The 144,179-nt window shown below is 38.5% G+C and overlaps 1 pseudogene; it reads right to left on the bottom strand.

Moving 5' to 3' along the window:
* Positions 1 to 25,555: 25,555 nt before the first annotated feature.
* LOC149188219 (protein CLMP1-like) lies at positions 25,556 to 88,321 on the bottom strand (annotated as a pseudogene).
* Between the last annotated feature and the right edge of the window lie 55,858 nt (positions 88,322 to 144,179).

Genomic DNA, 144,179 nt, shown 5'->3' with positions numbered 1-144,179 from the left:
AACCTGACAGTCTACCTCTTCCACCTGGCCTGATTTCTATAGAAGAGATTGTGGAGGATCCTCCATCTAGTACTCCATCGCAATTTGGAGTCGGGGTCACTCTATATCCTTCTTCATTAGAAATTAGTCTACCATCATCAGAAACTCCTATAGAATCATTAGGAAATCTTTTGGATAGACTAGAAATGTCTGAACAACCGTCGACATCTAGGACTGTGTCATCCGACACAGCAACGACAAAACTTCCTGCTATCACTCCAATAATTTTCGCCGGCATACCATCTGCCCAAACTAGCTTTCAATCGCTAGAAGGGGCCCACTCAGGGGCTATTTCGATAGTATGGTCCGTTCTTGTTTGTTCATCCGGAATAGTATCCGGGAACTCTTATGTTGAGTCTCAGCAAATTGATCCTTCAAGGTGTCAATTTGGGCAGTCTGGTTCTCAAGGACAAACAATTCCTTTGAGTACCGGGTTACCACCGTATGGGGGGCAATATACCCTTTCATTGTCTCCTCCAGGAGGACAACCATACAAGAGTTCAAAATAAGATTCAGGTTATGCTGGAATTACATCTAGCGGTTGGGTGCCAATACTGCCTCAGTAACCAAGAATTGTATATTCGATGCAACAATGTTTACCTATGTCAAATATACCAACTACGCCGGCTATTGTGATGGTGTCGCAAGTACAAGCATTGCCTGTTGCATGCCAACCATAGGTTTCTCAGGTTGTAATGCAACAGCCTCTTGTCCCTGCGACTCAACCACAATCACCAACTAGTGGAATGACACATGTCCAAACAGGTACAATTACCCCTCATCTTGGTCAAACGGCTAGTATTGGACAACAGCACATGGCTTCACAACCATGGCTGGTGCAATATCAACAACCGCAATTCCAACAAGTATACCAAGGATCTAAGCAACAAATCTTTGCAAATAATGGGCATCCGTATATTCAAAACGGTCAAAGTCAACCATTCTACAATGGTTATGCCCATCAACCTTACCAAAGTTGCCGACATCAAATGCATTATGCTGGTATGCAAATACCAATCGCTCAGGCAATTCCGTCTTATCCTGGGTATGCTTCGCCAAACCTGAATCAACAGTTACCCTTCGTGGCAACTTTAGAGTTACCAGATCTAAATCGGCTAAAGAACGATCCAATTGCTTACGCCCCTTGGTGGCTAGCGATTCCGCATAAACTTCCATCAGATATTCCTAAATTTAATGGAAATCCGGGTGAAGACCCTGTTAGCGTTTGAAATTTCACCTCAGGCTGAAAAGGCAAATCTCAAAGCTACATCAAACCATTCAGCCTCGTAGCTAGCCCTACGGGGTAGGAGAAGGCTCTCTCCGGTCAATCTCGGTAGATATTTCAATGGGATGAGATGACCAACAAGGTAACACTGATATTAGGCTAGTAAACTGATTTGAAGGTTGATTTTTTTGAGTGCTTTGACCTGATTCTTTTTGCAGGGAAATCATCTGAAGGACTGTGGCAAGGGGACCAGGGTTGTTGCTGCCTTTCTGAAGATTTCTTGGACACTTATTCTTTTTACAAAAATTATCATGACCTTGGCTTTAAAAAACAGGGTTTTTAAATCCAAGGTTAAAAATGAGCTATACATGATAAAAAATTCGAACGAACATGTTTACCATCCTCCCTCTGGCTTGCTGGTCACTCAAGGACTCTTAGAAACATGACCTTGCTAAGACAACTGACCAAAACCCTAGACCTAGAATTTTGACCTTAAGACCAAACAAGAGCATTTTGACAAACTTAATGACCTGATATGACCTGATCCAGCAAAGCCAAAAGGGATATGAATAGACCAGCTCCTCCATCAGGGTTATGGCATGCCTAACGGGATGCAAATTTTGACACTGATGAGACACCTACCAATGCAAATGCAAAGAGCTTTGATCACTGATGGAGGGCTTTCAAGACCGACACTAACAGACCCGTCGAATCATGTGATGACATTTCACCTGTGGTGTTCATCAAACACCCTAAACGATGATTTGATTAGGCTTCGCCTTTTTCAGAGGATGTTAACTGGTCCGACAGTAAAATGGTATATCGAGTTACCCAGAGCTTCGTTTGACAACTTCAGTGCCCTAGCCACAACCTTTTTAACCCATTTTCAGTTACCCATAAGGTACGAAATGGGAACAGAACTTCTTACCAATTTCAAGCAAACAACGGCCACTCACATATCCGATCATATTCATGAGTGGCGACATCATTGTAGAATGGTAAAAACGTATGTTCCTGATCAGCTTTTAGCTGAATGGTTTATTAAGTCATTATTACCTTCCATTACGGAAGATGTGGCAAAAGGAGGAGTCGTCACTGAAGAGCAAGTTATTGCTCGTGTGCAATATTTAGACTTGATTTATAACCAGTCTAGTACGCTCTACGATAAAATCCTAGATGCTCCCAGACCAGAATTTTCCATCCCTCCTCCTCCTAAATCGAATAATGACTCTCATGCCGGTGATGGCGTGATTGGTACGACAGACATGAAATCGACAAAGGCTACATCTAAAAAGGCCCGTAAGATTTCTAGTCAAAATTCAAAAGAAGAACTTCTCGCCTCAGAAGTAAATGCCGTCTCAACTGATAAAGGTAAAGAAACCAAGCAACTAGGAGGCAAGAAGAAAAACAAAGGGAAGAAGAAGAAACAGGACGAATCATCACCTGAAAATTCTTCTGCAAACCCTTCTAGAGATAAGAAACCAAAAAGTCCATGCTTAATATGTGATGAGGATCATTGGACAAGAGATTGTCCATATAAAGCTGAACTTAGAAAATTCTTCAAGAATTCAAAAACCTTGGCGGTATTGACTGATCCGTTTCTAAATCTAGGAACAAATCTGGTTGCTAGTGAAAATGCTTCCCCATCCCAAGTGCTGATGTTGTCGGTTTCGAAACAACAAAATGATGCTTTGATATCAACAAGGAATAAAGATTACGGGAATCCACAAGTATCGAACAACAAGGATAAAGATCAACCTAGTAGTTCGACAACAACTTCGTCAAAAGTTGTGTCGCCCATCATTCCAGAGCTAACAATAAAACCACCAAAGGGAGTAGTACACAAGTCGACATTTAATCCTCGTGCCAGAGTAGCACAACATTATAATATAGTGGAAGATCTAGCCCAATCGCCATCCGCTATGTCGACACTTGAAGTACTACAAAATTTCCCATCCCAAAAGCAGGCTTTATTATCAGCTATAGGTTGGATAGACCCAAAGGATTCTAATCTTGTGTCCTTTAATCACAAAGGATATGATCCTCAGTTACCAGCTCAACTAGCTTTCCTCGTTTAGGTGAAAGCCCTCAACAAAACTGTTCATAGAACATTTATTGATGAGGGGGCATCTACATGTATTATGTCGATGAGTTGCTGGAAAACTTTAGGATCTCCAACCTTGTCACGATCTTCGACGACATTAAAAGCATTTGATGGATGAGCATATACCCCATATGTTATTCTAAGTAACTTGCAAGTTGAACTAGGGGGGAAAACAATAGAAATAAATGTCGAAGTAATCGATGGAAACCTCGATTACAACATCCTACTAAGAAGACCATGGATATATGCTATGGCTGTGGTTGTGTTGACCTACTTTAGGAAGATTGCATTTCCTTTTCAAGGAGGAATTACAACCATCGACCAACAAACATTTCTCCCCAATATTTCCCAAGTTACGGGAAGCATTTCGATGATCCATGGAAGCCCCCATTCGCTTCAAAATATCAGAGTAGGCCTACTAAAAGACCCTATATTAATGGGGACTTTTTCCCTCCCACCTCCAATCAATTTGGCGGAAGTGGCGATGATAGGAACCTGCAATATCATATATTCGATTCAAAAGATCTCCGAAAACGATATTAACATGGATCATCTGCAGGTATTGCCTCCATGCCAAATACAAATACTGTAGCAATCAATGTTTTTGGCATGGGAGGCAAACCCAAATCAACGCTCATCAAGCGTTTGGATAGATAGGTCTAAGGAATATGACACCCCTTTAGATCCTTGGTCACAAGTGCATCACACCAACGAAGGAATTGTTCAATCAATGATAATTGAAGGGGCGCCATGGGAAGATTACCACCATCGTTCCCATCTTCAAGATTGTCAAGAAGATACTCTTGATGACCTTCATCATCCTTCAGTTTTTGATTTCCTATCAAATACTGTAAACACGGTGGATTCTGAGCGAAACTTGTCCAATATTGAAGAGACTATCGCCATAAATATCTCGACCAAAACAGATGTTGTAGAGAATATTTATGTTGGCAAATATTGTTCTCCTTCAGAACTAGAAATATATAATGCTCTTTTCCACGAATTCAGAGATGTCTTTGCTTGGTCATATGATTAAATGCCAGGCATTGGCTCGAGTATAGTTGAACATGAAATAAAGATGTATCCAGATGTCATACCAGTACGACAATGGCTATTGTAGGTGCACCCCAAGAAAGCCACTGCCATCAAGGCAGAAGTCGAGAAACTTCTCCATGCTAGTTTTGTTTACCTGGTTCCTCTAACCGATTGGGTATCGAACATTGTTCCTGTAATGAAAAACAAGGAACAATTAGAGTGTGCGTCGATTATAGGGATGTAAATCAAGCTTGTCCGAAAGACAACTACTCTAGACCCTTTATTGACCAGATAATTGATGAATGCGCCGGATGTGAAATCTTTTCATTTATGGATGGATTCTCCGAGTATAATCAAATAAATATCTGCCCACGGACTAGTCAAAGACTGCATTTATTTGTCCGTGGGGCACATTTTCATATCGCAAATTACCCTTTGGTTTAAAGAACGCGGGGGCAACATTTCAGAGGGCAACGAATTATGCCTTCCATGACATCAAAAACATCGTTCAACCATATCTCAATGACCTTCCGACTCATTCGCGAAAGCGGACTGATCATCCGCAGCATTTGAGAGTGATATTTCTACGTTGCCGACACTACAAGATACGACTCAATCCACATAAATGTGTGTTCTGTGTTAGTTATGGTCGTTTGCTTGGATTTGTAGTCTCTAAGGACAGGATCCATCTCGACCCATGTAAGCTTTAGGCAATCATAAATTTGCCTCCACCTTCAAATTTGCTTCAGATTCAGAAACTCCAAGGGAAAGCAAACTTTCTGAGGAGGTTCATTCCAAATTACGTTGAACTTGCTAAAGGTTATACACATCTATTGAAAAAAGGAGTACCCTATGTCTGGGATCAGGTCGCGCAAGCTTCCTTTGATGCTTTAAAAGAATCCATAATGAAAGCATCATTAATGTACGCTCCTGATTATCAAAAAGACTTTAACCTGTATCTGGCTGCAATGGATACAACCATCGCAATGGTTTTAGTTCAAGAAGACAATGGAATTGAACATCCTATATATTATTTAAGTAGAAACTTAAATGATACAGAAAGTAAGTATTCCTATGTTGAAAAGCTGGCTCTCGTAGCTGTTCAAGCGATACAGCGATTTAGACACTATGTCCTCTCTCGAAAAACTACCATTTTATCAGATTGCAACCCCATGACTTATATATTGTCGCGACAATTTCTGGGGGGAAAATATTCAAAAGGGATAGCAATTCTTCAAGAGTTTGATCTGGAATTCGTAAAATCCAAATCAAAGAAATCCTTGGTTTTCGCAGAATTACTATGCGATCTCCCATCATCGTCCAACGATGAAACATCCGAAGAAACCATTGTGGATGAATCTTTGTTTCTGATATCTTCAAGCAATCCGTGGTATGGAGATATAATCATCTATCTCCAAACCAAAAAATATAGGTCTAATACCTCTCGCTCGGAACAAAAACATATTCGTTACCAATCAAAAGAATACATGATTGTCAGTGATACACTTTATCGTCGTGGTGTCGATACGGTTCGGAGGAGGTGCCTCACCCATGAGGAGGCCGAAAAAGTCCTGAATGATTGCCATTCAGGAGCATGTGGGGGGCATCAATCTGGTTACGCTACGACACAAAAATTTTTACAAGCAGGATACTTCTGGCCATCAATGTTCAAAGATTGCATAACTGCAGTCAGAAGTTTCCATGCGTGTCAAATTTTCGATAGCAAAACCAAAAAACCACCCGCACCCCTGCAACCGATAGTTGTTGTTGGGCCATTTTCCAAATGGGGCATCGATTTCATGACATGTAACCCCAACTCAACTGGGGGGCATGGGTATATCATAGTCGCAGTAGAACATTTTACCAAATGGGCCGAGGCAATGCCTACATTAGATAACACTGGTGAAACAGCTGCCCTTTTGTTTTTCAATCATGTAATCGCTAGATTCAGCGTTCCACAGGCCATAGTCACAGATCATGGATCACATTTTCGCAATCATATGATCGTTGAATTGGCTGCCAAATTAGGGTTGTCCCAAGACAACTCTACTCCATATTACCCGCAAGCCAACGGACAAGTTGAAGCAATCAACAAGGTCCTGAAGCAAATGCTGCAAAGGATGATTGGAGTCCACAAAAGGAGTTGGCACCTGATCCTGTACTCAGCCTTGTGGGCATACCAAACATCGGTAAGGAATGCAACCGGGTTCACACCTTTTCAACTGGTGTATGGCCTAGAAGCAATATTACTAGTTCATTGTCAAATCTCGTCCCTCAAACTAGTAGTCAACCTTCTCCCCGGAACTTCAGAAGAGGAGGCTCGTTTCTTGGAACTAATCCAATTAGATGAAACCCATCGTGATCCCGCTTTGGCTAACAAAGCCCATAAGAAACGAGTCAAGGCATAGTTCGAGAAGAATGTCAAACCCCGTGTCTTCTCAGAAGGTGACTTGGTCTTACTTTATGACCAGGAATCCGATAAATTGGGAGCAGGTAAGTTGAAGTCTTTGTGGATGGGCCCCTATATTGTTAAGCATGTATTAGCAAAAGGAGCCTACGAGTTAATGGATTACGATGGGATTCCACTGGCACAACCCCATAATGGGTTGTACCTTAAGAGTTACTACGTATAAATTCAGTGTGGTAACCCATATGCTTTTGTTACATTTTTGTTTTCACTAAGAGTAATTGTTTTGGTCAAGTAATCCACTTTTTACATTTGTCACAGATGCCGAACCCATTGGAATATTTCATTGGATATGCCGACGGAGAGAGTCGTAGTTTGCAGAACCTATATTTTGCGGCCTGGGCCATTTTCGATCCAAGCGGCGAGTTAGTAAGTTTCAGAGGGGTATGTATTGGTCGGTCAACAAATAACATCGCTCATTATAGCATGTTGATAGAACTTCTCTCTGATGCCATCACACATGGCATAATCTGACTTGTCGTTAGGCTAGACTCACAGCTCATCATACTACAACTCACTGGTATCTACTCCGTCCGAAATCCAGCTATCTATCGCATGTTCCTAAGGGTCAAGATTTTGGAAAGCCAATTTTATTTTATTCAATATCATCATATTTCCAGAAACTTAAACACATTAACAAACTCATTGGCAAATTATGTGTTAGATAGACACTTGCAACATTTATAAAAAGAAGCATTTCATCAGTATTTGCATCAGGATCATGTAACTTAACCAAAATAAAACTCCGAAAATCAAAATTATATATATAATTATTTATGGTTTACACATAATTTTCTGTAACCAAGACAAAATTGGTCAAATGACCCAAAACTCAAAATGCTAGGGGGCACCCTAGTCTAATGATGCTGGTGATAACAAGTCACCGCCTGTGCAATCATGCGTAAAAGCCTAGTCCACCGACTCGGCACGCCAGTAGTATGTCGCTGCAACCCCAGGGGCAGCTTGTCGGTCCTCATGTCTGGAATACCAAGAGTAAGGCCTTCGACCTAATCCTACAATGCTGAAAGAGTCTCAACCACATCAAGGTCGCGAAGGATAGCCCTTCCCGCACCCTCTCTTGCTGGAGCGGCAGCTGGCACTCTCAGGCGTACTACTGGTCGAACTGGTCCAACATCTACATGAGCACATGAGTTTTGATTAGTCCTGATAGAAGAAAGAACAAGAACATTATAAAGAGAAACGATAAACAGAGATATGGTTAGAGAATTTACCGATGACACCCCACTGCTCGCCAGCAGGCAATACCAAATCCGGATCACCCCGGAAATCCATACCAGCATATGGATACTCGGAAAAAACCATCTCCTGACGGTTGAACCACTCGAAAAAGGTATCAAAAAAGGAAACCTGGGACTGACCAGCATGTCTGGCCATAAGGTCGACCCATCTCTGCATCCATGGCTCAGTCGGTGGAGGTAAACCAAGTGAAACATACTGTGGCTACATCAGTGGGATCCTTTCCAAGGCGAAAGCTGTCAAGATAGAACCATATCCAAAGTTCTTCAATCTTCCATTTTTCACCTTGGTCAGTTGTTCTTTCATCACAGAGAGTACTGCATCACACCAGTTGAAAACCTTTGGTTGAAGGCATTCCAAAGCGTACTGCATATAAGACCTGTTGGCCACGTGAAGTGCCGCACTACCAGCCAGTCTAGAAAAAGTGAACAGAATGGTCCTCAGGGACCTGTCAGTGACATCTCAGATAATGATCTTTCCGTCCTTACTCGGTTGAGATCCCTCTCTGCAATACCTATGAATGTAATCTCTCACAGACTCACCCCCACGGGCCGAACCTAATAATGAGATAGGGGCACCCCGCCTCGATAAGCCAGTCAAAAAATAGATGTCCATGACAGTCAAGGGGATGGACTTGCCCCTAATCTAAAACTCCTGGGTGGTAGGATCCCATGCATCGAGAAAATATTGCAACATGTTGATTTGTTTCCTCATGCAAGAGATGCGGAAAAACTTGAACAGGCCATAGTTCCACAGTGCATTTACCGTAACCGGATCATGTAAATCAAGCATGTCCTCTTCTTCATGCTCACGTTCTTGCCATGTAATAGGAATTTTGCTCCAATAAATCTCTAAAACAAACAAGAGAAGAGTCAAGATCCTGATTTTGTGAAAAACAGGAAAAAACTTCCATGAAAAACTATGCATAAATTGCCCTCTTTGCACCCATCGCACCCCCAACATTGTTCTAGGTGGGATGAATGCTAACTAGCCAATGGCCAAGATAGAATGCATCGCACCTTTCAATGTAGAGGAGGTTCGATGGAGCCAGGACGAGTTTTTCAAACCCCAGAGGCTCAGAAAAACTAGAGAACATGCTCAGAATTCAAAAAGGAAAGGATGAAATTAAAGAGGTCAGGTTTAGCTCCTACCTGGTCCAGACGGCATCGAGAATCATGCACAGAATCTCCCAGAATCAGCTGGTGAAAATCTAGGGGGAAAGCACCTCCAAAGCTCCAACAAACCAAAGTTCAAATGATATGGTAAAATGAGAGGTAAAAAGCACTTTTAAATTACTTTTCACGTAATTCAAGTAAAATATTAGTGTTTTAACTTATTTTTCAAACATGTATTGTTCATTTCTAACTAGTTTGATGAAGCAATTGAGCAAGCAGTACAACCTTTGAAAGAACAAAGTTGTCAATGGTAAAATCAAGATAATCAATGACCATTATATCAAGCAGTTTTAACACGGAATTCAAGCTCGTTAAAAAATAAACATAAGCAACGAGCAAATGTTCCCCCAAAGTTTAAGCTCATTAAAAAATGAACCATTTTCCGGTAAATAACCATCGTGAATGTATTATCATCAGCCTTTGAAGCTTGGTCGTGTTCTCATCATCACCTCCACTCTGTATTGGCCGATAATTCACCCCCATTTGATTGTTTACCCTTTTTGAGGAACAGCTGCGAAGAGTGATCCTGTTAGCCATCCTTGTGACACTGTTGTGATTGGAAAATTCCAAACCTTACTTGGAATCAGCTGCTACCCAAATTTATCACTCGTTCCTCAAAAAACAAGTCTTCTTTAAGCTCTTTTCAACTGACTCGTAAAATATGAAAATATTGCCGAGCCATTGGCCTCTCTAGCTCGTTAAAGGGACCGGAAGTGCTATCCCTCCTTTATATTTTAATCTTTTTGGACTTGAGGGATCATTACACAAAAAGATCGAGTGATTTTTTTGTTCGGCTCATTAAAAGTAGCAAAAATTCATCCCTTTTGTATTGTTTTATACTTTTTCAAACTCAAGGGATTATATAACGAAAAAGGATTATTGGAGTTTCTTTACGTCCCTTTTTCAGACTCTCTAAAATTGAAAAGGACCGAGTTATCCTTGTCATTGAACTCATTAAAACCTAATAGCGAAAAACTTGTCCATACAGACAAGAACGAGTTTCACTATCGCTAGGCTCATTAAAACATAGTGATGGGTTTGCCCGAAGGGAAAATTATAGAACAAACATATGTTATCCTCCTCAAGCTTGACAAAAATAAAGAGGTACTAGTTAGCAATGACTGGGGAAAAATTAGGAAGAAAACTTGAAGAAACTTTATTGGTAGCAAGTCGCTCTTGAACATGACACTTTCACTCTACATTCGAGTCGAGTTGGGTTGTTCCGTTCACTGGTCATATCACCATGGGTCCGTCACACCATCCATATTTGGGGTTAATGCTACCAATCCATCATGTTAGTGTCGCCGATATGTTCAAGAAAAGTCGCTCAGAGAATTCACCTGTGTCTCACCCACTGCAATACATTTACGCTCCATTCCTTCATGACTGCCACCCTGAACCTTATATCACCAGATTGTTTTCACCTCCATTAAAATCATTTGCTCCATTCCATGTCATTGATGTGGGATTCGCTAAGGCCCTCCTATGATGGATCACTTCTTGTCAACATCATCTCATTATCCAAGAAGTCGATCTAGGAAGAACCCTTTCAGTACTTTGAAACTTGCATGCCTCAATGGCAAGTTTCTCACTTCTAGCGACAGGTTTACATCAATGGCCTTCGACCGAAAGATTTTGCGTGGTGTTCGACGCCAAGTCCCTTATTCACACCATGTGAATTGTACTGTTGTACCTTGAGGGTCATCATCATTATCGGTGATTCCTCTCACGCCTGTTAACAGCTTACATCATTGGCTGGTAATCAGGCAATGTCTTTCCACGTTCGACTCCAGAACATCTCTCACATGGATCGACTTGTACTTTGAGTGAAGATCGAATGAGATTGAAGACCCCGGATCTAGTTTCATCCATCCAGGCTACGATATATATTCAGGAAAATAAAGACATCAAATGTACATCATTACTGCACAGATAATCATCCAACATAAGGGATGATGGCTCTACCAGAATCATCAGTCTACACTCACACGATTTGTCTGTCTTATGTACATGAAAATGAATTTATAAAGCTGAGCATGGGAATGCCCGCCTCAGCTAGATCATGAAAATATTATGAAGATAATGTATTGTATTGTATCTTATTACAGGTCGCCTTCCAGCTTGAAGAAACTTCAGATCCTCATGATAAAGCATTTCACCTGACATCAACAGAGTAACGACCTCATGCTTTACGGGGCAACTGTTATAGACATTTTTGGGCACTGCAACCCTGATCATAAATGTCCATAAACCAAGGGCTCTTAAGTCCCTAAAAGTGTTGTTCCGACCTCTAAAAGAACAAGGTCAACTGATTACATCTTCTCCCAGAAGTTCTCCATAAAAAAACTACTCAGAACTGGTCAAAAATGGACCATCTCACCTGCTCCATGGTCAAAGTGCGCTGCATCCCACCTAAATACACACGGGAGGTGCGATGCATCTTGAAAATCGCTTATATGGGGTGCGATGGGTGAGAGTGGACAAATGGCAGGGTCAATCTGTAAGGTGGAGGATCATGGAATCTTCCAGAAACTTCTCATGTGACACTTGCCTCTCTGCATTCGCCCAGGGATGAGTAAGAGAACATCAATCTCCAAGTGGAATCAAGAAATATCAGAGAGAGGACACTAATCAAATCTCAAAAGCTGACTCACCTCCCTTGCAAACATCTATATATGGACCCCTCATCCCAGAGGTCCAGAGGTTGGAATTTTGTATATTGTAAGGAAGTGTTGTTGGTTTCTTGGTGCAACATCATAGTGTTGGGTGATCTAAGCTTTTCATGAGGTGAAGAAGGGATTTTTTGCTGAGAGGATGATGTTGGGTCAGAAAAATTGGTTGTAATCCTCTTTGCTATTCTTGATTATTAATAAAGCTACTCAAGCTTTCCTCCAGATTCTTGTATGATTGATGATATATGCATTTGTGTGGTCAATATATATCTGGTCCTATATTGTTTATGATAATAGATCTATGTTCTTGGATAGTGTTATGCTGCTTTGATTCTATAGGTGCTCTTTGAAGCTGGGTAGACGAGGAAGTGAGTAGCAAAGATCTATCAGAAGGGAGAGGAATGAAGCAAGGAACCAAGTGCAAGACAGAGGTTGGTCTCCTTTGTTCCCCTCTTATCTATTTCTCATAAAGGAAAACGAAAGTAGTTTTAGTTTGTTTGTTTCTAAGGTAGCTACCAACCTTAGTGGGACTAGAAGCTCTACATAGACACTAGATTTCCTGATAACAGAGGGGAATTTACCTCAGATGAATTCTTTGACTTTTGTGAACAACATGGAATAAAAAGGCAATTCTCCACCACAAGGACTCCTCAGCAAAATGGAGTGGTAGAAAGGATGAAAAGAAATGTTCAACAAATGGCTCGAGCTATGCTAGATGAATCTAGAACTCCTGCAACCTTTTGGGGTGAAGCTGCATTCACCGCTGTCACTATTCTCAACCAAGCAAATATTCAGGTAAACAACACTCAAACTCCACATGAACTTTGGTATGGTAAGACTCCTACTGTAAAATACTTCAAAGTTTTTGGAAGAAAATGTTACATCAAAAGGACTAATGAAAAACTTAGTAAGTTTGAACCTAGAGTAGATGAAGGTATTCTTCTTGGTTACTCTTCCCAAAGCAAAGGACATAAATGTTATAATAAAATACTTGGGAAAATTATTGAAAGTATTGATGTTGTGGTTGATGAAGCATGCAAAAATCCAAAACAGATAAAAACCAAAGATTATGAAGAAGATGAGGATTATCTTCCCACAACAAATCACACTAATTCTAAAGAAGAAACCAATGAAGAACCAGAAGAAGAGACGATGGTAGAAGAAAAGACTTCGTCCAGGTATGTCTAGAAAAATTATCTAGAAACTCAAATTTTAGGGCAGAAAGAGGCAGGTGTGTAGACGAGAAGAAATATTATAGAAGTTTCGAGCTATCTAGCATTAAAATATTCCACCGAACCTCAAAATATAAATGAAACATGCAAAGATGAATGTTGGGTCAAGGCCATGAATGAAGAACTTGAGAAAATTGAAAAGAATAATACTTGGGAATTAGTTCCTAGACCTCATGATAAGAACATCATAGGAACTAAATGGATATTAAAAAACAAGTTGAACGAAAATGGAGAAGTCATTAGAAACAAGGCCAGAATTGTTTGTGAAGGATATGCTCAACAAGAAGGTATAGATTTTGAAGAAACTTTTTCACTTGTTGCTAGACTTGAAGGCATAAGAATGTTTCTTGCTCTTTCTAGTTTTCAAAAATTCAAAGTATACCAAATGGATGTAAAATCTGCCTTTCTTAATGGAGACTTCGAAGAAGAAGTCTATATTGAACAACCAGAAGGATTCATTCTTTGAAATGACGCAAACTTGTATGCAAACTTAGAAAGGCTCTCTATGGTATAAAATAGGCTCCAAGGGCCTGGTATTACTGTCTTGACAAATATCTCCACTAGCAGGGTTTTTCAAAAGGGTCAGCAGATATCAATCTATATACAAAGATTGACAATGGCAAATTGCTAATAATTGTTGTTTATGTTGATGATATCATTTTTGGTAGCAATGAAGAATCCATGAGTTATAAATTTTCTTCAGTAATGTAGCAAGAATTTGAAATGTCCTTGCTTGGTGAGCTCACCTATTTTCTTGGTCTACAAGTTCAACAAAATAAAAATGGCATTTTTCTCTCACAAACCAAATATCTCAAACAGATCCTAAAAAAGTATGGCATGGAAGATTTTAAACCAGTGTGTACCCCAATGGTAACATGATGTAGTCTTAGCTCAAATGATGAATTAGCAACAGTACATCAACCAACTTATAGATCCATGACTGGCAGTCTACTTTATCGAACAGGTACCTGACCTAACATCATGCATGCAGTGCGAATATTTGGAAGATTTCAAGCAAATCCAAAGGAATTACACCTTCAGGCAGTCAAAAGGATTTTCAAATATATTCAAGGAACACAGAACTTTGGTTTATGGTATCCCAGAGATACAGTTCTTACACTTCATGCATATACAGATGCAATTTGGTCAGGAATTGTTGATGACATAAAAAACACTAGTGGTCGTGCATTCTATATGGGTTCCAGGTTAGTTTCTTGGTTCAGTAAGAAATAAAGTTCAATTGCATTATCTATAGCTAAAGCAGAATACATGGTTGTTGCATCTTGCTGCACACAACTACTTTGGATGATGCAAACGTTACAAGACTTTCAGATCACATGTACTCCACCCATCTCCATTCTTTGTGATAATACAAGTGCCATAAATTTTTCAAAGAATCCATTCATGCACTCCAAGACCAAGCACATACCCATCAAATATCATTTTCTACATGAATAAGTGCTTGAACAAAAGGTCAAATTGGAGTATGTTCCCTCCAAAGGACAGGTTGCTAATATATTCACTAAACCACTGCCGAGAGGGACATTTGAATATCTCAGACAGAAGCTGAGAGTAGTTGTTGCATCATCCTGCTGTTAAAATCCATTTTTTAAGAAAGCATGGTATACATGAGTTTCATGAAGTGTAGTTGCACACATACGCTGGTTTCTGTGGGTATGGTCGCGTATACATTGGTTTGAAGAAAAGCAGTGGACCAGACTCAGGAGAAAGGGGTCTAATATGGTTCAATGAATTATCAGCTCTGCTTGATGATGGTTACAATTTGTTGATGACAAGTGGAAATATGTTGGCTCTCATAAGTTGTTGATAACTTGATGTATATCTGATTGATGATGATGCCTTGATAACTCTTCTGATATATGCAATGATCAGATCTGACAGTGAACATCTGGCACAAGTTCAGGGGGGGCATATGTTTCTAATAATGCATTGTTGGAATTATGTTAGAAGATTGGTACAGATTCACATAGTGGTTTTTTATTCAGGTAGAACAGGTTTAGGGGGAGAACATGGTTGCTGATCTAGATGTTGATTGACAGATGTTGTTGATGATAGTTGTTGATGACTATCATGGTCTTATTTAAGATATTTGGTATCTGTTATATATGTCATTTATTTCATTTAATGTAAATGTCATGAAAAGACCTAATTTGTAACCCCACTATGCATGGGATGGATGATGTAATGTTTCTTGTATAAACAATTGGTATATCCCCACTTAGTTGGGTGGTTGAGTCAAATTTGGTATATCCCCATTTGATTGGGAGATGGATGTATGTATGAGTCTTTGGTGATAGGAAGGTCATTGTTGATGTATGTATAGAGTCATGTTATCGTTTTACAAACCTTTCTGCTACTCAGGGGGAGCATGGACTCGATCATAGGAGCTCAGTCAACACACTTCAACATATCATAGAATTCAGCATGTATTCAGGGGGAGCATGACCCTTTTCCCTTGATGACAAAGGGGCAAAGTGACTTGGTGTTGCCATCAAGTCCAAAGGGGGAGATTGTTGGAATTGTGACACAGGTGTTGTCCTTGATGGTAGCTCACTCAGATGACAGATCACGGTACAATAGGTTAACAACATAGAGTTACATATCATACTTCACATAATGAAGTAAGAGAGGTATATGCAGGTTCACCATTAGCCAAGCCGTGTATACACGCGACTTCACTGTATACAAGTCACATATATGTACACACATACTTTCACAAAAGGAAAAACGTGTATACCTTGGAAATCCAAGTTTTGGTCCGAAGTATTTGGTCCATGGTATTGGTCCAAGGTATCGGGTCTAAGGTATTGACCCTAGGTATTTGGTCCAACGTATTGGTCCTAAGTGGTTTTGGTCCATGGTATTGAGAAAGGCCAAAAACTATATAAGGAGGAGAAGATCATTAGGCCATGGGTGCAAGTATCAAATATCTAATGAAGTGTGAGATCTAGTATGCAGGTGATTGGGTTATGGTGCATAGCTGGATCTGAGCCAAGGATGAACTTTAGTTGATGTTGAGGAATCAGATCTAATGATGAATTGGGATCTTAAGGTGTAAAATGAACCATTTTTTTGTTGAATCTCATGTAGATTCTAGGTCTGAATAATGACACATATTATTCTGTAAATGATATGATCTGGGTATAACAAAAGTCTGGAATAATAGTAGAACTCTGAATTTATGTTTGCCGATCTATACATTCGTTGGCTTTGAGAAAAGCGTGTGTACACGCTGGTTCGACACATGGAAGTAGTGTATACCTTATAAAATATGTTTTGGTTTCTACTGTTTGTTATTGCAGAGTTCGGGGTTCTGGCTTGGGTTATGGTTACTGTATTCTGGTGACAACATTCTAAAAGATTAGATTGATGGGTTGTCAAAGTGATTGATAGGTTTGGTTGTGTTTGAAAGGAGATTGGTTGATTCAGATATCTTTGATGATTGAATGATGTTGTTGATGGATCCAGTCTGAAAATTTATGAAACGTGGTCCCTGGAAGAAAAGAGAAGGTTTTAGCCTTCTATAGGTGAGCACCTACGTACTAGTAAACATATCAGCTATTACAAGGGCTAGGGGGTTGTAGCTCCCTTCCAGTAGAAGCTGGAGAATGAGAGAAGGTTGTAGCCTTCTACAGGTAGAAGCCTCTATACTGGTATAAGACTGCACCAGTACAAAAATTGTAAACATATTTTCTTATTATTAAAAGAAGACAGAGACAACAACAGCAGTATTATTTCCATCATACAAGAGTTAGGGGTTTCAAGATCCCTTCCAGTAGCAACTAGAGAACAAGTGAAATTTGTATCCCTCTGTAGGTCGACACATATGTACTCATAAACATATTAGACAGTACAAGAGCTAGGGGGTTGTAGCTCCCTTCCAGTAGAAACTAGAGAACAAGAGAAGTTTGTAGCCTTCTACAAGTGGGTGCCTGACTACTGGTATGAGTCTGCACCAATACAATATTGTAAACAACTTTTTCTTTATATTAAAAAGAAGACAGAGATGACATCAACAGGTGGTTTTTCTCCCGCATTGGGTTTCCACCTTAAATCCTGGTTTCCATGTGTGTTGCTTGTGTGTGATGGTTTATTTTGTTATTACAAGGCATGGTTATTGTTTACCTAATGCTTAATAAAGTACTAATGTACTCGTTGAAGAAAAACATATGGTGGATTAACTAAATTATAAGTTCACTGGATATATGCTAATTGTCTTAAGAAGAGTCGTGTACACATGAATGTTATGTTCAATAAATTCAGATATAGAAATATGAATGTGAAATGTAAAAATTTATTTCTTTGTAAATACTGATTCACCCCCCCACCCCTCTTAGTATTTTTCCCAACAATTGGTATGAGAGAAGGTCCTTCGGCAGAAGCTTGATCGCTTAAAGGAGAAATGTTGTAACAATGGGAAAGAAGAAGAAGAAGAAAGAACCTCAAAAGAAGAAGACATCTCAAAGGAACAAGGACAACAGGAGAGACAATTGGCTATTAGGTTGAAGAAATTATTCAGATTCAAAATCACCTAAGATTGAAGATGAACAAGCAAAAGAATTATCAAGTACTAATTTTTTGTCCTATGGTGATACATTTCTTTGTTCATGCAATATTGCAGATAATTAATGTGACAGTGAAACAACTAAATTTTCTATTATGGGTGAAAGTGAAAGAAATCCAATAGAGATAGAAGTTAAAAGGCTCACACACAAAATTAGAGATCAAGAAGATCTTTTTGACAAAAGGGAGTGTACCTACAAAAAAGAGGTTACCAAGCTAAAAACTCAGTTGGAGGAAGGAAACAAAATAAGGAAGCAGTTCAAGGAAAAGGAAGATCAATGTTAAAGGCTACATGATGAAGTAACATCATTGAGAAATGAAGTGAATGAAAAGGATACAACAACCAAGGAACTAAAAGAAAGAACCAGTTACTGTGAAGGCCTTGAAGCTGTGGTCGTCTCTCTAAAAGAAGATCTTGAAAACTAAAATAAGTGGAATCAAGAACTACTTAAAGCATTTGATGAACAAGAAAATGAGGTTCTCAAATTAAGTAAACAAGTGGAAGAAGGAAGAAAAGTTGAAGAAATCATGAAGAAGCAGTATCTGGAAAAGGAAGAGAAATATCAAGTTGAGGTAAATATCCTAATATTTCAAGATATTACTAAGATTTCGGATAATATTCTTATTAGTCAAAGGTCTCTTTCCATCAAATCTGGTCTTTGTTTTCATGAAACTATTAAAGGTGAATCTAGCTCACAAATTGAGGCAAGGAATTTTAATGCAAAATATGAAATTCTCAACAAGGAGATAAGAGGTCAACCCCATCAACAATCAAGGAAAGAAGTATTCAAAGAAAATCATTTACTCCTAACTATGGAAGTGTTAATCGATTCTTTCCTCTAATGAATAATGTTGAATGTTCTATCTATCATAATTTTGGACATGTTGCAGCTAGGTACAGAAGTAGAATGTTTCAAGCTAATAACTGTCTCACAGAAACATCATAAGCTTCTAGGTACTCTAAGGGATATTTTTTTTTGCAATATGTTTGGTAACAAAGCCATTGATTTCTATAGAAGGAATTTGAAACATATAAGGTGTTATGCTTGTAACAAGCGTGGGAATATAGAAAAAGAATGCAGGAACAAGTCTATGGATCACCGTAGACAATATGGTAAGCAATCAAATAAGTGCATTCATATAAGAAAATTTGAAAAAGATGAATCCACCAAGAATCGAGAGAAGGAAGATCAGATAAGGTGTGGTCTTGATGTCTAATCATTCAAAGACGAAGATGAATGTTCTCATCACATGACTGGACACAAGAGTAAAATGGAATCTCTGATGAAGAACCATCATGATAATGATATTCTTGGAATTGATGTTTCACCAAAAGTTCTAAGACCAGGTACAGTCAGAATAGACTCAGGGGGAACAAAAGGTATGAAATTTCAGCATTCTACTTTTCATACATGAAGATTATAAAGACAAGTCATGTATATACATGAGTTAGAAACTGCACAGTCGCGTATGTGTTGGTTTGTTGAAGAAGCAGTAGGACAGACTTAGAAAAGGGATCTGATATGGTTCAGACAATAATCAATTGTCTTTTATGTCTTCATGATTGATTATTACAGTCTCTGGATTTTATTTAGAACTGATTTTGACCCTGATAAGTTGTTTATGACTTGATGTATAACTAGTTAATGATGATGCCTTGATGATTCTTAATGATGTATGAAATGATAAGATCTGAAAGTGAACAACTGGCACAGGTTCAGGGGGAGAATATGCTATGCTTCTAATAATGCATTATTGGAATTATGTTTATAATTCTTTGGTACATAATTATTCTTATCAATAGTGAGGATGCTTATGTTGTTGAAGTGTTTAAATGATGCATCATGTTATGCTTTAGTCATGAATTTCCTATGATGAAATCAGAAATGGTACTTGGTTTGAGCCACTTGGTTGTTTTGATGCTTCTAATCATATTTGTGGATGACTCTTTTGATGATTCATATAGTTATGTTTCTTACATGGTGATCTTCATAAGTTCAAGGAAAATTACAAATATTGAGTACACAACTTCATTATTTGATGATGATAAGTGTTACTCATCTCTGTTATGACGTTGTCATTATTCCTTCAAAGATGCATAAATTTCATAGGATGTAGTTATGAATGAGGATTCCTATAGTTCTTGGATATCAAATGGTATATTGGTTGAGGATCGTTGATATTGATGGTATCAAGAAAGTTTGACAAATGACTATGAGCTCATGGTTTGCTTTCCACATTAATGAGAATCTAGATACATATTTCTATCTCTATGTTGGATACATGAATATTGTTGGTTGGCTAAGAGAATGGCGTTATTGCAAGTTTCATGAAGACATAGCTATTTGGAGACATGGATCACTTAGTCACATAATGATGATGATTATTACTTTATGATGATAGGTTTTATACTCACATATGTTGATTATCATGGTTGATGCTTATCAGATGTGGGATGTTAGAAAACTCCATAGTGATGATACGTGGTTGAAATATTGAGGGTTATTATGGAAAGATCATGTCGTTCTTGCTACGATGATGATGTTATGGTGATAGATGATGACTATGGTGGTGTCATAAATATATGATATGATGTGAATGGTTTTGTGTTACTACTTGGAGATATGACATATACTTAGTGGATTCATGGAAGGCTGTGTTAATGATTTTTCTACTAAGGAAATGGAGCAAGTTGATCTTGATAAGATGAAGAGGATGAGTTGATATCTATATGCGGCATACTTTGTCACAGGTTGATGATATTAAAGTTACATTGTTTTATCTTGTGAATTGATGATGGACATATACAGGTTTTTACTCTTGATGCTGCTGACAAATTTTTATGGTGCAGATCATATATGGTGTATGATAGTTGTTGATAATTATCATGATGTTGTTTAGGTATTTGATCTTTGTTATAATTTTCATGTATATCAATTGATGTAAAGGCCATCTAAATACCTATGATGTAATAATTGTCATATTTAGTCATGTGTGGACTTTGAGATAATGTCAAATATGTAATCCCACTTGGTTGGGTGGTTGAGTCAAATTTGTATCCCCGCTTGGTTGGGCGATTGATGTATGTATAAGTCATTGGTGATAGGAAGGTCATACTCACATAATTGAGTTATAGAATCATGTAATTCTTTTGAGAAATATTTTTGCATACTATGCATGTGCTCAGGGGGAGCATGAATAGTATAGTGCATCTCAACATGTGCTAAGGGGGAGTTTGATTATAGAATTTAGCATCTGCCTAGGGTGAGCATGATCATTGTTCATATTCAACAGTTCAGATATGGAAGTCTTCATTTAACATTGGTCAGCCCTTTTCCATTGTTGTCAAAGGGGGAAAGTAACTTGGTGTTTCGAGAGTAGCTTGAATTTTTGAAAGCCTTGGTGCTTATCTTAATGTTATTTATAGGTTATGGTGACCAGACACCAAAGTGGTTGCCATCAAGTCCAAAGGGGGAGATTTTTCTCATTATGATGCATGTGTTGTCCTTGATGGAAATCACTTCTATCATAACAAGTATATGGTAACTAGATGAATCTACAGGTCAGATTAGAGGTGACAGAATGATGGAACAGAATGATGGTCAAAGCTTTACAACTCAGAATCAGAAGCTTGATATGAGAAATTGTTAGTATTCTGATTTAGGTGTTGTCCTTGATAGAAACCTACCTGATGTGTTGTCTTTGATGACAACCTATTTGATGAATGGACTACTTGATAAAGGTATAAACAGGATGTGACAAAATACATGGAAGTTATGTTTACAGATGTGACAAAATGCAGGGAAGTTCAGAAGTGATGTATGCTGGAAACTCTCACTGTAACAGGTCAATTCAGAGGTAACAGAGTAATGGTACAAAAGAACGGGATGATGGGACAAAGGATTACATATCAGAATCAAGAAATTGAGGAAAGAGAATGTTTTAAGTTGTATACATTTTTTACCCTAGTCCAAGTAGTGTATACACGTAGGTAGACATAATAAAAGGTGTGTATAGATATGCACATAGTTTCACAGAAGGAAACACGCATATGGGTTGGAAAATTAATGTTAAAGAATACCAGGGGTTCCTACCATGGTATTGGCCTATAGTAATGAGTGTGGCAAATAATATTTATCTCATCAACAAATACCATCAGCATAACTATGGTTTTGATCCGAGGTATTGAAAAAGGTTAAAACTATATAAGGAGGTGAAGATCAAAGTGTGAGAGAATGCAAGTGATGAAAATATTATGAACAGATATATCAAAAGGAAGTATGCATGTTATGGGCTTTTTATGCTTTGCTTGATCTGGACTAAGTATGCACTTGAGTGTTTGATGATGGATGATAATCATGGATTAGGATCATGAAACATGAAATGACTTATCATTGTATGATCTGATCATGAATAGGCTAGATCTGAGTGCTAACACGTGTTTTATCCTTTAAATTCTATGATCTAGGCATATATGAAGTCTTGAAAAGCTGTGAAGTTATAATTCATTATTTGTAGATCTATATGCAGGTTCACGTCGGTGAAGGTGCATATACAAGCAGATTAGGCACTTCCAAGTAGCGTATGAAATGGAAGGGCTTGTTGTTCATAAATGACTAATCTATTTGATAAATGTTGTGGATTTACTGTTGTTTGTCAATGATGTCTTCATTAGATATGAAGTAAAATTGATTGTATAAGGAGATCGAGTATGGTTGACTCTTTGATTGAGTAAGAAGGTTTTTTGTTCATAAATGACTGATCTATTTGATTAGTGGTGTTACTTCCCTGATGTCTATCAATGATGTCCTCTTCACTGATCTGGTTTAAATGATCATGTCTGAAGTATATCTGATTGAATGTTAAAGCTGAATGGAATTATGAATAGTGTAAAGATTACTTACTAATTGTGATTGAAGATCATAAACAATTATGTGATTGATTCAGAATGTTGTAGTAGATCTAATAATAGCTCAAGTTTCTCTTCAGAAATGTAGTAGTCAAGTTTTCAGTTCTCAGTATTTTAAGTTCTATACGCAGGTTTCTCTACTAAAAAGGGCGTATGCACGTGAGTTGCCTTAAGTGAACTAGCGTATCCATTTTTGTATTTGAATGATGAGGATTGTAGTTGGTTGTGGTTGTTAAGGCAGTGTTCTGAGTTTGGTTCTATGTATTGGTTACAGTGATATGACTATTCTAGTTGATTGGTTGAATTTTTGTTAAGTGTCTGTTAATTAGATTTTGAGTGAATGGATTCGGTTGTATCAGAAATTGATGATTGGGTGATTCAATTGTATCATAGGTTTCAATGATTATTTGATTTAGTTGTGTAAGAGGTTTCAATGATTGGTTGATTTAAAAAGTTATGATTAGGTTTCAGTTATGTCAGAGATTGATGATTGGATTTCAATGATTGATTGATTCAGATGTATCAATGATGGATGAATGTGTTACAGTGATGAGTTATGATTCTGATTTTTGATATTGAGCTTAAGTGTTGATAATGGGTCCAATCTAAAAATTTGATGAAACATGGCCTACATATTGTGTTTATGTGTACCAGGAGTATCCAGTTTTAAAATTTATGAAACTTGGTCCCTAGAGGAAGAGTTAAGGTGGTAGCCTTCTATAGGTCGGAGCCTATGTATTGGTAAACATATCAGCCAGTACGAGAGCTAGGGGCTTGGAACTCCCTTCCAGTAGCAGCTAGAGAACAAGTGAAGGTTGTAGCCTTCTGTAGGCTGACGGCTACATACAGGTAAACATATTAGGCAGTAGAAGAGCTAGGGGGTTGTAGCTCCATTCCAGTAGAAGCTGGAGAATGAGAGAAGGTTGTATTCTTCTACAGGTGGGGACCTGTGTACTGGTATGAGTCTGTTCCAGTACAATATTGTAAACAACTTTTTATTTATATTAAAAAAACGACAGACAATAGAAGCAGGTGCTTTTTCTCCCGCATTGGGTTTCCACCTTAAATCTTGGTACCCATGTGTGTTGCTTATGTGTGATGGTTTATTTCGTTATTACAAAACATGGTTATTGTTTAACTAATGATTAATAAAGTACTAATGCACTAGATGAAGACAAACATATGATGGATTAACTGAAATATAAGTTCACTGGATATACGGTAATTGTCTTAAGAATAGTCGTGTACACATGCAGGTTCCATTTAGTAAAGTCGCGTATAGAAATCTGAATAAGAAATGTAAAAAGTTGTTGATTTGTAAATACTAATTCACCCCCCACCCCCTCTCAGTGTTTTTCCCAACATCATAAATTCTCCAACTTTCTATATCTTATTGATCTATTTTATGGCAGTAAATCTCATGCTGCTAATTTATTTCTTCATAGTTTGTTATGCCAAGTTGCCAACAATATATTTTCCTTCAGTGCCTTAGGAACCTGCATCATTCAATTTTTTTTGTTAATTGGTTGGTCTCATAATATTCTCATTCATATCATTGTTCATAAACAACACAGTCTTTCACCATTATGAAGTATCATGAACTTACTTTAACTAGTATCATTTTGGAATTATACATTTGTTACTTAATGGATCCTCTTCTATAACCATATTTAACTTGTATGTAGTTTGCACTTCTTGTGAGATGAACAAAAAAAATACAACCATGTTCAAGAAAACCATGTTTGAAGTTGTTTCCTTGGTAATTGAGGAATTTGGTTCACTTAACCTAGGTGCAATTTAGGTTGAGGCTTCTTGCATTGATATTGTGGTCAATAGTTGATGAATACACCTACTTTATCAAACTAGACACATAAGATTCCTATGATATGACTCCATTCTATGTGCAGATCCTCTGCCTGACAATGTTACTTCTCTAGTTTTGTTGGGCATATTACTATCATAGGCCTCTCTGTCATGTGAAAAATAATTTTTTTTTACTGTAAGAGTGTCCTAAAGAATTGTATCCCAATGCCTCCCTTATTTTATTTTAGTTGTAACATAGTCTTCTTCACTTTTATCAGTGGTTAGGTTGTTCTAATCTTTATGAGTTTTCCATTTAACTTAGACCAACAAATGTAGGTTGTTCTAATATTTATGAGTTTTCTATTTAACTTAGAATAGATTTGAAGCAGGTTACACCAGCCAGACCAATAATCCATGCCCTCGTTGGGTTCATGCTGGATTTCATGTCTTTTATGGCTTCATTTCTCTCTTCATTGTGGTTGCACTTCCCTTTCTGTCTAGCCTTGTAGGTCTGTTAGGAGGTTTGAATTTGCCAGTGACTTTTGCATACCTTTGTTTTTATGTGGGTTTGTATTAAGAAATTTTTAAAAGAGCTAACAAAATTTTAAAATATGGGTGTCTTGGGGTTCTTGATGATGCTACACAGGGTAAAATTAAATATTACAAGTCATGTGAAGGGCAGTTTAAATATAAAACCGTCATAAAAAAATTCACTGATGGGCAGGGGGGCTCGTCAAATTTAACCCCTGACCTTGTGCATTGTGAAAAAACCACACTGATAGGACATTTTCCAAGTGTTAGAATATTCCTTGGAACAATTATTCCAACCTGTGATGTCCTATTAGAGTACCTTACAACGTTTGATACTCTATCCTATGCCTATGGGATTTTACTATTATGATCAACACTATTGAAAAACAAGGTAATATCTTTCATTCAAATTTTTTTTCCCTTTTTCAACTATATAAATACTGAAGAATTTGACTTTTTCAGTGCTACTATACCTCTCAAAATGGTAGGTCAAAGGAGATGTTCCGTAGAACATTTTGAACTTTATTGAATAATATCCTCTCTATTTCCATCCTTAGCTTTGTCTCTGGTCCCTTTTCTGGAAACATCTGCATGTGGAATTTTTGTTTTGAAATTGTTGCTTTCTTGATTGGTTGCGTTAGATGAATGATTCTTCAACACAAATTTCAATATCACTAGAAGAAGATCCATTGAGCTTAAACCCCTCAACAAAGCATCTAGGTTCTCTTTGCATGTTGGGTCTTCCAATCTGAACTCCACTTGTGAGAATTCAAAAAGCATTTTTCCCCACAATAGATGGATCTGAGATCTCATTACAGTAGCATGTTCTTATGCTTCCATAATGGATGCTACTATCTCCTCAATAGAATCTCCATCAACCCCAACCTCTTTCTTTTTTTCTTTTGAGGATATCATCCTTCTTGGTTGTAGATGGATATTTTAACTCATGTTGGCATTGCTCTTCTAGCGTCTCCCACATTTTAGTTGTAGTCCACATCTTCTCCTTTGCACTATTAAAAAACTAGATATTTATGAAGCATCCTGTTAGGCCCCTATACTACTAGTGTAACCCCTTATTGTTATTAGTACAACCCACTTATTATATTGATGTACCCATGTAGTTCCCATATTGTTACTATTGTGCCCCATGGAAGCCCACTATTGTTATTATTGTGCCCTTACATTATTATTGTTATGTCAGCTCTGATTATGTTATGACCCCTTAGACTCCTATATATAGAAAGGAGGTCTTTTAATTTGTATCATCCAAGAATTGTTCATTTATGTAATGTAAAGGAGGTTGACCCCTCGAAGAGGCCGAATTTTAAGGCGTTGATCTATCTTTTCTATCTTTTTCTTGAGCTGGTTTCATAACATTTGGTATCAGAGCTTTGGATTCTAGGGTTTCGCTGCTCCAAACAAGTCATCGTGGAATTTTTGCTATAACTTTTTTTCTCCAACGTTTCATAAGTTGCAAAAAAAACCCATTTGAGAATAAGTCATGCTGAACCTCGGTTCTAAATTTAAGAGATTTTTGTGCTATATTTGCAGAGATATGATCTGAGGAAGTTAGTATTTTTGCAGACTCCTGAATTACATTCCAAACAGGTGACCTAGGGAAAATCATCATAACATTCTCTCTAAGAATCAGATTAAAATTTCATAAGAAGGTACAGAAAGAGGACAGACTGTAGTTTCTTGTATATATTGTGTAGAGCCAAAGGTCGAAACAGTGACACGTGGCACTTCATACAAGTTCGCTCTTCTGGAAAGGTCTATAATCATGTCATCTTGGTAGATTGTGCATAACGCTTTCTTGGAGAATCCAATTTGGATCAAACTAGTGGCATTGGAAAGAGGACACAGAGGGCTACTACAGGTTGCAATTTCAGAACTTAAAGATCCAAAAGTACAAAGTTACAGTCGTTTCAAGATTGAGCTCCTAAAATCAAGAAAAAGCAATATGAGGAAGTTTGATGGCAAGGATCCAGTAAATTGGATACTTCAGATGGAGAAATATTTTGATCTACATGGTGTACCACTGTTACAAAAGGTATGTATTGCATCTTCATATTTAGAACCAGATAAATTTTTATGGTATGAAGGGCTTTGTTCTCGTAAACAACTTGTTACGTGGTCAATTTTCACGGAGGAAATGATAGCACATTATGAAGATACAAAGAGCAACACCTTCTTTAGAGCAACACCACAACAATTGGAAAGAGTAAAAGAGATTTGTGACATAGTGGAAAGAAAAATTATGGAAACCAATAAGCATACCCCTCACAACTATAAAGATGGAAGTGTTGTTTCTCCTAGCCTTCCACAACCTACAAGGGTTACACCACAACAATTGGAAGAAAAAAGAGAAAAAGGGCTTTGTTACAATTGTGATAGCAAACAGACTAAAGGTCATAAGTGTGCTGAGAAGAAATTATTTTACATAGAATATAAAGAGGAGGAAGAAAAGGATCAAGAAACATCAAAAGAAGAAGATATATTCCAGGACCCCACCCCAGAGAAAGAAGAAATGAATCAGACGATATCTTGTAAAGCATTGGCAATAATTACCACTCCTCAAACTCTCAAGATAGAAGGACATATCAAGAAGAAAAAGGTGCAAGAAGTGAAAGATCACATTGAGAAAGAAGAAATGAAGCCAACCATATCTTGTAATTCATTGGCTGAAATTACCACTCCTCAAACTATCAAGATAGAAGGACATATCAAGAAGAAAAATGTTTAAGAAGTGAAAGATCACATCGAGCATCAAGAAATGAATTCGAACATATCTTGTAAAGGATTGGAAGAAATTACCACTCCTCAAACTCTAGAGATAGAAGGACATATCAAGAAGAAAAAGGTTCAAGCAGTGAAAGATCACATCGAGCATCAACAACAAGTTCTCCAACTTTTAAAGGATAACGCCACTTTGCTGCAAAATCAAACGAAACAACAGGTAGATCAACATTGCAGTGAAAAATGTTTTGACATAGATGATTGGGTATTTTTACTGCCACATCTCAGGAAAGCTATTTATGAGAAGGAAATGTTGGCAATACTACATGCACTTAAAAAATGGCGACCTTACCGAATGGGAAGACTCTTCAAAGATGAGGATGTGGAAGCATTGTTTTGTGCTATTTCTATTATCCAACCAAATTGGATAAACGAAGCAAGGGATGAATGGAAGAAGGATGAAGAAGTATGGCCACTTATTCAAAAGTTTCAAAAGATCCCGATTCAAACAATATTGCCAGAAATTGAAGAGGAAGAAAAAATCATATTGGAACCTGGAATAGTCACAGAAAAAAGAACCCGATAGCTACGAAATCGATCAATTTCAGAGTATCTCATCAAGTGGAAGAACTTACCCGCTGAAGATTCCACATGGGAGGACAAGAATTTTATACAGAAGCATCAATAACTACTCAAGCGTTGAGGACAACGCTTTTTGAAGGAGAGGGGCATGTTAGGCCCCTATACTACTAATGTAACCCCTTATTGTTATTAGTACAACCCACTTATTATATTGATGTACCCATGTAGTGCCCATATTGTTACTATTGTGCCCATAGAAGCCCACTATTGTTATTATTGTGCCCTTACATTATTATTGTTATGTCGGCTTTGATTATGTTATGACCCCTTAGACTCCTATATATAGAAAGGAGGTCTTTTCATTTGTATCATCCAAGAATTGTTCATTTATGTAATGTAAAGGAGGTTGCCCCCTCGAAGAGGCTGAATTTTAAGGCATTGATCTATCTTTTCTATCTTTTCTATCTTTTTCTTGAGCTGGTTTCATAACACATCCCATGTACCAAGATCAACCTTGTTATCTAAAGAAAGATACCATCGAAGTTTTTCACTTTCAAAATCTTTTTGAATCAGTGTAGGCAATCCCTCATAGAAGTTAAGTTTTATCCTCAAAGCTTCATCATAATTTTGTCAAGCATGGGAGTATTGATACTGGACCCCATCATATGCAATCTAAAGTTGTGCCATAACCAACTCCTTTGAAGGATTTTCATCAAAAGGAATCCATTTCCTAGCTGCACACATATGGACATTGCCCCAATTGTATAATGACAAAGCTACCACCTCCTGGAACTTGCATGTTGCCATATCAAAGAGGTGTTGGCCTTCTTCACTCGTCACAATTTCCTCTAATGCCTTAGAGCATAATTGCATTCTTACACCATGCATATCCACCTGAGCATCTAGATTAAGGCCTACATGTGTATGAAACAAATGAGAAAATTCAAATATCCAGTCATCAATTTCAAGTTCTTTTCCTTCAAGATCATCCCCATTTTTGCCTTTACAAGTTCCTCTAAGGATACCTACTTATTAGGTTCCTTTCTCGGGTCTTCTATTATGATATCATGACTTTCGCTTGATGAACCAAAAGCATTCTCCTCTCCTTTGAAATCCTCTTCTTGAACTCCATCTACTAGAGGTTCCTCCTCTTATTCAATCAATGGTGCCTTCTTAGGATTCACCTCAACCACATACAACCTCAAAGGATTGTGTTAAAAAGTTTGATTAGAAATTATTTGTTTCTCATTCAAGCCCCCACTTGTAGAGGAGTCTATGTTTGAGTCCCTATCCTTTTCTGCTCAGCAAGCTAAGATGGAAAATATTCTTCCAATCTAAGCTCTTCTATAGTTGTGATATTCAGAAGATCCCCATATAAAATCTTGTATTTTATTAAAACTGCCTTGGACGAGGAGAATTGTTTCCTCGCTATTTATCTCAACTCCTTAAATTTAGATTTGTCTGGCATTCGACTAAGCCTTGTATCATGGTAAAAAATGACTTTCAATGGCCTCCATTGAATTTATGCCTGTGCTTTCTTCATAGGTTTAGGGGCATGTTTAACCTTGTGACCTTGAGAACCATTAGATTCTTTGGATATTACTCTAGAAGATTCCAAGACTAACGTCTTTTGTGGTGAAGAATACCCTTTGGAATACATTGGCAAAGGAGGTTACTGCAAAGGGGGCCCATTGGATTGATTACTCAAGTTATCACCAAGAAGCCTCTCCTATTTATTTTATTTTTGTGGCATAGGTCTAGCAGGTAAACAAGGTCCCATATTGCCAAGAGGAGTTCCTCGAATTGCTGATGACCCCATGGTTGCAGGAGAAGTCCCTCAATATGCCAGCACTATAGGACTATTTTTCAAGTCTTGTTGAGCATGTTTGTTGTTCCCAAGAGCAACATGTAACCTTTTGAAAAGTTATAATACATCCTAGTGATTCACATGAACCTACAAAAGGGCCTGCACATCTCGCATGGCTAAGTCTAGCCTGCCCATAGCCTCATATGCCCGTGCCCTTCTAAAAATAGACCTACTGAAACGAGGGTGTACTTTAAGAGCTAGTGTACATCCATTAACAACACTTTCATATTGAACATGCTTCATTTGCATCAAGCATGCTCCTAATTTTTTATGGGAGATGGCACGGTCTGGGTGATTCCTATGATAAGATTGATAGCCTTTTCATATTGTTCCAAAGAACCCACATAGTCTTTATTTTGGAATCTTTTGGTTCCTTCCACTTTGAGCTTGTGTGCCCTTTTGAGGAGGAGAGATGAATCAAGATCCATTTTACTTCGAGTGACTACTCAACATTTATCATTAGTAGAACCTGCCCTTATGCCTTTTTTTTTCATCTCCCCAGACTTTCCTATGATAGCTTCCCAGCAAAGAGAAAGATATCCCAACCAATAATGTGAACTGGTCTTACATTATATTTTCTATCTATACTAGATAATGCCTCACAGAGCTTTCTTTTTGTTCCTAATAACATTTTTTCAGTCGAGCCAAATGAGGCTAAATTCCCGACACTTCACAATCTCCCAAGATATGGATCTATACTTTCATTCCATCACTAGATACTTTTATGAACTACTATTTCCTCCATAGACTAGTTTCAACTGGGCATAGATCAGGGTGTACAGTCCCGACAATGGAGACCCTGTCCAAACTTCTAACTAGTTTCAACCATTAATTTCCTCTCTAACCTATCCACTATTGAGTGAAATCCAATCTTGGTGAACTTACAAATCTTAATGCTAATGTGCATGCCATTCTAAATTACAGATACAAACTATACATAAAAGTTGCAACTAATCAAGTTTGAATTTTGATCATGACCCATCATAGAATGCAAATGAATCCAAATATGTTGGAGGTGTAAGTCATATTGATCTAAGATGTAGTGCCACCAGATAACACATTCTGAAATATGATTTTTGCATAAAAGAGAACCATTAATTTTTGTGAAAAATCCTCTACATTTCATTCTAACGATGAAGACGTTATTACAAATTTTCAAGCTATTTAAAAGTATAATATTACACTGAAAAGTGTAAGATCATATCTTGAAAAATTTACCATGATAAATGCTAAACATAACCATCTGAAGGTCATATCAATATGAAGTGGGGTAGGAAGGCTTGTACAATTATTCCAAACAAAGGTTTGAACAAAAGCCAATCCCATTCAATGGCTGTTGGAACCAAAAATTTAAACATGTGGAGATGAGCCTCATTAAACTTACAAAAATAGTTCACACAACCAATATTCTAAAATTATCTCATGCAGGTTGTGGCTGAGTGCTACATCACTTTGCATTTTTTTCATAGTTAGTGCACATAATTGCAGTCACAGACTTTCAAGAGATGGTGAGGTGCTTGGATTCGAAACATCTAGTTAGTTGGCTCCCAACAATATACAAAATGTCTTCAAGACATTTGCTATATGTGAAAGGTCTCTCAACTCAAATGTTTCAAAAAATTGGAGAACATGCCAAAAATTGGTATTGGCATTCATAGTAGAACGTTCATTACGATCCAGATTATTGAGCTCTCAATAAGATGTTCCAATTCATAACTAGAGATAGGGATCTTAGAAATGAGAGAGGTGATAATTGGAAACATAATCCCTTCCATTTTTAATTTGATTGTTCCTCAAGAGGCCTAGGATTGTTGCTAAGAGATCTGAAGCTCTGTACTTTGTATGTTTATCTTGTAATAATTTGTCATTTCAATTTCTTTGCTTTTTTGTATATAATGTTGATTGACACAAGCATAGAATCAGTGAAAGGTCAAATTCACACATTATAAACAGAGTCAATTATTAAATATTTAGCAATAGGAATTTGGAACTATTTGCTATCAATGAAGTTGTTATTTTGAAGAAAATTAATTACAGTAGAGGAGAGGTATATTGTGGATGGGTGTAAATGATGCCTGCCTTCAGTGTTGAGAAATGTAGCTCAAGAAAGAAAATATTGCATAGGTTTCAGTATGAACATGGGAAATGGTTCAAGACACTTCACTCCTGCCCACCTTGGAAAAGTGGCCATTAATTCCATCTTGTAATTTCACTTGAAAAATTAAAGAAAATTGAAATTCTAATATTTTGAATATTTATGGATTTAAATGAAATGTCAAACCGGCTCCAAGGATGAAAGAAAACATTGAACTTCCTAATTACGCAATAGTTGAGGCCTATCAAAGGTAGCATGAGGTTCCAACCCATGTATCCTTCTAATTTATTAGATGGTTTCACAACTCTAAAAGTTGTTCGTGTTTCAAGATATCTACTTTGTAAATTTGTTATGGGATGTAGCTTTAACTAATTTTATCAAATAGAATACATGATTTTGTTCTTGTAAGAATTTCCAATGGTTGGGGAGATGATTTGGATATTTTTTCAAAGCATTTATCACTACTCAAGGTTTTTTTCACATTTCGTTTTCAAATTCTCTTCAAGATTTTCTAAAATTGGTGTGGTTGTACTAATAGTGGGAATGTAGACTAGATTGTTAGAGGAGGGTTTGTCACTGTTGGAAATAATACTGAGAGGGGGGGGGGTGAATCAGTATTATCAAATTCTTATCAATCTATCTTCCTTATTTATACTTTGAATAATTCTTCAAATATTGATCATTACTTTGTATGTCAGTATCATAAAATAATGAGCAAGAACAAGAAAAGCAAATAGTCACACAAAAGAACACCAGATATAATGTGGAAACCCAATGTGGGTGAAAACCACCTGCTGCAATATGTCTCTATCTTCTTTCAATTAGAAACTCCTTTTACAATGATTTTGTACTGGTGCAGTCCTTTACCAATACGCAGGCTACAACCTGCAGAGAGCTACAACCCTCTCTCGTTTTCCAGCTTCTCCTGGAAGGGAGCTACAACCCCCTTATCTCTTGTACTAGCCAAGATACTAGTACGTAGGTGCTAGCCTACTGAAGGCTACAACCTTCTCTTTCTTCCAGGGACCACGAATCATAAATTTTCAGACTGGATCCATGAACATCAATCAATCATCAAGTATATATGCATCAAACAATCTCCTTTTCCCAATTAGCACTGAATCAAGTAAACACTTCTCTGACAGCTGTACCTAGACACAGTAACAGTAACCACACACTAAATTCTGAACCAAGAATACTGCAGCAATAGACAGATGCAGCTAGATCATAATTTAAAGATATACGCTACTTCAACAACCTGAAACCTGCGTTCAGATCTATAAAGGATAATTCCTTCTTTCAAATATTCAGACACTAATTAACCCAGATTGTCAGATTTATAGATAAAGCATGCGCCTCATATAACAGATCAAAATCATGCAAAGATACTATTATTCAAGCATAAATATTATGACCCATCAAAAGAACTTATCCTTCTTTATGCGCTAAGGTTCCTCCTCCATTCAGATCCAGATCTGCACCATAACCCAATCACAAATATTTCAGATCTAGCACTTATTAGATATTCAATTCATTCGATGATACTTTGCCAAATGATCTCCTTCCTCTTTTATAGTCTTAGGCCTTCCACAATACCATGGTCCAAAACCATAGCATCAAAAAACTGTTGGACTAATACCAAGAACCAACCATGAAAGAGCGTGAGATCAATACTTTTGGATGGAATACCACGAGCCAAAACCATAGGATCAAAAAATATAGGACTAATACCATGAACCAACCATGAAAGTGTGTGAAATCAACACTTTTGGATGCAATACCACGGACCAAAACCATAGGATCAAAAACTGTCGGACTAATACCATGAGCCAACCATGAAAGTGCGTGAAATTTTCTCTTCATGAAAGGAACTTTTCTCTGCATGAAAGTGCGTGAAATTTTTCTCTACATGAAATAAACGTTTCTCTGCATAAAAGTGCGTGAACTTTTCTCTCCATGAAATAAACTTTTCTCTGCATAAAAGTGCGTGAACTTTTCTCTACACGAAAGAAACTTTTATCTTCATGAAAGTGCGTGAACTTTGCTGCACTATAATTTATCATCTGAGATGAGTGGGTTGCCATCAAGTACAACATATGTATCATAATGCCAACAGTCACTATGTATGGTATTGTGACATTCCTATATGGATTTTCCTTGAAAACATTTATCATTTGACTTTTTTATAAATGGGTAGGTTGTTCTCAGGGAAATAATATTCCTACTCCTTTTATGACATTTAACCAAAATAGATTTCCATCAAAGATTCTTTGAGAGGTAAGATTATCTACTTTCTCATGCTTTCAATTGCATCTAAGAAATTTGTAGGTTAATTGTGTCTCTTATCTCCTATACCTGAGTTACATTATTATTTATCTTGGTTTTTGCAATTATTATTAGCAGCTCTGTTTTTATGTGAGAAACATCCCAGTTACTTGTTAACTGGGATGACAAGTTACAATCCACGATGTGTTTAGTGCCAAAATCACTTGTTTTTTATCTATTGTACTTGTTGTAGGTACAATATTTTCTCTAGAGAGGAGAATATGTTGTAGGTTGTACTGCTATACAACAGAAACACTGCTCCCTACTCTCCTTCTTGGCGTTCATGTAGTTGGGGCTTGTTTGTTGGGGATCACTGTTTGAGGGTGGATTTCAAGTCACAGGATGGGTTCATGACTACCAATGTTTTTGGGCTAGCCATATATCTTGTGAAGAATCCCAATTATTTTGTCACATGTTGCTTCAACAAGAAACCATGTGCATTAGAAATGCTTCTTTTTTGTTATTCATATTTTCAGTTTTGTGATGTTTTTGGATAGACTAATTGATGGGATTGAATTTAGAGTATGCAGGCTAATTTTTGATACAAACTTTATGATATTGTTTCAAATGTTGGATTTTTTAGCTACAAAATGTAGTATTCTCCTCCCCCACCCCAATACAAGAACGACCATGGCCTATTGCTATGAAAAATGAGGACATAGTAGTCATTGCCAAAATAGGTTTTGGGAAAACATTAAGTTATATTTTACCTACATTTATTCATCTTCGACGCCAATGTAACAACATTGAGATGGGCCACAACACGTTTTTTGGCACCAACGTGAGAGCTTGAAACTCAAATACAAGAGGAAGTGATTCCATCATGATGCAACCCAAAATGGTGGCAAGATTTTTAGATTATTAACATTCAATCATTTATACATATTTACCTTGATTTGGATTCCACTTTGGACTTTGTTCCGTCCAATATAGTGAAAATGGGAGTTTTCAAATCTCACACAGATATGCTCTTTCATACATTCCCAATAAAACCGTGTTGCCACAATTTTGTTCCTTTTCTATGGTGTCTTTATCAGACCACCTTATGGACACATTGTGAAGTCCGTGTCTTCATACAATCAATGTATTCTAGTTTGAACTAAGGAAATAAAATATTAATTCATCTTACCTCAGAAATATTTATATGTAGAGGAAATTCCTATCCCACACCCATTTCCAAAAAGGAATTATGCCCTTTCCTTCAGAAATCAACGCAACCGTTGCATATTTAACAAAAAATGAGGTTCTAAGTCTTTGCACACATTTTTTATTTTAGAATTCCAACAAGAATTAGAGTTATCAAAACCATCAATTGAAATGTCTAACGAGAGCACAAGACGCCACACTTTTCAGAAAATTAATTTAATACTGGAATTGAAAAATGCCAATGTATTCCTATACATATTTTTCAATGGATCTCAACCCATTCAATGCTTTTTCAACATCAATCTCATTCCTGGCATTAAATTATATACAAGGCAATTTTCCCTCCAACACACATCTATTGGATGATCGTTTTTGCATATCCATTTCTATGATCAACAAGCATCAGAAGAAAAAACTCTTCAATGATCGAACCACAACTTCTCTAACACAAATCACAGGGACATTATACTTCATGACATTCAAGTTCTATACTTAAAACTTTATTGCAGAGATCACAAATCGACTATCCTCTCTAAGTCCATTTACATTCCCGAGACTCATATGTCTAACTCGAACACTAGCCATGCATTGAAAGTTTTCCTCTTGGCCTTCTAATATAGAGGTTTCTCTTTCGGTATGCTAGTATTTTATCTCATATTTCCTAGCTATGTGTTGGGATGGGGTTCCCTCAGTTAGTTTTGGGGAAAAAGCCCAAGTTTTGATGTAAAAAGATGTAGAGTCTGCGCAAATTGTGGACACAGAGAGAGGAGTAAGTTAAGAGTCATAAAGGTTTTTTACCCTCATCCATGTAAACTTGAGTCAGTTCTTAAAGATCTAACCATGGTCTGTAGACCATGGGATTGTATAAATAGGTGTCTTAGAGAGTCTAAGGCAAATAAAAAAGAGATAGAAGCTTTTTTGTCTATGGGTACGACAGAAGGAGTCTGGGGAGTTAGCGTAGGAACATAAGAGGAAAGGCTCTGGAGCTGAGTGCACAGAGGCCTAGAGTAGTTTCCACAACTGAGTGCGTGGACCCTTATAGCTAAGTGCACAAGGAATTATGGAGTCTATAAACCTATACTGAAGATCAATAAAGAAGACTGTTGCAGAAATTCCTGAGTTTTATCTCTTTACTTTTGTTATGTATGATTGTGATATATGATGTGATGAAATGATGTCTTTATAAAATAATGATGTATTGATGCACGAATTAACTTGATCCATATTATTATCTAAACACAATTAATGTTAAGTTATTACATGAAGATCATAGCACTTTCTAATAAATTTATCGAACATATAGGTAGATCTGAGTAAATACTAATCTAAGGGTCACCTATGGTGCACGTAAGTAGCTAATTTGCATGCTCAAGATCCACAAAAGCTAGTTGTAGAACTTCGCAGAGGTTTAGAGGCCGATTGAGGAAATTTACAATGCTAAGCAGTAAGGGCTTAGATATCTGTGCGAAGGTAGATCTAGGTTATAGAATGACATCACATTGATCTCTGGATGCAAAAAATTGGTTCCAACATCCACCCATACTGCTTTGCATGAGACTTCAGTCCACACTATGTGGATTGATGCTAAAAAGGACAGTAGTCTAAGGTTTTGTTTGGCGCAACTAACTCTGGACATGGGTCAAGACCTGCTAAGCCAAAAAATGGTTCTGTTTCCGGGATCGGGATCTACATAAAGAGATGTGTGAAGTCACATCACTAGAATATGACCAAGAAGGAAATTGAGAATTTTTTGGATAGAAAGATACACGAATTCACAGCGCAGGAAAATAGGAATCCACACCTAACAAAAGAACAGTGGTTGGGCAAATATTTGTACACAGAAATACATGAAAATTTCTTCTGCACCTTCCTGATTGAACTATACGAGCGGATAGCTAAATTGGCAAACAAACGAGGAAGTTGGAGGCTTGAACATCCAATAGTGTGGACTCCGGAGCTAGTGCAGAGGTTGGATGCCTCTGAAGATAAGATCGGATGCATTGTTGACCATTGGCTTGATCCGGTTATAGGAGGATTTATTACATAGTTCGAGGTTGACACCTTAGTCAGTTACATCGAAGCAGAGAAATGCTTATTTAAGGGACTGTGAGGTAAGTATTTGAGGTCTTTGAATACGTGGATTAAGATTCTCTTGTGTGAAAAATGGGTTATGCCATTGCCTTGATGTTTGGATCTACGCGAAGTTGATAAAGCTTTAGAAACCAAGAAAAAAAAGGTCCTAAATATAGCCCATCAATTGGACCTCCTTCAACTGACGAAAAAGGAGCAGTTAAGGCCTCGCCGTGAAGCATTGTCCAGTTGACAAGGTAGGGTTTTCCATGGACAAATCATCCATCCACACCACCTCAACCTTCACCTCCACAACCTACACCTTCACCCACTCCACCACCACCACCACCATCCAACATGTCGAATACCATGAAGTTGAAAGTTTTCAAGGGCTAAGGAAGTGAGGATCCGAATCAGTTTTGGTTTGTTGAAAATGTTATGTGGACATCAAAATAGATTACTAATGATAATATAAAGAAGGCGCAGTTGGTTACCACTCTGTAGGATCGCGCGCTAACATGGTACATTAAGTATTGCACCGATAATCCATTGGTGTCATTAGCAGATACTTAGACTACTTTGAACAAAGAATTTGGTAAGCCTAAGTCTAACTTGCAGTCAGTAATTGGACTTAAGGAAATCATGATGAGGGCCAATGAAACGCCCTCGGAGCTAGATCTAAGACTGAAGTGTGTGATACGAAAAGTTAATATGCATCTCGCAGATAGTGAGCACTGCGAGAGGTTTATAGCCTCGTTCCTGCCCCACCTAAGGATTGCTTTATCACAGCAAAAGATAGGAACTCAAGCGGAAGCTTTGTAAATCATGATGAGATTGCATGAAACACTTATTCAGGACGTGTCTTTTCGAGTCCAACAAATTCACTCACAGTTGCAGAACCTCTGTTTGGAATTGTATATCTTGAAAAAAGAAAAGTAGGCCAGGACAGAGGTGCGCAAAGAAGTCTGGTGCCTCAAGTGTAAGAGTGAGGGGAATGATAAGGATCATTTCCCGATCTTCATGAATCATATCACGGGGGGGTGGGGGGGGGGGGGGCCATGGCATGAGATTGTACTAGTTAGGCACGCCCATCATGTCAATACTGCACTTCGTTTGACCAGATAATAGAAGAATGCCCTATGTTGGTAGCCAAGATATAGGAAGAGAAGGCGTGGCCTCAACATCCTACCCAGAACTTGAATATGATGAGGGCTAAGCCCCACGAGGAATATCCAAATGTCGATATCGTGCTAAGAAGTGGAGTAACGATTGGTGATTATAAAGGAAAACAACGTGAGGAAAGTGAGTGGGTCCGCAAGGTCCCGGAAAAGGAGACTGGTTTTGATTTGGAGCACATGAAGGAAACACTTACGAAGGTGAAGAAAAGCTTTGTTGAGGCCTCTACCTTAGAAAGATAGGACAAACTTCCAGAAACTGGCTCGCTACAGAGGTTGACCCCTCATTGCTTACGACCTTCTTGGACACTTGTATGAAACTGTTGTGCGATAGCAAGGCTATGAAATGGCTACAATAATTGATAAACAAGTGTGATGGTAAGGAAAATGCTCCTGAGGGACACCACGTAGTCTGCAAGATTGGTAAACATAAGGCACGAACAGGGTGCGAGATGAGGCTCACCACATAAACAGGGGACTATGAGATGGACCAAGTTATTTTAGATCTAGGGTCTGATGTGAACGTCTTGCCTAAACAGACGTGGGAGAGAATGTGGAGAATTGAGCTGCAATGGTCTCTGTTTCAGTTGAGGATGGTGACCCAGTAAAAAATTATCCCTATGGGACATATGCACAGAGTTACCGTAGATATGGAAGGTGCAAGCATGCTGGATGATTTTGAAGTGATAGAAATTGCTGATGAGAGAAATCCATAGCCCGCTGTCCTTGGAATTTACTTGGTTATTGATATGAATGGGGTAATCAATTTGAAGAAGTAGAAAACATCGTTCGAAAGGAAATCACTCCGCATTGTAGTACCATTCAACCCTACAGAAGGACCACGCTATATTGAACTAGTCCACGACTATGAGGAAATTGATGATGATTTGGATCAAATCTACAAATTATGGCACGAGACCAAGATTGGGTTAATCCAATAACTAATGGATGAATTGTATGGGACCATGAAAGCTCCTTTACCTCAGACTTAGATGAAGAATTGGAGCATTTGTAGAATAGGTTGCATGAAGAATCTACACTGCAGTAGAATATGATGACTAAATCACTGTGATGTGTGTCATCAAAGGTAATAAATTTACCTTATTATGATGGTTTAACCAATGTGTATATGTTTTTGGATGCTTTTGAAAGAGAAGTCCTAGAGGATCATCGCTTTCAGGCACTGGATTTGGCACTGCGCGCTATGCCTGCTCAATGGTGGGATGCACACAAGGACAAATTTGATGAATGGTGTGATTACAGGAGGATGATGAGGGTGTGATTTGGTCATATTAAAGTGTGGTTAACCGAGAAATATGATGGGAGGAATGATTCGTATGATCATTTAGCAAAGTGGACGAAATTCTATAGAACAAAGTCGTAGCCAGAGTGGGTGCACTTATTCTATCACACTCTAGATATAATCCCTATGAATTGGTACTTGGAAACAGATCTCTACCATAACACCGTGGAGTGGGATGTCTTAAGGAAAGGCTTTTTGATGACCTTCACTTTTGAAGATGGAGTTAAAAGCATTGGTGAGGCTCTACAGGAGGTTAAGGTAGCAGTCTTCAGAATTCAGTAGGATCCTTTGGAATTAGTTCAACTAGATTGGAGCACCCAGCTAAGTCATGCGCTGGAATGTTATAATGTGGCTACTGAAGGGGGGGATGAGGATCCAAGGAATATCAATATCCTAGAAACGAAAGACTCCATAAGGTTGAAGGTCTGCAAATAGAGAACCCGAATATGACTGCATTGTTGAAGACTAGGGAGGTAAACATTGGTACTGAAGCGAAGCCAAAATTTGTGAAGATCATAGATTACTGGGATGATTCCACAGTGGATAAGGTTGCTTAATTATTCCGTGACTATCAAGATTTGTTTCCTACAAAATTTTCTAACCTAAAATTCATCATAGGTTACCTTGGCGTGATAAAGATTTCTGTGAAACCAAATGCGAAGCCTATTAAGAAAAGGTCGTATCGCCTGTTAGCCTCCTGTTGCAACAGGGTTTCATCTTTCATGATTGACATTTTTACATGCCAAATATGTAATACTTTGCAGGCTGCAGTGTTCCATATTTCCACAAGATGCCATGAAGTGTGCTTAGTCCAAATGCACTGTTGTATTCAAATTTTGATGAGTTGTTCCAGTTTTGAAGAGTTTTCATTTAAAGGTGGTCCAAACAGTCTAATCTTGGTCTCCCTAGGTTTCAGTTTCCTGTTTAGAATATAGAGAATGTATCTGTCCAAACAGTTTAATCTTGGCAGATTTGTAGATAGGTAGAGAATCAAATGGACCCAACTGCTTAATCTGGGCCCTTGGCAGAAATAAGTGTAGATTTAGATAGGAAAGCATTCAAAAGAAAAATTGTAAATTAGGGTCTGCAAGTCTAAGTGCACCCACCCAAAAAGAAGAAAAAATGTTAGGAAGGTAGGCTGGGTAGGTAGCTGTGAGGTTGCAGAATGATGATTCATGATCCATCTTATGTTTTAAAGTCTTATATCTTTCCAAATCACAGTTGCAGGTAGTTTTTCATCTGGAGGAGCTCGAGCTAGATATAACTAACTTCCCCTTCTTCTCATTTCCGAAGTCATTTACTAACTTCCCCAAAGAGTTCAAGATCTGCTTGATTCCTCTTAGTTCCATCATTCTCCATATCAGCTGCCTTGGTGAAGATCTGCTTCGCTCAAGGATTCCATTTCTTTACAAGCTCTTTTCCCCAAAATTAGCCTAAGGACCCTTAACTTAGTGCTTTCTGGTCATCTCCATATTAACTACTGACTGTATTATCTAAATCCCTAATCTGTATCCCCTTCCCCTACTAAAACTATGTATATAAATCCCAAAAATATTATGTATCCCCTCCCTAGCACTATAGCCATATTTTCCCTAAAGTCTGGGGAAAGGCAGTCCATCTGGGGCTGTTTTTAGCCCATCCGAGTCTTAAAGGAATTAGTCTGACACCTGGTCAAGCTAATAACCGTTGTTTCCTAGTCCTAACCCTCAAAAACCCTCTTTTCTGCCCCTAACCTAAAGTTTTGTGCACAAATCATGAAAACCCCCGCTCATAAACCCTCAAAAACCCACGTTTTACCCCTTATGCCAAAGTCCCGAGTGTAAATATATTAACCTGCCCGTTTATAACCCCCATAACCCACATAAACCATAGTTTTGACCCCCCCCCACCACGCTTTATTAAATTTGGAATACTCTGTGTATATTCCCACCCCTTATCGCTCCGCCGCCTCACCTTCGCCGCCGACCATCCGATCACCCGCCCCACAGATCAACGGTGGGTGGGATTTCCCCTCTCCCAAGCCGCCCGAAGGTTAGCGTCCGGGAGATGGGTGGTATTCCCGCTGTACTCCCACCACGCGTCGCCTTCTGGGCTGTGGCGGAGCCCCCTCTAACAAAACCACCCATGCCCAAAGGCGTTGCGCCCAGAACCACTTACTGCCATCCACCCTGTGACATAAGCCCCACGTCATCTGCCTGCGTGGCCTCCTGTCACTGCACCGCTGAGTCACCCTGCCACCTCACCGCCATTGTGTCTTGCCACATCATCAGACCTACCGTATTGCCACGTCACCTCCGTACATGCTGACATCATCATGCTGACGTCATCCTGCCATGTCATCTGTCGTACGAGGTCCGTCATGCTGACGTCATCAACAATTTTGGCGCGAAGGGTGAAAATTGCACTCTAGAGCCCCGGAATCTGTTTTTGAGGCAGTTTTTGATGCGCGATTTGCACCTAGTGCAAATCGTGCATCACTGGATAAATTAGGCCAAAATGGAAAATCCCTCATCACGCAGCCCCCAGCAAGCCTGAAAGGCACAGAATGACCTATTTTTCTTCGCGAAGCACTCAGAAAGGAGCAAAAAATAGTTTTGAAGAAGACCGAGGGCCGAACAGCGGCCATTAAATGTTGATTTAACGCACAGCACATCAGAGCAGCAGCCCAGTTTATTGTCAAAGAGTATCAGAGGAAGAAGAAGAGCCAAAGAGTACCAGTCAATATTTTTAGGGGCTCGAAGCAGCTAAACATTGATGAGCCCCCCAGCAAAGTCAAATCAATAAGTGTAAGCCCATCCCTGCTTTCAAATCACAGCTAAAACATTTAAGGCGGCCGAACAACAAAGAACAAAAACCCATGCACAGTTATTGCAGAGGCAACTGCACCAAGCCACCGAGGACAAGCACATTCACTTCATTTTGATACGGCAGCCCTCAGCGCAGCCAAAGATATTTTCATGCATTTATCTCAGATAGGATTAGGTCAAATTAATTATTCTTTAGGACCTGTTTAGGTCAATATGTAATAAACAAATTGTAGAGAGTTTTTCCATATATATACTGCCCTCTGCATTGTTTCAAGGGCTGGTCAATTGGTATTTTTTCTCTAGAGGCTCGCACTGTATACCTGAATTTGTTTCTGTAATCAAAGATTGCCGAAAGTTCTGAGAAGAGACTGTTTGATGTGTTGTTAATTTTTTTAGGAGACTGAAGATGGAATTCTTGTGCTGCAACCTGATACAATAAGTGCTTCTTACCTCCGTTTATAGTTTACCATTATCTAAATAGCAGAAAGAAAGATTAGCTTAGAATTTGTTTAAATACACTCTATGCTCAATTTTTGTTGTTTCTTTATGTTTTCCTCTGAATGAATTGGTAATGAATATGAATTCCTTTTGGCTCATATTTACCTCGATTCACCTGTGTGTGCCAATTATCTAGGGATTCTTTACTACCCCTAGGTAGAGCTCTGTTATCTTCCCCTGTTAAGCTGATTGTGGGATTCTTAACTGCCCCTCATTACTTAGCATTCATCCCATCCTTTAAACCTGAAACATTGTTTCATGTGTAGCTACCCTGCTCCACTTTTCTCTCTTGTGACCAAGAAAACACACCAGCAGTCCTCCTTCTCGACTCCATGCCCAATGGTTTTAAACTTCAGACTATGCTCTGCCTCTCTACCTGAAAACATAAATTTTCCCACCAAAATCAGAACAAAAACCCCTGAACTCAATAGCTAGCGTAAGATCCTTTTCAACAAAGCTAAATCTGAAAGAGAGAGTGCTCTCTGATTGCAGGTGGGCTAGAACTTGCAGTCCAAAGATGGTATGTGGTTACCTCGGCCGTATCCTTTTCCAGAGCTTAAGGACAACCTGAGTGATAACGTAATGGCGACTCCACTGGGGAATTTCCTCAGATAGTTTCACGAAGAAGGTAAGAAAGCTCCGCTGAGACCATAAATCAATCTTTTCAATTGTTGTTTACCTCTTAAAACTACAGATGAAGCCTGAATGTCAGCCAGGAAGCCTTTGAAACTGTTCTTTGCTTTGCATTAACAGGAGTAAATAAATGCTGCTTCAGTCAATCTTCATGCTAGTTTTAAGTTACAAATAGCTGTCCCAAATTTTGATTAGTTCTTTGCTATTTCTAAAAACATTCCCAGAAAAATACCAAAAACAAATTCGGAGGCTGGCTCCCAAGAAGAATTCACGATATACAAGATCAAACCCCGACCCATACCCTCTAGCTGCTTTTGAGAACCCGAACTTAATCCCAAAGATTCTTAGGAAGCAAGAAAGACAGGAAAATTTTGCTGATTTGAGTCCTGAAACAGCTCACCCAAGCTGTGTTCCAACTCCTGTCAAGGTTTTATTTCGTTCAACCCCTATTTCCCTTAGTTCATCATCCACATCTCATAGCACTCCTTCCACACCTCCATTCGCTGCACATATTCCCATTACCACTACTGTTGTTTCCAGCGTTCCAGTTACTCCTGTGATCCCCGTTACCCCAGTTGTTCCATTTATCCCCGTTGTTCCACTTATCCCTGCCAATATGGCTAATAGATATGCACCCCTGCAATTACCTGCTAATGCTGGGGCTTTACCTCAAGATTACCAATCGAAAATCACGTATTTTGATTCCACTGGTCCTTTCACAGCCATTCAGCATACCAAAAAGATGCAAGATTATTTTGAAAACTATGAAATAGATGATGATAGTGTGAGAATGAGAATTTTTGTTCAAAGTTTAACAGGTGATGTAAGAACTTGGTTCAGATCACTTGCTGCAAATTCCATAACCACTCCAGATGAGCTATACCAATCTTTTACCAACAGATGGGAGAAAAAGAAAGACCCCTTGCACATACTAGCTGAATACAATACAATTAAAAGAGGTCCTCAAGAAACTGTTTTGGAGTACTGTGCAAGGTTCAATAATGTTTACAATGCAATACCACAAAATCAGAGGCCTTCCCCTGACCTTGCCTTGTACAAATTTCCTGATGGTTTCGACCCAGACATGGCATACCAGTTAAAAGAAAGAGCTCCACAAACCCTTGCAGATGCCCAAAATGTTGTTGTGACCGTAGAGGAAAATTTAATTGCCAAGAGAAATAGAGCTAGAATGGAAAGAAGAACCACCTTTAAGGAAGAACCCTCAGCTTTTGATCAAAAGCTTGAGGCTATTATCAATGGCCTACAAAGGCTGGGAGAGAGAGTAGAAAATGTTGAGAGAAAAGCATCATGGGAAGGACAACAGTCCAATACCATAAGGAACCCAAATTTTAGGAAAACGCAGAACACAAATGCTGGTAGGTCTAGACAAGACCATGACATAAGACCTCCTTTTCAAGATAACTATGTTGAAGGATCCACTTCTAGTCAACCCATAGAAGACACTCACACGAATTTGATGAATCTAAAGGGTGAGCATCAGACTTTCCTGACACAAAAAGACCAAAATGAGCATGATTGTAATCAATTTCACACTAAATCTGGTGAATCTTTTGATTTTAAACAAGGTTATGATACTGCTGTATATGAGGTACACAAACAATATAAGCTGAGAACTAGGACCATTGACATTTCTGAACCTGGTAAAACAAAGGAAGGCAAACAACCCAACAATATTAAAAACAAAGTTGTCATAACAGAACCAGCTGATACAACTATCCTAAACCTGCAACAAGTGATTGTAGAAGACATAACAGACACGCAGCCTTCTGTTGAGCAGCCTCTATCACCTCCTTCCTCAAAAGAAAATTCGAATAGCGTTCCAAAAAGCCCTCCTGAAACTGTACATCTGCAAGCAAAAACTTCCCACAACGCTGATAAACAAGAGAAAATCGCTGATAATTCAAATGAAAAAGAAAAAATTGCCATTATCAACACGAAGACTCCATTGGAAAAGCCATTTAACTTAGAGGCAGAGATTGCAAAACTCAAGATACTTGTTCCTCTTTCAGAACTTGCCAAACATGACGTGTATAGGCAACAAATTCAAAGATCACTACAAATACCAGAGGTTAAGGACGATGTAAATGTTTTGGATGATTCCCCAGAACTGTTGTTTGGCCCAGAAGTTAATGGAAAATCAACACATGGACCTGTCCCACCCTTTTATGTCAGTTTGCATATACATGACCAGATTTTGCACAATGCTATGTTTGACTCCGGGGCATCGCACAATCTTATGCCCAAAGCAGTTATGGAAAAGTTGAACCTCGATATTACGAGACCTTACAAAGATTTATACTCATTTGACTGAAGTCAAGTCAAATGTTTAGGCCTCATCAAAGACCTGTGTGTCTCCTTGATCCAATATCCCAACAAGACCATCCTCATGGATGTGGTGGTGGCTGACATCCCACCAAAGTACCATATGCTCCTATCAAGATCATGGGGAGCAAAGCTCCAACGATCCCTTCAACTAGACCTCTCCTATGCCACTATCTCAGTCATTGGGCAACCAAAGAGACTATACAAAGAAACACTCATGAAATATGTGGTAAGTAGTGAGAGCAAGCCTGAAAATTTTCCCATTTACTCAATCCATTCTGATATGGATTCCTTTATTTTGTTTAATGATGACACAAGTTCTCTGACTGATGATAAGACATTGGTTCTTGAACAAAAAGCACACATAAATGAAGAATCGGTTACACGTACACATGAGACTATCAAAATAGTTACTTCAACTAGCATACTAGAAGAACATCCCCAAACAGAAATTTCAAATCTGCCCGTTGCATGAATGACTGAAACTTTTGGTACTAACCACAAGCAAGAAATCATGTGGTACTTAGAGTTTGATGGCTCTGTCAACAAGTTAGGGGCAGGGGCAGGTGTTTGGATTCACAATACATATAACAACCATGCAGAAGGCCATGCCTACGGACTGAATTTCAAATGCACCAACAACATGGCAGAGTATGAGGCTCTGCTGTTAGGCCTTAAAATCCTCAAAGCTCTAGGAGCTAAAAAAGTGTCTATCCTAGGTGACTCTGATTTAATCATACAACAGATGAAAGGTAATTTTGTTACAAATGACAATAGAATGAGAGCCTATAGGACTGCTGCCACTAATATACTCAATGCATTCACTGAATTCAAGCTTGACAAGATTTCAAGAAACCATAATATTCATGCGCACAGCCTAGCCCCTTTTGCTAGTACGTGCAAGCTTCCTTTTGACCCAAACCATCACTTCACAGCTGAAATAAAACATAGGCCCACTGTCCCAAATAACATCAGAGATTGGCAAGTGTTTGAAAACGATGCCCAAATTAATAATTTTCTCACCCTTGAACATGAATTTTCAAATTTTAACATAGATATGGATTCTATGACAGATTCAAAATGGCAAATAGATGAAAACCAGCAGGCTGTAACTTCTGCAACAGCCAAACAAATCCTAAAACCCATGGTTTTTGACAAAGAAAACATTGAACAACTGAAACAAATGCACTTGGAAGAAATAGACAAAACAGAGGCAGAAATCATTGAGCTAAAAGATAACTTTTTACCTGCCGGCCTAACCCCACTAGAAGACATGTTTGACGCTAATGATGTTCTCAGAAAACCAAAATTGTAGCCCATAAACAATGATATAGAAGAACACAACATTGGGATAGAAGAAAATCCAAAGATGATGAAACTGTCCAAAAATTTGCCCCTTGATCAAAAGCCCAAGTACATTGATTTATTCAAAGAGTTCCAAGATGTATTCACTTGGAGCTATGAGGACTTGAAATCCTATGATACCTCAGTGATCCAACACACCATTCCTTTAAAACCAAACCAGAAACCCTTCAAGCAGAAACTTAGAAGAATCAACCCTATGCTTCTTTCGTTGATTGAGAAGGAGGTGAAAAGAATGTTTGAAGCAGGCATAATAGCACCCATCAGATTTTCTGAGTGGGTGTCCAATCTTGTTCCTACAAGAAAAAAGACAGGTGAAATCAGACTTTGTGTAGATCTCAGAAATTTAAATCAAGTCTCCTTAAAAGACCACTATCCTTTGCCCAAAATGGATCACATCCTACAAAGAGTAGTGGGGTCATCTAGAATCTCTTTGCTAGATGGCTTTTCAGGTTTCAACCAAATACTTGTTCACCCAGATGACCAAGACAAGACGGCCTTTACCACACCGTGGGGAACATTTAAGTATGTAAAGATGCCATTCGGTCTTAAAAATGCTGGTGCTACCTTTCAACGAGCAATGGATATTGCATTCACCAAAGAAATACATGATTTCCTAGTTGTCTACCTTGATGACTTAACCCCATTTTCCAAATCTGATGAAGAACACCTCAAGCATCTTAGGCAAATTTTCATGACATGTAGGAAATATGGCATTTCCTTGAATCCAAAGAAATCTCTGTTTGGCCTTGAAGAAGGCAAATTACTTGGCCACATCATATCAAAAGATGGGATCAGAATTGATCCTGAAAGAATCCAAGCTATCCTCCAAATCCCATATCCAAGAAACATAAAAGAGCTGCAAGCGTTCCTTGGGAAAATCAACTTTTTGAGGAGGTTTATCCCAAATCTGGCTGAATTGATAAGACTGTTAAGCAATATGCTAAAGAAGGATGCCAAGGTAAAATGGTCTCTTGAAACCAAGCAAGCATTTGAAAGTATCAAAACTGCATTAACCCAAACCCCTGTCCTCACCAGCCCACAGTTTGACAAAGATTTTATCATATTTTCGTTTGCATCTGATCACACAATAGCTGCTGTCCTTTTGCAAAAGGATGAACAGGGAGCTGAAAAGCCAATCGCCTTTTTCAGCTGAGCCTTAAGAGACACCCCTTTGAAGTACCCAATAATGGAAAAGTGGGCCTACACACTTGTTAAGGCCATCAAGGATTTTAGAGTGTACATACTGTATTCACACGTGATTGCCTATGTTCCACATGTTGCTGTAAAAGACATATTGACACAAGAAGGATTAGAAGGCAAAAGAGGAAAGTGGATTGCAAGCATCCTCGAGTATGACATAGAAATAAAACCAACCAAGCTGATAAAGGGACAAGGTCTAGCTAAACTAATGTCCGAAACAAACTTTCAAGCCTTAGACATTAACCAGCTGGACAATGAACAGGAGCTGGCGACTCCACAGATCAGTGAAATATTTCTGCAATGCCCCTGGTATGCTGATATATGCTTTGTATTGTTAAACCTGTGTGCTCCCCCAGGATTGTCCAGGACCAAGAAAAGATTTTTAAAAATGAAGGCTTTGAAATTTTGTGTTATAGATGGTGCATTATTTTGGAGAAATCATGAAGGTATATTGCTTAATTGTTTAACCATGAATGAAACTAACAATGTCATGAAAGAATTCCATGTAGGTGATTGTGGAGGACATCTGTATTGGAAGTCCACGGCTGATAAAATTCTAAGGGCTGGTTTCTATTGGCCCACTCTTTTTGCAGATGTAAAAAAGTTTGTTGTTTCATGTCACAAATGCCAGATTTTTGAGGGCAAGAGAAAGCTGTTACCCCTGCCCCTTAAACCCATCTCAACAGAAAAGCCTTTTCAACAATGGGGTCTTGACTTCATTGGAGAAATCCATCCCTCTCCCTCAGGCCAACACAAATGGATCCTAATAGCCACCGACTATTTCACTAAGTGGGTTGAAGCCATTCCCTGTAGACAAGCCAATGACACCATCATTATCCAATTCCTTAAGTGCAATATCCTTTCTAGATTTGGTTGCCCTGAGAAAATCATCACTGATAATTCCGCTGCATTTAAGTCCAAAAAGATGATCAGTTTCTGCCATAAGTTTCATATCACCCTGGGCCACTCTACAGCCTATTACCCTCAAGGTAATGGCCTGGCAGAATCTTCAAAAAAAAGTCTCATCAACATCATAAAGAAGGTGCTAGAAGAAAACAAGAAGAACTGGCACAAAAAATTGATAAATGCCCTACGGGCAGATAGACTTTCAAGCAAAAGATCAATTGGGATGAGCCCTTATGAGCTGGGATACAGCATGGAGGCCAGATTTCCTTCATCCTTGGGCATTCCTACTATCAAGCTGTTACAGGAGATTCAGGCTGAACCAAATGACATTCAAAGAAGAATCAATCAGACAATTCATCTTCAGCAAACCAGAGAACAAGTTTACGACAGAGCTCAAATTTTGCAAGAAAAGCTCAAAAAGATGTTTGATAAGAGAGTTAAGGCTGAGGATTTCAGTATTGGTGACAAAGTTCTAAGGTGGGATTCAAGAAGAGAAGACAAGGGAAAACATGCTAAGTTTGATTTTTTATGGAAAGGGCCATTTGTTGTCTCTGTTGTTCAGGGAAATAACACTTATTTTCTCAGGTCTATAGAGGACAGCACTGTTGAAGAAGGCCCTGTTAATGGCCGTATGCTGAAACATTACCATGATCCCTTTTAAGGGACACAATGCAAGCCTTGTATATATCTTTGTGCAGTAATATTTGTATATATTAGCATTCTGTTTTTATTTTGTGTAAGCAGGCTGATTATTTAAGGAGCAGCAGTAAATTTTATGAAGACACAGCCGATGCGAGTATTCCAGTTTTAAAGGCTCTGTCTCTACACCAATTTCAACAAAACAACAAGAGGAAAATTGTCACATTACAAGCAATTCATGGTAGAAAAGAACTATTTGCAGTCAAAGGCATGTTCCAACAGCATTGTACATAGTTATCAAGCACGTAGAAGAAAGCAGGCGATGCTATACAATTCACAGTAACTCAGTTGAGGAGAGAATGGTTCAAATTTCAAAGTTTCACATTTTTAGCAGCCAGAACAAAGAAGTGTTTCCAGTCTACAGCAACAAATAGAAAAAATCAAGGCAGTTTCACCTGTTGTTCTTGGCTTTTCACAAGGAAAAACCATCCCCAAGTGGAGCCACTGTTAGCCTCCTATTGCAACAGGGTTTCATCTTTCATGATTGACATTTTTACATGCCAAATATGTCATACTTTGCAGGCTGCAGTGTTCCATATTTCCACAAGATGCCATGAAGTGTGCTTAGTCCAAATGCACTGCCGTATTCCAATTTTGATGAGTTGTTCTAGTTTTGAAGAGTTTTCATTTAAGGGAGGTCCAAACAGTCTAATCTTGGTCTCGCTAGGTTTCAATTTCCTGTTTAGAATATAGAGAATGTATCTATCCAAATAGTTTATTCTTGGCAGATTTGTAGATAGGTAGAGAATCAAAGGGACCCAACTGCTTAATGTGGGCCCTTGGCAGAAATAAGTGTAGATTTAGATAGGAAAGCATTCAAAAGAAAAATTGTAAATCAGGGTCTGCAAGTCTAAGTTCACCCACCCAAAAAGAAGAAAAAATGTTAGGAATGTAGGCTGGGTAGGTAGCTGTGAGGTTGCAGAATGATGATTCATGATCAATCTTGTGTTTTAAAGTCTTATATCTTTTCAAATCACAGTTGCAGGCAGTTTTTCATCTAGAGGAGCTTGAGCTAGACATAACTAACTTCCCCTTCTTCTCATTTCCCAAGTCATTTACTAACTTCCCCAAAGAGGTCAAGATCTCCTTGATTCCTCTTAGTTCCATCATTCTCCATATCAGTTTCCTTGGTGAAGATCTGCTTCGCTCAAGGATTTCATTTCTTTACAAGTTCTTTTCCCCAAAATTAGCCTAAGGACCCTTAACTTAGTGCTTTCTGGTCATCTCCATATTAACTACTGACTGTATTATCTAAATCCCTAATTTGTATCCCCTTTCCCTACTAAAAATATGTATATAAATCCCAAAAATATTAAGTATCCCCTCCCTGGCACTATAGCCATATTTTCCCTAAAGTCCAGGGAAAGGCAGTCCATCTGGGGCTGTTTTTAGCCCATCTGAGTCTTAAAGGAATTAGTCTGACACCTGGTCAGGCTAATAACCGTTTTTTCCTAGTCCTAACCCTCAAAAACCATCTTTTCCGCCCCTAACCTAAAGTTTTGTGCACAAATCATTAAAACCCCGCTCATAAACCCTCAAAAAACCACGTTTTACCCCTTATGCCAAAGTCCCGAGTGTAAATATATTAACCCGCCCATTTATAATCCCCATAACCCACGTAAACCATAGTTTTGACCCCCCCCACCGCGCTTTATTAAATTTGTAATATTCCATGTATATTCCCACCCCTTATCCCTCCGCCGCCTCACCTTCGCCGCCGACCGTCCGATCACCTACCCCGCAGATCAATGATGGGCGGGCTTTCCCCTCTCCCAAGCCGCCCGAAGGTTAGCGTCTAGGAGATGGGTGGTATTCCCGCTGTACTCTCGCCACACGTCGCCTACTGGGCTGTGGCAGAGCCCCCTCTGACAAAACCACCCATGCCGAAAGGCGGTGCACTCAGAAACCACTTACTGCCCTCCCCCCTGTGACGTAAGCCCCACGTCATCTGCCTACGTGGCCTCCTACCACCGCACCGCTGAGTCACCCTGCCACCTCACCGCCACCGTGTCCTGCCACATCATCAGACCTGCCGTACTGCCACGTCACCTCCGTACATGCTGACGTCATCCTGCCACCTCATCCGCCATACGAGGTCTGTCATGCTGACGTCATCAGCAATTTTTGTGCGAAGGGCGAAAATCGCACTCTGGAGCCCCGGAATCAGTTTCTGAGGTAGTTTTTGATGCGCGATTTATTGGATAAATTAGGCCAAAATGGAAAATCCCTCATCACGCAGCCCCCAGCAAGCCCGAAAGGCGCAAAATGACCCGTTTTTCTTCGCGAAGCACTCAGAAAGGAGCAAAAAATAGTTTTGAAAAAGACCGAGGGCCGAACAACGACCATTAAATGTTTATTTAACGCAAAGCACATCAGAGCAGCAGCTCAGTTTATTGTCAAAGAGTATCAGAGGAAGAAGAAGAGCCAAAGAGTACCAGTCAAGATTTTTAGGGGTTCGAAGCAGCTAAACGTTGATGAGCCCCCCAGCAAAGTCAAATCAATAAGTGTAAGCCCATCCCTGCTTTCAAATCACAGCTAAGACATTTAAGGTGGCCGAACAACAAAGAACAGAAACCCATGCACAGTTATTGCAGAGGCAACTGAACCAAGCCACCGAGGACAAGCACATTCACTTCATTTTGATACGGCAGCCCTCAGCGTGGCCAAAGATATTTTCATGCATTTATTTCAGATAGGATTAGGTCAAATTAATTATTCTTTAGGACCTGTTTAGGTCAAGATGTAATAAACAAATTGTAGAGAGTTTTTCCATATATATACCGCCCTCTGCATTGTTTCAAGGGTTGGTCAATTGGTATTTTTTCACTAGAGGCTCGCACTGTATACCTGAATTTGTTTCTGTAATCAAATATTGCCGAAAGTTCTGAGAAGAGACTGTTTGATGTGTTGTTAATGTTTTCTGGAGACTGAAGATGGAATTCTTGTGCTGCAACCTGATACAATAAGTGCTTCTTACCTCCGTTTACAGTTTACCATTATCTAAATAGCAGAAAGAAAGATTAGCTTAGAATTTGTTTAAATACACTCTATGCTCAATTTCTGTTGTTTCTTTATGTTTTCCTTTGAATGAATTGGTAATGAATATGAATTCCTTCTGGCTCATATTTACCCCGATTCACCTATGTGTGCCAATTATCTAGGGATTCTTTACTGCCCCTAGGTAGAGCTCTGTTATCTTCCCCTGTTAAGCTGATTGAGGGATTCTTAACTGCCCCTCATTACTTAGCATTCATCCCATCCTTTAAACCTGAAACATTGTTTCATGCGCAGCTACCCTGCTCCATTTTTCTCTCTTGTGACCAAGAAAACGCACCAGCAGTCCTCCTTTTCGACTCCACGCCCAATGGTTTGAAACTTCAGACTATGCTCTGCCTCTCTACCTGAAAACATCAATTTTCCCACCAAAATCAGAACAAAAACCCCTGAACTCAATAGCTAGCCTAAGATCCTTTTCAACAAAGCTAAATCTGAAAGAGAGAGCCCTCTCTGATTGCAAGTGGGCTAGAACCTGCAGTCCAAAGTTGGTGTGTGGTTACCTCAGACGTATCCTTTTCTGAAGCTTAAGGACAACCTGAGTGATAACATCACCTTAACCCCAAATAAAAGGAAAATGTCCTCTTGAAATTGGATAAGATGCTTGAGGCGAGCATTAATGAAACACTAGAGGGATCTGATTTGGTTAGCCCAATGGTAGTTTAGGAAAAGAAGTGGAAGGGAGAGATAAGGATTTGTGTAGATCTAAGAAAGATTAACGATGCCTGCATCCAAGAAAGTTTCAGATGCATTGGTTGGGGCCATATGTCATCAAAGAAATCACAGATGGGGTCATGGTTCAACTCACAAAGCTGAACAAAGAACCTTTCTTGGTAAGGGTGAGTGGGAGCTGGCTGAAGCTGTATGCAGGAGATCTAGCTCAATGAATATATGGCATCCAAATAGTCTTAGTGCTACAAGCAGCTGTAAGGGAGTGCGGGACTATAAACTACATTGCCTAGATTTGGGGACTACACAATGGGGGGGTTGCACGAAACAGGGTGATGTCACAGTACTAGAAGCCATGCGAAGGGGGCTATGATATGGAGGGAGATACCGTGCAACACAGCTAGAAAATCATCGTTAGAGTCACTCTTCATGATTTGATAGCCAGGAGATGGTTAAGAGGAGCGGGTGGGTAGAATTTAAGGCTGAAATATTTGGAGATCTACTTCCAAATTAGCATTAATGGACAAGTTTTGGGGGGAACGGTCGGATTTGACTCAAGTTCCCCTATATATTACGCTTGCTAGTCTAGCAGAGAAAACTTTGCAGCCTTAGAATTTTTAGGTTGTGTTGTCACTTGCCTATGAACCATGAGTTCTTTGAAGAATTGATCGCAAGCCTCGCGTTCAATAAATTTCTCGAGTTAGACAGGAAATTAATTTGTGACATCATGTCAGGACCAGGTCCCGCTGAGACTGCAAGCACTGGAGGAACTATCACCTCTGAAGGAGCTGGTCTAGAGGTTGTGAGCATCGAGGTCCCGACCCCTGTGCCTAAAGTGTCGAGGTCATCTAGGCTGAAGCCTACACTTGTGAGAGAAAGCCAAAATTCAAAGAAAGACAAGCAGAAGAGGTCAGTGTGAGTGCGCAAGTCATCTCAGAATCATTTTGCTGCCTAGGTGCAAAAGAAGGATAAGAAACCTAAGAAGGTTATAGATTTGGAGGCCGAAGAGGGCGCTAAATATATAGATGCAGAGGGCGTGGAGCCCATTACCATGTTGCAGGAGTACATCCCTCTGTGTAAAGGAAAGACGAAGGTCACTAAGGACCCAGACTCGGAGAAATTATTCATTCACACACCACTGTTTCCAAAGAAGATAACCTTCGAAGGTTCACACTTGGCACACGTTCCCCTTTTAAATATGGAATATTGGGACCTGACTGACCATGAGAGGTTCCCCCACCTCGCTTCAAAGAATTATATGAGGTTAGTGTATTACAAAGACTCAGGTGTCACTTAGTTGGACTTAGTTGAATGGATCCATAGAGTAGAGAAATCCGGATTGTTGAACCTACAGTGGGTGCCCCACTACCACCGCTCCAACATTAATACCACTTGTATACACCAACTATTTACTCTAGTGCACGATGGGTGCTTGTGGCTTGGCGCACCCATCCCCATCGCGGATATGCTTGTACACAAGATCACGCACCTACCACATGAAGTTCTGAATCCGACAAAGGATTTTGGCAAAAAGACAAGTGAGAGAGACTTGGTGATGAGCACAAGTATTGCAACAAGGATGTTGCAACTCCTAGGCTACCAGCTTCGCTTATCAACTCGGTGTTCGTACAAACTTGAAGGTGACGGTGTTGTATGCACAAGTAAAAGTAATGGTTCTTCCTGTTGTCATTATTCAGCTGGCGAGAGAACACTGGGGTTCCAATCCAAACTTCTATGGAGTCAGAAGAAGCTTGATTCTTTGATGGAAGAAATATAAATATACTCTAAGAGAGTTACTCTACTACAGTAATGGAGAAGGCCAACATGCAATGCTAAACCACACCTTACCCTAATTAACCATTTAAGAGGCTATGCTAAGAAGAAATGGTAAATCAACATAAAGCAAATGCTACTATCTAAGTTGCAAAAGTAAGAAGCATCAAACAATACCAATTTGCAAGTAAAGAAACTAAACTAAATATGTTTTCACTTTTTTTGGTCTTTTTATGCAAAATCAAGTATGAAAACTAATTGTCCTTATGGATGTGATAGGTGGATTAAGGGTATTTGAGGATGGCTAGAAGGTTTATGAAGTGGTTGGATGGTGTGGAGGGTCCCTAGGAGGCTTTTCGTGACTTCCTAGAGGTTTTCCATCAATTCGGCCACAAAACAGGTCGTTTCAGGAAAACCTAGAGGATGTACTGGAAACCTACAGGATGATCATGTATGAATTATAGGAAATCTAAAAGATACAACCGAAAGCTAAATGCAAGATGTTTGAGGTGATGGGAGGCTTGGGATAGGTGTGTTATGGGTGGAATGGAGTGTTAGAATGTCTAGGATCACTCAGGAATCAATATCCAAGATGATAGATGGCTTGATTCGCTCAATGTGTTTAGGAGAATTTCAATGAAAAATGATGAAAAACTAGTGAGGGTGATGGTGAAAACAAGGGATGGCTAAGGTGGATTAATTGGAAGGTGGTTGTTGGCTATGAAGTCTTAGTCTCCTCCTGAAGCACTTGCTCTGCATAAAACATGTGTTTCTTCCAAAAAGTTATGCAACAAGATACATTTTCATAAACTAGAAAAGAAAAATTAATGAATCAATTGCCTATGCTATGCATGATGAAATTTTTCTGAATGGAATGAAAGAATGAGTGAGATCTACTATAGAAATGGAGATGAAAAAGATGACAATGAAATCTTCCTTCCAACACTAACCAAATACTATATTAAAGACAAAAAACTCCAAAGCTCATAAAAGAACTAGAAATCTATGTTTCTGGGGCTGCTTAAGTGTCCCTTCCTCAAGTCATGGTCCCAGAGGGAGGAGGTGAGGTTGAGACACCTGCTAAAAACCTTGTGGTGATCCATTTTCTCCTTGCTAACCTGCTACTTGAAATAAGGAACAAATGGAAGCAAACTATCATGCAACCAATCTAATCTATACTACTTGTAATGGAAATGCATCTAATAAGAAAATTAATAATTAAGCTATGAATCTACACTAAACATACATGTACAATCAAGAGGATCCTTGACTACTAGGGTTGGGCCCTAACCCAAGAGCTTCAGCCCTCCGAGTTAACTCAGTGATGGCTCAAAAAAAAAATCATTCTTATTACCAAAACAACAAATTACATCAAAAGAACTGTCACAAGTTTTGTAGCTCGAAAATAGAGTAGAGTTTTACAATCAAAAATCTGAATCCTATTGAGGTCCTAGGACTCTGTACTTATACATCTAAATTCCCCAATGACTTACTTAAAAGTAGGGAGGCTCGCCTCCCAAACTTGAGATAAACTGGTGCTTTTTCTCTCACTTGCTCGGCTGCCTTCCAGTCCTCATGATTTGGCTATTTTCACTCCGAGCTGATGTGATGAATAGAGGAATATTGCAATCGAGGGGTAGTAAATGACGAGGATTTACCTCCTATAATCTCTCTCCCTTGTCCCATTCAATTTTTGACCTTGGTCTTTGCCAAAATTCCTTGATTTTCTATATTAATCTTGCATTAATTAGACCACAAAGAATAATATCCAACTCTAACTCACCTCATGAACAAAATATAATCAAAAGCATGCAATAAGTAATGAGAAAAGTTGGTTTGACTAAGCTAGGAGATGAATTAAGGCCCATATAGTTACCCGATGATGAGGCTCATCATCACCCCCTACTGAAAGTGTTTCTCATCCTCTCAGCAAATTAATCAATATCCATATCCTTCATGGCTCTAGTGGCCTCTCTGACATCCCATGCCTCTGATGTGGTCTCCTCTTCTTATTCATAGAATCCTTCTTTCTTTTCTACCTCTTCCCACTGCCTCTTTTCTTCATCTCCTTTTCTCCCTTCTAGCATCCCTAAGAGTAGTGGTGGAATGAGTTTTAGGCCTATCCAATTGACCTTCAATATTTGAATAGATTTCTTATACATAGGTGTCATGTTGAGTGCCTCTCTCAACCTTCGAGGAGAGTGATATTCTCTTACCTTTAAGATGTATGGCAGGGTGTTCCTTCTCGTTAGGCAAGCATGTATACTATCATATCCTAGTAACCTGAACATGTCCTCAAAATGTGAAATTTCTTGCTCTTGGGTAGCAAGATATCTAGGTGCTAGCTGAGGATCATTTGCAATCAAATTATGGGTACTGATGAGGGCCATGGGATTTGATTGTTCAACTCCGATCAGAGGAGGTGAAATTTTCTCTCTTGCCAATATCCTTTTCATCTCTGTAGCTCTTAAATCTTCATGGTTCATCCATGATGCGAAAGCCATTAATTTTGGATCTCCTAGCTTGGCATTAGGTTCCCATACATTCATGTTTGTGAGGGCCATGTTGTGCAAATAAAACTCAACCATTTTGGCCCTATATTCTAGTGTACTCTGATCACAAACATTAATAAATTGCCTGTAGTCCTGAAATAGCTGGTTCCTCTCTATGTAAGGTTCTTAATCTAAAACTAAAGCCATTATTCTTTGAGGTAGAGAGCATAGGATTTAGCTGGAATCCTACACTAGATTGCTTCTAAGGAGAGACTAGCCATACATGCCAATTGAATCTCTCTTTCCCACAGTTGTCCCCTCAGCCATGCATTTTCTGTCTCTAGTTGATTTCTCATTATAGCTTCTTTGTTCCTCAATCCACTTAGCTCTCTGCCCATCTCCTTGAGTTTCTCTTCCATGTTCCCAATGTCTTCCACCCCCTTTGATTTGGTGATCTGCATTCATCAGTAAGTTCTAGCCCTCTCCTTCTCAAGCTCGAAGAACACTAGGATGGAAAATTTTTGAGGTATAACCCCACCTCCTTCAATAAACCGATAATAGGAGTCCAGGTTAGGTTGGGGGTTGGGTTATTTTGTCTGTGGGTCCTCCTCTTTAGTTTCTTGCTTCTCCCCTACCTTCCTCTCCAATTAATGTGCCTCCTATAGATTCAGTAGAGTATCCTGTAGGACTGTTCTTACTTCTTGTAGATTTTGTCGTGTATCCTGTAGGATTGCATTTCCCTTGGAGGAAGTTGATCTAGTAGTAGGCCTCCCCAAATAGCTGATAGGGGATTTGGGGGGAGGAATTTTGTATTTTTGTGTATGGGAGTCTTAAATCAAATAGGAGTTTTAGTTGATGTTTGTGGCTTCCCCTGTCTTACTCTTGTGCTCTTTCTTGTCCTGAAATATAATGGAGTCTACCTTTGCCTTTTTCATTTCTGCTTGATTGGTGTGCTAAGATCAGTGAGGGCAGCTACTACCTCTCTCTCAGTGGCTTCTGGGGACACCCTAGGTGACACCTCCTTGTTTATGTCCCCTCTTTTCCATTTCCTTCTTCCTCTATGTCCTTCCTCTCTTCTTCTTCTTGTAGATCTTCATCATCTCTATCAGTTTTCTCCTTAATTTCCTCTGTTTCTTCATCCTCCTCCTTCACTTTGATGCTTGATTCTATGAGTGATTGAAGCAGGAAGTATGGTATGTTGAGCCTTTGGCGAGGGGGTGTTTCTGCTCCTAATATTAATCCTTCAAGGATCCTAAAATGATAGCCATAGACTACACTATACCTACCCTCACATGAGATGTATTTGATCAGTTGGTAGCCTACCTCCTTCCATGGATATGGCAGACTTTCCCTCCTTACTCCATTTTTGTCCTTAGTGGGTTCCTCACCTTCTAAAAAGAATTTTATTTTAGCAACCTGGCTATCTCCTTTGTCTTCTTTTCTCCATGGTATTCCTAGAGGAGTGTGGTGACTTTGTTGATGAGCTCAGGGGTGAGATCTATAGTGAGGCCCCTTATTACAACAATGGCATGGATTCTGGTGAGTGGAGAAAGGGAGAGAGAAAATTATTCAGCCACATCATCATCATACCCTCTGAATTTTTCAAAAACCCCATCCAATTATGTCTTGTGAAGATTTCAAGCACTTGAGGGTGTTGTTGGTTTCTCACAATGTTGGTGGGCTCTCTCCTATTAAACCCTCTTGTCATCTTGCTGGTGAAGTTTAGGAGAAAATGAGAGGGTTGAAACAATTTTTCAATTGCAGAACCAAAACAAAGATGACTATTTATGTAATTCCCTTTATACAGTTGCTAAATTCACTCAAATTTAGAGGATTCTTGGTTCATTTACTTGCAAAGACGGATGTAATTATAGATCCTGCCTCTTTAGATTATTTGAAATGGCCAATATCCCATGATATCCCTTCTGAAATCTTCTCTGCCAATCCTGTAGACAGTCTCTGTGTATCCTGTAGGAATTCCTGTGCATGCTCTATATAGGAATTCCTATGTAGTCCTCTAGGAATTCTTGTGTAGTGAAACGATAGATTTTGCTTGTAGTGGGTTGCTTGGGTATGAGAGTGACTTGAGTGAGGGAGTTTTGAGGAGGTGAAATTCATGAATGATGGGAACGATATTTTATTTCCTCTTATGGTGATTCGAGGTGAGGTGGTGTGCTGGCAGCAAAGATACGTTTCCATTTTTGGACAGTTGGTCCCCACTACCACCTCATCATTTCCCACTCCTTGTAATCATTTCCCACCTTATTGATCTGTAGTTTTAATATATTTTTGACCTACTGCTTTGTCTTTGAGTTTATTGCAACCACGTGTGAGTGGACACCCGATTGTGCATGTGTTGACTGAACGAAGGTGGTCATGTTAACTGGCTACCTTTTCACTTATAAACCAACTATCTCATAACCCTTACATTTTTAACTACATGATGAATATGAGAGAGCGATCAGGTTACTTACCTACGGTTCCAATGCTATGTTGTAGTTGTCAAAGACCAAAGGTGTTGTTGTGTATGTTTGATGCATGCCATTCTTCTTCCTCCTCTTGTTGTCTGCTAATGGATTCTTTGTTTTTGCAGGTACCTATGGTTGAAGATATGATGCTGCTACTTTGGAGCTCCTAGATCATCATGGTGAAGACTTGTTGCTGGTGTGATTGGTATTCTGTGGGATAGGCTGCTATAGGATTTCCTACAGGATGTCCTGTAGTTGCTTCTCCCTCAGAACTCTTTAATCATTTTTCTTGTTGGGGCTATGAGGATGGTGACATGGATGGAAAGAAGGAGTGGGAGTGTGGAGAGAAAATAATATTCAGGTGATGCTCTTTATTCCTCTCTATTTCCTTTTTTTGAAGACTGGAAAAAAACTCTTGAAACTGATTTTTTTGAATGGTGAGTGCAGGGATGATGATGGTGGACAAGGTGTGGTGATAGATCATGAAGAGGGTGAATTTTAGGGGCCTAAAAAGTCCATAATTTTCCTTCATATTGCTTCCTGTAGGATTTCTAGGTCACTGTAATTCCTACATGATCATCCTGTAGGTTTTTAGGGGATCCTATAGGAATATAGGGGATCCTATAGAAAACACAGTCTTTTTATAAACTGAAGCAATCGAGTGGAAAAACGACAGAAATGATGGAGGGATGCATGGTAATGAGTGAAAAAATAAAAATGTGAGTGGCAGGGTCTCCTTGGGATCCACGTTTTCTCCTTGACGGTCCTTCTTTCCGATCTGCAAATGGAAATTTCATGAATAATTTTTTTGTTGAAAAACAACTAGGCTTCCTCTAAGAGCTTTTCACCCTAGCTGTTTTCCCTGGGCACCTCAAGAAAGGTTTTCACCTAGGGATCCTTCTTATTCTTTTTTTTCTTTTTTTTGACACCACTAAGTCGCCTCAAGAGGTTTTCAACCCAATGATGGGACTCAGGCACCTCATGGAGGTTTTCACCTGAGTCCTTACTATTTTTTCCTTTTCTCAGTAATTTGATGAGGGAGGAGTTGGAACTTGCTCCACTATCATCACTATTTTACTGATATCATCAATGAACTCTTGTTTTGATAAAGGTCTCCTGTAAATTTTCAATCGGTGTCCATTAACAAGCAAAGGAATGGCTTCTTCATCTATGGTTCTGATTTGCACTGAACCATTAGCATGGCATCTTTCCACAACATAAGGTATGAGCCATCTTGTCCTTAAAATTCCCTTGAGGTATTTATACCTAGAATCATATAACAATGCTCAATCACCTTCCTGAAATTGCTTCTCCTTGATATTTTTATCATGCTAGATCCTCCTATGAAGTTGAACTACCTTTGTATGTAGGAGGGCCTGCTTTCTGAATTCATCCAAACCATTCAACTGGAACAATCTCCGTTTCTGTGCACTGTTGAGATCCATATCTATTTGGGCTGCCATCCTTAATGTGTTATATTCAAATTCAATGGACAACAAGGCCTTTTTCCCATAGATCAGCTCATAGGGTGTGAATCCAGTGGTGGTCTTCCATGTGGTATTATAGGCCCAGCTGGCCTCAACTAGCCTTTTTGCCCAATCCTTCTTGTTGCTGCTCACCACTTTGGTCAAGATTCCCTCCAGTGCTCTGTTGGTCACCTCCACCTTCCCATTAGCTTGTGGATGATAGGAAGTGGAGGTTTTATTCTTGATCTTGTGATGGTTGAGAATGTTTTCAATCATGTTGGAGGTAAATGGGCTGACTTGGTCTATGACTAGCTCTCTAGGATACCCAAATTTGTAGAATACATTCTCCCTTAGGAACTCAACCACCTTCTCTTCTATTTCTACCTTAATTCCCTTGGCTTCAGCCCACTTAGTCAAATAATCTGTGCACAAAGTAATGTACCACTTTTTATTTGAAGGAGGGTATATAGGCCCACTGAAGTCCATGCCCCACTTGTCAAATGGCTTGAAAGTCACTTGAGGCTGTAGAGGCATTTCATCTCTTGGAGGAGGCCTTCCCATCCTCTGGCACCGATCACACTGACTAGTGTATTTTTTCACATCTTTATGAAGAGTGGGCCAATAATATCCTGCTTGTAACACTTCGAATGATGTCCTCTTTGCTGCAAAGTGAGTTCCATAAGGCCCATCATGACAGGTCAGAAGGATGTTAAATACTTCCTCCTCCCTGACACAACTTCTCAAGATTTGATCTTGGCCAAGCTCGAAAAGGTTGCCCCCAATCCAGGTGAAGGGGGCGCTTTTCCTGGCTATCTTGCTCTTCTCTCTGGAAGACAAGTTTGGTGGGAACTGTGTTGATACCAAATAGTTTGCTATATTAGCAAACCACGGAGAGAGAACTGAAATAGCAAATAAGTGCTCCTCCGGTAACCAGTCATCCACCATTCCTTCTTCACCTGTAGGCATATTTACTCTAGACAAAACGTTTGCAACAACATTTTCCTTACCAGGCTTATCAACAATGGTTAGATCAAAATGTTGTAATAAAAGTGACCATCTTATAATTCGAGCATTCACACCTGGTTTGTTCATTAAATACTTGATTGCAGCATGGTCAGTATGCACAAATGTTTGATAGCCTATAATATAATGACTAAATTTGTTTAATGAATGAACAATAGCTAGGAGTTCCTTTTAGTTCATTGTATATTTTAGTTCATAAATTCTTACTGATAAAATAGATAGCATAAGGCAATTTTTCATCTATCTGACCTAGGGTTACTCCTATGGCTTTGTGTGAGGCATTAGCATCATTATGAAAGGAGAGGGCCCAATTTGGGCCTCGGAGAATCGGTGCAGTGGCTAACTTATCCTTTAGGATGTAGAAGGCCTCTTGACAACTTTTTGACCATATAAACTCAAAGTCTTTGGCCAACAAACCAAATAAAGGAAAGGCCAACTTGCTCAAGTCCTTTATCAACCTTCGGTAGTATCCAGCTAACCCTAGGAAACTTCTGACATCTCTTTGATTTTGAGGAGGTGGGACCCTTTGGATGATAGCTATTTTGTTTGGGTCCACATGCAATCCTTGTTGAGATATTGAATGACCTAGCATGGTCCCTGTAGTCATTAAGAATTCACATTTTTCAGAACTGAGAGACAAGTTCATTTCAATGCATCTGTGTAGTACTTTTCCTAGGTTAGACAGGGCTTCTTGAAAATCATAGCCATGAGGTGTAAAATCATCCATATAAATATCCACCGCATAATGGGCTAATTCAGTGAAAATACTCAAGACTGCTCTCTTGAAAGTGGCAGGAGCATTGCATAGGCCAAAAGGAAGGACCCTATAGGCAAAAGCACCCCAAGGACAAGTGAATGTGGTCTTATCCTAGTCTTCTGGGTAGATTTGGATTTGGTTGTACCTACTGAATCCATCTAGGAAAGAGAAAAACCTTTTCCCTACCAGGCCATCTAGCACTTGGTCAATGAAGGGTAGAGGAAATTGATCCTTCTTTGTTGCTTTGTTCGACTCCCTGTAATCGACACAAATTCTCTACTTACCATTTTTCTTGGGAACTAACACAAAAGGAGAGACCCACTCACTATCGGAGATAGGGTAAATGAATCCTGCATCTAGTAGTTTTTGCAGTTCTTCTTTGACTATATCTTTAAGAGCTAGATTCATCCTCCTTTGCGGTTGTCAGACCAACTTGCAACCTTCTTTGATGTATATGTGCTTGAAGAACTTCTCCTTAATCAACTTATTGTAAATGGGAACATCTTTTATTGCTTGGAGAAGTGGGATAGTTACACATAGATTTTTCAATTCTCCTAGAAGTTCAGTCTCTTCTAGGGTAGGCTGGAGTGGTTGGGCTAATCTCTGAAGAAAGGGTGGATTTACTTTAAGGTTGCTTTCCTCTCTTTCTTTCTCAAATTACCTAGGTGGAGGTGGAGGTTGGTTATCTGGGATAACTCTCCCAGATCTCAGGTTAATCTCCTCGATTTCCACAGCATAAGATGGATATGATTTCTCTCCAATATATACTTGTTGAGCCTTCCTCTTGTTCAGGTTTGGATTTGGCTAGGCAGGAATATGGGGTTCCTTGGGTGGAGTATAGTGTAGGAGATGTGGTTGGGTAGGTGGTGGAGGCAATAGAGCTGGAGAATTGTTATATTGGGGCCTCCAACCCTGGAGTGGTGTATTCCACTGAGGTTGTGGCAAATTCTAAGGTTTAAATGACTGGTTGGCTGGTTGGGAGTGATACTAAGATGTATAGGACCAAAGAGGGGGTGTAGACCAGGAAGGATGAGTATGACATCCCCAAGAAGGTATGGTTATGGTTTGGTTGGGGTTGTAATATGCATGGGACAAGCCTTGCATGCCCTACTGGTATGGTTTAGGCCCATGAGGTCTCCTTTGGTTAATTTAGTAAAGTTGCTCAGTGACCTCTTTAGCTCCTTGATATACATCTTTGAGTATGGGTAAAGAAGGGCACTTGTCTTTGGAGTGGTTTTCTTCACAGACAAAGAAAATTTCAATAGAGTTAAATGGAAATTCATTCCTAGGATGCCTCCTGGTGCATCTAGGAAAAAAAATGGCCAAGGCTCTCTCTGCTTCCTCCTACTTCCTCTTAATTTTCATGGTGTCCATTTGTGAGGCAAGTGTTTGCAGCTTCTCGCTTTTGAAATCTTCCAGCATGTTCCCAATTTCATCCTCGATGGATGAGATGGAAGATGATGAACTGGCCATAGATTGACTACCCCTACCCTTTTTCCTGGCTGCCCTAGAATGGTTTCGAAAGAGAGTCTTGATATCCTCATAGGGTAATTGGTAGATATCTCCTCCTACCAACAAATGTAAGGTATCCAATAGATCTTCTCTTACTCTACTAAGCAGGACCAACAATAGTGACTAGGGGTCAAGTGTGCACCTGGCCCTTTTGTAGCTAAGTTGGAATCTTTCTTCGTAATCCTCTAAGGATTCATCATTGTCGATGGTCATCCTGAAAATTTATTTTTTAGTATTCTTTGACCGACAGTAGTCTCGATATTTGTTGTTAACAACATGCTGCATCTGAGCCCAAGTTGTGATGTTATGTCCAGGTAAACCCATGAACTGGTGCAATGTTGCATCCTTGAGGGTAGATGGAAATAGTTTTAACTTTTTCTCATCCTTTGTATAGTCATAGGTTCGGCATATAACGACAAACTCAAATAGGAAAGTGTCGGGGTCCTCTATGGTCAGGCCATGGAAATGTGGTAAGGCAGAGGGGCTTATATTTTTCATCTTACTGTCCCCATTGGTTTCCGTGATGGGGAAGGCACCCTTGACTCTCTCTCTCTATTCTCTCTATCATTTCCGTTTTCAGCCATTGGTTTAGTAGGAATGGGATCCTCTTCTTCTTCTTCCCTCGTAGGTTCTTCAAATATGTTAGGTTTCTTACCTAAGGGTTCCTCCAGTTCACAGCCACCGAAGAAGAGAGAAGGTTGGCTATTGGATGCAGTGGGGGTATTTGGAGAGGAATTCCCTAAGTTGTCCCTATTCCTATGAGGCATAAGAAGAAATATTTTTGGTTTGGTTTTGTATTTTTTTTTAAACTTGGAAAGTACTTGCGGAATCGAAATTGTTGATTGAATGAAAATTACTGACAGAATGAAAAATCTACTTGCTAAATTGGAATCTTACTTACAAAATGGAAAGGAAAGAAGACAATGTAAAATGAAAGAAAGAAAACAACTATATTACTTTTGCATAAATAAACTAATGGCAGAATATTCAAGACAGGAAATAGAAGAACGGAAAGTAGTAATCACATTATACTTAGACACATCCCCGAGAACAGTTCCAAAAAGTGATGAGCACCAGTATTGTAGCAAGGATGTTGCAACTCTTGGGCTACCATATTTACTTATTAACCCAAGGTTCATACAAACTTGGAGGTGACAGTGCTATATGCACAAGTAAAAGTGATGGTTCTTCCTGTTGTCACTGTTCAGCTGGTGATACACCACCGGGGTTCTAAGCTAGACTTCTATGGATTCAAAATAAGCTTGATTCCTCAATGGAAGAAAGATAAATCTACTCTAAGAGAGTTACTCTACTACAGTAATGGAGAAGGCCAACATGCAATGCTAAACCACAACATACCCTAATTAACCATTTAAGAAACTATGTTAAGAAGAAATGATAAAACAACATAAAACAAATGCTACTATCTAATTTGCAGAAGTAAGAAGCATCAAACAATACTAATGTGCAAGTAAAGAAACTAGCCTAAATCTCTTTTCACTTTTTTGGGTCTTTTTATGTAAAATCAAGTATGCAAACTAATTGTCCTTCTGGATGTGACAAGTGGATTAAGGGTGTTTGAGGATGGCTAGAAAGTTTATGAAGTGGTTCGATGGTGTGGAGGGTGCCTAGGAGGCTTTTGGTGACCTCCTAGAGGTTTTCCCTCAATTCGGCCTCAAAACAGGCCATTTCAGAAAAACCTACAGGATGTACTAGAAAACTACAGGATGATCCTGTAGGAATTACAGGAAACCTACACGATACCATCGAGAGCTAAATGCAAGGTGTTGGAGGTGATGGGAGCCTTAGGAAAGGTCCGTGATGCGTGGAATGGAGTGTTAGAAGGTCTAGGATCACTCAGGAGTCAATATCTAAGATGATAGATGGTTAGATTCACTCAATGTGTTTGGGAGAATTTTATTGAAAAATGATGAAAAACTAGTGAGGGTGATGGTGAAAACAAGGGATGGCTAAGGTAGATGAAGTGGAAGGTGGCTACTGGCTATGAAGTTTTAGTCTCCTCCTGAAGAACTTGCTCTGCATAAAACATGTGTGTCTTCCAAAAATCTATGCAACAAGATACATTTCCATAAACTAGAAAACCAGAATTAATGAATCAACTGCCTATGTTATGCATGATGAAAGATTGCTAAAAGGAATGAAAGAACGAGTCAGATCTACTGTCAAAATGTAGATGAAAAATATGACAACTAAATCTACATTGCAACACTAACCAAATACTAAATTAAAGTCAGCCAACTCCAAAGCTGTTAAATTGGCAACTAGGGCTAAACTCCATGTGGGTCGGCTTATTTATGGTAGCTTATTTTTTTATTGCATGCCTCTCGTCGAGAGGTGTAGGATTGATCCAAAGATCATCCGATTCCGATAAGTATTTATGGAGATATGAATTTATTTTGTTTATGTAATTATTATCAAGCCGAGGAGCTATTATGTAGGCTCTAGAAGCCCAACCGATGTGTCTATTCATCATCCTCCCTTTAGTATAAATAAGAGAGGATTTGGAGTAATTAACACTCACATTCTTCATGTGATCTCCTCTCCACATCTTGGTTTTTTGGTGAAGGAGATACACTAATGAAGAATGCCTTAGCTGCAGTCACAGTCAACGTAATACCCTAATTCATGAAGATATATATATACGCTGAAATGGCACAGCATGGAAATATATATATATACACACAACATTCAAGGGATATATATGTGGCTATATGTATAATGTAGATACGATGTTTACGAAAAGACATCTACACGCTGTCATGAAAATACCTTGCTCACAGTTATGTTATGACATTTATACACAGGTCATAAATACGTTGGGACATGAATGCGTAGGAAAATGGAGATACCCTATCCGCAGTAAATAGAGACACCCTATACGTAGGCCATGGAAACATATTAGATACAGTGATCTACGAATTAAGTCAAGGCATGAAGACACCGTCCAGGCATGAAACCATAGAAGAAAATGTTGTAGTCAAGGGATCACTGAAGTAGCCATAAAAGCACACGTAGTCATGGCATTAACCTAACACTGTAATAACGTCGTATTGGAAATGCATATGCTGTTCAGGAAGACTGATATTCCACTTTCATAAAAGGAACAACCCCAGTCTCATAAGGCTAACAATGAAGCCACAGTCATATGGATCCGCATTATGCCTGCAGTTAAAGCGTAAGGTATGATTAGGGAAAACCAAACTCGGGTATCCGCTCTGTAGCCGCAGTCAAAGCGTAACTTGGGTATACGTAAGGTTCCAGAAAATGTGTTGAGGACATAGTCTAAATATATCTCTTGGCACACCTGTAGATGATGCCCTCGGATGGTCCTGTAACAGCCTCAACACTATGTACTACAGAGCTATCATAACAGAGATATCACAGGACGCAGTTATATTGATAATGAATGGAACGCAGTGATATGCGGGTCATATTCATTATGAACGCAGTCATGTTTATGATGAATAATATATATAAGTCATATATATTATGCAACGCAGTCATCATGGATTATATACGTTGTTCATAAGGATACAAATACACTGTTCATTATGAATCATACGCAACCCTAATATAATGAACAACAATGATATTTTCTATGTATATAAACTTCGTTGGCATAGAGATAAGGACATTATCATTATGTGTAATCTGGGCACATATATAACACCGTCATGGGCAGCAGCATTATGTGTGATCTGGGCACATATATAACACCGTCATGGGCAGCAGCATTATGTGTGATCTGGGCGCATATATAACGCAGTCATGGGTAGCAGCATGATGTATGGGCTGTGTGATATATGAGATCATGAAGAACGTGATGATGCATGATGCGCATGATGGAACTACACAGTAAGGTGCAGCAAATGGACGAGATGCAGCACGATGATAGGTGAAGGAGTCACCTTGAGAATCAGTTGAAGCAAAATGTCTTCAACTGATCTCATCATTATACGAAATGATCTATGCTAGATCTAGATAAGTCAAAGTATTGACTTCTATTGTAAATGTACTCTCTCTCTCTCTCTTTCTCTGCTAAACTTTGAAGATAAAAGACGATTTGATCAAAGGGTTTCCCCACACATTGTGGAGTTTTTCCCTGGCTCGCGCCACATCTTGTGTCCTCTTGTCTTGGCTTGTCTTCTGCATTTTATATTTATGTTCTATCTGCAGTTTATCATAATGCTGATGTGATTGCTAACTGTGAAAATTCAAATAAATTTCTCTAGCATAGAACATACCTAAACTTAACATGGTATCAGAGCTGAGGTGAAGACAATGCCCGAGCAAGAGTGAAAGAGCAATCACCAAAGACAGTTGGGACAAGACAAAAGGATCAATGGGTTTCTCATAATTCACCTAGGGTGAAGTCGAACCAGAGAATGTTATCAGAATGGCGCAACGGAAGTTTCTGACGGCCCATCTAATGATCACTTCATTGGGAAGTTCGGATCTAAGGGTGGAAGGAAAGGTGGATGCCTTGTTGAAATAAGTGCGGCTGTTGTGCATGGCAGAGACACATCTCTTGATGAAGATAACAATCATTCCTGGGAAATCTTCAATGATCAAAGCAATGACGGGTAATTTAGGTCATCAAGGAAATGGTCGACTCTTCCACGAAAGCAAGGAACCCTAGAATCTCTTTTATTTACCTGATCGCAAGAAGAGCCTGATGTCCATCTCGGAAATGGATGTCAAAGGTTATAGGATGACACTTATCGATGGAAAGGTACATGTTTGAAAATAGATCTTGCAAAGATGTTTTGAGTTCAAGGTTGTATCAAGTTGCAGGAAGTCCACTGGGGACCATGTCCTTTGACTCAACACTAGAGGTCTATGAGTCAGATGGTGACTAGGATGCCTGAATTCAAAAAGGAGCATGAAGGTACATATCTGAAATGTACCGAAGGAAAATATTATAAAGGGACCATTCCCCCTAATGCAGTAGGTCCACAGGCTTGGAACAACCCGAGGAGTTTGAGAATAATGATCAGGGAATCTCATGTATACAAGTGGAAGAAAGCCCTCTATGGCTTGAAGAAAAACACCTCGGGTGTAGTATGACAGGTGCAGACCCTCTCATTTATAGGAGACAGAGGGAGTTGGATTCTGAATGTGGAAAGATAAGCTACAAGCCTGTGACTACCTCAAGGATATTAACTTTCAGAAGTTATATGTTAGTAATGACAGACCTGATTTGGGAAATGCCTCTGAGTTTCATAAACTCATTCATGTTGATGTTCTTGGAGAACCTCCGTCTGGAAATCTGTGTTGCAGCTAGCGTGGTGAGCTCATATTTGGTTGAGCCTCACTGGATTGGTGCCAAGAATCTTCTGAGATATCTTCAGGGCACAGTCTCTCATGAATTGGGATACACTGCCGGAAATATGAAACCACATGATTATTCGAATGATCGGTGGGCAGGCAGTATGGAGGATCATTAGAGCACTTCTCAGTGCTGTCTCTCTTTGGAATCTGCCTCGATATCCTGGATGAGCCAGGAAGCAGAAGTCGGTGACTCTGAGCACCACCAAGGCAAAATACATTGCTGATAGTATGGCCTTCTGTGAGGAAGTCTGGTTGCTGAAGCTCTTCAGTGAGCTGTTTGTACACATGATGAATACCACTGTGATTCTCTGTGACAACTAGAGGTGGGATTCAATTATTGAGGAATCCCGTATTTGAAAATTTCTCTAGCAGATAAACATCAAATAATGCCTTATCTGGGATATGGTAAGTCGATGATCAAGGAGGCTCCATCACACTGAGATGATCTACAGGACAAGGCCCCGAGGAAAGATCAAATTTGTGATTTTCCCGAATGACTTGGAGTCATCAAGAGACCTTTGTAAAAGGGTCCTGCATGTTGCATACATTGAGCTTTGGGAGCTCTGGGGGGCTTGCAGTTCTACTTGAGCAACATATGACCAGAGGGTGACTCACCCTCCCCTGGTGGTGCGCACTGGAATAAGATGATTCGCTCTCTTGTGGGACAAGATGATTCACTCTCTTGTGGAATAGGATGATTTTCTCTCCTATGTAGCAGGATTGATGTGTTCTCCTGTGAGGCCTGGAATGATGTGTTCTCCATGGCAGCCTGGATTGATGTGTTCTCCATGGCGATTGTAGCAGGATTGATGTGTTCTCCTGTGAGGACAGGATTGATTAAGTTCTCCTATCGAGGCATCCTACCCATGCAGTCTAGGACTCATGGGAAGTACCTCTCATCTAATCAATGAGCAGGGAAATGAAGTTAGGGACCATAGTAGTACCAATGGACGCATTGTTGTATCTACTATACTCCCTATGCTAGGATGTCCTCCATTGATCTGGGATTAATGATACTGGTCTGGGACCAGTGGCAGGAGTTGTACATACTATGACGCTGACTTTAGGTCGGTTGAGACTAGTTTGGGACCAGTAGTACACTCTCTGAGCCTACGATACTGGTCTGGGACTAGTGGTAGGAGTTGTACATACTATGACAATGACTTCGGGTCAGCTGAGACTGGTCTGGGACCAGTGGTACATACTCCGAGACTGACTTCATGTCAGTGTATTACTGGTCTAGGACCAGTGAGAGTGGTACATACTATGACGCTGACTTCGGGTCCGCTGAGACTGTTCTGGGACCAGTGGTACACTCTCTAAGATTGTGATACTGGTCTGGGACTAGTAGTAGGAGTGGTACCTACTATGACAATGACTTTGGGTTGGTTGAGACTGGTCTGGGACCAGTGGTAAACACTCTGAGACTGACTTCGGGTCAGTGGAGAATGGTATGAGACATTCTCGATCAATCCTTCTTCTTCACAGTTCAGCAAAGCTAAGCAGAGCAGAACTAGGAGAGCCAGCAGAGTAGAGCAGAGCCAGCAGAGCTGAGCAAAGCAGAGCAGAGCTAGCAGAGCCAACAGAGCTGAGCAGAGCAAAGCTAGCAGAGCCAGCAGCGCTAAGCAGAGCAGAGCAAAGCTAGCAGATCTAAGCAGGGTAGAGTAGAGCCAGTAGAGCTGAGCAGAGTTGGGCAGAACAGTGCAGGGCACTGATGGCAGAGATAGTACAGTCGGACTTATGGATCAATGGATGGAGTTCTCCCTAGTTGAGAGGGAGTGTTAAATTGGAAACTAGGGCCAAACTCCATGTGGGTCGGCTTATTTATGGTAGCTGATATTTTTATTGGATCCCTCTCATCGAGAGGTGTAGGATTGATCCAAAGATCATCCGATTCCGATAAGTATTTATGGAGATATGAATTTTTTTTTTTTTATGTAATTATTATCAAGCCGACCAGCTATTATGTAGGCTCTAGAAGCCCAACCGACGTGTCTATTCATCATCCTCCCTTTAGTATAAATAAGAGAGGATTTGGAGTCATTAACACTCACATTCTTCATGTGATCTCCTCTCCACGTCTTGGGTTTTTGGTGAAGGAGATACACTAATGAAGAATGCCTTAGCTGCAGTCACAATCAACGTAATACCCTAATTCATGAAGATATATATATATATATCTATATATATATATATATATATATATATATATATATATATATATATATATATATATATATATATACGCTGAAATGGCACAGCATGGAAATCTATATATATACGCACAGCATTCAAGGGATATATATGCGGCTATATGTATAACGCAGATACGATGTTTACGAAAAGACATCTACACGCTGTCATGAAAATACCTTACTCACAGTTATGTTATGACATTTATACACAGGTCATAAATACGTTGGGACATGAATGCGCAGGAAAATGGAGATACCCTATCCGCAGTAAATAGAGACACCCTATACGCAGGCCATGGAAACGTATTAGATATAGTGATCTACGAATTAATTCAAGGCATGAAGCCACCGTCCAGGCATGAAACCACAGAAGAAAATGTTGTAGTCAAGGGATCGCTGAAGCAACCATAAAAACACACGTAGTCATGGCATTAACCTAACGCTGTAATAACGCCGTATTGGAAATGCATATGTTGTTTAGGAAGACTGATATTCCGCTTTCATAAAAGGAACAACCGCAGTCTCATAAGGCTAACAATGAAGCCGCAGTCATATGGATCCGCATTATGCCTGCAGTTAAAGCGTAAGGTATGATTAGGGAAAACCAAACTCGGGTATCCGCTCTGTAGCCGCAGTCAAAGCGTAACTCGGGTATACGTAAGGTTCCATAAAATGTGTTGAGGACACAGTCTAAATATATCTCTTGGCACACTTGTAGATGATGCCCTCGGATGGTCCTGTAACAGCCTCAACACTATGCACTACAGAGCTATCATAACAGAGATATCATAGGATGCAGTTATATTGATAATGAATGGAATGTAGTGATATGCGGGTCATATTCATTATGAACGCAGTCATCATGGATTATATACGTTTTTCATAAGGATACAAATACACTGTTCATTATGAATCATACGCAGCCCAAATAGAATGAACAACAATGATATTTTCTACGTATATAAACTTCGTTGGCATAGAGATAAGTACATTATCATTATGTATAATCTGGGCACATATATAACACCATCATGGGCAGCAGCATTATGTGTGATCTGGGCACATATATAACACCGTCATGGGCAGCAACATTATGTGTGATCTGGGTGCATATATAATGCAGTCATGGGTAGCAGCATGATGTATGGGTTGTGTGATATATGAGATCATGAAGAACGTGATGATGCATGATGCGCATGACGGATCTACACAGTAAGGTGCAGCAAATGGACGAGATGTATCACGATGATAGGTGAAGGAGTCACCTTGAGAATCAGTTGAAGCAAAATGTCTTCAACTGATCTCATCATTATTCGAAATGATCTATGCTAGATCTCGATAAGTCAAAGTATTGACTTCTGTTGTAAATGTACTCTCTCTCTCTCTTTCTCTGCTAAACTTTGAAGATAAAAGAAGATTTGATCAAAAGGTTTCCCCACACATTGTGGGGTTTGTCCCTGGCTCGCACCACATCTTGTGTCCTCTTGTCTTGGCTTGTCTTCTGCATTTTATATTTATGTTCTATCTGCAATTTATCGTAATGCTGATGTGATTGCTAACTGTGAAAATTCAAATAAATTGCTCTAGCATAGATCATACCTAAACTTAACATGGTATCAGAGCTGAGGTGAAGACAATGCCCAAGCAAGAGTGAAAGAGCAATCACCGAAGACAGTTGGGACAAGACAAAAGGATCAATGGGTTTCTCATAATTCACCTAGGGTGAGGTCGAACCAGAGAAGTTTATCAGAATGGCGCAGCGGAAGTTTCTGATGGCCCATCTAATGATCACTTCATTGGGACGCTCGGATCTAAGGGTGGAAGGAAAGGTAGATGCCTTGTTGAAATAAGTTCGGCTATTGTGCATGGCAGAGACACATCTCTTGATGAAGATAAAAATCATTCCTGGGACATCTTCAATGATCAAAGGAATGACTGGTAATTTAGGTCATCAAGGAAATGGTCAACTCTTCCATGAAAGCAAGGAACCCTAGAATCTCTTTTATGTACCTGATCGCAAGAAGAACCTGATGTCCATCTCGAAAATGGAAGTCAAAGGTTACATGATGACACTTATCAATGGAAAGGTAGGTGTTTGAAAATAGATCTTGCAAAGATGTTTTGAGTTCAGGGTTGTATCAAGTTGCAGGAAGTCCACTGGGGACCATGTCCTTTGACTCAAAACCAGAGGTCTGTGAGCCAGATGGTGACTAGGATGCCTGAATTCAAAAAGGATCATGAAGGTACATGTCTGAAATGTACCGAAGGAAAATATTATAAGGGGACCATTCCCCCTCATGCAACAGGTCCATAGGCTTAGAACAACCCGAGGAGTTTGAGAATGATGATCAGGGAATCTCATGTATACAGGTGGAAGAAAGCCCTCTATGGCTTGAAGAAAAACACCTCGGGCATAGTATGAGAGGATTGATAGCTGTCTAATGCAGCTGATATTAATTAGGAGTGAAACCGATCCAAACCATTACTCGAAGGTTGTGGATGATAAACCTCTAGTACCGGCACCTATGTCTGACAGGTGCAGACCCTCTTATTTATAGGAGACAGAGGGAGTTGGATTCTGAACGTGGAAAGATAAGCTACAAGCCTGTGACTACCTCACGGATCTTAACTTTCAGAAGTTATATGGTAGTAATGTCGTACCTGATTTGGGAAATGCCTCTGAGTTTTCATAAACTCATTCGCGTTGATGTTCTTGGAGAACCTCCGTCCGGACATCTGTGTTGCAGTTAGCATGGTGAGCTCATATTTGGTTGAGCCTCACTGGATTGGTGCCAAGAATCTTCTGAGATATCTTGAGGGCACAATGTCTCATGAATTGAGATACACTACCGAAAATATGAAACCACATGATTATTCGAATGATGGGGGGCAGGCAATATGGAGGATCACTAGAGCACTTCTCAGTGTTGTTTCTCTTTGGAATCTACCTTGATATCCTGGATGAGCAGGAAGCAGAAGTTGGGAGATCCTCCATCACCTTCAACCATTTTTAGTGTTTCTCAAGATCTGTGCATCCCTTGACCAAATTTGTTTATGGGGAGGTGCATAATGATGATGAAAACATGCTCAGAAAGTTTCACGTCAATCACTTCTACCGTTTGGGAGATATGGACAAAACAAGTCGATGTAATGAAAACCTACAGGATTCCTTGAGATCCTATACGATACAGGAAAACACCTATAGGATTGTCAGTGAGTAGTTTTAAAAGGGAAAATCAGAGGTTGGCTTCATCAAACAATGATAAGGATACATATACAACCCTCCCCATCCATCATAGAAGCATGACAAGGGGATTTAATAGGAGGGAACCCAGTAGCACAGTGAGGATTCATCAGCATCACCATCCAATACCTACACATCAAGGAACAACATCAGATAAAAAGGAGGAAAACACATGCAACAAATACAAGCAAGGATTTCACTCTCCAACAAACAACATCTACAGGAATGCCATCAAGTAGGTACAGGTATGCATTATTCTTGACCTCTTGTCTTAAGCACATTATAGTTGGAAATGTTTTGTCAATGCGTGAGAGATGAGGTTTTATAAGCTAAGGATAAGTCAGTAGTCTCAACCACCTTCAACTAGTTAATTACAACTCACTCCTTCACTCATGCAATGTTGAAAAGTAAAATTATGAAGGGTGATGATTTCAAGGAATGAGGACAGTAGTTAAAAGAATGAATTTTTGCAAAGGCCAAGTCACCACAACACTCCAAACCCTCCATCCACTTCATATTCACTATCTATTCATCATTCATCCATCCCATTTCATTCTTGAAAAAAAAAAGAAAAACAAACAGAGCATCCACTCCATTTTCACAAAACTACACTACTCCCTTTGAGCCCTAGCATCATCATCCAATCCCTCTGCATCAATTCTCATCACTCCCATACAACTAGAAGACTCTGAAGGAAGAAGGAATGACTACTACAAGAATGCAGAATGCTGCTACAAGAAGGAAGAAAAGAAAAAAATTGTGCTAAAACCCAAAATGACAGTGCCTAAAATAGACTTAATAAAAATATAGAACTCCAAGGCCATTCGGAAATCATCTAGGCCACAAGGGAGAAGAAGAAGGAAAAAAAAGGAAATGAGGCATCCACCATCAAAACAGAACTCAAACTGCAGTGATGAAAAGAGACTTTCCAAGAGGTCTCTAATCTCTTTCTAGCTTTTGTCCAGGGCTTAAAAGATGTTATAGAAATGAGAAAAAAGGCATGAGAGTCAATTTAAGGGCATGCCCTAGGCTCAAACTATCATTTATGCTAAAAAGGGTATCTTGTAGTTTTAATAGGGTTTCCTGTAGTTTTGATAGGAATTAGTACAGGATGTCCTAGTTCTCATCTAAAGGTAGTTTGAAGCTTTTAGAGGTGTTGAAATGGTGGAACAAGGTAGGAGAAGGTTGATAAGGGTGTGGAAGACCTTTCCAAACTGAAAGATATTAAAAAAAAACATCTTGAATAAGGGGAACAAGGCAAGCTAATGGTGTCAAGAAATAGTGATTTTTATTTGCACAAATATGTTTTAGGGCTTGTCGTTGCAAAACCTGCAGCCAATATTCTTAATGCACAAGATAGAGGCCACTAGGGCCATCGATGAGGCACAACGAGGTCACTAGTTTGCTTAGAGGATGAGCAACACTTTTAGCAGGGGGTATGATGAGCCTCTAAATTAGACATAAATTAAGGCCCATGCCTTTAAATTAAGACATAAATTAAGGCCTATGACCATCCTTCAGCACATTAAACCTCTCTTTCTACATCACATAATTTATTTTTAACTTTAATATATTCGTTAGGAAGGTTTATGAATAATTGGATATTTCGGCCTAATATTATTTATTTTTGTGGAATATTATGAGAATATGGGCATATTATGAAGATTTGGAGAAGGAGATAATTTAGGGACTCGTTCCCTACTACAGGAGGATCAATATTAAATAATAAATCAACAAGATATTATGGAATTATGGCACAAATTATGGAACTCCAATGATTGAGAAAATCTAAGAATGTATTCCACTAATCAAGGGATTTTGGTGTGGAGAGCTTCCTCCATTCATGGCGAATGATTCCTAATCATTTTGTATAAGCACCAAGTCGAATTTTCCTCTAGGGAATAATTGAGAAAATATAGGAATGTGTTCCCTTCTATTTAATGCAGATTCCTAGTATTGGGGATGAGATCCACTAATCAAGGGACTTTGGTGGGGAATGATTCCTCCACTCATGGGGAATGATTCCTAATCATTTTTTATAAATACAAAGTCGAATTTTCCTCTAGGCATAGATTTTCACTAGTGTTATTGTGGAAAGAGCTCCATTGTATTTTCTTGTAGGGATGTAATTCTTTTGATGAAAATAATGAAGATTGGTGTCATGTTCAGCTTCTTAATCTTGTTATCCTCCATAGGTATCTGATTTTACTTGGGGTTGGCCATCCCAGGAACCTCAGAGCCATTTTGTATCATTTTCTTTCCTTCTTTTCACTTCTTATTCACATCCATGCCTTGTTTTATTTCTTTCTATTTCTGCATTTAGTATTAATGATTTCTTGATGTAGGATTTAGTTAAATGGTTGATGTAAGTTCTTTTGAAGGATCGTTAGAATTATTTCATCCTTGGAAAATATTTGGAAGTTCATAGTAATCATTGAGTTGCTTGGATTAGTCTTCTTATTCCCAACTCTAGATTGTTGGACGTCCTTTTTAGCAAAGAACAATAAATTTCTGCTATTTTTTAGAGCATGCTAACAAGCTTCAATAGAGTTGGTTCCACTTTCATTAGATAAAAAAATAATTCTAGTTCATAAAAAAAATCACCCCATTGCATTTTCACATGATTTGGTAGGCGTTTTTTAGATTTACTAGCTCACTAGTTCTCGAATTTCTAGATTTTAGACTAGTAATGTTTTTTTATTTTTTTTAAATGGGTTAATAGAGGTTATTTTGAGTGATTCCACTTGGAATAGGGACCTAAGACATCCTATTTGATAAAAAAATTTGTCCCATACAATTGGATTTGATTTTCTTGGTCATTAAACCCTCACCAATTTCATCATTTCAAAAGGAAACTTCTCCAAGCTTTTTCAGCAAATCCATCCCTCTCCCAACTTTGATTTTGAGTTTTGAAGTGGTCCTAGGCACTCCCTGTTGGAAATAATACTGAGAGGGGGGGTGAATCAGTATTATCTAGTTCTTTTTAATAAATCTTCCTTATTTATACTTTGATTTATTCTTGTATGTCAGTACCATAAAACAATGAGCATGAACAAGAAAAATAGATAGTCACACCAAAGAACACCAGATGTAAGGTGGAAACCCAATGTGGGTGAAAACCACCTGCTGCAATATGTCTCTATCTTCTTTCAATTAGAGACTCCTTTTACAATGATTTTGTACTGGTGCAGTCCTTTACCAGTACGTAGGCTACAACCTGCAGAGAGCTACAACTCTCTCTTGTTTTCAAGTCTCTTCTGGAAGGGAGCTACAACCCCCCTTTTTCTTTCAAGGACCACTTTTCATAAATTTTCAAATTGGATCCAAGAATATCAGATGATCATCAAGTACAAGTAAATCACCCAGTCAACTGCAGTAACCAGATCAATAGTAACAGTAAACCAAACCCAGAACACCTTATCAACAGAGAAAAGTCAGTCAAATAAATGCCTTAAGATAGATACACAATTTTTGTTTATCTGGCCTGCATGGCTCCGCACTTCACCTTCTCCTCCCCTACATATACCCGCAGAGAGCCTTCTGCTGCACCGCGTACCCACACACTGTTTGTTCAATCATGCCGCGTACTACTACTGTAGCCACACACCCACAGATGCTATCGCGCCGTGTACTTCTACTGTAGCCACGCACCCACAGATGTTATCACGCTGCGTACTTACGCACCTGCGGCTTCTGAAGCGCCACGTACTTTCACTGTGCCTATGCACCTGAAATTCTGTCATGCTGCGTACCCACGCACTGCGCCTTCTTCTGTTCTGCGTACCCACGCACTGCTCCTTCTGCTCTGCGTACCCATGCACTTGCACCATTAATCACCTGCGTTCCTCTGATTAGGGCTGAATTAGCAGTCCACCAGTGTACCACACATAGTCAGATGCCCAGATTTGATCATGCGCCCGAGAGATCACACTTCATAGATTCACTTTCAACCTCACTTTTATATAGATCAAGCTTTTAAACCGATAACCCAATATTTCAGATCTTAAGATATTCAATTTGCAAAGATACATTAGCCAAGTGATCTCCTTCCCTATTTATAGTCAAGCCCTTATTCACACCATGGGGCGAAACCATCAATAACCAATACAAGGGATCCAAACCGGGGCTAAATTAGATCCTATACCATGGGCCAAAACCATAGAATCAAGAATGGCGGGCTAAATACCACGGGCCAAATATAAGAAACCCCACGTGAGCATGCTTCTCTGCCTTGAAGTGAGTGAACTGGGTGTACGCACCTCATGAACGGGTGACCTGCGCGTATGAATGCACTTCCTGGCTGGCGTACCTGCGAGTACGCACCTTTTGAACCATTCACCTGCGTACCTCTTAATTTTAAACATTTTGAGAGCCTGATCAGAGCATTGCCACCTGAGGGTGTTGCCATCAAGTACAACATCTGTAACATAGAGTCATACCAGAATCATAATGCCAACAATCTCCCCCTTTGGAATTGATGGCAACCTCAAGATCTTCAACGTCATTCTCCCCCTTTGACATCAAGGGCAAAGGATTATGCTCCCCCTAAGAACATGCTCCCCTTGACTATAAACTAGATCTGCAAATAAGAACCATAATCCACCAAACACCATAAACGACCATGAAAGAGATAGAGACATATTGCAGCAATATTCAGACTAGCATCTATGATCTCCTTCTCTACTTGCTCCATAATGCATTATATGCTCCCCCTGAACCTGTGCCATTTGATCTTTGACCAATCCGCAATCCATCACATGTACGCATATGCCCCAGATAAGCCTTGTGTACATCCAACCATCATAAGAGATTCAACAACATGATGATGCATCAACAACCCCCAGCTTTTGCCTCAGGTATTCAAAAGTCTCCCTGGGCAATGGTTTGGTAAGTATATCAGCAAGTTGTTCCTTAGAAGGAACATACTCCAACTTAACCTTTTATTCAAGCACTTGTTCCCAGAGAAAGTGATACTTGATTGGTATGTGCTTGGTCTTTGAATGCATGACTGGTTTCTTTGAAATGCTGATTGCACTTGTATTATCACATAAGATGAAGATGGGTGGAATACAAGTGATTTGAAAATATTGCAAGGTCTACATCATCCAAAGGAGTTGAGTGCAGAAAGATGCAACAACAACATATTCTGCTTCAGCTGTAGACAAGGCAATCGAACTCTGTTTCTTGCTGAACCAAGATACTAATCTGGAACCCATAAAGAATGCACCACCACTTGTGCTCTTCCTGTCATCCATGCTTCCGGCCCAATCTGTATCTGTATAAGAATGAAGTGTGAGATCTGTATCTCTAGGATACCATAAGCCATAGTTTTGAGTTCCTTGAAGATATTTGAAGATTCTCTTTACTGCCTGAAGATGAGTTTCCTTTGGATTTTCCTGAAATCTTCCGACTATTCCTACTGCATGCATTATGTCTGGTCGGGTACCTATCAAGTAAGGTAGACTTCCAATCATAGATCTGTAGGTTGGTTGATGCACTGCTGCTGATTCATCATTTGCACTGAGGCTACATCATGTGACCATGGGTGTACATATTGGTTTTGCATCTTCCATGCCATATTTCTTCAAAATCTGCTTGAGATACTTGGTTTGAGACAAAAAGATCCCTCTTTCCTTTTGTTGGATTTGCAAACCAAGAAAATATGTCAGTTCTCCCAGCAAGGACATTTCAAATTCTTTTTGCATTACCATGGCAAAGCTTTGACTCATAGCTTCTTCATTGCTGCCAAAGATAATGTCATCTACATACACAACAAGTATTAGCAATTTGTTGTTTTCAACTTTTATATAGAGATTGCTATCTGCTGATCCTTTTGAAAAACCTTGTTGATGAAGATATTTGTCCAAACGATAGTACCAAGCCCTTGGAGCTTGTTTGAGACCATAGAGAGCCTTTTTCAATCTGCATACACGATTTGGATCATTTCCAAGAATGAAACCATCTAGCTACTCAATGTATACTTCTTCTTCCAAGTTTCCATTCAGAAAGGCTGATTTCATGTCCATTTGAAATACTTTGAAGTTTTGAAAACTTGAGAGAGCAAGGAACATTCGGATGGCCTCAAGTCTTGCAACAAGAGCAAAAGTTTCTTCAAAATCTATTCCTTCTTGCTACGCATACCCTTTACAAACAAGTCTGGCCTTGTTTCTAATTACTTCTCCATTTTCATTCAATTTATTTTTGAAGACCCATTTTGTCCCTATAACATTCTTATCCTTTGGTCTAGGAACCAACTCCCAAGTGTTGTTCCTTTCGATCTGCTCAAGTTCTTCATCCATTGCTTTGACCCAACATTCATCTTTGCATGCCTCTTTCACATTTTGTGGTTCAGTGGAAGAGAGTAATTCCAAATAGCTTGAAGCTTCTACAATGGTTCTTCTTGTTTGTACACCTGCTTCTTTCTGCCCCAAAACATGAGATTCTGGATGATTCTTCTGAACATATCTGGATGGAGTCTTCTCTTCTATTCTTATCTGCTCCTCTGGTTCTTCTTGAGGTTCTACTTCTTCATCATTCTGTCTTTCAGGGTAGTCTTCATTTTCTTCGATATCTTCATGATTTACTTGCCTAGGAATATATCCATTCTCATCAACCACTACATCAATGCTGTCAACAATTCTTCCAAGTCTTTTATTGTAGCACTTGTATGCTTTGCTATGTGGAGAATAACCAAGAAGAATGCCTTCATCTGCTCTAGGTTCAAGTTTGCCAAGTTGCTCATCAGTATTCTTAATATATCATTTGCTCCCAAAGATTTTGAAGTGCTTTACCGAAGGAGTCTCACCATACCAGAGCTCATGAGGAGTTTGAGTGTTGTTCACCCGGACATTTGTTTTGTTGAGAATGACAACCGCAACATATGCAGCTTCACCCCAGAAGGTTGCGGGAGTTCCAGACTCATCAAGCATAGCACGAGCCATTTGTTGGACTGTTCTATTCATTCTTTCCACTACTCCATTTTGCTGACGAGTTCTAGCTGTAGAGAATTCTCTTCTTATCCCATGTTCGTCACAGAAATCGAAAAATTCATTTGAGGTAAACTCCCCACCTCTGTCAGATCTGAGGCATTTAATTTTGTATCTTGATTCATTTCCAACCAAGGCTTTAAAGGATTTGAATTTTTCTAATGCTTCATCTTTGTGCTTCATAAGTCCTAACCAGACAAACCTAGAGAAATCGTCAATGAATAATATCAAGTATTCTTCTCCTCGAGGTGTCCTTTTCCTGAATGGTCCACATACATCTGTATGAACAAGCTCAAGAGGCATGCTAGCTGATCCTTCCTTCTCTAGAAAGTTAGTTCTGGTTTGCTTTCCAAACTGACATGATTTGCATATGGTGTTGTCTGGAATTTTGATATCTGGAAGACCACGAACTGCCTGATATTTGCATGCCTTCCTTATTTGTGAAAAGCTTAGATGCCCCAACCTCCGGTGCCATAACCAGTGTTCATCATCCTTGCTTAGATATCATTGTTGTTGTCCTTCTTCAAATATGTATAGATTATTTGGAGTTCTTTCACCTTTGATAATTGTTTTACCTGTATCAAGATCACGAACAAGACATCCATTTGATCTAAATATCACCTCGGTTCCTTGATCACACATTTGGCTGACAATCAGAAGATTATGCTTCAATCCATCAACATACAAAACCTTTCCAGCTTTGACTTTTTCTTTTAACTGAGCAGTGCCTTTTCCTTTTATAGCTGTAGGAGTATCATTTCCAAAAGAAACTTTCTTTCCCTTTTCTAAAGAAGAATATGATTCAAGTTTTTCTTTATCACCTGTCATATGCTTCGAACATCCATTGTCAATTTACCATAGATTTTCCTGTCCCTCTGCATAAAATGCTATCCCACATATTTCTGTTTGTGGTTCCTTTATTCTCCATGTTTTGGTGCTTGAGGCTTGTTCCTTTGTCTGTTGAAACCTGCTCCTGCATTCAGAATCTTCATGACCAAAGTTATTGCAAATAGAACATTCAACTTCATTTTCAAGAGCTGAAAAGTTGTTATAGGTCCTTTTTGTAATCCCGGTCATACTTCTTTGTTTTTGAGCTTCTCTAGTCATGATTGTTTTATATGAAACACATTGAGCTACTTTGTGACCAAAGTTATGGCAAGAGAAGCATTGTCCATTGAAGAAATTTCTGCAGTGATTAAATCTTCCGGCCAAATGATTGTAATTTCTATTGTCATCCATTCTTGAAGCAAATTGAGAGGATTTTACCTGTGGCTAGTTGTAGCTTTTGTTCATCCTTAGGACGGATTTCCCCTGGTTTACCTGATAGTGTTTGTTTGATGTAATTCGTCCCTGCTTTACCTGGTGATCTTCATTGTGCTTTTGCTCATTCCTTCTTGCTACATCAAGATAACTCTTTGAGGTGGATGGTTGAGAAGTTTCTCCATTATAGCCCAGACCTGTCTTGTTTAGAGGAGAACGTTGTACATTGATGATCTCATCCATAGTTTCAGATCCTTTGAAAAACTTAATATTAATAGCCTTTGTTTTCTCAATCTCTTTTCTAAGACCAACAATTTCACCTTCTAACTTTTCAAGATATTTTTCTTTTTCATCAATTTGAGATTGTAGGGTATGAATGATCATATTATTTTCTTCTATACATGTCTTGAGTCTAGAAATTTCTTCATAAAAGCTATCCACATCTATAGCATCCATGTAATCATCATATTCAAATGCCATTAAAAGTTTATAGTCATTACCTCGTTCATCTTCATCACTATTTGATAGACCATCACTGTCTTCATGAGTGTAGTAGCTTTTCTTATTTGCATTATGTTTCTTGTTCCATCTATCAGGTTCCTTTCCTTTCTCAATCTTATCCTTATGCGGACATTTTGCAGCATAATGACCTACTCTTCCACAAGCAAAACATTTAAAAGGTAACTTACCTCTGAACCTTCCAGTTCCCCATTGAAGATTTCTAACAAAATTTGATTCTTCTTCTTCTTCTGGCACGTGACTTGCTTCATAGTAGTCTCCTTTGCCTGAAGCCTTGAAAGCAACTTCTCTCCTATCTGATGGACCTCCCTTTCTCATTTCATAAGCGGTTAGAATTCCGTGTAGTTGAGACATAGTAAGAATTCGTAGATTTTACTTTTCTTCTATTGCAGACACTTTAGATTCAAACTTGGGTGACAATGATCTCAAAACTTTTTCAAGCACAATAGCCTCTTTTATTTCTTCACCCTAGTTTTTCATGCAATTAACAATCTCGTCTACCCAAAGAAAATAGTTAGCCACACTTTCATCATTATACATTCTGAGATTCTCATACTAAATCCTGAGGGTTTGAAGTTTAGCACGCTTTACCTGTTCATCTCCTTCGTAGCTCAAGACAATCTTGTCCCATATTTCCTTTGCGGATTTATATTGCATAACCTTTATGAATTCTGTTTGAGATAAGCATCCCAGCAGAGTATTGACTGCTTTGGCATTTGTTTCATATTTCTTCTTCTTGGCCGAATCTGTAGGAGTCGCTGAAGGAAAAGTGTAGCCTGTTTCTAGGATATCCCAAACTTCTGTACCAAGAGATTGAAGATAGGCAGTAACTCTTACCTTCCAATAATTGAAGTTTGTCCCGTCAAAAATTGGTGGCCTAATTGATGCTTCCCTCTCGTAATTTCTCATGATGAATGATCTTCCTTCAAGCGATCAAGCTTCTCTGAAGAACCTGCTCTGATACCAATTGTTGGAAATAATACTGAGAGGGGGGGTGAATCAGTATTATCTAGTTCTTTTTAATAAATCTTCCTTATTTATACTTTGAATTATTCTTGGATGTTAGTACCATAAAACAATGAGCATGAACAAGAAAAATAGATAGTTACACCAAAGAACACCAGATGTAAGGTGGAAACCCAATGTGGGTGAAAACCACCTACTGCAATATGTCTCTATCTTCTTTCAATTAGAAACTCCTTATACAATGATTTTGTACTGGTGCAGTCCTTTACTAGTACGCAGGCTGCAACCTGCAGAGAGCTACAACTCTCTCTTGTTTTCCAGTCTCTTCTGGAAGGGAGCTACAACCCCCCTTTTTCTTTCAAGGACCACTTTTCATAAATTTTCAAACTAGATCCAAGAATATCAGATGATCATCAAATACAAGTAAATCACCCAGTCAACTCCAGTAACCAGATCAATAATAATAGTAAACCAAACCCAGAACACCTTATCAACAGAGAAAAGTCAGTCAAATAAATTCCTTAAGATAGATATGCAATTTTTATTTGTCTGGCCTGCGTGGCTCCGCACTTCACCTTCTCCTCCCCTGCGTATACCCGCAGAGAGCCTTCTGCTGCACCGTGTACCCACGCACTGTTTTTTCAATCACGTCGCGTACTGCTACTGTAGCCACGCACCCACAGATGCTATCGCGCCGCGTACTTCTACTGTAGCCACGCACCCACAGATGCTATCGCACTGCGTACTTACACACCTGCGGCTTTTGAAGCACCGCGTACTTTCACTATGCCTACGCACCTGAAATTCTGTCGCGCTGCGTACCCACGCACTGCGCCTTCTTCTGTTCTACGTACCCACGCACTGCTCCTTCTTCTGCTCCGCGTACCCACGCACTTGCACCATTAATCACCTGCGTACCTTTGATTAGGGCTGAATTGGCAGTCCACCAGTGTACCACAGATAGTCAGATGCCCAGATCTCATCATGCGCCCGAGAGATCACACTTCATAGATTCACTTTCAACCTCACTTTTATATAGATCAAGCTTTTAAACCGATAACCCAATATTTCATATCTTAAGATATTCAATTTGCAAAGATACATTAGCCAAGTGATATCCTTCCCTATTTATAGTCAAGCCCTTATTCACACCATGGGGCAAAACCATCAATAACCAATACAAGGGATCCAAACCGGGGCTAAATTAGATCCTATACCACGGGCCAAAACCATAGAATCAAGAATGGTGGGCTAAATACCATGGGCCAAATATAAGAAACCCCACGTGAGTGCAATTATCTGCCTTGAAGTGAGTGAATTAGCTGTACGCACCTCATGAACGGGTGACCTACACGTATGAACGCACTTCCTGGCTGGCGTACCTAGGGGTACGCACCTTTTGAACCATTCACCTGCGTACCTCTTAATTTTCAACATTTTGAGAGCTTGATCAGAGCATTGCCACCTGAGGGTGTTGCCATCAAGTACAACATCTGTAACATAGAGTCATACCAGAATCATAATGCCAACACTCCCTTGACTCATTCCATCCACCAAACACCTTCCCTAACCTTTCCATCATTTTTCTCTCAGTTGTATCCTGTAGGTTTTCATAGGATCCTGTAGGTTTTTAGTACATCATGTAGGAAATCACTATAACATCCTATAGGAAAGCCTATTTTGAGGCCAAATTTAGGAAAAATCCTTTGGGAAGCTAGCAAAGGGTTCCTACTTGTCTCCCAAGCCTTCCAACTATCCGCCATCATCTCCAAGCCACCTGCCACATCTGTTGTGGCCATCTCCGATGTAAAGGAAGAGGTGGCTAGAGTTCAATTTGAACTCAATATGAAAATCACAGAGCTAGTACTCCAGCCACAACCTTTGACTCCACTTGAGGTCAGGGAACACTGTAGCGCTGTCGTCAAGGAAGGGATAGTTGTTGTGGAAGTCATAGTTGTTGACAGCACAACTTTGTTGGAACAGGGCATGGAAGTGGTGACGACCCTATAGGAAGATCCCACCCTGTAGATATTGAGTACAGAGATCAGCGAGCTCCAGCTGTAGTATGAAAAAGTGAGGGCAAAAACACGCTCGATTGCTACCGCGCAGTGCCTTGCCAAGTTGCAGGAGGAAAAGAAACTCCTTGCGCAAGTGGAATCAGCGAAAAAAAGAGGCGATGATTAAGGCATGGTTGGGTCCTTGGTTGGACGAAGCCTAGCTAGTCTCAATCAACATTCAGGAAAAGTTGATGAACTTGTAGCTTACACTGCAGAAGATAAATCAAACCAAAAAAGGACCCGCTATGAAGCAACTAGTCGAATAGGTGAAGCAGGTAGCCACGCAGAGCGTGGCTGAAGTAGTAGTTGTGCAGGTGGAGCTGGGGTATCTTCGCAGCAAGATCACCACACCAGTTGAGTGACTCGAGGGGGAGTCATGACCTTTGTCTTGGGGGCCTGTTGGGATGGGGTCCCTTGGGTCAGTTTTGGGGAAAAAGCCCAAGTTTTGATGTAAAAAGATGTAAAGTCTTTACAAATTGTGGACGTGGAGGGCGGAGTTTGTTAAGAGTCAAAAAGGATTTTTACCCTCATCCATGTAAACTTGAGTCATTTTTTAAGATCTACCAATGATCCACAGACCATGGGATTGTATAAATAGGTGTGTCTTAGAGATACTAAGGAAGATAGAAAAGAGATAGAATTCTTTTTGTTTATGGGTACAACGGAAGGAGTCTAGGGAGTTAGTGCAAGAAATTAAGAGGAAAGGCTCTGCAGTTGAGTGTGCAGAGGACTAAAGTAGTGTCTGTAGTTGAGTGCATGGACTCTTGCAACTGAGTGCATAAGGAACTATTGATTCTACAAACCTAAATTGAAGATCAATAAAGAAGACTGTTGTAGAAATTCCTGTGTTTTATCTCTTTACTTCTGCTAGGTATGATTGTGATATACGATGTGATGAAATGATGTATTTATAAACTAATGATGTATTGATGCGAAAATTTACTTGATCCATATTATTATCTAAACACAATTAATGTTAAGTGATTACACGAAGATCATAACACTTTTTGTTAAATTTATTGAACACTTAGGTAGATCTAAGTAAATATTGATCTAAGGGTAACCTATGGTGTGCATAAGTAGTTGATTTTCCTATTCAGGATCAGCAAAAGCTAGTCGTAGACCTTCACAGAGGTCTAGAGTTCGATCGATGGAATTTACAAAGCTAAGACGTAAGGGCTTAGAGATTTGTGTGAAGGTAGATCTAGGTCATAGAAAGACATCACACTGACCTATGGATGCAAAAACTTGGTTCCAGCATCCCTCCATACTGCTTTAGGAGAGACTTCAGTCTGCACTACGCAGATTGATGGCGAAAGGGAAAGTAGTGTAGGGTTTTGTTTGGTGCAACTAACTCTGAACCTAGATCAGGGCCCACTAAGCCAACATTATGAAATCATTCCCTTCTCCTCTTTAAGTCTTCACTTCAAGATCTTGTGCGCATTTCATGTACATGAATATTTCAACTATTTGAAAATGGTTATGAGATTCACCTAATCTATTTCATTAAATTTTTCACCTAATGGTTATGAGTTCTATTCTCATTATACTAGGCTAATTCTATATAGAAAACCCCCTTCTTGAATTCCCAAATGAATATGTTTGCTACCTCTATTTGTAATAGATATTCCTAATGCCTGCAACTTAATGTGGTTCTCACTATAGTTATTACTATGAACTATAAGATGATAATCATAACCCATTTATACATAACTATAATTCATGTAGATGCAGATATAGACAAACTGAAGGCATAACCTTATACAAAATCCCAGCATTTGCTAAGATGAAAAACAACTTAGATGTAAAAAATCACAGGATTTTGTTTTGTCTGATGATTAACAATCATGATTTCTTAGTTGGTGGATTTTCTATATGCTACTTTCTTTACTCTCTGTATTATGTGGGGGATTATCATGGCCCTCTGTGAACTCGCTAATCTGGTCTATCAGGGATTGGTACAAGTCCTCAATAGCTCAATTTCTCCATTGTTGTAGATATCCTATTTTTCTGCTACTGACCTTGTTAATGGAGGTTTTTGTTCTGCATGGTTTCTACTTCCCTAACCTTCTCCTTCAAGTAGGCCAATGATCTAGATAAAAAAAAAATAGTTTCCTCCAATTTTCCAGTCTTCTATTTTCATTATGAGATGTTAGATTGCACAGTTGTTTCTCATCTAGGGTGCTTGGGAGACTCCAAGATAGTCTTGAGGCTAATAATATTTGAGGACTCTATTGACCTTACTAACTCTTTGAGTTTTTTGGTTGGGAATCTTAGGAATCTCACCAAAGGATATGAAGTGCTTTCCTTCTTTACCATGACCATATATCTTGTCTTTTTCAGTATGTTCCTTATTGTTTAGGGCATGTGTCATACATGCATTTGGTAGGTGTCCTATGAATAGGACATATGCCAAATGTATCAGACATGTATCCTCACGTATTGGTGTCTGACACTAGGATATAAGACATGAGGTATGTTTGGAGGTGTCCTATTATGTAGTCACTAAGTAAAACATAAAACTTTATTTTTCAAAGTGCATTTAGCCTCCTTTTAGCTTCAACGCTCCTCGATAAAGGTCATTTATTGCTTCCATTGTAACCATAATGCCAGTGAAGAGGGTTTAGACCATGTCAAGTGGTTTTCAGGGTCATGTCAAATAGGATGTTCTCCAATTCTGTTTTTCAAAAGCTTCAAAAGACATTGTTCTTTTATTTTTGTGTTTTCTCATGGCATTCCTTTATTGGATTAGCTTCAAAAGTTCAAATTTGTTGTCTCACAATCACTAAAATTTAGAATACATGGTTTATCTAGTTTGTATAATGGGGTGAATGACAATAATTTTTCACTTTGAATGACTTCAATGATTGAGTGATCATGGTTCTCCTTCACCATTTCTTTAAGTTCTATTAAACACTTTTTATTACATTGTTCATAGGTTGTAGAAGTTTTCTTCAAGGGATCCTTCCATGTAGGTTTCCCATAAATCCAAAAATTCATCAATGAGGGGGAATAATATATTTATATTCAATGGATCTCCTTTTTCCAATAGGATTTTGTGGTTGAATGGAACATCATAAAATGGTTGCAACTCTTTTAATATTTCTTAGAGAAACTATGATGAACCTAAATTAGAAATGGCATTAATGCTTTGTTTTAAGTGGAACTAGCATAACCTCAATTTGGTTCACAAGTAGAGAGAAAATCAAGCCACAAGAAAAGTTTCTAGTTTTGATAGCCATAACTTGTAGAGTTGGAAAGTTGACTTTTTAAGGGTATATCTTCCTCAATATTACTTAAAATTTCTATTATGACCCCAATCTGAAAATGATATCAAAACTTTGCTTTGAATGACACTGGTGTGATTGCAATCAGGCTCTTAAACAAAAAGAAAGACTAAAGTCATGCCACAATATAATAATCAATTGATCTCATTTTTTTGGCTATGGTTTTGAGGTTGCAACTTAAAATGGTTGTAACTTCCTCAATATGGCTCAAAATTGCAATTATAACCCATTTCAGAAATGGTGACACAACTACACTTTTGATGGAATTTGGTGCGGCTAAAATATGGCTTCCAAGAAAGGAGAAATGCTGCTGCAAAATAATTCGCAAAAAACAAAACAAAATGATTTCACATGACCCAAATTTCTTCTTTGATACTACTTGTTAAGATTGACAATGCATAATAATAATGAGAATAGAAGTAACACACAATTGGACATCAAAGGATTTCTATTATCCTCAATAATCAAGTGAGGGAAAGCTCTCCCAACCACTTCAAAGGGGATGACCTCGAATATGAGTTCCAAAGCACAATAAATAAACATTCCTTTATTACGTGAGTAGTAATATATCCCTAGATACAACCACTCTAGCTATCGTTGCCCTAATCCACCATCAATGGACCTTATGTAATGAACATAATGATTTTTATTTATTAACCATCATAGTAGGGTTTTATTAATGACTAGGCCATTTTACATTAGTTAACCATAATACATCTAAAAAGTTAACTCTAACGGACATTTAGGCCATTATTACATTACTGGAGAGGGTCATGATGATAAGTGTAAGAGTGAAGTTGATACAGAGGATTTTGGGCACTATAGCAGATATTGTGTTTGATATAATAGTTGTGGATTATTTGGCTTTATGCAACTTACTAATATTATAATACAAAAATTTAGTTTATCATAATGACATGGTAAGGATGCTATTAGAATGTGGCTCGGTGTGGGCTTTGTCACTGAAATTTAATTTGTGTGGTTAGCTGAAGTTTAATGTGACCAACTAATTAGTCCTTTGCTTACCTGATACATTAATTTTAATATTATTGGGCATGCTTGATAGGCCCTTCCTATTAGAGATCCCTCTGATCCTGTGACCTTCTTTTCCTTCTTTTTTCATAATTTTATGTGAAATTTGGGTGTGTGTCATCTATCCATCCTGATTTCTTCCCTCTACTTCAATTTCTTAGCTGATTTTATTCTAGAATCCTTGGACTAGAATTGGCATGCGGGAAGAATTCGTCTGATCCTTTCTTTGTTGTTCCTTATTTCTTTTAACAAGGAAATGTGATGGTTTCTCTCCACTACCTTGCAATGACATTATTTTTTTTTGAATTATACTTGAATTTCACTAATAATAACCTAGATTTATATATTTATTTTAACACCAAATTGATATCATGGTAAAAATATTAATATCCCATTAAGTATGACCTAAATACAGTTTAAAGAATCTTTTATTTAGCCTAAACACATTGTAGAGTAATTTCTGAGGTGTGGAGTTTTATTAGAGCCACTATTCGATTGTTTGTTTTGTTAGAAAAAATGTTTGCTCTTGTTTTTATGTGACTTTAAATTTATCATTTGTAGCATGTTGATAAATGGTAAAGAATAATGTATGACATTTATCTTGCAGAAATTGATGTTGAATGAAAGGGTACAAAGTTTAACCAAACTACACTCTGCTTTGATAAAGCCAGAGGAACATTTTAAAAAGCTGCTTAAGAATAAACCATAGACATAGTTTGAACACAAGTAATATATCGATTTTTCTTTTGCAGATATGTTATTTTTTCTACCCAAGATATCACAACAACAAAAAATATTGATACTATATGAATTGTGTGAGGACCTCATTAAGGTCGGTTTTTTTTGATGTCCTACTTGATTGATACATTATCATGACAAGAAGGCTTTAAATATGAATTAATATGTTCCTAAAACAAATCATATTCAAAATTTATAGATATAAAAGATAAAAAAAAATTGTCAATGCCTTCATTTGATTGTTACTTGACTCTGGTGTGGGCAGGTTATAGTAAATGGGATTGGAAAAAGGATGGGGAGACAATGCAGAGCATGTTTTGGATATGATTCATTTGTTGTTCGAGATCCTTCAAGTACCTGAGCCATCGACTTAAGAAATGTTTCTAGTAGGGATTCCTATGGTTTTTAATGTTGTGATTCTTTCACCTCATGGTTATTTTGGGCAAGCAAATGTTTTAGGAATGCTAGAAAAGACACTAGTGGATAGGTAAACAATTTTTTTGTAATTGTAATATTCATTCCATAATATCCTCTCTTTATTGTTTGATTGTATTTTGAACGTTTCTTTTGATTTTGGTTTGTATTTTAACTATGAAATTGAAAATACTTGGTATCATGTCCATTTAAAAAACATCCAAAGCTTGAAGATGAGTTAAGTATTACATGATATTAATTGAAATCCTTTTAGTTGTTTTGTGTTAAAATATTTTCATGACTATTAAAAACATTTACTTTCATGTTGTTATTTGAGCACAAGTTGTCTATATACTTGACCAAGTTCACGCGTTAGAGAATGAAATGTTGTTGCGAATAAAACAACAAGGATTAAACATCACACCTAAGATTATTTGTTTTAACAAGTTATCTACATCCTAAGCTTTTTAGCATGTAACTTGGATGGCATGATTGTGCTTAAGATTTCTTTGAAGGTTGAATACTAAGTTACTAGGGTATTCTTTTATATGGTGACATTTTATTTTTTTTGGTTATACTCGTTATTCGACCACATAGTGGCCACCATTGCCCAAGTCAAAAAACTTGTTCAAGTTTCTTGCTTTATGGGGGAAAATTGAATTGAAATTGCTAATGTTGAGATATATGTCATATAAATATTTTATCATCTATTTTAGTTTATATTCAAGTATTCATCATATTTCATGTCTTATACTTTTGCATTGTATCTTCTTCCTTTTTGAGGAGAGGAACTCAGTATTGATGGTAAGAAGCAGGAATTGAAGATAAAAGAAAAGAATTACGCTAGAGTGACAAATGAAAAAATAGAGAGAGAAGAGAACAAGCCTAGTGATACCCTTAGATCCAATATATTGCATAAGACACACACATAGAGATTGATGGTCAGGTCTTCAAATTTGGTGAATTCACTTGTGATGCATTGGAAAGACAGTGATAATGTTTTGAAGTGATAAAATAATATTTCATGTGTAAATTGTAGTCCAACCAATATTAAGTTGGAAACTCATATTGTAATACTTGACCTTTTATATAATACAATTTATGTGGTTGAAATTATCTATATTTGCACTTGATATTATTTAGTAATGTAATTAACATATGTAATTTTTCATTTTCATATTAGACGAACATGCAAATTGTATGGCAATTTTTTAAAATTTAGTCGCAATATCATACTAATTAATTTATGTTGATTAATAATGAACACATAAAATCAATATAAAACTACTAAATTAGTAGTTTATATTGATTAATGGTGAACACAAATAAAATTAATATATGACTAAATTAGTCATTTATAATGATTGTTAATGAAATGAAATGAAAATAGAAACTAGTAAAGTAGTTGTTTATATAATGAATGTGAAACTACCAAAAAAAAATGACTAATGCAAATCATAAATTTGTGATTACAAATGACAACTAACTTTTGCATATATATGACTACTAGTAGTTAATTTATGATATCTTATAACACAACCAAAATTTAGTCAGATTTCTTTGGTCATTAATTGGATTCAAACAATGACTAAAATTTGCATATATATGACTATTAGTAGCTAATTTATAATATCTTATAACACGACCAACATTTTGGTCATATTTCTTTGGTCATTCTTGGGACTCAGAAATGTCATATTTTCATCCACCTTTTTCTTCACTATTCCTTACATTTCATCATCCCATTAACCTTTTATCATATCATTTTCATAAATACATTTGGGTTTCACCTTCTTATTTTCCATTTTATTCATTTTTGTATTACAAGTGAATTTATGATTAAATATTAAAAAATATAAATATTTTTATATATCTCAAGAATATGTGAGTTTTGTGATGTGTAGGAAATATGTGAAGAATTAATTCCAAGAGACTTATCCATATCTCCTCCACTATATTAAGGAGATAATTATGCAAGCCTATTCCTAAGGAGAAAATCATGGAGAATTTGGTTGGCATATCTTATCCTATTCCTAAGGAGAAAATCATAAAGGATTTGGTTGGCATATCTTATCCAATTCCTAAGGAGAAGATCATGGAGGATATGGTTGGCATATCTTATCCAAGATATGTGAGAGATTTGTGGAGGATTCAAGGGATCATATTTTGTAATAATGGGAAAGTAGTTAAAAATGCTTGAGAGATTTGCAGGATCATATTTTGTAATAATGGGAAAGTAGATTAGTGGATGATCATTATGAGTTTGTTACTCATCCCATTGTATAAATAGGAGTACAATCTCCTCCATTTGTAATCTGGAAGTTTTTGTAATCTTAGAGTTGTAATCTTAGAGTTGGTTTGTAATGGAGATTTTGAAATAAAGGATCATACTTCAATTTTTCTTCTACATCTGAGTCTCCATTGAAGTGGTGTGCTTGTGGAGTTATGGAGGGCCCCCATGGCCTCACTTGCATGCTTATTTATTTATAATTTACTTTTTGTTTTTGTTTGATTTTAGCTTTCAAGTTTTGTTAAATGTTCTAATATTGGAAGAATCTTATTTGAAGGTGTTCTTGTAAGAGAACCGTAAGATCTCATACAATTATTAGATCTATGTTTATTTCATTTTAGCTTCTAATTTCTTATTAGATGTTCTAATGTTGGAAGAGATCTTGTAGAACATGTTCTTGTAAGAGAATCATAGATCTCAAACAATTGTTAGATCTAAGTTTGATTAGTTATTGAAAGAGATCTTAGTGAAGATGTTCTTGTAAAGGGACTTTAAGATCTTGGACAAATTAGGAATCTTTCTAGATCTATATATTTTAGATAAGAACTTCTAAGTTTACCTTTGTGGGTTGACATTAAATTAAACTCTAATTTTCATCCCCATTTTAGACCACACATTTTGGCGTCGTTGCCGGGGAAGTGCAACTAGAAGGATTTAGTAATTGTTTTTATGGACTGATTTGTGGAACTTGGTGACAGCAGGTTCATAAAGGAGTTCAAAGTTTGGAGCATTCTTTTTTTTTCATTTTCGCACATAGATAATTTAAATTCAGTTTTTATTTTAAAGCCCCCATTTCTCACTAATCCATCTACAGATGAGGGCTTTGACAATGTTGAACAGGTACTTCTTGGAGAGCAAGGACAATAACCTTGAGCCAACTCTAAGACAGGATTCTCACATACTTGCAAAACATAATGTATAATTTTTAAATATTGATGTGAGCGTGTTCGAATTTTTAGTCCGTAGATGGCTTCACTGGAAGCATGCTTTTACTTAGAAAATAAACCATATTTTAAGTTAATGTAGAATAGATTAAAAAAATAAAAATGAGATCTCATTAGAAGTCATTAGAAGTCGTTATCATTAGAATTTTTTAGTTTTGTTTTCAAAAAAAAAATCATCATGAATAAATTCAGTGGCACATCTTTGCATTTGTATGTCTTGTTTCTGTATCACGGGTGAGCCAGTAGCCTGATTATTAGAGAGATTTGTCTTCCGAGAGTCTAAATGCCCCCGTGACATTGCAGAAAGACTGTAGATAATGCAAGGTTTTGTCACAAATCTTAATTGTGTTTTATCCATCCACGCTAACCTGCATAAAAACAAAAATCAAGAGATTAGTATGCTCTCTTCCTGCGCTTCGTTCGATCTGGAAGATCAGAAAATCTATTGATTTATTTCAAATAAACATACTCTTACTAGAGAACTAATCTGCAATGCGACAATAAATAATTTTGTGAATGAGAAAAAGATCATCTTAAAATAATTTAGATAAAATCTAGTTTTTTCTTTGAATTTTAGCTTCGAAAAAAATCAAGAAAAAAAATAAAACTTTTTGAAAACTAACCATTTTTCTTAGATATAGGTTCAATTTCATTATTTTATTTAAAAAAAAAAAAAAAAAAAAAAAAATCTTAAAAAATTTAAAATTAAAAAAAAATATATAAACCAAATTCTTTGCCTTCTGAGATCTTGATCGGTTTGTCTTCATTAATTGAATAACCCAATACCATCTTCTGTCACAGGGCAAGCAATTGGATACTTCTGATAGTAAATATATAGGAAATTCTTGTAGTTTTTGGCCATGTGCAATATGGATTTGTAACCAATTTCTTGGATCTTTGCCACGACACCTATCACAAAAAGCATGACTATGAATGAACCAAATTCCCAATTACTCCCACCGCTCTAGGGCTTCCAGTGGATATATACTTATTGTAGAAGCACAGAACTCTTCGAAGTCCATTCTTCTTGAAGCAAGATGTTCCATCGAATTGATAATATCAGGAACCTTAGATTCCTTCATCGCATCAATCGCATTCTTCATTAAATCCTTCCATCTTTTTTGGGTTTAAGAAGTTTAAATTGTGATCCGAGGTAAAATAATTCATTTTTTGTCAATGATTTTGACAGTGCCTTCAAAGCTGCCTTTGACTAATCTGAAAATCAAAATATCCAACGAGATTGCATGCTGACCTCGAAGCCATGGATGTGTAAGGGCTTGTGCATATGTCATTCTTTTACGCAAGTCTTTGTGAAGAAGCCCCATAGTGGATGCCAATATCATCAGAACACAACCCTTTAAAAATGTCAGTTTTCAAAATATGTTTGTGGTCAAACTAGGAAAAATTTGGAAAAACGAAGACATGGGTTTTTTCCATAATAGAATGAGTTATATAACCAAGAAATCGTTTGCTTAAATTCCTAATGGTCTAAGAGGAAATCGTGGTTCTTCGAGACCCTATTTTGGTAACTACGTGAATAAAAACGGTTTTTACAATTAATGTGCAGAGAATTATGGGTTTTGCTGGCAGTGAAGCGGATTTTGAGAGATTTGAGAGATTATAATTTCATTTCTGGCTCAATCAATGATGAAGATTAGATTCTTCCTCCTTGCCATATATTTCCAAACATATCGGTGAACTTGGTGAGGTTTGTGGGTGGTTCGCTACCCTCTTTTGCCATTTTTGGTCCACATCAATTCAATGCAAAACAGCCAGTTGATTGTGAAATCAAGATACCATGCAAACAAGGGGTTTTATGTGCTAATTCAAATAATATCCACTGTTGGAATTTATTTTTCATTCTTTTGTCTTCTTTTTTTAAATAAATAAATAATAAAATTTCACAAAATTCATGCAGGTTTGAAAATTAAAAATGTAACACTTGGAAACAAATTTTGAGGATCGATTTATCAAACATTGGGAGGATTCTATAAATGATGATTATCTTGTTTCAATAGATTCAAGTTGGCATAACATATTTCTGTTGAATGCTTTTATATCACATACTAATATGCAGACCACAACAAATCTTTCTAATGCCAATCTTTTTGCCGAGCATATTTCATCTGACCCAAACAAGAAGTATTACTTTTCATGGTTATTTTAAGAATGGATTGATTTTAATATCATGATTAAGTCAATTTTAACACTTTGATTGTCCTTAATATGTTTTATTTGGTATAAAATTTTTGCGTAAGAATCATGAAGGAAATGGCCATTTCTTCTTGAACACACTTATGTTTTCTTTCTGCTAAGATTTTTTACAGGTTACAAGATAATCAAGTGATCATAAGGAGATTACATTGTGATGACAATTGGTCTTCCAAAGACTACAATTCATGAAAAATTCTAAAGACAAATCCAACCCCACAACCACTACCTTGCACCTCCCTTTTTGAAGCAGATTTTGAATTCCACCAATTGTAAATCCATAAAGCATGACATTTTCATATCCATTTTTCATAGCAAGAGTTCATCTTCATACACCATGCATTTCCTTACATCCATTTTTGGACGCTTAAAGGAGCTAATTATTCACTGCACATATCATGACATTTTCCACTACACAACGATCCTTTTGCGTCATGATTACTTCCTTTTGAATAAAACTCATTCCCTTTCCATGATTACATTGCCTTGTTTTCCTCGCCATGCTGATCTACACTTCTTGTCCGTGAGTTCTTTCCATTTATAGTCCTACCAAATCTTTTTGTACAAACTCGCGTTGACTGATGTGGGATTCCTTAAGGCCCACCTTTCAACAAGTCTTGCCCCATCGAACTCAGCACCTTATTTGGGAAATAGACTAGAGTTCCTTTTGAGTACCTAGAGGCTTGCATGCCTTAATGGCAAGTTCTCTCGCTGATGATCATGGGAATACATCAATGTCCCTTGATCTTCAGATCTTGCAAGTGGCTTGACCTCAACACATCCATTCGCACTTCACAAGATGTACTTGGGTACCTTGGCACTCATTGACATCAATGGTGAGTTGCCTCGCATTGGTTAACGGCATACATCAATGGCCGGTAATCCAATGATTTCTATTCATGCTCAACATCGACACATTCTTTCGCATGATTAGAATTGTACCAAGAAGTTTAGTAGCGGGTGAAGAATATACACTTTCTCATGACTCCCTCAGCAGTTACAGCAGCATGAATTCTGATCTATGAGAGTACCACAGTTCCACTTTCAACGTTTATCTTTTCCATGATTTAGCATCAGCAGTTTAGATTCCTTCATTTCCCAGGATCCAGTAACAACAACATCAGTCACATTTTCCTGATCCAGCAGCAGCAACAACAGCTACATTCCTCTTGCATAGTTCATCATTCATGGGTAAGTAGAGGTATGTTGTTTTATAATCTTTAACCATGAAATTCCTTATATGCTAACTTGAATATTTTGGAAAATTCCCTCACCATGCTACATTTCCTTTCATGAGCCATGTCAAGTTGCATGAGGACATGTAACCAATTCAGTTGAGGGGGGGGGAGAACTATATTCACTTCCATGATTCCATTTCTTCACCACACTACATATTCACTTCCATGATTCCATTTCTTCACCACTATCACTCCATTTTTTTCTCATTTACCATTCACCAACATTTATTTTCCAATGATACTTTGTTGCACTTTGCTTCATACGTAATATTGGCATGCTTCATTAATATTACAAAAGGGCTTTCTTATGCACATTTATAGCTTATGATTTCCAATGAGTGTTTACATTATTATTGAAGAAAAGAGAACATAAAACGAAATGAATGTTGTTAACACAAGAACCAGCATTGTTTGAATTCATGGTTGTCACACAAGAACCAACCATAAGAAAATGTAAGTTGTTACTCATGTCTTTCACATATCCTGGAAACATTCATTATTAAAGACATCATCATGTAAAGCCAAAGTTGTTCAAGATGCCAAATGTTTTTAAAGAGACCCATGCATGGTTGCATGAGGACATGCAACAAGATCAGTTGGGGAGGATGTTGGGACTCAGAAATGTCATATTTTCATCCACCTTTTTCTTCACTATTCCTTACATTTCATCATCCCATTAAACTTTTATCTTATCATTTTCATAAATACATTTGGGTTTCACCTTCTTATTTTCCATTTTATTCATTTTTTTATTACAAGTGAATTTATGATTAAATATTAGAAAATATACATATTTTTATATATCTCAAGAATATGTGAGTTTTGTGATGTGTAGGAAATATGTGAAGAATTAATTCCAAGAGACTTATCCATATCTCCTCCACTATATTAAGGAGATAATTATGCAAGCCTATTCCTAAGGAGAAAATCATGGAGAATTTGGTTGGCATATCTTATGCTATTCCTAAGGAGAAAATCATAGAGGATTTGGTTGCCATATCTTATCCAATTCCTAAGGAGAAGATCATGGAGGATTTGGTTGGCATATCTTATCCAAGATATGTGAGATATTTGTGGAGGATTCAAAGGGTTCATATTTTGTAATAATGGGAAAGTAGTTAAAAATGCTTGAGAGATTTGTGGGATCATAATTTGTAATAATGGGAAAGTAGATTAGTGGATGATCAGTATGAGTTTGTTACTCATCCCATTGTATAAATAGGAGTACAATCTCCTCCATTTGTAATCTGGAAGTTTTTTTAATCTTAGAGTTGTAATATTAGAGTTGGTTTGTAATGGAGATTTTTAAATAAAGGATCATACTTCAATTTTGCTTCTACATCTGAGTCTCCATTGAAGTGGTGTGCTTGTGGAGTTATGGAGTGCCCCCATGGCCTCACTTGTATGCTTATTTGTTTATAATTTACTTTATGTTTTTGTTTGATTTCAGCTTTCAAGTTTTGTTAAATGTTCTAATATTGGAAGAATCTTATTTGAAGGTGTTCTTGTAAGAGAACCGTAAGATCTCATACAATTATTAGATCTAGCTTTATTTCATTTCAGCTTTTAATTTCCTATTAGATGTTCTAATGTTGGAAGAGATCTTGTAGAACATGTTCTTGTAAGAGAATCATAGATCTCAAACAATTGTTAGATCTAAGTTTGATTAGTTATTGAAACAGATCTTAATGAAGATGTTCTTGTAAGGGGACTTTAAGATCTTGGACAAATTAGGAATCTTTCTAGATCTATATATTTTAGATAAGCACTTCTAAGTTTACCTTCCCGGGTTGACATTAAGTTAAACTCTAATTTGCATCCGCATTTTAGACCACATAGTTATTGATTGGTTTTCTCGGGTAATCATATAGTAATATATTTTGTAATTAATTGCGGCAACTAATGACTAAATTAATGACCAAATTTATCACTAAATATACTACTAGACAATAAAACTAAGACAACCAATCAATGACTAAGCTTGAAAAACTATTAAAAGTTGGTTGCGTTATAAGATACTGTAAATTAGCTACTATTGGTCACCAACTGAAAAATGGTCATTTATATACAAATTTTAGCCATTTTTTTAGTAACTAATTAGAGATTGTGTACTAGTGTTAATAGTACTTTTCAGTTTCCTTGATTGCAGTAAAAATTACTGTTTTTACAATTTTTCGGGTCCAAAAATTTTGTAGCCATTTTGATGGACTAAAATATGTTTTTTGGGAAACAAAAGACACTAGAAAAGTTCAAAATTGGTTTTCCAGTTTGTTTTTGGCCTCCTCTTAGAGATATTCGAAACAATGTGTTATGACACTCAAACAAGGATTGTATGCCAAAGTTACGACCCTAGGAAGTTAACATTCCAACTAACCCCAACAAGGCCCATAAGGTTTTAACGCTTCATCTCCTAGGGTTAGGTTTCTGGATGTTTATGGTTTCCCATTATTTCTCAATGATAAAAATGCCACTGAGCCTTATTGTAACATAGTTTAGAGGAATTTTTCCACCACATCTATTCTTAGAGATAAGCTACCATCACCTGTGCTAGTTTATTTCCATTCTGGCGGTAAGCATATTTCATTTCTTTGATATTTAAGGAATAATGATGTATTTCTTTTGCATATATTTGTTTGTGTTTATATATGAATTTTTTGTGTTCCTACATAATTATGGATCAATCATATCAGAGTGGTCTGCTCTTCTTCTTCTTTTCTTTGCATGTCCCCAACGAGGTCAGGGTATAAGGAGTTAGGGATCAAACTAGTTGAACCTTTGGAAGACTAGCCTTGCAAAACTTCATGGCCTCCCATGGTGGAAGAAAAGAGAGATGAGGGAGTAGGATATCCTTTGAAAATATTGTTCAAGGAATCCCTCGAGCAATAGAGGAATGCAATGATGGATAAATTTTCCAAGATCCTTCCGTAGCTACCCGTAGGAAACACATCTTCATCCAGCAACCGCTCTAGAGGTACGACTCATTTTAATGTACAAGTTACCTTTGACATTACTATATTTGAAGGCAATATAGATGTAAATGTCATAGGTATATGGTTAAATATGTTGGAAGGATATTTTTTGGTTCATGAATTTTCCAAATCGGAAAATATTACTTTTTCACTCAAAGCCTCCCCCCCGTGTTAGGGAGTGGTGGGAAATCTATTGTGAACAAAAGGACAAGAGCGAACCCTCACTGCTTGTAGCCATACTGACATGGAATTATTTTTGAGACGTCGTCAAAGAAAAATATTACCCTCTTGGGAACTATGAAGATAAATATATAAAGTGGAACATGCTACAACAGGGAAGGGACTAAGATGTGTTAGAGTTCACAAATATTTTTCATGCCCTTCACATGAAGTTGGGTATCAAGGATTCTCGGTGGTATTTGGTACTCAAATACTATGGTTTTATATAAAAGTACATCCAAGACTAGATGGGGTTCTAGGACATCTCCTTGCTTTGTGCCACCTATTGATACACTCTCAAGATTAAGAAAACATTTAAGAGATAGAAGCGACCCATTGGATATGTGAACCATAAGTAAGGGAAAGGCACCCACAAACCATAGAACAGAAGACAAAGCCAAGGCAAGGAAACCCAATATAACATACCGAAGCCACAAGCAAAGAACAATACCACGAAGACAAAGAAGGATACATGAAAATGGTGTGAGTTCCATAATATCCCCACTCACAACAAAAGTGAGTGTCGAGCCAAGAAGTCACTAGTGGTTGACCTGAAGGCTTCCAAATCCGATGCATTTTCTTATTCTGAGTCAAAAACCTACAAGGGGAATAACAAAGGGAAGAATATTATTGATTCGTAGCCTGGTGCCACCATTTCCACCATCAAGATCCATAATATTTAACCTGAAGATCGACAGAAGAGGGAATCACTCTTCCACTCACAAATGTGGGTGAAGGGTTCTTCACTTGAGTTCATCGTTGAAAGTGCAAGTCAAAAGATCCTTGTTTTAGTAGAGGTCATGAAGTGATTGTTCCTACCAACCAAACCACACCCACAGTCGTACACCATCAGGTAGCTTCATAAAGGACGAGATATCTGCGTTAGCTAGAAGTGCCACCTTCCATGCAGTACCAATCCATTCACAAATGAGGTATTGTGTGATCTTTCTCCTCTTGAAGTTTGTGATGTATTATTAGGTCAACCATACTTGTGAAAGGATCATGTTTTGTATGAGTCTAGGCCTTGTACTATTAGTATTTCTTTGGAAAATAAGTTATAGAGGATATCAAAGGTAGCCTCGCCTACCATCATCTCTTTGGTCTCTGTAAAGAAATGCGGTAAGATCATTTTCAAGCACGGGAAATTTGTCTTCCTTATGATTCACCGTCAATAAAGAAGAAGGTTGTGGCCACATCTATAGCCTCCAGATAGGGCTCCTCTTCATGAAAATAAGAGATGGACAAGGTGACGGAAGAGTGCATGTACATCTTCAACTCACCCAAAGGATTACCCCTGCACTGTTAGGTCAAGCACTCCATAGATCTGACCCTGGGAATGTTTCCTACCTCATGCAATGATATATTGATTTTATGTTATCGAGAATGATGAAACTAAGAGGAAAATTCAAGATCTACTGTAGAAAGGGCACATCAGTCCAAGTTCATTGCCCTCTGGGAGCCCAGTCGTGTTGGTACAAAAGAAATACAACACTTGGAGACTTTTTATTGGCTATTAGGCACTGAATAAGATCAGTTTCTAGAATAGGTATCCAATCCCATATATTGATGACCTTATGGACCATCTCAAAGGGGCCAAATGTTTTAGAAAGATTGACTTGAAGTCTAGTTATCACCAGGTACCAATTTAACACTATGATGTGTGGAAAACCACCTTCAAATCCAAGCAGGGCCTTTTCGAATGCCCGTTCATGCCTTTTGGGTTCACGAATGCCCCCAAAGCCTTCATGTGGCTAATGTATGACATCTTGTTGCCCTTCACCAACTTCTCCATCGTAGTGTACATGGATGACATCTTGATCTTCAGCCAGAGTTCAGAAGAGAACATACACCATGTTAGAGTTGGTCTGTTCAGCCCTTCGTTAGAGATAAAATCCTCTTGTTGCATTTCATATTAGGAGTCCCGCCCAATTATCTGCATTCCATTAGGCACATGGATTATCTGATGAGAGTGGTTTTCCTCAAGTCCCTCATGTCATTCACCTGCTGGTTCATGTCTGTTCATTAAAAAGGCATATACAGTCTTCTTTTCATAAAAATTTGCAAAATCTTGTCTTTAGGGTTTCATGGTCAATTAGGTCAAGGTTCCTTTAGGGTTTCGTCAATAAATGTGTCAAAAGTGTCCAATAATCACCAGAAGCCTAAGAAGCTCCAACATCTGCAAAACACAAGCAAAGTTCAGCTCATCTAGTTCATCAACAAAGCAAAAAGCAGTGAAAAGTCCAAAAAGAGAGTTTGAAATCAAATCATTTTGAAAACATTGTAAAGTGGGTTTTGGAAAGATTAATTTGAAAAGCTCATGTATGAAACATGTCTCCAAATGTGTAAAGCTCATTTTCACTCCAAGAGTAAAGAGAAAGCAAACCAAAGTTGAGCCTGGAGGCAAGCAAGAGAAACTGGGAGAAATCGGTCAAAAACAGGTGTGCGATGCATTGGCTAACTGGCGGGGTGCACATAGGCAGTGCGACGCACTGGGAGGAGAAACCCAATGTAAATTTCCTCAGGTGCGGTGCACTGGGACGGCGTGGCACTTTCGGTATGCGGCGCGGCGCGTACAGTCCAAACCCTGAAAATGTTTGAAATTTCTCCAAATTGCCATTTATTTGCGTGGATTTGCTACGTAGGGTCGACATCTTGATGTTTCATCCATTTTTGTGCTGAGTGATGGTGGTTTATGGATGCTAATGATTGAAACAAAAATCCAAACCCTACTTCAATGTGCCTCAAAAGAAATTGTTGTGGTTTCCACAATTCACTGTTTTACTACCAAAGTCACTCCTCCTTCCCATTTCTCCCTTTTTTTATCATTCCCTAATTTTCTAACCCCCTAAGCTCATTAATTCCTTCTCCTAAATTCTCTGTCCCAAACTCTCCAATCTCACACCTCAAACCCTACACAACAATTCCTAACCCTATACATAAAATCCTACATCAAATCCCTCAAAACCCTCCTGCATTTCCCTAATCCCTATAGTCCCTAATCCCTTACTACTTTCCCTCTTCCTAACAGTCCCTTGTTTCATTTGTTTCCCCTTGGTGGCACAGGTTGCATAATCATTAAATACAGTTCAACACAGTTTGATACATCAACACCACAGGTTCAGGATTAAGACAAAAGAGGCAAAGGGAGCTTGATCATCTTCAGATATTGACCAAAGCCTCTTTAGCCCAGCATGACACTTGAAGGAGAAGATCCAACCCAAATTTCAAGAAATTTGGGGCATTTTTGGCATTTTGACAAATTTTGGCACAAAAAATAGGGTTTTTCTCCCTATGTGCCATGCCATGTGGCGTGCGCTTTTGCTAGGGAGCTCCGAATTACAAAAACTTTGCATTTTTGGATATTTCATGAAATATCATGGTTTCTGGTGCATGGCCAAGAAATTTGGGCAAGTTTTGAGTCTTCAGGAGGTCAAAAACACCCAAAAAATGACCTTACTGCCCCTATTTTGAAACACATGAAGCAGTCATGGGAGATTGAAGTTTTGGAGGGGCAAATGACATCCAAATTCAAAAATTCCACTTGGGTTGGAAAGTAGACAGGCAAGGCTTTCCAAAAAGTACACTTGGACTCAATTTAAACTTTAGGAAGTGCCTCAAAATCATCTCTAAAGTGGCGCGACGCATAGAGAATCAGGCACGGTGCATAGAGGATTTTTGCTCAATTTTTCACCTTTCAGCTCAAGAATTTGCCCAGTTTTGACCCGTTTTGCTTCTTGAAGTTACTCTTGACCTTTCATGATGTAATTTGATAACCATGATGTAATATTGGCACATTTTTACTTGTTCTAGAGGATTAATTCACTAAAAGGTGAAAATTGAATGAATGAATCAGTTTCCTAGCATATAGGGGTAAGTTGTTTGACTACCTAGATTTCAGTTCCTTGTTTAGAATTAGTTCAAATAGCTCCTAGAATGATGAGCTCGACCCCTAGAGGCATGGGGAAGAGTTAGGATTGTCTATATTATGTAATTTCTCAGTCATTTTCATTGTTGGACTCTAGAGAATAGCTTGAGCTTCATTGTGCATTCACATCAGTATTTGGCTAAGGAATGGAGACCAAGATTTGCAGTATCCTTTGGGATCCCTGTGGCATTTGTTTTGGTACAATGCTTTCTGATGTCTTTGTGATTTTATTCATGTGTTTAATGTATCATTTCTCTTTATTTCTTCTCAGCTAATCAAACAAGAGTGCAAGTAGAATACATTGAGAAGTGCAGTGCTCTACTTGAAGTTTGCTTTAGTCTTTTAATGTTTTCCACTGTTTGGAGAGGATCCATGGCTTCCCTTGCCCTCTTCAACTCCTCCTCAGTCTGATCCATCCACCTCATTCGATTTTAAGTGCCAAATACAGTTGCCTACCTTGCCCCATTGAAACCCCTGCAAGACTGTGCCTCATTCCCTGAACCCAAAATCTGCCTTTCCCTTTGAGCCCACAAAAACATCATTTTATCAAACAAACTCTTTTACATCTATACCTAGCCTAAGATTAGCAGCTATTTCAGTCATCTCAAGCCCAATCGATTATCCTTTGCTGAGATTGACCCGGAGAGAGCCCTCTCCTGTCGTCGTAGGGCTAGCTACAAGGCTGAGCATGGTTTGGTGTGGACCTAGAACCTTGTCTTTTCAGCCTGAGAAAAATCTAGACTCTAACATAGTGGCGAATCCATTGGGGACGAAAGTTTATTTTCATTGTTTGACTTTGTAGACTACAAACGGAGCCTGAAGATTAGCCAGGTAGCGTTCAAAATGCTTTTGCTTTGCATTAGCACATGTAGATAAAAGCTACTTCAGTAAATCTCTGATCTAGTTTATAAACTGAACATCTGATCTAAATGATCACCCAAGTACATGTATCAAAGTTAGATCTGATTGTTGATGGTGGACAATGATCAAACATAAGAAGGCTGAAATTACTCACCTGGTTACTCCAACTTAATGTAGAGACTCCACTGGAGGACTATCTCTTTCTCTGAGAAAATGGAAGGATCTTACACAAAGTTCAGGTATCCAAAGTGGAATGGTATTCAGGATCTGGTCTGCTTTCTTGTAAATTACTTCTTTGCTGTTATTGAAGCTGTCCTAACATTTTTTCAAGATTTTTTGTATGATAAATCTTCACTCGACCTATTCAAAAAGTGTAAATACTGAGTTTCCCTTTGATCCTAGTCTCCTTACTTTTCCCACATCTCATGATGACTCTCTTCAGTGTGATGAGCTTAAAGAAAACAAACCTGATCCCGTAGCTCTTGTATATACTCCTACACCTTTTATAGTCCCGGATAGGTATAAACCTCTTGCTTTACCTTCTGTTCTTCATGCTTTCCCCAAAAGCTATGATCTATACTTGCCAAGGTTTGATGGTGAATGTAATAATGTCAATGTTGAGAAACATGTGCAGAATTTTGAGTCCTTTCTAGACCTTTTTGAAGTTGATGAAGAAGATGTTAGTATAAGGCATTTTGCTCTCTCTTTGCAAGGAAAAGTCAAGAGTTGGTTTGAAACCCTGCCTAATGCGAGCATCTCAGATTTCCAGCAGTTCGTCAAAGTTTTTCTCGATAGGTGGGTGATCGGACATAACCTTTTCTTGATTATAGAAGAGTATAACTAGCTGAAAAGTCTGCCAGGGGAGACAATACAATAGTTTTCTGCCAGATTTAACCAATTTTATTGTTCAATTCCAGTTGAGATAAGGCCTCCTACTAGATCTACTCTCTTGCACTACCCGGGTGCCTTTGATCCGGAAATGGAATTTCAGCTGAGAGAAAGGAATATTGAAAATCTTCAAGAAATAAAGAACAGTGCAGTAAATGTAGAGGCTCATTTGTTGATTAGAAGGGCAAGGTTGAAAGAAGAAGAGACGAAAAGCATAGATCCGGACAAATCGACATCTTCAGAGCAAAATCTTGACATTTTGGTAAGTGTCGTAGAAGAGATGGTGCAGAAAATGACTGCAAAAGATGAAAATGACGTTCATGAACAAGTCGCTGATCCAAAACATTTTGTTTCTTATCCCAATTGTTATAGATCTGATAATGATTGTCTTATAGATCATCTTGGAGAAGAGATATTTGTTGATATGACATGTATGCTTGATGATGTGTTTTATACTAATGATTTGCCTCAGTTTGATCAATATGATGATGATTATGTTCTCCAAACAGAAGCTAATCTTGCAGACAAATCAACAGCTAGTTTGTGGAAAGACGAAGTTCACTTTCAGTAGCTTGAGTACAGTGATCAAATGATGCATATCAGCTATGACAATGACAAGGAAAGTGCAACAAATTGGGAAGTAAGTGAAGGATCTTTGCCTTTTTGTTTTGATTCATTTCAGTTCATCAGAGACAACTTCCATGCAATCAGAAATCAGCTGTCAACAAGTCTTGATTTGGACCCTCTTGAGGGTGATGAAAACTTTGTTCAAGACTTCTCATTTTCATATTTCCGGCCCCCAAATGCCATTGATTATCAAGTTGTACATGAGGACATGGAAGCTGGCACATGTGATCAAATGATACAAGAAGATTCCCTACCTTTCTGTTTTGAATCATTTCAGTTTTTGAAGGGTAAATTGCATAGTAAATCTTCAAATGAACAGCTTGTAGGAAGTCAACAATCTCTCAGTTTTAATGTTGAAGATGAAGGTAAGATTACAGATGAAGGTGTGGCAGCTGAAATGCATGATCTAATGATGCAAGAGGATTTTGTACCCTTTTGTTTCGAATCATTTCAGTTTATAAGGAAGAATATTCATCATATCTCTAAAGAAAAAGATGAATAGCCAGTAAAATGTCATACAATTTTAATGGATACATCGCAGCAGTCTTCTCAAACTTTTGATGATCCTATTGCTCGTGCGTTGGATGATGTTTTCTGTAAAAATTCTTCTCCATTAGCTAACCATGTGACAGAAGAGAAAGTTGATAATAATCTGATTCAAAGGTCACCTTCATTGTCTTGTTTAACAGAATTTTCATTACCAAGTCTATATCAAGGTTTGCAGTCATATGAGGAGATTGATAAAGGATATTTTTGTTCTGTTTGGAATCAGCGACAGAGTTTGGTTATTCACGAAAGTCAAGATCCTTTTGACAGCCTATTACTGTAACCAAAGAAAGACAACACCGATGTGAGGAAAATATTAATATCCAGATATGAAGATTACTTGGACCAGAGTAGTAATGTGTTAATGGAAATCAATTATGAAGATCCTTTTGCAGTATTCCTGAATTCATCCAGTCAATTCATGCTTTGCAAGATTATCAGCAGTCAACTTTAGTCCAAGTTTTCATGGGAGTTGCCTTTCGATTCTTCCCTTTTCCTGCACATCAGAAAGCATTTGGGAAGAAATCAAATAGCAGCCAAGATGCTTACATGGTTACATTGTTGCTCCATTTCACTTGATTGGGTGGTGAAAAGTGTAATTAGAGTAGGCTTGATAAATAAGCTCTATTTTGAGCATCATTTCCAGTTTGTCGGTTTTGTTTAAGTATCGAGTCAGACTTTAGTTGAGTGAGAGTTAGTTTGTGTCAGTTTTTAGTCATGCATTTTACCTTGAGTTTTCACTCCATTGCCTAATGGATGAAGGCACTGTCTGCTCTCTCAAAGATCTGCTGTTCTTGGCACCTCCAAGGAGCTACCATCCCCATTGGAGCCAATGTTAGAGTCAGTCTCTTTAGCCCTCCATCAGAGATCAAATCCTCTTGTTTCATTTCATATTAGGAGTCCCGCCCAGTTATCTGCGTTCCGTTAGGCACATGGATTATCTGACGAGAGTGGTTTTCCTCATGTCCCTCATGTCATTCACCTGCTGGTTCATGTCTGTTCATTAAAAAGGCATATACAGTCTTCTTTTCATTAAAATTTGCAAAATCTTGTCTTTAGGATTTCATGGTGAATTAGGTAAAGGTTCCTTTAGGGTTTCATCAATAAATGTGTCAAAAGTGTCCAATAATCACCAGCATCCTAAGAAGCTCCAACATATGCAAAACACAAGAAAATTTCAGCTCATCTAGTTCATCAACAAAGCCAAAAGTAGTGAAAAGTCCAAAAACAGAGTTTGAAATCAAATCATTTTGAAAACATTGTAAAGTGGGTTTTGGCAAAATTAATTTGAAAAGTTCATGTATGAAACATGTCTCCAAATGTGTAAAGCTCATTTGCACTCCAAGAGCAAAGAGAAAGCAAAGCAAAGTTGAGCTTGGAGGCAAGTAAGAGAAATTGGGAGGAATTGGTCAAAAATAGGTGCACGACGCATTTGCTGACTGGCACGGTGCACATAGGTGACGCGGGGCACTGGGAGGAGAAACCCAGTGTAAATTTCCTTAGGTGTGGCGCACTGGGACGACGCAGCACGTTGGGTATGCAGCGCGGAGCATACAGTCCAAAGCCCAAAAACGTTTGAAATTTCTCCAAATTTCCATTTATTTGCGTAGATTTTCCAGGTAGGGTCGACATCTTGATGTTTCATCCATTTTTGTGCTGATTGATGGTGGTTTATGGATGCTAATGATTGAAACAAAAATCCAAACCCTACTTCAATGTCCCTCAAAAGAAATTGTTGTGGTTTCCACAATTCACTGTTTTTCTACCAAAGTCACTCCTCCTTTCCCTTCCTCCCTTGTTTTTATCATTCCCTAATTTTCTACCCCCCCTAAGCTCATTAATTCCTTCTCCTAAATGCTCTGTCCCAAACTCTCCAATCTCACACCTCAAACCCTACACAACAATTCCTAACCCTATACATCAAATCCCTCAAAACCCTCTTGCATTTCCATAATCCCTATAGTCCTGAATCCCTTACTACTTTCCCTCTTTCTAACAATCCCTTGTTTCATTTGTTTCCCCTTGGTGGCAAAGGTTGCACAATCATTAAAGATAGTTCAATACAGTTTGACACATCAGCACCATAGGTTCAGGATTAAGACAAAAGAGGCAAAGCGAGCTTGATCGTCTTCAGATATTGGCCAACACATCTTTAGCCTAGCACAACACTTGATGGAGAAGCTCCAACCCAAATTTCAAGAAATTTGGGGCATTTTTGGCATTTTGACAAATTTTGGCACAAAAAACAGGGTTTTCCTCCCTATGCGCCGCGCCACGTGGCGCACGCTTTTGCTAGGGAGCTCCAAATTACAAAAAATTTGCATTTTTTGGATTTTTCATGAAAAATCATGGTTGTTGGTGCATGGCCAAGAAATTTGGGCAATTTCTGAGTCTTCAAAAGGTCAAAAACACCCAAAAAATAACCTCACTGCCCCTATTTTGAGACACATGAAGCAGTCTTGGGAGATTGAAGTTTGGGAGGGGCAAATGAAATCCAAATTCAACAATTACACTTGGGTTGGAAAGTAGACAGGTATGGATTTCCAAAAAGCACACTTGGGCTCAATTTGGACTTCAGAAAGTGCCTCAAAATCAGCTCCAAAGTGGCGTGATGCATAGAGAATCAGGCGCGGCGCATAGAGGATTTTTGCTCAATTTTTCACTTTTCAGCTCAAGAATTCGCCTAGTTTTGACCAGTTTTGCTTCTTGAAGTTACTCTTGACCTTTCATGATGTAATTTGATAACCATGATGTAATATTGGAACATTTTTACTTGTTCTAGAGGATTCATTCACTAAAAGGTGAAAATTGAATGAATGAATCAGTTTCCTAGCATATAGGGGTAAGTTTTTTGACTACCTAGATCTCAGTTCCATGTTTAGAATTAGTTCAAGCAGCTACTAGAATGATGAGCTCGACCCCTAGAGGCATGGGAAGGAGTTAGGATTTTCTATATTATGTAATTTCTCAGTCATTTTCATTGTTGGACTGTAGAGAATAGCTTGAGCTTCATTATACATTCACATCAGTATTTGGCTAAGGAATGGAGACCAGGATTTGCAGTATTCTTTGGGATCCCTATGGCATTTGTTTTGGTACAGTGCTTTCTTATGTCTTTGTGATTTTATTCATGTGTTTAATGTATCATTTCTCTTTATTTCTTCTCAGCTAATCAAACAAGAGTGCAAGTAGAATACATTGAGAAGTGTAGTGCTCTACTTGAAGTTTGTTTTAGCCTTTTAATGTTTTCCACTATTTGGAGAGGATCAATGGATTCCCTTGCCCTCTTCAACTCCTCCTTAGTCTGATCCATCCACCTCAATTGATTTTAAGTGCCAAATACAGTTGCCTACCTTGCCCCATTGAAACCCTTGCAAGACTGTGCCTCATTCCTTGAACCCAAAATCTGCCTTTCCCTTAGAGCCCACAAAAACATCATTTTATCAAACAAACTCTTTTACATCTATACCTAGCCTAATATTAGTAGCTATTTTAGTCATCTCAAGCCCCATCGATTATCCTTTGTTGATATTAACCCAGAGAGAGCGCTATCCTGTCCTTGTGGGGCTAGCTAGGAGGCTGAGCGTGGTTTGGTGTGGACCTAGAACCTTGTCTTTTCAGCCTGAGACAAATCTATGCTCTAATACACCATATTCGACAGGTCCTCCAAACACTACGTCAGCAAAAATTGTTTGCCAATTTGGAGAAATGCACTTTTGGTATGACCCAGGGTCAATATCTGGTGTACATAATTGATGAGCAAGTTTTGCATGTGGACCTAGCCAAGATACAAGTTATTTAATATTGGCTACCATCAACCACTCTAACAGAGCTCCGCAACGTTTTGGGTCTTACCAATTCCTATCGCAGGTTTGTATTAGGATGCTCTCATATCACTTCGCCCTTGATTCAAGTCACTAAGGGAGGAGTAAAAGAAAAATTCTTTTGGTCTGAATCCCTACAAAAGGCATTTGTTGAGTTGACACATCTCATCTACTCTATACTAGTTCTCACACTACCAGATGTGCAACAACCATTTGAAATTAAGACAGATGCCTCTGACTATGCTATTGGTGCAGTTCTTACCTATTAGTGTTATAGACATTTTTGTGCCTTATAGCTATAAGCATGAAATGTCCATAATTCAAGGGATCCAAAGTCCCTAAAGATGTTGTTACAACTCCTAAAGGAACAAGGTCAACCAATGACAGCTTCTCCCAGAAGTTCTCCACCAAAAACCACTCAGAAACAGTCAATTCAGGATCAATTCAAGTGCTCCACTAGCTGCCTGCATTGAAAAGCACCCCAGTACACTGTCTAGGTGCATTGCAACACACTTGAATGCACTACCCAGGTGCGTTGAGCGGGAAAGGACAAGTGACAGAGTCATTCAACGAGGTGGAAAGACCATGGAAGCTTCTAGAATCTTCTCCAATGACACTTGCCTCACTGAATTTGACCAAGTGATGAGTAAGAGGCTCTCAGTCTCCAAGTGGAAGCAAGAACTGACAGAGAGAAGCCACAAGTCAAAACATAAGCTGACTCATCCTCTCTGCTTACATCTATATATGGATCCCTCATCCCAGAGATCCAGAGGCTATAATTTTGTACTTTGCAGAGAATTGTTGTTGGTTTGAGATTGAGATTAGTACATTTGGTGATTTATGCTTTGTTGGAGGAGAGGAAGGGATTCCTTTGCTGGGAGGTAGATGCTGGATCGGAACTCACTTGGTTGTATCTCCTCTTGGACTTTCTTATTCTATCAATAAACTATTTTAGTTTCTCCTACATGCTGTGTATCAATGATGTTTTGTTATATTTGCATGTTTAGCTTAATCTGATCTTGAGCTTTTTATGAATGTATATCTATATCTTCGTGTAGTTTCTCTCTCTTGTGATCTTGCAGGAATTCAGTGAAGCTGGGACGGTAAGGGAGCAGGGAGCTGGGAGCTATTGAAGAGAGGAGGGATTGGATCAACAAACCAGCGGAAGACACAGGTTAGTTACATCCTTCCTCCTCATTTACATTTCATAAAGAAGAAATACTCAAGTAGTTTTCCTTGTTTGTTGCTAAGGAACTATCACACCTTAGAGTGGGATATGGGCATTCTGAATGGATACTTTTCCCAACAACAAATTGGTGACTCCACTAGGGATCGTATCTAGTTAGTTTATTTGTGTTTCTATTGTTGTTCTTCTCATAAACATAGGAGTGCTGAATCGAACTGCATTTTCCATTTACAAATGCAAAGTAGAGATCTACTACTCTAGTCCATTTACTGGGCCTGTTTATGATCTGAACAAGCTGACCACAAATGCTCTAACAGCCCTTTGTGATAGCTCTTAGTCCTCCTTTAAATCATCCTTCTAATTGTACCTTATTGATAGCTTTTATCTGGCCAAAAACCTCAGATCAGACTGCAAACCGTGACCCAGAACCCAGAGACAATTCTCGTTTCTGCTTCAGCGCAGGCTCTGTGAAGAGACTCTGCATTTCAATGCAGGTCCCGAGAGGGCTACCTTCGCTGCAATTCAGTTTCTCTATTCTGCAGGTGCGCTGATCAGCCTTTGCCCTGTGCAGTTGTGGTTCTTTGCATCCTTGTGTTCAGTTTTATCTCTGTTTTTTGCAGCCTGTTATCAGTGTGTGTACCTATCTGAAAAACCCTTTTATTTGCCTTAATTCCGCCTCAGTTGTATAAAGAAACTATATTTGTTTTTGTGTATTTGTTACATCATTTGCAGTTTCCCATTACAAAAGTAAACTAGTCATACTGTCGCTCTTAGATCTAGACCTGTCGTAAGTGTCGTTTTGATCTTAGGAGTAAGTTTGTTTGCTGTTGATAGTTGATTGCACTTTTACTTTTGTCTTTTGGTTTGAATTTGTGAATTTCTAGTGTCGAAACAAGTGTTTACTTCAAAATCATAAGTGTCGTAATCGTCTTTTTGATTTCAAAAAGAAACTTGGTTGTGTTTTCACTTGAAATCGAATTCAAATTTGTAGAACAACTTTCTTTTTAGGCATCAATATTAAGAAAGTGAAAACAAATACATGCATTTGTGCATTTGCATATTGATCGTTTGTATGGTTTGATTTAGGAAAAAGTGCATTTACAGTGTGCTCTTTTCTCTTTGAGAAAATATTGTGTCTTTCTTTTCCCCTTCTAGCTAGGATTTTCATTGTTGAAAAGAGATAAATGCTTGCTTATCATCTTTAGATTGCATTTAGGAATTGTATATACATCTCGTGGTGATCCAAAAAGGAAAACTTCTAAGAAAGATCAACCTAAAATAAATTGAATGAACTTAACAACGCTTTGTAACTTAACGCACAACATAGAGGTCTAGGCTAGAGACGTGTTCCGGCGTCGTAAAACCTGGTGACTGTCGATCTCGCTGATGGTTGGGTGATTCCTCCTGAGAGACGATAAGAACCAGTACGAATTGTGCTCCCACGTACTGTCGAGTATATATTGGGAGACCCCTATAGGAATAAAACCTTTATCCATAGGAAGCCGTGTCGGCCGCCCTACTGATCGCAATGCATTGAACACAACATTCGGGAAGATTGACTGCCCGTACCTTAAAAAGTATTCTGCGGTTTTGCGATTGGTTTGGCACACCCTCTACCTAGAACTCCAGAGCAGTTCCTTTTAGCCTTTTTCAGACTCTATAACGGAAAAAGTCCATCCGAGCATTTGTCACTTCGGTCTCGTTAAAACATCGAAGGAGACTAGAGTCATCTTTTGCTTTTTCTCGACTCTCTAAAATTGAAAAAGCAAGTTGTGTCCAAGCGTCATTAAAATTTATTTTAAACGGAAAACTCATCCCCTTTTTCCTGCGTTGATCTTTAGGTTGAGAAAATGGAGCCCACCAACCAAGGAATTCCCCTTGGTGGAAATCCTAGTCCCTTCTCCTCTTGGGGAGATGTTGGTGCGCCCCATATGGCCACATTGTCGCTTCCAGGACTGAAAATTGGCTTGTCGGTCTGGCTCTTCTCAACCAATGTCATTCAGAACACCACTATTCCTGAACAGTCGAATCAGCAGTTAGACCAGTCCAGAGTTACCCACCAGCCTTCTACTTCCTCTAATTCTTCCTCTCTCCCTTCCTCTTCGCTTGACAGAACTGGTAAAACTAAAAACCAAGTTCCTAAGGAGAAGAAGGAAAAGAAGAAGAAAGAGAAGAAGAAGAAGGAGCCAAAAGTGACTGGGGGCAAATGAGTGTCGTCTAACAAGAATCCACACACAACACTGAGTAGGCCTAAATCGCCATGTGTCATATGCAAGGGAGACCACTTTCACAGAGATTGTCCCTGCATCCCTCGGATACTAAGGGACTGGTCTCCCCGTTTGCACAATCCGGTGGCATCAACCTCTGATAGCCATGTTGAATGCACACCGTCAACTAGTGAAAGTGAAGTCCCTAGAAAAAAAGGGAGAGTTAGATCTCCCTGTAGACTGTGCGAAGGCAATCACGCCATCCACCGTTGTCCCTTCTTTGACGAAGCTAAAAGAGTTTTGCATGATCGTCCGGTTTCACCGCTACGACTTCCTCCTGGATATAAAAAACTCTTGCCGAGTCCTTCGTTAGTTGAAAATCCGGCTGGCCCGCTCAAGTGGTCAACTGAAGCGTCGGTCATTGAAGATGAACCAGCTGAATCCATACCCGACGAAAGTCAAAAGGTCGAGGCGGCAGTTGACCCGGTCTTGCCTTCAGAGGATTTATCTTTGAATGATACAGTCACTGAGGAGAATAAGGATGACACCGTCCAAATTCTATTCATCAACACAGACTCCGAGGAACACGGGGGTAATCCACCCATTCCTTTATCGCAGGAAGGAAGTTCTTCAGAGCGATATCCGGCCGTTTACTCGGTCCCACCTCCAAGCAACCTAGTTGTATCCTTCGATTGAAATCAACTAGGCAGACCCCGTTTGCCAGCAAGCATACCATTCCGAATTATCGTCCAAATATACAAAATGGTCATGGCTGGCACCATTATTGATGAGGGGGCATCTGTGAGTATCCTTTCCTCTACTGCTTGGAAAGCACTTGGTTCGCCATCGATTTTGCCTGAAATGAGAAATCTGACGGGCTTCGATAAAGGAACCAGTCGACCTTTAGGGATCCTCCCTAATGTGCCCATAACATTGAAAGGGAAGACCGTTCAAATGAACGTGATGGTTGTTCAAGGACCCTTGGATTATAACCTACTCCTTGGACGAGACTATATATATTGCATGGGATCCATCGTCTCCTCACTCTTTAGAGTAATGTGTTTTCCGCACGAAGGAAGAGTGGTCAAGCTCGTGGACCGGCTTTCATTTCCCAGATCACGCATCGCAAATAGTCCTATACCATCCCTAAATGGTCTCTTCACGCAAGAAATGTCTCAACCCACGGTCCATCCTCCCGATGAGCGCGAGTAATTCGGAAGGATATGACTGGAACCCAGGGGGCATGCGTCCTGGTATGCTTCAGTAGGAAAACTTTGGGTATAGGGTAGGTTTCCGTGGGAGAATATGACTAGTCCGTACCCCATCCATGATTGGAAGAGGGGTTGTTCTAGAATAAGATTCTTTTGTCAAAGTTATGTGAGTTGGCGGGCATCGTCGCTCACCTTTGTTTATCTCGGTAGACATCGCTGAAGAAGTGTTTTGTTTGAAAGATTAACAGAACAATCTTTGGGTAACCTGAAAGAGGTAGGCCTCTCTCAGTAAAACAATTGTTTTTGGGGAAGTGAAGTAGAGGTAACCTTGAAATCGTACTTTATACCTGGGGGCATGCAAACCTTTTGGAGTGCAAGCAAAGAGCGATTATTTATCTGTTTTTTTGGGTTAGTTGTTTCCTAACTTGCATAAAGAAAGGATGCGGGGCATAGCTTTGTAAGGCGCAAGCTCCATAAAAAATGGAATCTTACATGAGACATTCTTATCATATGACTGGATAATCGAGCAGTTTTAGCACATAGTTCATGCTCGTTAAAAAATAAACATAAGATTGAGCAAGTGTTTCAATCCGTGTTTAAGCTTGTTAAAAAATGAACTATCCTTCGATAAATAACCACCGTGAATGTAACATTATCAGCCATTAAAGCCTTGGTCGTGTTTGCACCGTCACCTCCACTTTTCCATTGGCTGATCGTTCACCTCCATATGATTGTTTACCCATTTTGAGGAACAGCTGCGAAGAGTGATTTCACTAGCCATCCTTTTGACACTGCCGTGCTTGGAAAATTCCAACCCTTACCTGGAATCAGCTGCTACCCTTTTTTATCACTCGTTCCTCAAAAGACAAGTCTTCTTTAAGCTCTTTTCATTTGACTCATAAAATATGAAAAGATTGCCGAGTTTTGGCCTTCCAACTCATTAAAGTGACCAGAAGAGCTATCCCTCCTCTAGATTTTAATTTTTTGGACCTGAGGGATTATTGCACAAAAAGATCGAGCACTTGTTTTGTTTGGCTCGTTAAAACTATCGAAAATTCATCCCTTCTGTATTGTTTTATACTTTTTCAGACTTAAGGGATTAGATGACGAAAAATGACTTTCGGAGTTAACTTTATGTACCTTTTCAGACTCTCTAAAAATGAAAAGGACCGAGTTATCTTTGTCATTAGACTCGTTAAAAAGATTAATAGCGACAAACTTGTCTTTAGACGAGAATGAGTTTCACTATCGCTAGGCTCGTTAAAACATAGTGATGGGTTTGCCCGAAGGGCAAATTATAGAACAAGCATATGTTATCCTCCTCAAGCTTGACAAAAATAAAGAGGTACTGGTCAGCAATGACTGGGGAAAAATTGGGAAGAAACTCAAAGAACTTTTATTGGTAGCAAGTCGCTCTTGAACATGACACTTCCACTGCATGCCTGAGTCGGGTTGGGTTGTTTCATTCACTGTTCACATCACCATGGTCTCGCCATACCATCCACCTTTGGGGTAAATGCTACCAATCCATCACATAAGTGTCGCCGATATGTTCAAGAGAAGTCATCCAGAGAAGTCAACCGTGTCCCATCCACTACCATACATTATACTTCATTTTTTCATGACCGCCACCCTGAACCATATATCATCATATCGTTTTCACCTCCATCAAAATCATTTGCTCCGTTCCGTGTCACTGATGTGGGATACATCAAGGCCCTCCTTTGACGGATCGCTTCTTGTCAACATCAGCTCATTATCCAAGAAGTTGATCTAGGAACACCCCCTTCAGTACTTTGAAGCTTGCATGCCTCAATGGCAAGTTTCTCACTTCCGGCAACAGGTATACATCAATGACCTTCGACCGAAATATTTTGCGTGGTGTTCGACGCCAAGTCCTTTATTCACACCACGTGAATTGTACTGCAGTACCTTGAGGGTCATTATCATTATCGGTGATTCCTCTCACGCTTGTTAACATTTTACATCATTGACTGGTAATCAAGCGATGTCTTTCCATGTTCGACTTCAAAACATTTCTCACATGGATCGACTTGTACTTAGAGTGAAGATCGGACGAGATTGAAGACCCCGGATCTAGTTTCATCCATCCGGGCTGCGATATATATTCAGGAAAAAGAAAGACATTGACATGTACAGCACTGCAGAATAGATAATCATCCTACCAAAAGGATGATGATTTCATCAGAATCATCAGTCTACCATCAGACGATTGTCTGTCCTATGTACATAAAATGAATTTATAAAGCTGAGCATGGGAATGCCCGCCTCAGCTAGATCACGAAAACAAAATGAAAAATAATGTATTGTATTGTATCTTATTACAGGTCTCCTCCCCGCATTGAATGAACTTCGGATCCTCCTAATAAAGCATTTCACCCGATAAACGGCCTCATACTTTAGGGGGCAACTGTTATAGACATTTTTGTGCCTTACAGCTATAAGCATGAAATGTCCATAATTCAAGGGATCCAAAGTCCCTAAATATGTTGTTACAGCTCCTAAAGGAACAAGGTCAACCAATGACAGCTTCTCCCAGAAGTTCTCCACCAAAAACCACTCAGAAACAGTCAATTCAGGATCAATTCAAGTGCTCCACTAGCTGCCTGCGTTGCAAACCACCCCAGTACACTCTCTAGGTGCATTGCAACGCACTTGAATGCACTACCCAGGTGCGTTGAGCAGGAAAGGACAAGTGGCAGAGTCATTCAACGAGGTGGAAAGACCATGGAAGCTTCCAGAATCTTCTCCAATGACACTTGCCTCACTGAATTCGACCAAGTGATGAGTAAGAGGCTCTCAGTCTCCAAGTGGAAGCAAGAACTGATAGAGAGAAGCCACAAGTCAAAACATAAGCTGACTAATCCTCTCTGCTTACATCTATATATGGATCCCTCATCCCAGAGATCCAGAGGCTGGAATTTTTTACTTTGCAGAGAATTGCTGTTGGTTTGAGATTGAGATTAGTACATTGGGTGATTTATGCTTTGTTGGAGGAGAGGAAGGGATTCCTTTGCTGGGAGGTAGATGCTGGATTAGAACTCACTTGGTTGTATCTCCTCTTGGACTTTCTTATTCTATCAATAAACTATTTGAGTTTCTCCTACATGCTATGTATCAATGATGTTTTGTTATATTTACATGTTTAGCTTAATTTGATCTTGAGCTTTTTATGAATGTATATCTATATCTTCGTGTAGTTTCTCTCTCTTGTGATCTTGCAGGAATTCGGTGAAGCTGGGCCGGTAAGGGAGCAGGGAGCTGGGAGCTATTGAAGAGAGGAGTGATTGGATCAACAAACCAGCGGAAGACACAGGTTAGTTACATCCTTCCTCCTCATTTACATTTCATAAAGAAGAAATACTCAAGTAGTTTTCCTTGTTTTTTGCTAAGGCACTATCACACCTTAGAGTGGGATAGGGGCATTCTGAATGGATATTTTTCCCAACAACAATTAGGGGGGTATCCAGTGACATATCATGACGAGAGACTTTCAAACAAAATCAGAACGTATCCCAATTATGAAAAAGAGATGTATTCTGTTATGAAGAGATGCTAATAATGGAAGCATTACATCCTAGGGAACGAAACAGTTGTCCACACAGACTACCAACCCATGTGGTTCATACGAACGCAAGGGAATTTTTAGAACGATCTCCATCAGAAATGATCCACCTATCTACAACAGTTCCATTTGAGCATCAAGTATAAGAAGGGAAGCACCAATAATGTTTCAGACTATCTCAGCAAACCACCAGTAATGGCATTGACCACTATACTCAACTCTTGTGGACACGAGAATTGGGGGTTGCTACCTCTTTACATGAGCGATCTAGAATTCGAAAACACATACCATATGCTCATTGAAGGTAAGAAAGTTCCACATTTTCACCTCTAGGAAGCACTTTTATGCCACCTGGGACACTTTTGTGTTCTTGCAAGTGAGCATGCTAAGATGTTTTGGGAGGCGCACTACAACCACATCACCTGACATTTCGAAGTAGAGAAAATAGTGGGAGTGTTGAAAAAGTATTATATTGGTCAAAATTTCGATAGGATGTTGGGAAGTACATCAAATATTGCACCTCCTATGTCATTTCCAAACCAATAATCAAGAATAAAGGCCTATATACTCCTCTTCCTAATACTAGTCGGCCTTGGGAATCCATATCCATGGATTACATCTCAGGCCTTCCTTCTACTAAGCATGGAAACAACTCCATGTTCATGGTCATCGACATATTCTCTAAGATGGCCATTCTCGTGGCATACAGGAAGAGTATCATAGTAGAAGCCAATGCTAAGCTCTTCTTTGAACAAGTGTGGATACATTTCGGGATCCCATAGTCCATTATCTTGGATACAGACATTAGGTTCCTAAGTAAATTTTGGTCAAGCCTCTACTCGATGATCGATAGCAATATCATTAAATCCACAACCTTCCACCCCCAAATTGATGGCCAAATAAAGGTTGTCAATAGGATGATCATCCACATTTTGCGCATGTACAACTCAAAGAATCCATGCGCATGGGATGAAAGCCTCCCTTATGTTCAACATGGCTACAATGAAGCTCTCCATAGATCAACTTTCCAAAATCCCTTTGAAGTGGGGTTGGGATTTGAGCCACTATGTCACATTGATGTGGCCCTACCATTTATAGCTACTCAAGAATACTTATCTCATGTCCAATCCGAAGATGACCAAGATAAAAACTTCATTGATCACATTCAACACATCTGCTAGTAGGTCTATGTCATATTGGATAGATCTAATGTTAAGTACAAGTAATTTCATGATTAACATTGAGTGGTACACAAGTTCTAGGTGGGCGACAAAGTTTCGTTACAACTGCCGAAGGAGAACCTCATTGGACCCCACCGCAAGCTTCATTATCTCTGATATGTGTCATACACCATCACCAAGGTTATAGGGGATAATGCCTTCGATGTCAACATTCCACCGTTCCTTGGCTTTCACCCAGTATTCAATATGGGCCAGTTGTGCCCATACATTCCTCCATTGTTGGACACATCCAACATTGTTGAGCAGGTGACACCAGCATAGCTCAACCAAACCTTCATCAAGCACGTCACAACTGACACTATCATGGACACACACATCAAGAACACCCACCAGCAAAGGATCTAGCTATATCAAGTTGTAAAAGCCGGCCAACTCCTTCATGAAGGGAAGTAACTCACCAAGGACCAAGTTCAGTCGAAGTTTCCCCATCTCATGGAGGCACTCAATGAAATGGGGACCATTGCTTCCTGATGGGGGAGGATTGGTCCAGGTGGATATTTCTGGGCATGTAGCTATTCCACTTTGACCCCCACCATTTCTTTTCAATTTCCTTAATTGTACTTTTCAGCTTCCTTGATTTTACTTTTCTGTTTCCTTAATTGTAGTACAACATAATATTTTTAGCATTTTTCGAGTCCTAAACTTCCAAAGACATTTTGAGGGACTAAAATACTTTTTACAGAAAAATAGAGAAACTAGAAAAGGTTTAAATCCATTTATCAATTGTTTTTCCACCTGTTCTAGGAGATCTTCAAAACGAGGTATTATGATAGTCAAATGGATATTGTATGCCAAGGTTATGAACCTAGGAAATTGACATTCCAGCTAACCCCGACAGGGCCCAAAATATTTTGGTGCTTCATCTCGTATGGTTAGTTTTTTGGATATTTAGGGTTTCTCATTATTTATAAATGATAAAAATTCCACCAAACATCATTGTAACACAGTTGAAAGGCATGTAGCCACCACATCTCTTCTTAGAGATAAGATACCATTGCCCATGCTAGATTATTTCCAATCTGCTTATAAGAATCTTTCCGTTCTTCGATATTAATGAAATACATATTTATTTATGTTGCATATCTTTTTTTATGTTTGTATTTGTATTTTTTTGTGTTGCTGCATAAATTCGGATCAGACCAGGTGCAGGTTCCAAAGAAGGAGGTGTAGGTGCATTCTCTAAAGGAGTAGGTACAGGTTTCATAAAAGAAAATCTATGTTCTAGAGGTACATAGGGAGTTAAGTTCTAGAGGGAGCTTGAAAATTCATAGGGATACTTTGCAACTGAAGAAGAGTGTATGGTTAGTGGTAAGTAAGGGTGCTTCTACATGTAGCAAGAAAGAATCACGATGAGATTGGAAAGCTATTTAGGAGAGGAAGAAGAAGTAGGAGGCTTCCAATGATTGTGACACTTCTGAGAGAGACATAGTTCATGTTTTATAGATTGTTGCAATCATGAGTGGCAAGATTTGTGCAAGTGTTGCAAGCAGTGATGACAATGATGAAGAGTTACTTCTTAGTCTTTGAAGTTCCTCTCCCACTAAGAGGGAGTGTTTATTTTTGGTAGCTTGTGTGGAAATCCAAGTCCTAGGGTTCGGGGTTGGGGGGTTGGAGAATTAGAATAGGTCATTGTGGGCTTGGAGTCCAAGGTTGGGGTTTTTTACCCAAAGAAGTTGGGCCAAAACCATGAGGCATGTGAGCATGGGACAATTTGAGGTGATAGAGGATGTCAAGGTGAATCTAATGCATCATGGATCAGCCAAATCAGAGCTCTATATCATGAGATAATATTCTTTTAATGTCACTGTTAGTTTTTCATAAGTCGACCTAGTTGAGGAAGGCTTGTTGAAAGATGAAAGCCAACTTTAGAAACATTTGATGAATCCCTTCTATCATGTACAAATAGAAGGTGATTGAGATTTATTTTGGACACCAAAGTGCACATCTCATTGAGGAAAAATCACTCGTGGTAGCCACAACACAAGAAGGAGAAGGTTGAGGAGAATAAGGGATAATCTGAGGACTGTTATGTGGATTTGAAATGGTTGAGGCATAGTAGAGGAAAACAAAGTAAGTTATGGGTTTATTGGTGCAAGTTTAAAGCTAAATACTCCTTGTTTTCATAGGTCATAGGTCCGTTAGGCATTATAGAGGCACTGAAGGCCTGTTCTAGGCTTGTTGGAGGGATTGAAAGGCTTACTCCTTAGTACAGAAGTATAGGAATAGGCATTGTGAGAGGAATTAAGGGAAATGCATTAGGTTGAGTTATAAAATATGATGATTTAAGGGGTTCCATATAATTTACATGGACTGTGATGATTCTCTAACCTTATTTACATTCTACAGTATTTGCACCAACTCATAAGTACCGATATATTGATGTTTCTTTGTTTAATTGTTTCTTGGGTGGATGGTCATAGTGTGGATGTTTGTGCATCCTATGGAAGTCAAGTGGAAGAGGATTAACTAGGGTGGTTAGAGCCCATTTCCTAGGAGTAGATTCCATAGTGATGTTTTCTTGTTGGATTGGGCATTTAAAGAGTTGTTGGAGGGAAATGTGATAGTGCTAAATAGTAGCCCTTAGAAGTTCCTTTATGGAAAATTGAGGCTACTAAGAAGGCAATTTGGTGCTCATCGATTTGTCCAACATAGATGCACAAAAAATTTTAGGGGCTAATATTCGCAGTGGGCTAATTTTCCATGATTTCTCCAAAAAAAAATTCGTTAATTTCCAATTTTTTTAGAAACGTTTCACCCAAATTTTATGGTATAAAACTATTTTACCTTAAAAAACGAAAAAAATTATATAAAGACTATAAAATATTATTAGAAATTTGAATATCTTTACAGAAATATCGCAAAAATTTTACAAATTTCATATCATGGACAATTGAGATGCGACACGTTTTCTAAACTTTAAGATAAATTTCCATCCTTAAAATTTTCCCTACCTAGAGGAGCACTTTTGGATCAGCCAAAGTTCACTAAAATAGAAGGGACTTGAAGTAGTGATAGGTGGAAGCCCTCCTAAAGTGTCTATGTATTGTTCCTTGATGGAATAAGGAGCAACTAATGAGAGGACTGGGAGTAGAAAGAACAGTAGTCTACAGACATGACAAGGCAACTGTGAGGTGCAGTACATCAACTAGATTGTCAGATTATCTTGTATTTCGTATTTTCTTGTACTAGTGGATTTTGAGGGCCATTATTTATAGTGTGGGAGCCTAAAATCTTGAATTATGAGATGATATAATATAACGAAGATTGGTTTGATTGTACATATTATACATTTTGTAAGAAAAAATCTACATTTGTGTACACTTGTATATTTACTATGGATATTGTGTCATTGTTCCAAAGTAGTTGTGTTGTGATATTGGCTTGGTAGCATAATTGATTTAAGACTCTATCTTAGACACTAGTGTCATGGAAAAACAACACTAAGATAAGCTCTTCTTAGTTTCAAGATTAATTTATTGATTATTCTAATATTGGAGCAAACTTTTCTCAATTCGATAGAGGAACAACGAAGTCAACATTGACTTAGTTGTTTGTCTATTAGAAGGAGGTAGGTTTTCTCGAGGACTATCCAAATCCTAAATTATTCTCTAGTAAATAGTGATAAACACATGGCAGTGTAAGATCTTATGGCCTCCCCCCGTGCCCCTGCCTCTCCCACATCACTGTCCATTTCCCAGTACCTGATTTATCTACTATAAAAAAAATTGATAGAAACACATTAATATTCATGCATACATACTAACAAAAGAGAAACTTGATAAAGAAACATATGTGGTTTTTTACAGAAAGAAACATATTGCAATCATTCATTAACCTATATAATTCATTCAATGACTCATTAATCATAGACACCAAATACTTCATCTCAATAATTTTATGATCCAAAATATGTGTTCATAGCATGGTATTTGATGTTTCTAATGATATAACTAGTACTATCATTTATTTTTATTTTTCTTTATTTTTGAAAAGAAATTATGAATTCATTAGTTTCTCTTTCGGCTTTATTCTTATGGAATTTGTATCTCTCGTTGATGACCTAGTTATGTATTAATGGCATTGTTTAGGCTACTATAATCCTCTTTCTACATGAATAAAAAGTGAGGCTACCGAATGATTCAAAGAAATAATTCAAAGGAAATGCCATTGAATTAGTTCATTAATACTATAAATTACCTTTGTAATGTAATTATTTACCTCGTGAACTAGTTGACATTGTTGCAATGGTTGCCTTGTTCTCCTCTTCTGGTAGAGGATCCTCATGTATGACATGCTTTTCCATTGAAACCTAGCTTGTGGTGGTCGAATGTTGTGGCGTGTATGCGAAAGATTCGTATATAAGAAAGAAAATTAATTTTCAATTAGATAATGTAAGCATTGAAAAAATATTTTAATAATTCAACATATGACATAGAAAAATAAACGTAAAATATGGTTATCAATTGATATCTCTGAAGATCTTGGTTCAAGATGTTGATCAATATTTAATCTCAAGAGTATTGTCTTCAATGTGAATCAAATGAAAAATTTCTATGTTCATTCTAACCACAGCTTATTGATTGTTATGATTTGGTTGGGAGAAATGTGATGAGTCTCGTTGATAGGCACATTTTAAAGATTAATATGCCATCCTCCAGCCTTAAAACTACCCTTCTCTTGCATTAATTCACATTTTTCATTATATTATGCTTACTAAGAGGAGTAGAAGTTGTTGCCCATAGTATGTGACCTAATGTGGTTTAATTGTAGGAAAATGAGGCCTTTTTTAGGCTATTATCATGAAGGGGATCAATGGGGACAACTAGGAGAGAATCTAGGGGGTTTTTACACCTCTTTAACTCCCTAAACTCGGCTTGGTGTCACCATTTCTTCTCTCACCATTTGGAGTTCATTTGCAGTTGAGTGACTCCTAGTCCAAGTGAAGACCAGGGAGGAAAAGATCCACCATTCTCGTAATCAAGGAGGGAAAATTTCCTATTTTCAAGGGATCTACTTCAACTACCCTTTTTTATAAATAAACTAGAAGAAGAGATCATTAGGATTCAATTTTTTTTTTCATCTATGTGCAGCTATTGAGCTCCAAGAAATGAAATTGTTATTTTCAACTTTTATGTGGTGTATTAGAACTACACATTTTGATAATGGGAAGTTCGATTTTAAGTTGCATTTGAGTTAGTTTAAGAGTTTTGAGACTCTTGGGTTTGGGCCCAACACAGAGGCTTTGGTCCCTATTCTTGTACTTATGTCTATTTTTAATTCCAAGAAGTTCATAGTTTCTTGAATGTTAGTGGAAGTTAGTCTATAAAATCTTGTGGTTGTACTCTCTACATAACCTATCTTGTGGGAGAATGAGTGGAATTATTCATAAGAACAATCCAAAAATATTGTGTTTCTGATTTCTTATAAATATATTTGTATTGGTTGTCGTATTTTACATTTTCTTTCTATATTTTAGAAGTTGGTTCAGTGAGTAGATTAGTGGTTTGCATGAATTAGATGTCATTTAAATTAAACTCATATTTTCCATGATCAGTTATTTCATTTTGAAAATGATCAATGGATGCATTCATGTGATTGATTGTAGGTATGATTGATCTGTAGGGAAGGGAACCTTCATCACTTCCATCCTGACCTCTTTCACCTTCTCCTTCCACCTCCAAGCATTGTCCTAGAAACCTTATTTTATAAGCTACTATGTCTAGGTCACTGAGAGCACTCATCCCAGTACAAGACAAACCATCTAGAGGTCCTAAGCTTAGATATGGGCTCAAACCAACTTTCTTTCATTTCCTTCAACTACTATTCACCTCTTTATACCCTCAGGCCAACATTTTCACCCTCAAAAACCACTTGGATGCCCTCCTATAACATTGCAGGACTCCTATAGAAATCACCTGTAGCAAACCTGTAGTAGCCTTTTTCTTCATTAGTTTCAACCCACACTGCAACTTTGACCTAGAATAGATGCGTAATGACCCCCATATGTGATAATATGATCAAGAAAATCTCCTAGGCCACTCTAAACCTTCCTTGTCTTCACTGCAAAAATAGAGTAGAGTTAGTTTTTTTATCATGCAAATAGGTTATTGATTTACAAACAACTATGATCTAGGTAGATGGTACCTATGATTTTGATTAGTAATTTGATGAATTATGTGAGATAGGTTAGTTTCTTTTCTACAAGTAGATGAGGTAGTGTGATGAATTCTCTAAGATAACATAGCTTCATTTCTGTAAGTAGGTTAGCCTTTATCCTTTCATGAATTGAGTAATTAATGTTTTACAATTTGAGTCAATGGAATTTCTATTTCCATACTTAGAAGCAATTTCCAGTTTGTCTATTCACCGAGATTTGATTCTAATTCAGTAGAAGGGAGGGCCTTTGATATTTTTTTGATCTACTGTCATCGCTGAGGGTGGCATGAGTGGAATCCTATATGTTGTTCATATACCATTGTCACCTCAAAGTTTTTATGAACCCCGGGTTGATAATTTGAGTTGAGGATCCTGTGGGAGTTGCAACATTCTTGGTGCAATACCAGGGCTCACCACTTTTTGGTACCATTATCGGGGAGGTATCTAGGTAGATCTTGTTTCTGCTTAAGCATTATTTTCTATTTTGTATACAGTTTTAAAGAAGAAACATAAATGAAAAAGAGAAAATATTTCTTTCATTCCTCATAGTAGTAGATATACTCAAGGAAAATTCTTACCAAAAATCCCCACACTGTCAAGAAGTCAAGCTTCACTCTTCTTCAGTGATTGTGAGCTTCCCTTTTAACTATAGGTGTGTTAGAAGACCCTCTAGGTGAGAAAACTGGAATTTTTTAAGAACCACTTGGGGAAGAAGAAAAACCCACTTCACTTACCCAAACTATGGCTGAAAATAGGGACAATGAGGTTTTCCCTATAATAGAGCCCAATGGAGAGGCTATAATGAAGAACATAATCCCTACTTCCCTCCCACACTTTCATGGATTAACCTTTGAGGATCATCATACCTTCATGTTTGAATTTGGTGTTGTATATAGGACCTATGACTATGCATCTGATGAAAAAAAATTGAATTTATTCCACTCTACCCTTAAGGATGTAGCCTTGCACTACTTTATGGGTCTACCTGGGGGTGGCATCACTACCTAGCCTGAGATGAAACAAGCATTGAGTAAAAAGTACAAGGACTACTAGAGGTCCAAAGAAACCAAGGAATAAATATTTAGGAGGATTATTGGACTTGATGAATCCCTAGAAAACTATGAGCAGAGATTTCAACTCAGTTACAAGAGGCTCAAATGCACCCTTGATCCTAAATCACTCAAACTAGTTCTTCCTAAAGGATTAGGGAAGACATTTGGGAGACCCTAAACATCTTTTATGGGGAATATATCTATCAGTTATCCTATGATGACATTATAATTGTGTTCAAGAATCACTCTAAGGCTGCTAGAAAGATAGGTGGGGCTAGTCAAGGCTTGGTTAGTTCCCCTCCCTCCACAACTTCCATTAATAATGAGATAGGAAACATGTTGGAGGATTTCAAGAGTGAAAAATTGCATACCTTTTTATTGCAAATGGATATCATGCAAATCAAAATAAAAAATGAGGAAGTAGAAATGGAATTAGCTATTTTTTTCCCAAGATGCACCAAAAGAAATCCTAGGCACGAGTACCCCTTAAATGTCATAGAGGATTGCCTAGTCTATGAAGAAAATCATCCAACAGAAAACTTCCCTTATTTTATAGGACTAAAACATGTATATCAAGGAGCAAAATGGGGGTTAGAGAAACTTTGTTTCATCAATCAAATAATAACCTCAAGGACATAGGTCATATCAACAAGGCATGCAAGGTGTGAATTACTCTTACTATAATTCAAATCAGAATACACCCTTGCAACATTGGTACTCTTCCAATCACCTACCTTAGTCCACACCCCCTTCTTCACCTTATCATCCTCCATATCCTCCTCAGCCTTTCAACCATCCTTTCCAGACATATCCACCCCAACATTCTCAATGGGGAAACCCATCACAAGGATGGAGGCCTCAAGTTAACCAACCTCCTACTTTGCTACCTCCACCCAAACCTCAACCACAGTTCACTCTTCCTACTCCACCTAAGAAACCTCAAAGTCCTCCTCAACCAAATCTAATCCTAAAGAACAAGCAAGCCCAATAGGTCTATAGTGGTGATACACCTTACCCTACTTATGTTGTGGAAATCTATGAGATCAACATTTAGTTTCAGAGAGTACTTCCAAATAGACACCCACCTTCTCCACCTGAAGAGCTTGAAGGGGAGAAGGAAGAGAGTGTTCCTAAATTAAATCCTCCTCCTTTGCCTGAGAGGTTGATCCACCCTATTCAACACACCCAAGAAGAGGCTAAACTTTTGGGAGAATTGAAAAATTTGTGTGTTAAAATACCCCTTCTCTAGGCTATTAAATATGTTCCGATATATAAAAATCTCACCATGGATAAATGTTTCAAACATCCTAGGAGTAGAAAACGAGACACTCTCACCATAAATGTTGTTTGGAAATTATTTGATTTGATGCTTGGGAGGCTGATTTTCCCAAAATATATGGACCATGGAAGCCATGTAGTAGATGTGCACATTGATGGCCTTATAGTCACTAACACCCTGATTTATCATGGGGTTTCCTTAAATGTGATGACTAAGGAAACCATGCAAAATCTAAACCTCCAAGGATCTTTGAGCAAGACCACCACAGTGCTGCAACTTTTAGAAAGATCCATTGTAGATCCTGAGTGAGTTGGTGAATATGTTATAGTCTCCATTGACTCTTGGGTGTATCCCATTGATTTCCTAATTCTCTAGCCCAAAACCAAGTTCAACGATTACCCTCTCATCTTGGGAAGGCCATGGTTAGCCACTGTTGATGCTTACATTAGTTGTAGGGTTTGGAACATGGCCATTAAGAATGGAAATTTGTCTAAACAATTAGCATTGTATCCTCCTACTCAACCTTCCATTGAGCATGGGTTACCCTTGTGGCTAGAAGAGGAGGAATAATTTGAACTATATCACACGACCCCTCACCCAGTATGCACTTTGAACATCATTACAAGGGGATGGAAATCTGATGAAGATGATTTCATTCACCACATCCTTCATAATCAACCTCCCAATCCCATACGCATTGACGAGTTGATGAAAGAATCTGACACTAGTCCTTTATTTGACTTATGCACTATTGAATCAAGTCCAGACCATGACAATATTATAGATTTTGGCCCATCCAGAATGTTAAATATAAGCCCTTCTATCTCGGCAAAACAAGAAGAGAAATTGTGCAAAGTCTTGAGGCAACACCTCGATGATTTTGCTTGGGACTATAAGGAAATGAAAGGGTGCATCCCTCAGTACGTACCCACCATATTTACATCAAGGAGGGATGCAAGGATATGCGCCAAACATTGAGGAGGATCAACCCAACTCTTATCGATATTGTGAAGAAAGAACTGCAAAAACTATTGGATGCATGGTTCGTACACCCTATTTTAGATACTGAGTGGGTATCACCTCTTGTTTTAGTTCCTAAAAACAGTGGGAAGTGGAGGATCTCTGTGGATTATAGGGAGCTCAACAAGGAAACAAGGAGGGACCATTTTTCCTTTCCCTTCATTAAACAAGTCCTACATGGCCTTTTAGGGAAGAAAGTATTCTCCTTCCTAGATGCATTTAGTGGATATAATGAAATCCAGATTAGCCTCAAAGACTAATAAAAGACCACATTCACATGTCTTTGGTGTATCTTTTCTTATAGAGTCCTTCAATTTGGTTTGTGCAATACCCCTGCTATATTCTAGAGGGAAGTGTTGAGTATTTTTGTTGAATTAGTTTATGACTCTGTGGAAACCTACATGGATGATTTCACTCCTTATGGCTGTGACTTCCATGAAGCTCTCTCCAATCTATGAAAGGTCTTAAAAAAATTCATTGAAATGAATCCCTATCTATGCCTTGAGAAATGTGAGTTCTTGATGAATGAGGGGACTGTCTTTTGCCATTCCATATCTAAGGAAGGGATATAGGTGGACCCAAAAAAATTTGTTATCATTAAAAGTGTCCTCACCCGTTAGAGGCGAAGGGATGTTAGGAGCTTCTTGGGACTAGCCGTGTATTATAGGAAATTCATCCAAGAATTTAGTAAAGTGGCTTCACCTTTTCTTGATTTACTGGCCAAAGACGCATATTTCTGTTGGAACAAAAGTTGTCAAGAGGCCCTTCAAGTTTTGAAATAAAAGTTGACTACTGTACCCATCCTAAGAGGTCCCAACAGGTCATTGCCTTTCCATATCCATACTTATGCATCTAATAAAGCTTTAGGGGTATCCTTTGGAAAAGTAAAGGATAATTTTCCTTATCCCATTTACTTCTTTAGTAATAATTTGTCTAAAGATGAGGTGAATTACACCTTCACTTAAAAAGAACTCTTAGCTCTAGTGCATTCTTTAAACAAATTTAGGCACTGTATAATTGGGTACCAAAATTTTGTTCATACTGATCATGCAACTATTAAATATTTTATGAAAAAGCCTAATGTCAATGCTATCATAAATAGGTGGTTTTTATTTCTAAAACATTTATATTTGGCTATCATTGACGAACTAGGAAAATAAAACATTGTTTCATATTTTTTGTCTAGGTTAACCTTTCCTACAGGTAATTAAGATATGGTGGATGATTAACTTCCACTTGATCACCTCTTTGCGATCTTGGTGCTTTCTCATTGGTTTGATAATATACAAAACTACTTCGTTACTGTGAGGTTCCCTCCTAATCTATCACCCAGGGAGAAAAGAAAGATTGTAAAGAAAAGATCTTGTTTCACTTAGAATGGGGGGGATATTTTTAGATTGGGACCAGATCAAATATTGAGGAGATGTGTAAGAGAGGAGGAGGTATTTGACATCCTTTCAATATGTCATGATCCTCCTTTTGGAGGTATTTTTTATGCAAAAAGGATAGCCTTTAAATTTTATACAGGTTGGTTACTATTGGCCCACCTTACGTCAAGATGCAATGATATATACCACTATATGTGATCAGTCCAAAGGATGGGAAAACCCACACCTAAGGATGAAATTCCCCTATAACTTCAAGTGGCGCTAGAACCATTTGAAAACTAGGAAATGGATTTCCTTGGGCCAATTGATCCATCATCAAGGTAGAAAAAGTACATCATTGTGTGCACTAATTAATTGACAAAGTGGGCTAAGACAAAGGAATTCAAAGCAGAAACTGAGCAAAAAGTGGAAGAATTTTTAAGAGAAAACAACTTTTATAAGTTTGGGTATCCAAGGGAGTTAGTCATGGATCAAGGAGCATAGTTCACATCCAATTTTATTGAGGATCTCATGAGGTAAAACCATATCAAGCACAAGACATCCACTTCCTATCATCATCAAGTAAATGGGCAAGTAGAGGTCACAAACAGAGCAATGGAGAGTATCCTCACCACAATTGTTAACAACAATAGGAAAGATTGGGAAGAGATACTAGTAGAGGCCACTTGGGCCTCCAATACCACTTCGAAAATTTCCATCAAACTCACTCCATTTGATTTGGTTTATGGGAAGAAAGATATCATTTATATTGAGTTTGAATATAACACTTTGAGAATTGCAACTCAGTTGGAATTAGATGTAACCTAATCACAATGAAAAAGGCTTCTCAAACTAAATGGGTTAGATGAGTTCATAATGCAAGATCTCTTACACACTGAATTCATATAACTACAAAGGAAGATTCAATATGACAAGCATATCAATGAAAATACTTTTTAATAAGGGAACTGGGCCCTGTTATATGATTCTATGATCAAATATTTTAAACGGAAGCTAATGACAAGATCGTTGGGTCCATGCCTAGTAGAAAAATGTCATTAAAATGGATTTTTCCAGGTCAAAACCATTGATGAAAAATGCATCCCCTTTCTTGCAAATGGTTACAGGTTGAAGTTATATACAATACCGTTTTCCAAGGAGGAATTTCTTAGTTCAGTCAGCAAGGAATTGAATTTTATTGTGAGTTTCATAGCTTCCAATCCACAACACTTTTAGAAATTTTATTTCAAAGATAAGAAAAAGAGAGAAAAATAAAAGGCGTAGATGAAAACCTCTATGAGGCACCTGAGGCCAACTCCTGGGTTGAAAACCTCTCTGAGGCATCCCAAGAAAAAAAAAAGAGAAAAAATTAATAAAGATCCCTAGGCAAAAACGTCTCTTTAGACGCCTAGGGCATGCATGTAGGTTGAAAATCTCATTTCAGGCAACCTGTTTGTCTTAAGAAAAAGAAGAAAAAAACAAAAAAACAAAGAGGAAAAGGAAGAAGCTTATATTATATTTTCTAACCTTTCTTTTGTTTTGCAGACTTAGTTGTACATAGTGGAATATTTTATGGTTATAGGCCAAGATATACAAGATGCCACCCATTCCACTATCCATCCATCCCATATCCATCCTCTCCATTCACATTTCTATCTCTCTCCACCATCCTATCATCAAGAAATTTGACATTCACCTACTCTCTTTACTGCTAGAGGAACGACCTATGTTACTACAGGAAGGTCTTGAAATTCTATAGGAGGAGTTTTTTATAGGAAATTTTGTCACATCCGACCAATAGGACTCCTAATGGGATCAATCAATGTCATATTACCCATTTATATCATCATTGCACAAGGCCTTATCCATGACTCTCTTATTCCCCATATTTTCTTCCCTAAACTACATGATCTGAGCCAATTTCAGGATCAATGCACCCTGGACTCTTACTAGATAGATTTCACCTATAGGTTGCTCCACTATGTCCTTCATTTATCACCTACATGTTTCTCCCCTTTGCACTTGAATTGGTTCTAGAAATTTAGGAAAAAGAGAGATAATCTTGAAGCGTCCATTTCCATAACCTTTTAGGATCTATTGTAACCATTTATCTCTAAAAAAACATTCGAATCATATCCTATCCTACCTTGGAGTTTCCATCCCTTATTCTTAGATCTCATCCTCACATCAAGAGCAGATCTCAATACTAAGGTTGGTAAAACGATAATAACTCCCAACTTACCCCACTCCTCTATATATTTACAACCTTCCATAGACAAGGGGTTTGTTTTTGGAGAGTGATTCTACCTGTATGATGTTGCTATGAGAGTGATACTTTCATGCATGTAGGGTGACTAGAGGTACACTTTGTGACAAAGGAAGGAAACTTCAACAACGTTGAGGAGCTCTTCCACAATATCAACACCTGTTTGTTGTTGTAGCTCATTCCATTTATATCAATACAAAGAGTTATTTATTTTCCTATATGTGTTGTCATTATTTCATATATTTAAATACCCTATTGATCTATCGAATAAAGTAGATAGACTATGATACATAGGTCTCATAGTTTCTTGGCTTGTGTTTTCTGGTTGTGGATGTTGTAATTTTGGTGGTTGGAGCTAGGATTGGAACATTCAAGCCAAACAAGGAGCGAAACATACAACATATTCCAAGTATTTATCATCCCCTCCTCTACTTAATTTAAGAAAAACATCGAATCCTTTGTCTTTCTGTTGTTCTAGGTTAACCACCTCACCTAGGGAAGACACTTTTGTCGGCAATTGTAAATCCCACATAGCAAATTGGTGACCATACTAGGTATTGGTGTATTCCCTTCAAGTTTTATTTGTCCATTGTGTTTGACTTACCTCTTTCATAGACCTTTACTTCTTTAACCAAGCAACAAAATACCTAGGAAGTAATTGCATTAAGTCTTCTTTGAACTTTTTGGTTGGAAACCTCTTTCCTAGGACCAACACACCATCTCACCTCTTGACAGTGCATTGCAGCCCATCTAGGATCTCTCTGTGCCTGTGTTGCAAAGCACTGGTGCCTCTTCTGCACATGTGTCAATCCCTATTTTTGTAAAAATATTTCCTTGTTTTCTTAGTGTTGCCTTGGTTAGCCTACTTCCATCTGACGTTCCTTGAGTCTTGAGTGTTGTGTGGTCTCTCTAAAGTCTCCATTTCTTTTTCATTTATTGGTGATTACCTTTGGTAAGAATTGGCTTCAATTTTTTTTCTTCTAATCATTAGGTCATTTGAAAACTTGTTTCTTTTGATCATTGATCGCTTGGATGAATTGTTCTTCTAGTCCTCATTCTAAAAAAGTGCATTTGAATCAATGAATATACTTTACATATTAGTTTTCCTCATTTTTGAGAATTAAAAACAATGAAAAGAAAATTGTTTGCATTGGCATTTAGTTTTTCATCTATATTGATTTAGGAACAATTGCATGAAAAATTAATTACATTGTACATCTTATTTACTGCATGTTATAGGCTTCATACCATTTTTCTCTTCCCTTAGCCAGATTTTCAATGAAGAGAAAGATTCCATTTCCTCATGATAGATTTTCATTTTAGGGAATTTGGATGAATTGGTGGTGAGCCATAAAACTAAAACTTAATTCAAGATCAACTTAAAATTTACTGAATCAACCTAAGGATCATTTGTAACATTAACACAAACACATAGAGGTCTAGGATAGAGACGTGTTCCGACATCATTAAATGTAGAAGGTGTCACTGATTTCTAGTGTTGCATCCGGGGGGTGAAATCCCGCTCCACATAAGTGAGTCTATAGGATCGTTCTCCACATACCATTGGGTATATTGGTGGCATTCCATGCACATAAAATATATGGGAATGCTCTCATCGAACGGTTACGCATTAGAAAACACTAATATGGACTTCACTCCCAAGTACTGTCGAGTATAGTTTGGGAGTCCCGTATAGGTTTCCATCTGTCCATAGGTAACCAAGTTGGACGCCTTGTATACCGTGATATACCAAACACATAATTTGGGGAGATTGCCTACATGTACATTAAGTCCTTGGTTCACCAAGGTGTATATTGTAGTTCACGGTTGCTTGGTAAAAAAATTTCCTAGTTTACCCCTTTTTTTATTTTGTGTCTTTAATTTCTAAAAACAATTAATTGAACACAAAATGACATCCTCCTCATGGAACAACTCCTTAGTTGACCTTAGGATGAAACTAATGGCAATAGTTCCAGAGTCTACCAATCAAGGGAACCCCTCTGATGGGACTCCTGGTCCTCTTCCTTCCTTTGGAAATGCTCCTTATATGGCAACATTGTCCCCTCCCAAATTTACCATCCATTTTCAAGTTTGGTTATTTTCAACCCCTATGGTTCTAAATGTCAAAATTGTTTCTCAACTAGGTTCTCCTCCACCTAAATAACATCAACCTCATGTTGATCCTCAAGTTGACCCTTTGCCTTCTCCACTTGTTTTTCTTCATTTCTTTCTTCCTCTTCGCCTAGTGAAATTGTTGCTTCTAGTAACCAAGAAGCTAAGAAGAAAAAGAAAGGGATGACGAAGAAGAAGCAAAATAAGTAGGGGGGAAATAGAGAAACCATTTATATGGATGCAACTAGTATGGAAATATATTTAAATCAACCTTGTAAAATTAAATTCCCTTGCATGTTATATAAGGGTGACCACGTTCTTAGAGATTGTCCTTCTATTCCCAAGGTATTAAAGATGTGGTCCAGAATCTCACATTGACCTTTTTTTCCACTTCTGGAGATCACACTAGTGAAAAAACCTTAACTAGGGATAGTAAGGTCCATGTGGAAAAGGGTAAATTAAAATTTACTTGTAAGTTATGTGAAGTGAATCATCCTATTCATACTTTCACTTATATTGATGAAGACTCAAAAGTGTTCGAAAATCTTACAACTTTTGAACCATAACTTCCAACGAGTTACCAAAAGTTTTCTCTCAATCCCCACTAGTTGATGAAGTGATTGATCAGAATCCATATCTAATAAATCCCAATCCCTCTTAACATGAATCCTATGGGTTTGCTCCCAACCAACAATTAGTTTAGAAAATGGTTAACTCGATTTCACCTTTAGTTAATCGTACTTTCACTGTAGTGAGTGAACTTCATACGGATCAAGTTCTTCTGTTTTCTTGAGGTTCCAATGAACTAGGGGATAATCCTCCTATTCTAATGGAACAAGAGAAAATTTCTCTCATTCCCTAGGCACACAGGGGAAATCCTTCCACCCATTCCCATGGCACAAGGGGGCATTTATCCCATTCCTACGGTGCCCCATACAACTAGTATGGCCACTTCCTCTGATTGGAGTTGACAAGCAAGATATCTTCTTCCTCTGTACATGCCTTTTCAGATCATAGTACAAGATTATAATGTGTTTGTACCTAGTACAATCATAGATGAAGACACATTTGTTAGTATTATATCCTCAAGTACATGGCAATATTTATGTTCTCCGTAGCTTGTTCCCCTTGCCCAGAATTTGTTGACTTTTAACAGAAGAACCAATCAACCGTTAGGGATCCTTCCTTAGTTTCCTATTAGTTTGGGAGGAATTATTTCCTATAAAGATGCGATGGTAGTCCAAGGCCCTTCGGATTTTAATTTACTCCTTGGGTGTGCCTATCTTTATGATATGGGAGTTGTTTTATTTTCTCTCTTTCATGTGATTTGTTTCCCGCATGAAGGAAGAATCGTGTCTATTGACCAAATTTCATTCATTGGTCCTAATTTGGCTCCCAATGAACCAGTTGTTAGGGTCCTATAATTTATAGGATCTCAAGGTGATTGAGTATTTCATAGTTTGTAGATTTCAAATTGTTCATAGATTCCAATATTCAATTGATTTCACAAAAAAAAGGAGAAAATAAAAGAAATGAAAATAGGGTATATAAAAAAGAAGAAAAAGAACAAAAGAGAAAAGATAAGAAGAAAAAGAAAACCCCAAATGTTGTTCGAACCATACAGTCTAAACATGATTGAACAAATTTCAATTTCTATTGATAAGGTAGAAAATTAAGATATGCCAAACAGTTTAATCTTGGCAAATTAGTAGCTAGGTAGAAATAAAATTGGTTCAACTATTTAATCTGGACCAAGGGGAGAAATAGGTGATAGAGTAGGTTAGAATCAAAGGAATAAAAAGCAGAAAGGGTCTGCAAGTCCAAATTCACCCTGAAAATACAAAAAGATAAAATGTTAGATTAGATGAATAAAGGGTAGGAAGGTTAAGAAAAAATGCAACGGTGCAAATACATGAAAAATATTATCAAAGTGTGATCACCTATCTTAATTTTTTCCTAGTTTTGGGAAAATAAATAAAAAAGGGAAGGGGTCTTACATTATTTTCCCTAAACTTATTCTATACCCCTATATCCCTATAGTCTGTCCCCCTTATTTATTTCTCGACCCACCAATCACTTACCCATCACATCCAACCTTACCCACCCCCATCTCTCACCTAATCTCCACTCAGTCCATATGATCTGATAGCCCATATGTGTTGGGCATGGGATCCCCCAAGGCAAGTTTTGGGTCTTAAAGCCCAAGTTTTAACTAAGTTCGATGTAAAGCCTCTCTGATTTATGGGCATGGAGCGCAAAGAGGGTAAACGAGTAAGAGGGTTATCTGCCCTCATTTTTGTAATATAATGTTGGTTTGAGACATCTACCCATGGTCCGCGGACCATGGGATTGTATAAACAGAGTGAGGTTCTAAGTGTAAAGATAATAAGAGAGAAACAAAGGAAATAAATCCATGAAGCATTGAGTCGAAGTGTAGAGTCGTGTCTTTGGGTCGAAGGGTAGGAGAAGGCTCTGAAACTCTGTGCACAGAGGCCTAGTAATCTACAGCTAAGTGCACGGACCCCTACAGCTGAGTGCGCAGGGCAAGTTGAGTGTGTAACTGGTCGAAGCATTAATAAATAGAAGTTTTACAATATTTCTGTGTATCTTTTCCTGTTTTATGCATTGAAGTATATTGGGTATGAATTGCAAGTTTACTATTTCTTTGTTGTGCGAGCTTATATGAATCTGTTAAATAAGTAAATATAATATAAGGTATCTATTTACGCGAACATAACTAACTGTTATAGGAATATAAGTAACATCCACTGTGTGACTTGGGGAAATAGCATAGATCACTACCTTAACAGCGTGAAAGCCCCACAACCCCTGGTTAGGGTGGTGCGAAGGAGAATATAACAAGGTCGTGAAGGCCTCGTAGGTCAGGAAAGTGTGCAAAGTAACCTGCGCGAGGGTGTTCACAGTTGGACTAAATCAACCCCCTCAGACATCTTAAGGGTGCGGAAACCTGGTTCCAGCATCCTCCCATACTGCTTCAGGTGAGACCTCAGTCCATGCTCCACGGACTGTTGTTGAAAGGGCCAGTAGTATAGGGATTTTTTTGGTTAATTAACTCCAAACCTAGGTCAGGCCCCAACAAGCCAACAAATGGTTTCATTTTCGGGACTGAAATCTACATAGAGATGTCTGATTTTGTATCATTGGAATCCATCTAAGAAATAAATTGAAGGTTGGTTAGACAGAAAAATTCACGAATTCATGGCACAGGAGAACAAGAATCCATGACTATCAAAAGAAGAGTGCTTAGACTGCTACCTGTACACAAAGATCCACAAAATTTTCTTCGCATTTTACCCTACTGAGTTGTATGAGTGGATCTTGAAGTTAGTAGATAGCCAAGGAAGGTGCAAGCTCGATAGTCCTATTGTGTGGACCCCAGAGTTATTGCGCAGATTGGAAGCATCAGAGGATAAGATCGTGCACCTGTTGATCACTGGCTCGATTGGATTATAGGAGGATTCATTACTCAGTTCGCAGTAGACACTACAGTAAGCTACAACGAGGTCGAGTGACGCTTTCTCAAAGGACCGCGAGGTAAGTACGTTAAGTCTCTGAACACTTGATTTAAAATGCTACTGTGTGAAAAGTGGATTTTGCAAATACATTGATGTTTAGGGCTACGCAAAGTGGGAGAATTTACAGAAACGAAGGTAGTGTAGAAGTAGAAACTAGCCCCTTGATTTCACCTCTGCGAGGGCACGAGGAAGATCTCGCGAAGGTTTCACCAAGAAGTGTGATCAATTTGATAAGGCAAAGGATTCTACACATACCACCCCCAACCACACCACCACTAGCTTCACCGCCTTCACCCCCATCTTCACCTATACCACCTCCGCCACCACCGCAAAGAAATATGGCAAGTGCAATAAAGTTGTTGGTGTTCAAGGGAGTAGGAAATGAAGATCCAGACCAGTTTTGGTTCATGATAAATCCTGTATGGGAAGCATAGGGAGTTAAAGATGACAATATAAAGAAAGTGACGTTGGTCAGCACTCTGCAAGATTGTGTGCTGACCTAGTATGTCAACCATTTTAATGACAATCCGAATGTGGGGATCGCGGATATCCAAATTGCACTGAACAAAGGATTTAGTAGGTCGAAGTCAGAGGCATAGTCGATCATTGGGTTCAAGGAGATCACAATGCTACCAGGCGAGACTCCTTGGGAATTAGATCATAGATTGAAGTGCACAATTCACAAAGCTAATATGACTTTGATGGATGGACAACATCGCGAATGGTTTGTAGCATCACTAACGCTGCATTTGAGGAATGTGCTCTCATAGCAGAGGCTAACAACTCAAGCAGAGGCCTTGTAGATTGCAATGAGGCTGCATGAAACCCTGATATAGGATCATAACTTGGGAGTTCGGCAGATCCACATGCAGTTGAAAAACTTATGCCTTGAGATGCAGAGTCTAAAACAAGACAGGATAGCTTGCCCAAAAGTGCGCGACGAGGTATGGTGTGCTAATTGTAAGGGTCAGGGTCATGAAAAGGACCACTGCCTAGTGTTCACGAATTACCTTAGGAGGAGGACCAATGCCCTTAAGACTAGAGGCACAAGCAGGACCTAGCAAAACTCCTTCTTTGTGGTGCGTGATTTGTCAAATAGGAGGAAAGCATACTATGGACAACTGCCATTTGTTACAATTGCGAGGGGCCAGGAAATTATGCCCGCGATCGTACGAATCCAACGCATCCATCATGTCTGTATTATACCTTATTTGATCATGAAATGGAGGATTTTCCCATACTGATTGTTGGCTTAATGGGGCCTGACCCAAGTTCGGAAATGATTTAGCCAAGCAAATCCCGGTACTACTGGCCCTTTCAGCAACAGTATGTGGAGCGCAGACTGAGTTCTCACCTGAAGTAGTATGG

The sequence above is a fragment of the Pinus tabuliformis genome, chromosome 3_1 (genome assembly GCF_031772625.1).
Source record: "Pinus tabuliformis cultivar Carrire ecotype Pingquan chromosome 3_1, CPIR1, whole genome shotgun sequence".
Classification (NCBI taxonomy): Eukaryota; Viridiplantae; Streptophyta; class Pinopsida; order Pinales; family Pinaceae; genus Pinus; species Pinus tabuliformis.
This window is presented reverse-complemented; position numbering and strand designations above follow the sequence as displayed.